Raw genomic sequence first — 144,179 nt, forward strand, 5'->3', positions numbered from 1 at the left:
TAAACCTCTTAGTTTTAGCTTCTTTGTTTAGCACTGTTTATTTTCTGTGCTGCAGATGAGGTGAGTAAGGAGATGTTGACCCAACAGAATCCAAGATAATCCTTATTTCAGTCTAGGAGGGGATGATAGCGGTGAGTATTTAGATATTGCCTGAAAATGGCAATCAAGACTGCGTTCTAATACAGATCATGAAATGATACGTTGGTGATTAAAATTTGTTCATTCCTGGTCAAACTTGTACACGACTTTAATTTAGTATATCCGTAGTCATCTATACCTTCCTTTCAACCTGTCATTTGTTGAGGTTGATGAAGCATATGTATGATAAACCAAAAAACCAAACCCATTGCCATCTAGTCAATTCTGGCTCACAGCAACTTTACAGGACGGAATACAATTGTCCCATAGAGTTTCCAAGGCAGTAAATCTTTATGGAAGCAGACTGCCACATCTTTCTCCCACAGGGCGGCTGGGGGATTGGAACTGCCAACCTTTAGATTAGCAGCTGAGCACTTAAGCACTATGCCACCAGGGCTCTTTTGTGTATGAATACTTGGAGAAATGCCTTGAATGAACTGAATTAATTCAGATTCAGTATAAGAAACAATACTATGTGGCTCTCTGTATTTTTGGGATTATTTCAGGAGAGGTTTGAAATGGAAGTTCATTGATGTGAAGCCATTTTGAGCTATCTACCAAAAAATGACTACAAAATTACACTGCATTCTTCATTATTATTCCTCATAGTTTTTCATGGAAACCAGGTGCGTTTGGTCTTATCACAGAAGAATAAATTCCCAGCTTCAGAAAGTTGTCCAGTCCAGCTTTTAGTATGCAGTGAGATGGCTTTGGGTGATTGCCTTTTCTTTGGGAATGAGAGGGGAGTGGGAACAGGAGAAGAAACTGTACAGTAAAACTTGTGAAAGCTGGAACTTGTGTAATGTGGAAACCTGTCAGAGAAGGAAAGCTGAAATATTTTCCGCTAAAACAAGAGATAGAAAAGTGGTGAAACCATGCTCCATCCAAGGGCAAAAACTTGCCAGACCCAGAAAAACATGGCACTTCCATCCAGTTTCATCTCTCGTTGTAATAATTAACTATAAGAAAGTTTAAAATATTGCCCTAGTTTTAGAACGTACAGTTTTTCTGTGTTTCTGTGTCTTGACTTAGGTGAGGAAATACTATTGACGCTGATTTGGAGTCTGAGAAGGGTACGTGGGATTTTTCTCTTTGATACTATATATCAAAACTGTTGAGAACTCCCTAAATTCTTCTCATGGGTTCATCACCTGCTCATGCCACAGTAAGAACATCACACATATTCGACAGTACACATCTGGACACTGAGTGGCAAGGTCAGGCTGAAGTCATGGAACTTTCCAAGGAGGCCACAGTTCTAAATAGAAGCTCCTTAACTCAGAATATTCTTCAATAAGTGGTGATTGTTTTGGCTTCAACAGTAGCCTTATTAACCAACCTCCATTAAAAAGCTTTCAACAAGCATATTTTTAGAAATCTTGACCTTCTAGAAGAAGAGTAAGAATTTCATTGACTGTAAAAAAAAAAAAAAAAATTTTTTTTTTTTTAGGGATTAGAAATCCATTGCCATTGAGTGGATTCCAACTCATAGCGACCTTGTAGGACAGAGTAGAGCTGCCCCATAGGGTTTCCAAGGAGTACCTGGTGGATTCAAACCGCCGACCTTTTTGGTTAGCAGCTGAACTCTTAACTACTGTGCTCCCAGGGCTCTGTAAGCCTTAGGTTACTTATTAAATTCAGAATGTTTTTCAGAGAGTCTAACATTATCCTTTCTCTTTGGTTCTAGCACTACATGTCTAATAGGTTCGCCACTAGTCACATGACTATTGAGCACCTGAAATATGACTAGTGAGACTGAGGATTGTCTTGGAGACTCTATAGGGCAGTTCTACTCTGTCCTGTAGGGTCTCTGTGAGTTGGAATCGACTCGACGGCAACGGGTTTGGTTTGATTTTTAGGTTAAATAAAATACACCATTCATACTAATTTTATCTGTTTTATGCTTTTTTGTTAACCTGACTACCAGAAAATTGAAAATCACTGTGTCACTTGCATTATATTTCTCTTGGATGGCCCAGTTCTGCCTTGTACTTGGCTCAGAGGGGACTAATTTAATTAAATGTTCAATGTCTTCTTAGATTTTTCCCCATTGAATAAGGGTATATGGCTGTTTTCATTAATTGATTTAACAGCAGGTTTCAGAAGAAATTATCCTGAATCTTCTCTGTAATCTCCCAGTTGCTCAGACAGCATCTCGACTTTTCTGAGCACAAATCCACTATTATCAAATAGCCAATGTCACCTACTATTATCAAATAGTCAAGGTCACCTAATGCTCCAGAATGTCTTTCGTTCTTGGCTCGCTTTAATTCTCTAGGCCAATCCATGCCAACAGCCTTGGGCATGACATTAAAAAAATTTTTTTTGCTTGCATTTTTGATTTCACAACAGCTCCACGATCTCTTAAGTCTGTCTGCTTCAGAACAGCCAGTATGTTGGCTTGTCCAGATTTCTGCACTCTTGGCTTTAGGGCTCGGCTCTCTCTCCTTGTCACATCCCAGATGGATTTGTTGATTTGCTCTAAATCACTTCCCACGATGTTCCTCAGTTTACAGATCCAAAGTAATTGTTTTTTTCCCCAGATTCATGGAGTCTTACGTCATGCACACATTGCCAAGTTTACCCTATGTGGCCAAAGCCTCACGAAAGCCTGTGTAGGCTTCTGGAGCTCTTACCCTAGGAGCTCCCTCATCCTTAGAACTCTGCCCTGCAAGTCCACTGCCTCAGCCTCCCTAAGCTCTGATCTCTGATGAAGAGTGGGACTGCCGTGCCTGGCCTGGGCTCCCCTTCCTGCTCTGAAATGTAGAAGTGCTTTCAGTAGAAGGTTGCAGGGATCATAGCATTCAAACTATTTGTTTCCCTTCTCTCAGGCATTCCAGCCCTGCCATTTCACATATGTTGTCGGTTCTCTGTTTAGAGCAGGGAAGTCCCGTGACTGAGTCGTAGGCGGAGGTGGAAAACCTGCATTAACTTTTAAACCTCTATTTTGAAATCTGAATGCGTCAAAACAATCATTTGTCATAGTATACCTTGAAGAAGCAGCCCTGGTGGCAGCAGTGGTTAGAGGCTCAGCTGATAATTGAACCCTAGCTGCCCTGAGGGAGAAAGATGTGGCAGTCTGCTTCCATAAAGATTTACAGCCTTGGAAACCCTACGGGGCAGTTCTACTCTGTCCTACAGGGTTGCCATGAGTTAGAATCGACTTGATTTGACAGCAATGCTTTTTTTTTTTTTATAGTATATGTTGAAAATTCCAAAAATTGATCACATATGCTGACAAAATATGATGTAGTATTTGAAAGCGTTTATAAAAATGTACACAGTACTAGTTTATGTGTAAGAAATTATTATCATTTGCCTAGATATCTAGCAGCAATAGAGAAGACCTTATTTTGGGAATTCTTAAATATCTCTATCAGAGTCATAATACGGCTTGAATTTTGTTGGTGGCATCCAGGAATAAAACGTTCTAACAAACATATCCTCAAAAGCAGAGTCACAAAATTCAAACTTTTCCATATTCCTCAAAGCAGCCACAAGTGTTTTCTTTGTTTCAGTTTTTATAGTTTTGAGTAAAATTCATATTCTTGAGAATGAACTTGGACTACTGGAAGCTTTTCATTCTTTTATTTTACATGCTGGAATCACATCCTGGGATCAAGTTCAAAAGCAAATACACAAAAAGACAAAAAATAATTAGACCATCAGTTCAAATCCTGTATTGAAACTAAACGGCTTTGCTCTCTTTTCCTCAATCATTTTGTCATATAAGGAAACATACACAAAAGAAATAACAGTGCCTCCCTGGTATATAATATATGAAGGTGAGTTTCAATGTTTCTCTTTAGAAGCTTTGAATCGGATTTTGTCTCCAAACAGGAATTTAAAGCCATCCCTTCTGTTCGGAGTCATGTATAACTGTGCTTCTTACTTTGGTCACAATCTTACTTTGATACCTTTGTTCTCATTCTTTACTTCCTTTCTGTTCTTACCATAAATCTGTGGCAGCCCAGGGGTTTGTGGGTGGGACAACTCTGGGTTCCCGGGTGAAGACTAGAAGTCTTGTGTACTTGCTGAGTCCTTGAAACTCAAAGAGGTGTTGGTTTTGGTCAGTGTTAGTGGTGGGAGGGGAAGCAAGGAGAGAGGTTGGGCATGGTACCATACTTGCCACAGAAGTGGCATGGCAATGTGAAGTGTTGTGAGGACATAAATGTGAACTTGGCCCCTTTGAATCAATAGATGAAAGGATACTGTTAACAGCACTGGCAGATAATTTGACTTCTGGTCATGAATGATTGATCTCTTCCGAAAAATGCAACAGGGCAGGTGGCCACACTTCTAATTAGTTTTAGCATGGTCTGCTTCAGGGCATCTCTCTGTGCGCCTGTTTTCTTCCACAGATAAATCAACTAACTCCAGCTATTCTGGTGTGTCAACTCATCCAAAAAGCTTGGCCCTTAGCTCTGATTTGGCTGCATACAAACCAATCCCTGTTTTCAAGCTAGTGCTTAGTTTAGCTTCTCATTTCCCACGCCCATAATGCATATGAGGGCTTCTCACAAAATTTCAGTGTATTTTTATTTCAGTTAAGCAAGCATTTAGTCAGAACCTATCTTAAGTAAGGTAAAATAGGATGTGATATTTGAAAGCATTTGTAAGGATAAACACATATTTTTTATGTGTAATTATTATCATTTGTCTAGTGACTTTAGGTTTTACGACATGTGTCATGAGGTATTTAGAACATGTTGGTTGTTAGCATTATATAAGATTAGGATCTACACCCTGATCACCATTTGAGCCTTACAAATCCTTAATGCTGAATTCAGAGATGTGAGCAATACACGGTTATAGGGGGGTTCAAGATACAACACTGACTTAGAGGTGACCACTTTGAAGGTATTTCCACTTTAAAGACTTTATTTCTTGATTTGGTTGTTTTTCCTTCCTCATTTTCCTACTGCTATTAATTTATTCATCTTGGTCCAATGCTACACTTTGGCTCTCTTTGAAAAGGTAATAAGAAAGAGAAATTAAATGAAAAAAAAAAAGTTTAAAATCGAGGACACAGTGAGACACACACACACAAACTAAAGAAGTGCATACAGGTGAGGCCTGGGGGTTTTCAGGAGGAAGGAGGCCTAGGTGGCATTTGGTCTGATGTTTCAGGTTTAAGTAGCTGCTGTTGAATCAAGTCGACTCCGACTCATGGCGTCCCTGGGTGTGTCAGAGGACAAGTGCTTTCCACAGGGTTTTCAGCGGCTGATTTTTCAGAAGTGGATCACCAGGCTTTCTTCTGAGGAACCTCTGGGTGCACGCACACCTCCAACCTTCCGGTTAACAGCTGAGCATGTTCATCACTTGCACCAGCCAGTGACCTGATGTTTTGGCAGGGCTTTGTAGTTGTGTGCTTCTTGACTCACCAGGTTATATCTAGTTAGCACTTACATCAGACAATAGATTTATCACCTTTCTGACAGGGTTTTGAACCAGTTCTTCCCAGTTCAGTCATAGATGAGAAAGTGAAACCAGAACAGACCCAAATTCTTAAAAAAGAAGTTGTTTTTAAAAACATTTTAAAAATATTTGGGTGAACTGAATGATAATTGGAATGGGAAAAATTATGGGTTGGAGCCCTGCTAGAAACCTGATCTCCCTCTTAGAAAGTAAAGGCAACATATACGTTGCATAGCAACCAAATTCCTTGCCTGTCGATTTCGAGCAGAATTGGAAACAGTTGTGCCTCCCTCAAAGATGGAGGCCAGCTGCACCACTTTGAACGTGTGTCGCTCTCCACAATCCTGACAATAACTCAGTCTCATGCATCAGGCTTCTAAAAGGGCTCACTATGCCTCTTTCAAATTTCCCATTCCAAGGCTTTGACCTGTAATTTTTCCTGTTCCAATTATCCCTCTTGATCACCCAAATTGTAAAAATCTGGGTCTGTTCCGGTTTCACTCTGTCGGCCGTGGCTGAAGCAGTTCCACCAGTTCAAAGCTCCGCTTTTGGACTCCAATAGAGGTTTGTGGCTGATTGAAAAAGTTAGCGTTTTGAACCCCTCCCCCTGTGATGGCATGGAAGAAAGGTCTGGCAATGTGCTTCTGTAAAGATTACAGCCAAGAAAACCCTATGGAGCAGTTCTATTCTGTAACACAAGGGGTCGCCATGAGTCAGAATCTACTCAATGGCAACGAGTTAGAGGGGGCAACAGTCATAAAATGGATCTACATGGAAATAAAATGAAGTATTAACTTCTTAAATCAATTTTCACAGACATTCAAATTCAATTTTGAGAAAATATATATTTTTGGTTTTTGTAACATGTCACAGAAATAAACATTCATTCCCTCTACCAACATCTCCTCCCATTCTTTCTATTTTTCTTAGTGTCTCTCTCTATTTTTATTTCTAACGTGATTTTGTTGGTATGTTCTGTTTTCCATCCATTCATTAAATGTGACTGGAAGTGAAGTCCCGTCAGAAGTTTGGCACAAACATAATTGGTTTCCTTTCGTGTAAGCCCATCAACCAAAGGCGGAAAAAAAAAAAAAAAAAAAAAACCCAAAATGTTCTATTTGCTGGAAAATTTGCTAACGAGACTTGCTCACAATGTGGAACTTGAGGGTGGGGGTTTGGCTGAGAGAATACAAAATATAATAAATGCAGCAGAAACTCATTGGCATCAAACGGATAGGAGTGCATTAGGAAAACAAATTACGAGAGAACTCTGAAAACAGGCTTTGTACTTTGTAAGGTAGAACGTTTAAGAGATGTCGATTATAAAGATTGGAACTAACAGCAATGGCTCCAAGCAAAATTTCTGTTTCAGGCCTGCATGTGCACATTTTATTCTCCGTTCATTAAAAAAAAAATCCTATTTTGCAAACAGGATGCATACCAAATCCCTCAAGGATCTCAGAATTTCATCTACGTGGAGAATTAAAGTAAACCCCTCCCCTTCTTTTAGTGTGAAAAACAGTTAAGCTAAAATGAAACAGAAGGTTTTATCTTATCAGGCTTTTCAAAATTAGAAGAATAAAATGTATCAATGAAAAATTAGTTCTTTTGGTAAAAAAAAAAAAAACATAGTTCAGAATATTTTCTGGTTTTCAGGCATATTTATTTTCTTCTTTTATGCGCTGACTCCACATTGAGTTTAAATAAGTTCTTGGTTTGTTTTTGGTTTATTTGGTTTTTAATTCAAAAAGGCAGGAGATGAATTTCAGTTTCTAAATTTGGAAGAATGACTTTGGAATGAGGTCCTCCTAGCTCCCTGGAGGAAAAAAAAAAAGCCTCAATTAAATGGGCCCTCAGAGAAAGGGCACAATTTCAATAACAAAGGGATTGGGTAGGGCCTACAACACAGAGAGAATGGGATCCTTGTATGTGAGGGTGTGGTTGAGGCCAAGTGAGAGTGGAAGTGGGCTAACTCACAGTCCCTGGGTGGTGCAAATGGAAACCCTGGTGGTGTAGTTGTTAAGAGCTATGGCAGTTCAAATCCACCAGGTGCTCCTTGGAAACTCTACTCTGTCTGATAGGGTCACTATAAGTTGGAATCGACTTGATGGCAATGGGTTTGTTTGTTTGTTTGTTTTTGGGTGGTGCAAATAGTCAATGTGCTCAGCTACTAACCAAAAGGTTGGAAGTTCCAATCCACCCAGAGACACCTCGGAAGAATGGCCTAGTGGTCTGCTACTGAAAAGTCAACCACTGAAAACCTTACAGAGCATAGTTTTACTCTGATATACATGGGGTCACCATGAGTTGGAATTTTTTTTTTAAGGGCAAAGTGCAGATAAGACAGAAAAGATAGGCTTGTGCCAGGATTAAGAGTTTTACTTTAAGATATTGGCACTTGGGAGACACTGAGGATCAATATCCTAGGCATTAATGAACTGAAATGGAATGGTATTGGCCATTTTGAATTGGACAGTCATATGGTCTATTATGCCAGGAATGACAAATTGATGAGGAATGGCATCACATTCATTGTCAAAAAGAACATTTCAAGATTTATAGTGAAATACAGCACCATCAGTGATAGGATAGTATCCATACAGCTGCAAAAAGATCAGTTAATGCTATTACTCAAATTTATGAACCAACCACTAAATCCAAAGATGAAGAAATTGAAGACTTTTACCAACTTTTGCAGTCTGAAATTCATCAAACATGCAATTAAGATGCATTGACGATTACTGGTAATTGGAATGAGAAAGTTGAAAACAAAGAAGGGTCAGTAGTTGGAAAATATGGCCTTGGTGATAGAAATGACACCACAGATTGCATGACACAATTCAGCAAGACCAACGACCTATTCATTGGAAATACTTTTTTTCAATAATGTAAATGGCTGCAAAACACATGGATCATGCAAGATGCAATACAGAGGAATCAAATCAACTATATCTGTGGAAAGAGATGATGAAAAACTCAATCGCATCAGTCAGAACAAGGCCAGGGGCCAACTGTGGAAGAGACCAACAATTGCTCATATGCAAGTTCAAGCTGAAGCTGAAGAAAATTAGAACAAGTCCATGACAGCCAAAGCATGACCTTGAGTATACCTCACCTGAATTTAGAGACCATCTCAAGAACAGATTCGACACATTGAACACTAATGATGAGTTGTAGACGACATCAAGAACATCATACATGAAGAAAGCAAAAGGTCATTAAAAAGAGAAAAAAAGGAAAAGATCAACATAGACGTCAGAAGAGACTCTGAAGCTTGCTCTTGAACATAGAGCAGCTTAAAACAAATGAAAGAAATAATAAAGTATAAAAGAGCCGAACAGAAGATTTCAAAGGGTGGCTCAAGAATACAAAGTAAAGAATTATACCGAAATGTGCAAAGACCTGAAGTTAGAAAACTAAAAGGGAAGAACACATGTGGCATTTCTCAAGCTGAAAGAACTAAAAAAAAAGTAAGACTCAAGCCCAATATTGAAGGATTCTATGGGCAAAATATTGAAAGATGCAGGAATCATACTAGTGCAGATTGATTGCACAAAAAAGAATTGATTGACTTTCAACCATTTTAGGAGGTAGCATATGATCAAGAACTGATGGTATTGCAGGAAGAAGTCCAAGATTTACTGAAGGCATTGGTGAAAAAGAAGCCTCCAGGGATGTAGAGAACACCAATTGGAATGTTTCAACAAACAGATGAAATTCTGGAAGCACTCACTTTTCTATGCCAAGAAATTTGGAAGACAGCTACCTGTCCAACTGACTGGAAGAGATCCATATTTGTGCCCATTCCAAAGAAAGGTCGTCCAACAGAAATTAAGGAACATCATTCACATCATGTGCAAATAAAATTTTCTGAAGATAGTTCAAAAATGATTGCAGCAGTACATCAACAAGAAACTGCCAGAAATTCAAGTAATACTCAGAAGAGGATGTGGAATGAGGGATATCATTGCTGATGTCAGATGGATCCTGGCTGAAGGCAGAGAATACCAGAAAGATGTTTACCTGTATTTTATTGATTACGCAAAGGCATTCAACTGTGTGGATCATAACAAATTATGGAAAACATTGAGAAGAATGGGCATGCCAGAACACTTAATTGTGCTCTTGCAGAGCCTATACATAGACCAAGAGGCAGTTGTTCCAACAGAACAAGAGGATACTGTGTGGTTTAAAGTCAGGAAAGGTTTTGTCAGGCTTGTTTCCTTTTACCACATTTATTCAGTCTGTATTCTGAGCAAATAATCTGAGAAACTGGACTATATGAAGAAGAACACAGCATCAGGATTGGAGGAAGACTCATTAGGAACCTGTCATATGCAGTTGACACAACCTTGTTTGCTAAATGTGAAGAGGACTTGAAACACTTACTGATGAAGATCAAAGACCACAGCCCTCAGTATGGATTACACCTCAACATAAAGAAAACAAAAATCCTCAGACTGGACCAATAAGTAACATCAAGATAAACAGAGAAAATATTGTAGTTGTCAAGGATTTCTTTTTACTTGGACCCACAATCAACGGCCATGGAAGCAGCAGTCAATAACTCAAACGATGTATTGCATTGGGAAAATCTGTTGCAAAAAAAAACTTTTTTAAAGAGTTAAAAAGCAAAGATATAACCTTGAGGACTAAAGTAAGCCTGACCCAAGCCATGGTATTTTCAATCACCTTGTGCAAAAGCTGGCATGCAAAAGCTAGATAATGAATAAGGAAGACCAAAGAAGCATTGATGCCTTTGAATTATGGTGTTGGTGAAGAATAGTAAATATACCATGGGCTGTGGGAAGAATGAACAGATCTATCCTGGAAGAAGTACAGCCAGAATGCGTCTTAGAAATGAGGATGGTGAGATGTGTTATCAGGAGGGACCAGTCCCTGGAGAAGGACATTATGCTTGGTAAAGTAGAGGGTCATGGAAAAAGAGGAAGACCCTCAAGGAGATGGATTGGCACAGGAGCTGCAACAACGGCTCAAGCATAACAACAATTGTGAGGATGGCACAGGACTGGACACTGATTAGTTCTATGGTACATAGGGTCACTATGAGTCAGAACTGACTGGATGGCACCTAACAATAACAACAACAGGCACTTACAGTTTTAAATAGAGCTCCATGAAGAGAGAGTGTGTAAGCTAGAAAGGAGAAATGACGAAAGGGCCAAACATTTTTGGAGCTATTAATCCGTGATAGGTATTGTGTAATCATGTACCTTTTCCATATTATGTAGATAGGGAAACTAAGGTTCAGAGATGTTGAAAACTTTCTAAGACCTATAGACTGAGCATGTAGACCTAGGCTTGCTTAATAAGCAAACCCTAATCTTCGAGAGCTACAAGGTGCAAGAGATGCTTCAGGAAGGGAAGTCTGGTATAAAGCAGAAAGATTGAGGGCAAGAAGACTAGAAGGGAGCCTCTCACCTGCACTCAGGTGGAACTCATAAATTGTATCTAATGTTTAAAAAAAAAAAAATTGCTGTCCAGTCAATTCTGACTCATATCCACCCTACAGGACAGAGAGAACTGCCCCATAGGGTTTCTAAGGAGTGGTTGGTGGATTCTAAATGCCAGCCTTTTAGTTAGCAATGCCACCAGGACTACTATGTTAAAGAAGTTAGGGCCAAACCAGAACCCTAGTTTTATTATTACTCTTTGGATTGTTATATTATCTGGGTTAGCATGCTTAATAATACATCCTAATTTCCAATTAAAATGCTCATGATATGCAGAGTGGCAAAAGCACTATAAATGCAACACAGAATTTTCTGTTATTGCATCTCTGCTGTGACAGATTTGAAAAGTGTATTTTTGGAGTACATATTCTAGGTTCCAACCTCCAAACACGGACAAAAAAACAGTCACCAAAACAAGGAGGCAAATGTGTTTACTTTTTCGCTATTGCTGTTGTTATTAGATGGCCCTTGTACAACAGAAGGGAACACTTCCAGGTCCTGCCTCATCTCCACAATCATTGCTTTGCTTGAACCCATTGTTGCAGCCACTGTGTCAATCCGTCTCATTGAGAGTCTTCCTGTTTTTCACCTACCCTCTACTTCACCAAGCATAATGTCCTTCTCTACTACAGGGATGAATATTGGGCTGTACGAGTCGTTCTCATCTGAAAATGGGTATCTACCGCTGAAGTGTAAGAGTACTAAATTTGAGCTAATTAAATCCAGAGTCGAGTTTTCCCGCATTTCTTCTACATACATCAGTTACTCTTTTGATATTTGTTCAGAGATTATAAATTTCAGCATGCAAATAACCAGGATATCAGGAAATAGAGGAGATAGAAGTAGATTTTTTTGTTGTTGTTGTTGTTAGTTGCCATTGAGTTGATTCTGACTCATGGTAACCCCATGTGTACAAAGTAGGACTGCTCACTAGTTTTTTCAAGGCTGTGACCTTTTGGAAGCAGGTTTCCAGGCTTGTCTTCTGAGGCATCTAAGTGTGTTCAAATCTCCTTCTGGCTAGTAGTTGAGCGTTTAACCGTTTACTCCACCCAGAGACTCCTAGAGACAGATAGATATGGTAAAATGTTTCTAGTGGCACCCTGAAGGTCTAAAGAAGAGTGGAAAACTGGATCCTAACATTTTCAGAGCAACTCCACTATTGGAGTTGAAGAAGACCCAACATCAGTACACCAGGTGCCCACCAGATAAATCCCTGCTGCGTTGCAGAAGCTGAGCTAGTGACTATGCACCTCCACTTGTCTTTTAGATTCTAGAGGAAAACTTGAAAAATTCAAGTAGGTCATGAGGGCTGCGAGTCACCCTGTTCGTTGCAAAAATCATATCTGGATAGACTTTCTTCTCCATTTGAAGATGAGTAATTTTTTTTTAACTAAAAATAAAACAAAACCAAAGCGCATAGCCCATGAAAAGAAAATGCAGAAGAAAGAAAGAAAATACTGCCACAAAGACGTGCAAAAATACTTTGCTTCACTCATTGCACATTGGAGTCCCCTGAGATTAAAAAAAAACCCATGCCTGGGCCTCAAATCCAAGAGCTTCTGATTTAATTGGTCTGGGATAGGCCTGGACATTGCCATTTGGTAAAGAAGTCCCCGGTAACTTCAGCAACAAATGTGAACCACCAAGAACATCTCTCTACAAACATTTTCCTCTCACTTAGACACAACTGCCTTGTCTGTTAGAACTGAAGCCCTCAATAAGGTAAAAAAATCATTGGTTTTTCTCCTACCTCCTTGGAAACGTCATTACTCTTCTATGATACTTACCTTGTAAAACACTTCCAGGAAATAGACATCCATGTTAAAACGTGAGAGCCAGACAGCAAACAAGATAAGCCAAAATGGCGCATGATTGAAGATTGCTTCTTTTTGCCTTTTTAATTTTAGAATATATTGTCCTTGTAAGATAGGCTGCATTCAGTATGTGGGACAATACTGACAAAGCCAAAGACCTTGAGCTCATGCTGGGAGAATTTATTGACCAACTGGTAAAGGGTTAATATTCCAAAACCAAAACCAAATCCATTGCCATCGAGTCAATTACGACTCATAGTGACCCTGTAAGCAGTTTAACCACTGCGCCACTAGCACTCCCTGACTTAGCATTAAAAACTTAGCATTACCAATTAAAAAAAAAGAAAAAGGAAAAGTGAGTTTCTGGACTACTTTCTCCTAAATTCCCTGGTCCTCAATCGCCTCCTCTATAAAATGAGAGGAGCCCTGGCGGCGCAGCGATTAAGAGCTTAGCTGCTAACCAAAAGTTTGGAAGTTCGAATCCACCAGCCGATCCTTGGAAACCCTATGGGGCAGTTCCACTCTGTCCTATGGGGTTGCTATGAGTTAGAATGGACTCCACTGCAACGGACTTGATAAAAAAAAGGGAAGAGTAAATGATACGATTTATAAGCTTCCTTAATCCTCTAAACTAGATAATTTATGGCCCTTTGTTAAAAGGAGTTCCTTATCATTAAAGACAACAAATAAAACAAAAAGCACGGTCTACTACTTTTCATCAGTTACTTTATATGTAATGCCGGAACTACAATGTGCTGAGTGAGGAACTCGCCTCCAGCACCAAATATAGGGAGCGCCCTGTTACTCAGTGTTGTTGTTGAAAGGTACATCAAGTCGATTTTCAACTCATAGTGACCCGGGGGACAGAGCAGAACTGTCCTATAGAGTTTTCTAGACTGTAATCTTTATAGGAGCAGATCACCAGGTCTTTCTTCCTTGGAGGTGCTGCTGGGTGGGTTCAAACTGCCAGCCTTTCAGTTAGCAGCCAAGTGCTTAACCGTTGCTTCGCCAGCGCTCCCTATTACTCAGTAACAAAGAAAAACAATATTTCAAGGTTATATAAATTTTTAAAAAGTCAAAAATAATCCAAAAAACCTATAATGAACAAAACATCAACATTTTAAATAAAGACAGATTGCATTTTTAAATATAGATTTGTTAGATTACGTGTCTATGATATTCAAATACATATCTAGGCCATCATTCATAAATTAAACTTCTAGTGATTAATAAATATAAAAAATACTGAAAATATTGCGTTTGTCGCAAAAAGACTTATAATCTAATGTAGGGCAGTGAAGTTGGCGGAGCAGGAAAAGAAGCAATTTAATTGTACACAGTTAAAGACAAGGCAAAAATAGAGGAGTATAATAAAAAAAAAAATAATAATAATAATATAAGAAAAAACAGTTGTCGCTGAGTAAACTCCACTCGTGATGACCTTGTGAGTGTTAGAGTACAACTGTGCTCCACGGGGTTTTCAATGGCTGACTTTTTTTTTGGAAGTAGAATGCCAGGCCTTTTTTCTGATGCACCTCCGGGTGGACTAGAACCTCCAACCTTTCATTTAGCAGTTAAGTACATTAACGATTTTCACCACCCAGGGATACACCACATAGCCATTTAAAAGAGTAAATGATTTTGAATGTGTGTGTGTGTGTGTACAGTAGATTTGGGGAGCCTTCATTAAAAATAAACCTATACAGTTACTTCTTAAGTAGGCTATGTTTGGAATAAATGTTAGAATGCAAGAATGGCGAAAGCTTTTTCCTAACCTTGGTTCTTACTTTGAGCAAGTCATTGGTTCTAATTCTACCCTTCTGGTAATGTAAAATAATTATAATTTTCCTTCTGCGTGATAACCCTCCAGCTATTTGAAAACACATATAGTGTCATTTTGAAGTCCCTTTCCTAGCCTTTTTGGCATACAAAATAAGACACAATTTTAAGTCCCTCCATCTTTCTAACCTTTCCAAGACCATCTTTCTAGGTCTTGAAGGCCATGTAGGGTTAGAAGAGATGATGGAGAGGTGACCCAGGCTGAAGGAACAACATGGCAAAGACACAGAGACATTGGCATACAGAGAAAAATCAGGAAAGAAAGTGGCCCTTGTGTGTAAGATTCAGTATAATAGCAGGACATGTGGTTGGAAAACCTATGTTGGAATTTGAATGTTATGAGCGCCCATCATCTGCTGGATTCGAGTCAGGCACTCTGGGGTGAAGAATGGAGTTGTAAACATCCTTCAAAGTTTGGAAGCCCCACAAATGAGAACCCACTGCTTTTCTAAATGCACCAGTGTTTTGGAAGCTTGTGGCTCTGACCTAGCAAAGTTAGCCAAGAAGATTTAACTAAGCATCCAGGAAAACAGGCTGCCTCCAGACTTTAGCTTTGAACTGACAGAAGAATTATTCACTCCCTCATCTATATCACAAGCACAGTGAATCAGAACCAAGGTAACACATTTTTAGAGATGGCCCTCAGCGTTGATGGCCCATCTGCGTCCATATAGAGTCACTGTGCGCCAGCAGTTGAGTTGTGCCAAGATTGACGCTTATAATTGAAGAGCACTTCTGTGAGAGAAAAACAAAGCACATCAAAGTGCAATAATTTTTCAAACCCTACACTCGTTTTCTGGGGTTTCCGGAGATGTAGCGTCTTTGGCCTTGACTTGAAAGTTGTGGTGTTGAGTCTTTCAGGAGGTGGAAGGTAATGGCTTTAGACAGCAGAAATAAACGAGAACCTCAGGAATCCTTCTGGTTTTGGCAAGATGCAATCCAGTGGTAAGTACACTGTATATATGTAAAAATGAATTATCACCTCATAAAAATATAAACAGCATGTCAGAGTGTGTCCTCCCCTGAGCTTACCTGCTCTTAACCATAAGCAATGCTTGGGACCTTCCCTCCCTTTCTCTCTCTCTTTTTCTCATTCTTCTTGATCTCTACAATATTGTGTCCTGTGGTTCCTTTTTGGTTTTGACCAGGTTTCCAGCCATTGTCTTATTGGTGACTTCCTCTCTAAATTAGGAAACTGTGGTTAGAAAAAAAAGAAAAAGGAAATCCCCCCTCTCCCGTTTTCTCTTTAGTCAATTAGAATAAAATTAGAACGGTTCTAAATGGCCAAGTTTATGAATATGTGTTTTGGCATAACTCTTCATATATAAGCCCTTTTATAACTCAGATCCTTAAACAAAAGCACCAATATCTATAGCTAGAGACTCAGACTGGAAACTGAATATTGGAAACTGAATTGGGGTTGTCGCTGTAACACCACATTTTTGTATTTCCTAGAATCCCCTAGATCAGCACGTGCCCATTTACAGAACTTATTATTTAAAAAATACAAGCTATTTGCACCTAAATTAACACATTGTTTAAAAATACCCTTGGAAGGAACAAAACTTTCATTCTTCTCAATTCTTTTCACTTGGCTGTATGAAAACATTCCGCTTAGCTCATTCAGAAAACGTGGAAAGCTGGCTCAGGGCACAAGACTGATTTTATAAAATAGATGGGCCAGGGCTGGTTTCTGGACGTTTCTTGCAATCAGTTGCATGTAGCTAGAAGTAGGACTAACGTTGATTTATAGTCATTGCCTGTCATCAGTCTATGCCGTGTTCACCTGTATAATCCATCAATCGTCCCAACAATGCCCAGAGCTCATACCCTACCTGAGGCTGTTTGGCCATCCGGAAACATACAAAATTGCCAACGACCCAAGAAACAGGCATGGGCTCCCAGTTCTTGCTGCCTTAGCTTCCATAACAGCATGAAGAAAAAAGCCATGGTCACGTTAACTCACATCAAGTTAGAAGGTAAGAACATTCCGGAATGCTTTGTCGACAGTGTTCATCACATGGGCAGAGCAGGACAGGAGTGGTATACTAAGCCACTGTTTCTCAGTGTCAGCTCTGTTGACATTTTAGCCTGGGTCATGCTTTGTTGAGGATGCCCTGTGCATTGCAGCGTAATTAGCACAATCCTTGGCCTCTAGAAGCCAGGAAAATCTCCACCCCGACTGTGATAATCAAAAAATTTCTCCAGGCATTGCCAAATGTCTGCTGGAGGACTAAATTTCTCCTGAGTGAGAGCCACTGTACTAGGAAAAAACTAAAACTAGGATTTTGTCGTTAATCAACAATGAGAGAGGGACATTGGAAGAAAGGCCTGGTGATCTAATTCCAAAAAATCAGCCATTGAAAACCCTATGGAGCACAGTTCTACTCTGGCCGCATGAGATCCTCATGAGTTCGAGTTAACTCAATGGCTACTGCTGGTAGAGGTGGTACATACTGGGCCTTCATAAAATATGCAGCCGTCTATAGGGTTAAATGGAAATAGGAGCAAATATTTATCAAGCATACCTGAGAAGTAACATAGCTGTGTACATTGACACATTTGGAAAACAACATGGAGGGAGGGGACCAGTAAAAATAAGCCTACACGGTTACTTCTGAAGCAGCCTGTGTTTGGAATAAATGTTAGAATGTGAACATGATAGGAACTTTTTCCCAACCTTGGTCCTTGCTTTGACCAACTCATTAGTTCTAATTCTACCCTTCTGGTAAAGTAAAATAGTTATAATTTTCTTTTCCATGGTAGTCCTTCAACTATTAGAAAACACGTACAGAATCATTCTGAAGTCCCTTTCCTAGCCTTTTTTTTTGCCATACAAAAGAGGACATAATTTTTAAGTCCCTCCATCTTACTAACCACTTTCCCCTGATGGATTTGTTGGTGTCATTCTTAAAATGAAATTTAGAGGATTGAAATAAGAACTTGAATCAGTGAGAAAGAGAAAATCCAGCAGCGATTTAAACCTATTTAAAAAATGTTCTCATATGACAAGAATTCCAGAATTGCTGGTTGTTGATGTTGGCCCTGCTGCTCAGGAACCCAGTCTGTAGCGGAGAATTTGCCCTGCCATTGCTGGTATGGCGCAAGAAAGGAGGGTGACATGGATATTGGTATTAGCAGTGTCTTCCACGATACTTTATCAGTGCAGAATAGAGAGAGCAGCACTGTATATAAATGGATTGATGCACTTTAAGAGCCTACTTGCTTCCTGGGCAACCGTATTACACCATTTACACTGTATTTACCTTTATCAAGAGGTCCCTGTGTGGAGCAAACCATTTGCGCTCCACTACTAACCCTGGTTAAGCATTTGGCTGCTAATCAAAAGGTCAGAAGTTTGAATCTACCAGCCGCTCCTTGGAAATCGTACAGGGCAGTTCTACTCTGTCCTATAGGGTCACTATCAGTTGGAATTGACTCGATGGCAACAGGTTGCTAACTAAAAGGTTGGTGGTTAGAACCCAACCGGTGTTGCAATGAAAGAAAGGCTGGACTATCAGCTTTGGTGTAAAAGAGTGTAAAACGCCTTCATTTGTGAGAAAGAGGCATTTAAGTTCCCATACAATACAGATTTCTTGGAAAAAGACAGATGGAAGATCAAAGGTAAAATCTGAAAGATGACTTACTTTCGAAAAAATGGACATCCTACTAACGCCTATTGTGGAGAGATTTTTGTTTCTCCCTAAAAAAAAAAGAAAAAAAACTATGACCCCTTAAATCTCATTGCTGTTTAGTTGCTTTTGACTCATAGCAACCCATTGGACAGAGTAGCACTGCGCCAGTTGTTTTCCAAGGCTGTAAATCTTTACTGAAGCCAACTGCCACATCTTTCTCCTGTGGAGTGGCTGGTGGGTTCAAACTGCTGGCTTATTAATTAGCACTCCATCGCACCTCCAGGGCTCCTGATATGATCCCATTAAAAAAAAAATAAAAACCACTTGCCATCGAATTGATTCCAGCTCATAGCAACCCTATAAGACAGAGTAGAACTGCCCCATAGGATTTCCAAGGAGCAGCTGGTGGACTCAAGAAAATCTGCAATGACAGTCCTAGATTTTATACGTAGTTCTATCACCTAGCTCACATAATTAGGATGAGTCAATGCCAAAATTCTGGATGGTTTTAGGAGTCCTTCACTAATAGATTGCTGAAATAAAAATAATGGGCTTCAGAAACACTCTGTTGTTGTTGTTGTTAGGTGCTGTTGAGTTGGTTCCGATTCATAGCAACCCTATGAACAACAGAACGAAACACTGCCTGGTCCTGAGCCATCCTTACAATTGTTGTTATGCTTGAGCTCAGTGTTGCAGCCACTGGGTCAATCCATCTCGTTGAGGGTCTTCCTCTTTTCTGCTGACCCTGTACTATGCCAAGCATTATGTTCTTCTCCAGGGACTCATCTCTCCTGACAACATGTCCAAAGTATGTAAGACACAGTCTTACCATCCTTGCCTCTAAGGAGCATTCTGGCTGCACTTCTTCCAAGACAGATTTGTTCGTTCTTGTGGCAGTCTATGCTATATCCAATATTCTTTGCCAACACCACAATTCAAAGGCGTCAACTCTTCTTCGGTCTTCCTTATTCATTGTCCAGCTTTCACATGCATATGATGTGATTGAAAATACCATGGCTTGGGTCAGGCACACCTTAGTCTTCAGGGTGACATCTTTGCTTTTCAACGCTTTGAAGAGGTCTTTTGCAGCAGATTTGCCCAATGCAATGCGTCTTTTGATTTCTTGACTGCTGCTTCCATGGCTGTTGATTGTGGATCCAAGTAAAATGAAATCCTTGACAACTTCAATCTTTTCTCCGTTTATCACGATGTTGCTCATTGGTCCAGTTGTGAGGATTTTTGTTTTCTTTATGTTGAGGTGTAATCCATACTGAAGGCTGTGATCTTTAATCTTCATTAGTAAGTGCTTCAAGTCCTCTTCACTTTCAGCAAGCAAGGTTGTGTCATCTGCATAATGCAGGTTGTTAATGAGTCTTCCTCCAGTCCTGATGCCTCGTTCTTCTTCGTATAGTCCAGCTTCTGGGATTATTTGTTCAGCATACAGATTAAACAGGTATGGGTGAAAGAATACAACCCTGATGCATACCTTTCCTGACTTTCAACCAATCAGTATCCCCTTGTTCTGTTAGAACAACTGCCTCTTGATCTATGTAAAGGTTCCTCATGAGCACAATTAAGTGTTCTGCAATTCCCATTCTTCGCAGTGTTATCCATAGTTTGTTATGATCCACACAGTCCAATGCCTTTGCATAGTCAATAAAACACAGGTAAACATCCTTCTGGTATTCTCTGCTTTCAGCCAGGATCCATCTGACATCAGCAATGACATCCCTGGTTCCACGTCCTCTTCTGAAACCAGCCTGAATTTCTGGTAGTTCCCTGTCAATATACTGCTGCAGCCATTTTTATTAAAATAGTTTTGTTCCTCTGATGGAAGAAGGATACAACATATAAGCTGTTCTTTCTATAGCTTCCTGACTCATTATCAGCAGTAGATAACAAACCAAACAATAAACCAATCCGTTACCACCAAGGGTCAAGTCTATTCTGACTCATGGAGACCTCACGTATTTCAGAACACAACTACTTCATAGGGTTTTCTTGGCTGTAATCTTTATGGAAGATGCAACCTCCAAGTGGGTTTGAACCTCCGAGCTTTAGGTTAGTGGTCAAGTGCAAACTGTTTATACCACCCAGAAGTCAGTCTTCTGTTGTAGGTGAAGTTTAAAGTCTCTATTGATGGATTCATATCGATTCATCTAGAATCTCTGACTGGTTGCCTATTGGACCATGGGGAAGAAAGAAGTAGGGACTAGGAGTGAGGCCTGAGACTTCCCAGGGCCTGAGACTTGACCAGGGCTTCATAAAATAAAGCCAAATAAAGATGCTATACATATTCTCCAAACCTTCATCCTCCTAGTTAGAGTATTTTCAGCTGCTCTTGAAACAAACTCAGCAGGAGATTGAACAAATTGCCATGCTGTTGTATACATCTGGTTTGATATATTATGGAAATACATATTATTTTAGGAAATGATAATGTCCAACTCCACAATGTCAATAGACCCCCCAAATTTTCTCTGCAATCTTTAATTTTTGGACCCTGTAAGTAGGACACCCCTGTCCCAAAGAGTGGCAACAATTACGTTCCGAAAAGTTGAAATGTTTTTTCAGGGAAAGACGTGAAGCCTGGGAAAAGAAAGTAAAAATCAAAATAAAACAAAGGCCAATGAAAATCAGTCCATCTCACCACCCAAACGGACTGATTTCCCAAGTGCAAGGCAGCACAAACAGTTAAATACTGGACTACTAGATGGAAGGTTGGTGGTTTGAATCCACCCAGAGGTGCCTCGGAATACAGGCCTAGTGATCTGCTTTGTAAAGGTTACAACCTTGAAAACTTTAGTGAGTGGTTCTACTCTGCACACACGGGGTCGCCATGAGCTGAAGTCCACTTGACTGTAACTAACAACAAGACTTGGGTACTAAGTGAATCACAAGGTGGTGTGACTTATATTCAAACATAATTAATGAAGGTTAATGTTTTCATTCATTAACTGAAATGAAGGACCCTATTTTTGTGTGTATGAGTGTGTGTAAAAATGTTATTAGTAGGGAAAAATTAACTTTCAAGTGTTTATAATCAAAGTACAAAGAATAGCATATTTTATAATTTTTCGACTCTGGATGAATCAAGGAAAGCATCTTTGAATGTTGCTGATTCACACCATGTGAAATTTCTAATCAGCTGTGTTAAAAAGGAATGTTCTGGGACTTCCAAGTCTAGGGCCTTAGAAGCCCTGTAGATTATACTTGGTTGTAAGGACATGCACACCCGCTCATGGAACCCTGAGCCACTTTGTAAGAAACTTGACTACTCTGCTGGGGAGACCACGTGGAGAGGCTCTGCAACAATATAAAAAGGGAGGGGACTCAACTGAGACTAACCTTCTAGCCATCCCCACCAACACATGAGGTATGTGAGTGAACCTGTGTCCAGGACCATATAGTCCAGTCCAGCCACCAGAGGAATACAACCAAATGATGTCAGTTGATGCTTGGAGCAGAAGAATTGTCCAGCTGAGCTCTGACGCATGAAGTAACGAAGTTCAATGAACTGCTATTTTAAACTACTAAATTTTGGGATAGTTTGTTAACAGCAATATACAACCAGAGCATTTCGATTAAATTTTTAACTCATTTGATCAAAGTCTTTATTCATTTATTTATCACCAAACAAAGGATTCCTTAGATGTATTTTGGAAAACATTGTTCCAGGCAACAGACCTCCATCCCATTAATTAGTATCCCTTCTGCCCCAGTTTGCAGCCTTAATTTTGATTGGTCTTATCACTGTGGCTAAGATTCTCGCTCCACACCAAACTTTTAGCTAATCTTGTCCTTGAGTTAAGGTGTGTATATGGACTCCTTGTCTGGCAGCTCAAGTGACTTTATATCGAAGTTAGCTTAGATGATAATCCTATCCTAAACCATTGTCACAGTTCTAATACCTACAATTCTATGTTTTTCTTGTCCTCTCCCCTTATACTGTAGCCCCAATAAATGTGTCTTCACCTTGTTCACTCTGCTTAGTGTTCAAACGTGATAATCCTTCTAAGACTCCACTCGGTTGGGCTCCTCCCTTGCTTTTACCCGTGAATACATTTTCTATTACTGCTGTAACACTTGGCCACACATTTGGCATCTTAAAACAGCACCAATTTTTTATCTCTCAGTTCTGTAGGTGAGATGTCTAGGCTCAGCCACGGCTCAGCAGGGCTGTGTTTCTTTCTGGAAGCTCTGAGGATGAATCTGATTCCAACCTTACTTAGCTGGTTGGTAGAATTCAGTTTCTTGCAGTTGAAGAATTGAGGCCCCTGTTTCCTTGCTAACTATCTCCTGAGAATCAGCCTCAGTTTCTAGAGATTGCCTACATTCCTTGGTTTGTAGACCCTTTGTTCTTCATCAAAGCCAGCAATGGGGGGTGCAGTCCTCCTACTTGGAATTTCTCTGATTGCCCCTTTGGGCCCATCTCTTCTGCCTTCTCCTCCCCCCCGCCCCCCCCCCCATTGCATCCCTCTGACTTACCCTCTGATTTTGTCTTCCATCTTTAAGGGTTCGTGTGATTACTTTGGGCCTACCCAAACAATCCAGGATAACGATCCTATTTTAAGGTCTACAGTTTAATGACCTTCATCCCATCCGCAAAATACCTTCACAGCAGTACCTAGATTGGTGTTTGAATAACCAGGGGATGGGAATTTGAGAGGGGCATCTTTAGAATTCTGCCTTCCCCCACAGCCTGTCATCCCAGGAAAAGAAAATCTATCATAGGATTAAAAGCTGTCCTATTTCTCTGGCCTAACCCTGGCTTGCTTCTTTTAAAAATGTCGATGTTACCTGGTTAAAATATTTCGATTACCAAATCTTGCCCACCTGTTAGACACTATCTGACCATTTCCTATACCTTTTTAATGATGATTATCTGCCTGGATTGCTATCATTCATAACAGAAATATTTATTGAAGACTTACTATATATTAGGGAAGTTGATGATACAGCAATAAAAATTAAAAAGCAAAGACTGTGTCTTCAAGGAACACACATTCTGATGGGGATAACAGATGTAATCAGATAAGTATACAAAGAAACGTCAAGTGATAAGTGCCATGAAGAAAAATGAAAGAGGGTGTGGTTCTGTTTGATTTAGGGTAGCCAGAGAAAGTTTCTCTGAGAGATAATATTTGAGCAGAGACTTAAAGAGAGGAAGCAAGTATATATCTGGGAGAGAATGTTCTAGGTAGGGGGTTCTGGATGGGGGTTATGCTTGGCATTCATGAGAAAGAGCAGGAAATAAGATAGCTGGAAGAGAGTGAACCAGGAGGATAGGAGTAAGAAAGGAAGTCACAGAGATAGGAGGGAACCAGGTCCCACTGGGCCTTGTAAACCTTGGAAAAGATGCTGCTTTTGACTTTGAGTAAGACAGGAGGTCACTGGAGAATTTTTAGCAGAGGATTTACATGATCTAACTTCTGGTTTTACATAAGGCTGCTGAAGGAAGCAGGACACCCCCCACATTAAGAGACATTTGACATTGTTCAGAATGGAAAAGGTTGGTGGCTTGGACTAGGGTGAAACAGTACAGGAGGTAAGAAGTGGCTGGTCTAGGATACTCCTTGAGGAAAGGACATCTATTTGTTTTTCTCAGATCCTAATACTCTGCCTCACATACCTACAGCTAGTAATAATTCTAGGCACTTCTCTAGGGTTCCACTTATTTGTAAGGCTGTTGTATCATCTGATCCTATCCAACTCTGAGCCCCATCTCGAAAACTGCTTAATAAAAACACAACTAACAAGAAGCAAGAGAAAAACACCTTTGAGCAATGAAATGGATAGCTAAGGGACTTGAGAGTAAAGAAACAATCTAGGTAAATGCTTTACAATATCCAATAGGTACCAGATATTTTGTTTGAAAGACGAAGAGGTTAATGGCTCCAATATTCCTGTAAATGAAGAACTCCTTGTAACCTAAAACTAGTTCAAGGATCACTGCCGCTGTTTTTGGAAGGCGTCTACTCATAAGCGATTAAGAAATAGCTTTTTCTATTTCTCAATCTAAAAGAGTCAGGTGCTTTTATTAATAACAAAAAATAATTTGTACTTCAAGACAAACCCTGCTGAAAGGTGAAATAAGGGCACAAAGTGCTCTGGGCATCTGTGAATAGAAAGAAAAACCTATGTTACAGAATATTTTATGGAATTTTGTTAGAGTGAGCTCTGGGACTGCTTTTTATCTTCCTCCATCCCTGAGAATTGCTCCAAGTGGCTAACTATTCAGAGGTTTAAATTGTCTTTACTCATGTTGTGGACATGGAAGAGAACTAAAAAACAAACAAAAACAAAAACCAGGGCTATTCTACTACATCCCTTCAACTGTGTGAAGACATAAAACATATAATTATTTTTGGGAGGGGGCAATGAGCTTAACTGAACAGATAAAGCACTGAATAATATATCAAGAAAGACCCCAAGAGTCTAGAAACTAAAGGTGACGTGCCATGTTTGTGTTGTATGCTGTTGAGTTGGTTCCAACTGATAGTTACTCCATGTGATACAGAGAACTGCCCCATAGGGTGTCCTAGGCAGTAATCTTTGTGGGAGCAGATCGCTAGGCCTTTTCGCCTGCAGAGCAGCTGGTAGGTTCAAACCACCAACCTTTCGGTTAGCAGCCAACTATTGAGCGTTGCACTACCAAGACTCCTTAAAGGCGACATAAAAAAATAAATAAATAAAAACCAAATCCAGTGCAGTCGAGTCGATTCTGACTCATAGCAACCCTATAGGACAGAGTAGAACTGCCCCATAGAGTTTCCAAGGAGCGCCTGGCAGATTTGAACTGCCTACCCTTTGGTTAGCAGCCGTAGCACTTAACCACTACACCACCAGGGTTTCCAAAGGTGACACAGACTTTTCAAATTTCTCTAAGTCTATTTCTAACCATCTGCCTTGTTCATTCTATTTCTGATCTAAAAACTATCCGTGGGACCATTTTCGTGTCTTTGACCTTGCCCAAATCTAGCTCAGTATTAGGTACGAAAGAGTTTGCAAAGTTAAATACCACATTAACCCTTAACAGCATGACTTTTTTCTAAATCAAATTCTCTCCCCTCTCTCTTTAAACAACAGTCCCTTGTACCACTCTATGATCTTGACTTAACCCTTGCTTCATTTATTCTCTGTAGGTCCCCTGCCATTTTCATTGGAATTTTAGAATTGCTTTTTTATTTGAATGGCCCGTTAGGACGTCTAAACCTGTCTCCACGCCACAATCCTTCCCTCAGACTCAATGATGAGACACGGTCCATAAGGATTTAAAATCATCAGTGCTGAAAGAAGCTGAACATTGGTCATAAATATTCAAAGTGCTTATAACAGTGCCCAGTACTTGGTGATGGCTGAGTAAGCATTCACATTTATTCTGATGTGAGCCAAAAACAAAATCCAAACCTGTTGCTGTCCAGGTGATTCTAACTTATAGCGATCCTATAGGCCAGAGTTGAACTGCCCCATCAGGTTTCCGATGTGTGGCTGGTGGATTCGAACTGCTGACCTTCTGGTTACCAGCCAAGCTCTTAACCGCTGTGCCACCAAGGCTGCTTTAACTTGATAGTTATGTGTAATATTGGAATCTTAAGACCAATTTCATAAGGTTATGGAAAGAATATGAGAGAAAGTTTGTGAGGTGTTTATCACAGGGCCTGACCCAGAGAGATGCTCAACAAATGTTAGCCATATTATTATGGTTAAATTTAAGCACCATATTATTATAAGAATAGATATTTTTAACAGTTTTTTAAAAAGCATACATCCTACTAAGAAGAAAATTTTAAATACTACAACTCTAAACCCTTTGTTTGATATGAGAGGGAAATTCAACATTTTTTTGTGTATGCTGAACAGTAATGATTTCAGGTTTAAAAGGAGTTAACGTCCCTAGGAACTTTAAGGCCATAAATTTATTAACAAAAAATAGATGTTTGCTAATGGATTTTAATCCTTCCTGAATTTCCATGGTTGCATTATCTTGACTTTTTAATTTTGTATCTAGGGTATGCCTCTATTTAAAAAAATAAAAATGAAATGGGTAGATTATGTTGCTTGCTATTGCTTCCATTGGCCCATGTTTTGCACAATACACAAGTTTAACACCAGGATTTATATACTAGACAGACTTAGGGGGTAAGAAGCAATAGCACTTGAAGTAAAAGAGAAGTATTCATTGTGCCAAAGTGGATGAAGGATGATAGAAATTAAAGCTTCTTTCAGACCTGGTGTCATGGATTGAATTGTGTCCTCCCCAAAAATATATGTAACAACTTGGTTAGGCCATGATTCTCAGTATTCTGTGGTCGTTCTCTGTTTTGTGATTGTAATTTTATGTTAAAGATGATTAGGGTGGGATCGTAACACCATCCTTGCTCAGGTCACATCCCTCGTCCAATGTAAAGGGAGTTTCCCTGGGGTGTGGCCTGCACCACCTTTTATCTCTCAAGAGATAAAAGGAAAAAGAAGGGAGCAGAGTTGGGGACCTTGTACCACCAAGAAAACAGCATCAGGAGCGGAGCACGTCCTTTGGACTCCGGGGTTCCTGCACCTGAGAAGCTCCTCTACCAGGGGAAGATTGGGGACAAGGACCTTCCTCCAGAGTCGACCGAGAAAGAAAGGCTTCCCCTGGAGTTGATGCCCTGAATTTGGGCTTTTAGCCTACTTTACTGTGAGGAAATAAATTTCTCTTTTTAAAGCCATCCACTTGGGGCACTTCTATTAGAGCAGCACTAGATGACTAACACACCTAGCTTGGTGCTACTGCTGTTCTGCAGAAAATTAATAATAAATGTACAATAGGTTCCAAACTCTAAAACATACTACATACAGTAAATACTCTAGCCTAGTTTACAATTGATATTTATTATGCCCACTGAAGCCACAAAACCAATGTTTAATTTTACAGTTTAAAGTCATACAGAGGGAAATGCTTTACAAAACAGGATATTGTTCCTCAGTGAAAGAAGGTTACAATCTAGGTCCCCAATGGCTCAGTCAAGTAGTTTACCTGAATAACAGAGCTGTTGTGGAATGCAGGCTGCAGGACACAGTGATGCTTGGAACAGTTAATTCAGGTTTGACATTTAACAAAGCTAGAGAGACAATTTAAACAAGACCCGCCTTAGTTTTCCAAGATTTTTGGTCTTCCCATTGCATCGTGTTTACTGAAAAATGCCATCTCTCCTGAAAACTGACGGTCATAGCCAGCTTACATTTTTCTTCTTACTTCCAGTCTGTACGTGGCCAATATTGTACTCCACCTTGAAAGCACTTTTCAAGATTGAAAAATTCCAGTTAAACCTTGTTAGTTTTATTACCTGATTTTTACTCAAGGTCTCACATAGCAATCAAATGTTGGTGCCACTGCTTACGCCAAACTGAACATTTCTGATTTCTGTTTAGTTGTCTGTGAAGTCTATTATTTACAAAGCACAGGGATGATGTTCTCTGACTGATACATTGCACTGAAATGTTAGCAGTATTTGCCAAACCCTAACTGTAGTAAGGTGAGCCAACAACGTGTATGCCATGTCTGAGCAGGTAATGCAAAAATACCGCCCCAAGAGAATATATATTTCTTAACCAAAAAGTTTAGCCTCACAAAGTCACACACAGTATGATCTTCTATCCTAAGTATACTCTCAGTATAGGTAGAAATGTTTCCAATATGTTGGGGATTGTTAAAGAAAAGGCCAAGTTATAACAGTGAAGTGCTTACTGTAGACATGGAGTCGCCATGAGTCAGAATCGACTTGATGGCAACTAACTACAACAACATGGACATAAAACACTGCAAAACTCAAAAAAAAAAAAAGCTGGACACAAATGTTTGAAGGGAATGTTGATGGCTTAGTAAGTCCTGGAACCTGACTCATTTAAAATGCTGCTACCCCAGCCTGATGCTCTTCGAGTTATTTTTTTGTTAATTTTTTTTTGCTCTTCAAGTTTTGATGTCACCTTAAGCATGCTCAGATGTACCTGTAGTTTATGTCACTAACCGCTGACCCCTATTGATCATAAAGACTGTTGGTTGTGCCTATTTTCCAAATGATGAGTATTTAGTTGTGCCCAGTGTTGACAGAGGAGCCCTGGTGGCATGGTAGCTAAGAGCTTGGCTGCTAACCAAAAGGTTGGCAGTTCGAATCTACCAGGTGCTCCTCAGAAACCCCATGAGGCAGTTCTACTCTGTCCTATGGGGCCGCTATGAGTTGGTATAGACTCAATGGCAACAGGTTTTAGTCTTGACAGAAAGCTTAGAGTTCTTTCTTGCAAACTGCAAAATCATGAAGCAGAAAATCAGTAATTCAAGAATGCCACACTTGATAGTTGATCACTGAAGATGTTAGCAGCTCTTCAATAATTATAACTGTTTCGGATGTGCAATTAAAAAAAAATAAGCCCTGCTTTATTTACAAATCACAGTTTACCTCACAGTGTTGGACTTCAGGTCACTCTGATGTGGCAGTGCCTTCTAGGATGATGGCCACTATTTATTTTTTCATTTGACTTATGGCAGTCCAGATCGATAGTTGGCAGGGCCATGAGATAAGGACCACAAACAGCAAGTGTATTGCTAAAGTGCTACTATATTGGTAGGGTGCAGCCAACTGGGCTACCTAGAGTCTATGTCTCAGTCCTGTTCTCTTTCAAAACCAGCATTTTCTAATAATACAGCCCTTTGTCTTTTCCATAAAACCTGCGTAGGACCAGAAAGCCATTCGTCAGGTTGGATTATTTCCTGATCTGAACACAGTCTGTATTCTCAGTTTTTGGCTGACTAATGCATGGTTTTGCATACCAACATGTTACCTTACATTGATTGAGTAGAACACGTGTATACATTATAAAGTGATGATAAAACTTGGTAAATCATTTCTGTATTTCATGCTAACACAGCTATTAGGAAGATTGTTTTAGTGGACTCGTCAGTTACATCGAACTACCTGTTTGACAAACTACAAGTTGTTGGCAAATGAGAAAGATAACAGAGAAAACAAACTAGTTTTCTTTTCTGTGTGTCTAAAAGATAAATCACCTTGAACTTGGTTCTATTATGATGACCATCTTTAGATGATCACCTCTGTTCTCATGGCTTTATGGCTTTGAAATTAAAAAAAAATAATAAAGCTTTTTTATGACCTAAAGTTTAATTATAAATGGATCAGTAATATTCACCAATCATGCTGAAAGAGATTTCACACTCATCCGTAGGGTATTAACAAAATTCCCTCATTATTAAATTCAGTCATTTCACAAATAGTGAACTTTAAGTCACAGTGTAAGTCCTGGACTTCTGAATGTGGCCGCTGTCTTCATCTAAAGCATCACAACGGCGTTGTGAACAAGGATGGAGTCAATGAGCAAACAGGAGAACCAGAGACTGACCCATCAACGGTGTGTGATTCCACAACTGCCTTATTGCTGTGACCAGCCAGACTAAGAAATCATAGCCAGAGGCCAGCTGATGTGGTCAGGGATTCCCCTGCCTGCCCTGAGTCCTAGTATCACCCCCAGGAGATTCATTAGTCGAGGTAAAAAGTCACACTCCTTTCAGTAAACATACCTATTGAAACAGTTTCAACTACTTTTAGCATTAGAATCATATAATTCCAAATGGTTTGAGGTCTTCTGTAGCTTTCTACAAACATCAGAGACCTAATGATATTAACTTTAAAGGGTGTTTCTAAAGCCGCAAGAAAAAAATTTGGTTTTGCTGTCATTTACATCACTCAGAGGCTATGTCAACACAACTTTCATCAAACCACTCCTGGTCCAAGTTCATCAGAGAAGTAAATGGGCCTGATTCCTACCTGTGTTTTGGCTTCTGTGGGGAGCTTCTAGGTTATCTATATATCAAAGTTTAAAACCTGGCCCTTGTTTGCTAGAGCATTTTTTTTTTTTCCTTATCTGTGACTTAGAAAAATTAGTGCTAATGGGACTTAACAGACTTATTAACATAACAACAAGTACTGGGAACTGCTGGTCATAAAAGATTAAATTTGAAATTTCCATAGACAGGAAAACAATAGTATCCGAATGAGAATACATGTGGAATATATACATATACATTTGTCTCATGAAGAAGAAAGCTTTCTTTAAAAAAAAAAAAATACAAAAGCAACCAGTGCTGTCTATTATGTAAACTCACAAAGTGTACTTTATACACAAACATGAAGCATAAATTAACAAAGCAGGACAACAGCAAAACACTTTAAATATAGAGGAATTTGCACATAGTTTTGTTAAATAAGAATAAATAATTTTATCACACAAATTCACATACCAGTTGCAAAAACAATAAATTACTTTTTCTTTTTCAGTGCTGCAACTTTTTAAAATTTTTGCTTGTGATGAATCCCTTAATTCTTAGTTTAATGAGATAAAACTGTTTCCACAGGAAGGCAAAGGAAGTGGACCTTATTGAATAAACTAATTTGACCTTTTCTATTCTGGAAGAAATATATGCTGTTTTGTTTTGGATTCCCTTTTTTTTTTTTTTTTCTTAATGAAACTTACTCTGGAGTGTTTATTTTTATAAGTGAGATTACATTCTCACCAACCTGAGTATTTTCACAAAAAAAAAAAATTTTTTTTTCTTTTTGAAGTAGCAGTCCCAGGCATCCTGAATCCTAGATTTTTTTTTTTTTTCACTTCAAGAAGCAAGCATGGGAAGGCATAGTTTAAAATCAAATGAGTTGGACTAGATTGAGTCACAGAGAATTTTGCCTTTGCTCATCTTTTTTTTTTTTTTTTTTATTATCTACTGAACACCCCTTTTCTCTGAATTTCAATTTTCAGCCTATATTATTTTTTATCAGGAGTTTAGCCATACATTGTCCATTCAATCTACTGATACTTACAAAGGGGGAAAAAAAAAAAAAACTAGAGAAAACTCCTCAAAAGCATGGAATAGTGGCTTCTTTGTTCTAAGCTCTCTAGGGTTGCTTCGATGAGAAGCACGAAACCACTATTTTTAGAGAAAAAGATAATAACGAATCACTGAGAAATCATTTTAGAAACCTGTGAATACAGTATTGGGAAGTAGGGAAGGACAGAACAGCTTTGACTCTCCAATTATCCTCTTACTGTTGCTGTGAATATAATCACCAAAAATATTTTTGTCACATGCAAGTTACTTGATTAGGGTTATTTTCCAAACAGAAAAAAGTAAATGTTGGCCTCTCTGTTAATTTCCTTGGCACAGCCAAATGGCTGGGAGATCGGTTTGGTTGGTTTTGTTTGTTTGTTTGTTTCCAACTGATTTGTTTTGCTCCCTGTGCTTGGTAACTGGTGACCTCTCATCAAATGTAGGTTTGTAGTCTCAGATAGGCCTTATTTCTCTAACTGATAATTTATTAAGAAAAAAAAGACCATGTTTCAGTGAAGTCAGTTGATGAAAATCCAAAGCATGGTTATTGGTTGTGTAAAACAACTGTTTTACAAAATAACTTCTTTAGAAAATACTTAAAACAGTGAGACTCCCATTCTCCTGGCTCACAAAAATAAATGTGATATAGAAAAATCAGTTACATAACTTTTTTTATATTAAAACATCTTATAATAAAAAATAAACTATCAGAGCTTTAATGGAACTCAAACAAGGGTTCCCTAACACTCTCATATGAAAATCTTTAAGGAGAGGCACCTTTGGTTTGATTATTATAAAATTTTATAAAGATAGGTGGCTTTGTAATATTTCACAAGGAAGAAGAAGTTCCAAATGAAATGAAACACCCTGAATTTTCTGAAATATGGGATGAGAGGAAGCAGTTTACTGTCTACAAAAAGGTTTTTATGTGCATGACACTAACAACTTTTCAATGTCCATTCAAACTTGGAGCCCTTGTGGTACAGTCGTTAATAGGTAAAACTGCTAACCAAAAGGTCAGCAGTTTGAATCCACCAGCTGCTCCTTGGAAACCCTATCGGTCAGTTCTACTCTGTTCTATAGGGTCGCTGTGAGTTGGAACTGACTCGAAGGCAACAGGTTTTTTATTCAAACTTACAACCTACCTAAACAGGCTATGGAAATAAAGTAACAAACTTCTGGAAAATCATCACATTTCATGACTCAAACACTTACTGGTACAACCGAATCCTTTCCAGTTGGGAAACATTTTAGTACGGTATCAATATAAACCAAAAACCAAACCCAGCACTGTCGAGTCAATTCCGACTCACAGCGACCCTATAGGAGAGAGTAGAACTGCCCGGCAGAGTTTCCAAGGAGCACCTGGCGGATTTAAACTGCCGACCCTTTGGTTAGCAGCCGTAGCACTTAACCACTACGCTACCAGGGTTTCCTCGATATCAATATACTTTATTTTTAACTTTTTAAGGAATTATTGCCTGTGGTGTGGAAACAGTCTTATTAATATTAATAATGACCACTTCTAGAGATGGCCCACTGCCAAGTGATCTTTCATATTCCTATTAAACTAAGTCAACAAAAAGTACAAAACATTGTAAGTCTTACAGAACCCTTGAACAAAACAAGCAAAAACAAACACATTTTAAAGGCTTGCTGGTAAGAGGTATACCAGTGTTGAAGGTGTCAAATGTGATAGAGAACTCTTTGCTGTGCGTTTTGGATGTATATTACACATTGTGAGATATCAGATGGGAGCCACAGAAAGAGAAAGCAGTCGTGAACATAGAAATCGAAAACACAGTGAAATATGTCATTTTCTTACTTTTAAATTCTAACACAGGAAAACTAATTTGTATACTCTTGAATACTGAAAACAGACACACACGCAAACACTAGGTCTATATCCTAATTAGGCATTAATTTGGCTGTCTGCCTGAAAAAAATACAGGCAGTCAATGGGTTTAAATAAATGGACCCGTGTATATACTGAAATGATTAGATACACAGAGATCCTCTTTCTTTTGAGAATTTCTCAGAAGATGCCTGCTGTCAAAAATGATATTTGACTAAAATTTTATCTCCTGTAGTCAGAAAGTGTACTAAATCTTATTAAAACAGCAGCATTTTCTTAATTTCCAGTAAACATCCACAGCTCTTTCTAGAAACTGTCAGGAGTTGAAATAGCTGTAGACCTACTTTGGTCAAATACTTTTTTTTATAGAAATATAATTTTTTAATAGAACCAAGTGATATAAAGTGACATATCGAGGGAGATTGTATTTACAAACAGTAAAAATAAGCTAACTGTGTATCAGGGGTGAAAATGATCGTCATGTCTTTAAAAGACATTCTGTAAGAGGTAGGTGACAAGGGGAAGACTGTCTTGCCATCTTCAAATGTCCCCTGATTCTACATTCATCAGTGTTTCTCTCCTTCTTGTAGGCCCAGGGGATTCAATAACTCCCAAGTCTTATTACATGCCAAGGTCACCATCGTCACATGAACCAGTGTCCAGCTTCATTTGGCCGGAGAGAGCAGATTCTGCCCATAAATTGACTCCTGTTGACAATGACACTGAAGCATGACTTTCTGTGTTTTAGGTAGACCTCTTGTTCATCACGGTGGTATCAGTGATGAATTATCCAGTTGGCTTTGTGCACCAGCTCGTAACCACAGGCTAACATTTCTTCAGCAAACACTGCTTAAATGCAGAGGGCCTCTGAGAGAGAAGACATCCCTTGGCTAGCTTCCGGTTTCCATCCTGGCACTGCACCGTCCTAGTGTGCCAGCCCGTGTCACAGGTTCTAGAACAGGCTAGCCACGGACCCGTCACCCACTGCAGCTGTGATGTGTGTGACCCCACTTTATTGCTGCCATGGCTAGTAACAGAGTTGACTTTTTGCGTCGACTTCTTGGGAACAAAAAAACTGTAACGGACATCTAATGCTTTAGTTGGGTCTGTTGCAAGAATCTGCACTATAAGAATCTCCTTTGTGCCTGAGTAGCCCATCCCATGCAAGAAGTCATCCCTGTGGCTCCAACCACTGTAGTTCATGACTGTTCCGTTGATGTCAATGATCGTCTCTGAAGTGGAGATCATGTATTTTCCATTGATGAGGTACTCACCGTTTTTCTTCTTCAGGGCTAAGTAGGCAGTGAATCTAGTCTGGTCTTTGGCTTTGAACTGTCTAACTTTTATGTGAGTTGCTCCTTCTGGGATCCTCACAACGTCTGTGTAACCCTTACTGGAAGCAGAAAGATCCACAGAAGAGAAAAAGAGTAAGAGAAAGGTAGAGAGATAGAGATAACAGAGACAGAGAGAGATGGGGGGAGAAGAAAAATAAGTAAAGACTTAACAAATAGGTAAACAGAAAGTCCCTAAAAGTCTTACCTTTTCCTAATACAAGGTCTTAATGCATTTAAGTGATTCATTTAAAATTAGCTTTAAGATTAATTTTCTTAAGACAAAATTATAGTTAGACTATCAGATCGTATACATCTTTAGTGAGTTCAAACTTAGGATGATGCTAGCAACCTGCTCTCATTTTTTAAATGTATATAAACTTTATTTAAAGATTTATGAAAACACTACCATCCTTATCAAATAAATACTATTACCTTTTTACTAAGCACTTCATGTCCTTTCTGGCACAAAATGGGAAATACGTAAATACAAAGTAATAAAAATCTACCCTCAGATAATCTTAAGGAACTCTTTAAATTAACTGCTCCTAAACTTGTCTGAACATAAGAATCACCAGGAGATCTTTTAAAAATCCCTAAGCCCAGGCCGCGCCCCAGACGGGTTCGATCACTGTATTTCGGGATGATACACAAGCAACAGTGAAGCTGAGGTTCCCCACATTGTTCCAGCATGCAGGCTAGTGTGGGAATCATGGATCTAATTTTCTGTTTGACTAGAGACAAATGAGAGACTCTACTTCCATTTCTACCAGAATTTTGGGTTTCCTGGGGCAAGACACAAAATGAAAGATAAAAATTCTGTAACTGGATAATGGTAGCTTAATATTGTCATAAAAAGGAGAAAAAAATGAATCTTTCATGTCTTAGCAAATTTTCCTGAATCTGAAGCATGGTCCATGAAACATCATGGTAGATTCAGGAAGGCATCAAATAAGATAGGGTCTCTAACGGCACATTCTTTGCTCAAGAAAATATCCCAAGGCATAAATAGCTCTATTTTCCATGTTGTTGTTGCAGTTAGTGGCTGTCGAGCTGGCTCTGAGCCACGGAGGCCTTATGTAGAAGAGGACGAAACGTTGCCCGGTCCTGTGCCATCTTCGTGATCACCGACTGGTATATCTGAGCCCACTGTTTTAGCTGTTGTGTCAATCCATCTCACTTAAGGCTTCTCTCATTTTTGCTGACCCTCTACTTTACCAACCATGATCCATAAGCCTGTGAAAAATGCTGTGACAGAAATGCTAATTAAGCACGAAGGAAACTCTGATTGAGGAAGAGTTACCTTTTGCCAATAAAGAAATTACCTTGATAACATAATTTTGTAACACGGCCCCGGTATGCTTCACTTTCTTAGTTATCTAAATGGAGGCACTATTGTTTGTGGAGTTTGACTGATGAGTGTGAAAGTTAATTATCTAATTTCAAATTCTTGCTCAAACTAAGAAGTTATGGGGCAGCTGACTCATACACTAAAAATTCAAGGGTGTTCCCCCAGTTCAAGCATTCCCTCTGACCTGCAGGGAAGCCCCTGCCCACTGGGCATCTGATGTTCAGCGACGACCAATGTCAGAACTTCCTACAGTGAAAAAAGACAAGATGCAATGCTGGGGATGGTGCTTATTCTGCCCAACCTGACTTATTGCTTTTATTTTTTCAATACGTTATGGCCTGGACTTTCTTAGAAGATTTTAAGGATCTTTGTAAACAGATGATATACAAACATACAATGGCCTCAGACAAAGCCAGGAGGGATGTTGGAGTCAGTGTGTGCCTTAGGACATGGAGGAGTATTAAAGCATTTGAACAAGTTCAGTCAATAGCTAGTCAGTGGCCGTACTAGGGTTAGAAGCCAGGACTCCTGACTTCCAATTTGTGCTCCTTTGTTATGCCACAAAGTGTGAGACCCTCATCCCCTGCCAGTCATACTTGACAACACTTAAATGAAAATAAACAAACAAACTTGTTGCCATCGAGTCGATTCCGACTCATAGAGACCCGATAGGACAGAGATGAACTGCCCCATAGAGTTCCAAGGAGTGGCTGGTAGACTCGAACTACCAACCTTTTGGTTAGTAGGCAAATGCTTACCACTGGACCCTCAAGGCTCCTACATGAAAATAAATGTTGGCTAATGTCCAGACTTAAAGTGATAACAAGCAGGTGTAAAGAAAATAAAAGCTAAAGAGCAAGGGACTCAGGCAAGGGAGCTTTCTTCTTTTCTTTTTTCCTAGAGCCTGTCTCATATTCATGAGAATCGGTGGGGATTATCAGCACATTATTATCACATCAAGTTTTGAAAGGCACTGGTAAGTATGAGGATTCGGGTATTGATTTCTTAATACCTTGGTAAAATATGAGAAGCCCCTGGGGGATTCAAATGGTTAAACACTCAGCTACTAACCAGAAGGTTGGCAGTTTGAATCTACCCAGAGGTGTCTCAGAAGAAAGGTTTGGCAATCTACTTCTGAAAGATAACAGTCATTGAAAACCCTGTGGAGCACGGTTCTACTCTTACAAACACGGGGTGGCCATGAGTTGGAACTGACCCAATGGCAACGGATTTTTAGGTTACCCAGAACCCAGTGCCGTCAAGTTGATTCCGACTCAAACTATAATTCTCTTCATGATATTTCTTTATCTTCCTTACACCTTCCTTGGTATCATTAAAATCCTAGACATTACCCAGACTTCCCAGCAACCATAAATGAATACAGTTATTTTCATAAAGCTATTATAGAGTATCTACCACTCATCTGTCAGTTTATTGTACTGTGGTGGCTTGCTTGTTGCTTTGATACTGGAAGCTATGCCACTGGTATTCAAAATACCAGCAGGGTCATCCATAATGGACGTGTTTCAGTGGAGCTCCCAGACTAAAACAGACTAGGGAAAAAGGCCTGGTCACAACAGCCAGTGAAAACCTTATGGATCACAACAGAAGACTGTCTGGTATAGTGCTGGAAGATAAGCCCCTAGGTTGAAGGCACTCAAAACACACAGTGGCCTCAACAGTGGACTTGAGCATACCAACCATCATGAAGATGGATGCTAGCATACCAATGACTGCAGGGCTGGGCAGTATTTCATTCTGTTGTACATAGGGTTGCCATGAGTTGGAGCTGACTGGATGGCAACTGACAACAATAACAATTTTCAAGTATGCCTGGGAGGCCAAGAGATTCACAGCTATCTCCAGACTGTAAGTACAGTGCTTGACCTAAAGCAATATATTCACTCATACAAACCAGCATGTTCTCGTGGAAGTGATGTTCTACGGGGGGTCATCAGGCCCTCCCCCTAACACTTAAACAAAATATGTGGTGATATCAATTGATAAGAGCTGTGCAGAAATACGCAACAGGGTAAGGAGACAGAGTGATAATGTCAGGGCTGAGGGATAGGTCCGTCTATTCATTAGGGTACCCAGGGAAGCCTCTCTGGGGAGTTGACAACCAGCAGAGACCTAACACAACTCTGTAGGAAGCCCTGCTAAGCCATCTGGGAAGAGTATCCCAGGCAGAGTCTTTCCTGCACAAAGTCCCCGGAAGAGGGTGCCTATTTGGCACATTTGAGGAGTGCTGGGAATTCTAATAGTATTGGGGCAGAGTGCGATAAGGAAACAGGGTAGGAGGCACAGATGTGGGCAAGGGCCAAATCTCTCAGTGCCTTGTAAGTTACAAAAAAGGAGCCCTGGTGGGGCAGTGGTTATGCGCTCAGCTACTAGCCAAAAGTTTGGGGTTTGAACCCACCGGCCTCTCCACAGGAGAAAGATGTGGCGGTCTGCTTCCATAAAGATTACAGCTTTGGAAACCTTTTAGGGCAGTTCTACTCTGTCCTACAGGGTTGCTATGAGTCAGAATTGACTTGATGGCAGTGAGTAAGTTATAGTACTCTAAGGGAGATGGAAGCTATTGGAGGGTTCCAAGCCAAGGAACGCCATGATCTGAGTTCCATAATAAAGGCCTGCCTCTCTTTGCTTTGTGAAGAAGAGACTGTGAGGGGCAAGGGGCCAGAAGACCAGTTAGAAGGTTACTGGCGGTAGTACAAGCAAGAGACTATAAACACTTGGATTAGGGTGGTAGTGATCTTGGTGATGAGAGGCAATCAGATTCTGTATGTATGCGGGAAGTCGAACTGACAGAACTTGCTGATGAATCAATGTGGGGTGTAAAAGAAAATGAGGTGTCAAAGATGAGTACAAAGTTTTAGGTAGGCTTAAACAATGGAAGGACTAAGCACCCTTCTGCTGAGATAAGGAGGACTGAGGTAGGCGGTGAGTTAAGACTAGGGTCGTATTTGTAAACAGGTTTGAACTTAATGAAGTATTTTAATATTTTTTATCTTGTGTAATCCTCACAACAGTAAGATCAACTGCAAGATAATTACTCTAGAGAAATCTTACAGTAAAGAAATCAGAGTCTTTAAAGATCACATACTATTGCCATTGACTCAATTCTGACTCACAGTGACTATGTAGGACAGAGTAGAACTGCCCCATAAGGCTTCCAAGGCTGTAATCTTTAGGGAAACAGATTGCCACATCTTTGTCCCTCTTAGCAGCTGGCGGGTTTGAACCACTGACCTTTTGGTTGGCACTTGAGCACTTAATCACTGTGCCACAAAGGTTCCTTCAAAGATCGCACAGCTAGTGAATGATAACGTCAGAGCTTGAATGAAAATATTCTGGCCACAAGGTCAACGTTCCTTCTGCTAAATTATAATAGGCCAAGACAACTCATTTGATATATTTAGACTGATCATTTGCATCACATATTACAATCTTGATTTCATTTGACCTGGATCCATAATCAACACCCATGGAAGCAGCAGTCAAGAAATCAAAAGACACATTGCATTGGGCAAATCTGCTGCAAAAGACCTCTTTAAAGTGTTGAAAAGCAAAGAGGTCACCTTGAAGACTAAGGTGCACCTGACCCAAGCCATGGTGCTTTTGATAGCCTCATATGCATGCGAAAGCTGGATGATGAATATCGAAGACCAAAGAAGAACCGATGCCTTTGAGCTGTGGTGTTGGTGAAGAATATTGAATATACCGTGGACTGTCAAAAGAATGAACAAATCTGTCTTGGAATAAGTACAACCAGGATGCTCTTTGGAAGCAAGGATGGGGAGACTACATCTCACATACCTTGGACCTGTTATCAGGAGAGATCAGTTCCTGAAGAAGGACATCATGCTTGGTCAAGTAGAGGGCCACTTAGAAAGAGGAAGACCCTCAACAAGATGGATTGACATAGTGGTTGCAACAATGGGCTCAAGCATAACAACGACTGTGACGATGGCACAGGACGGGGCAATGTTTCGTTCTATTGTATGTGGAGTCACTATGAGTCAGAACCAACTTAAAGGCACTTAACTACTTTATAATCTTGGTCATATCACTTTGCAAGTGGTTGTGCTGCAAAATGACACGGATTGAAACAGTAGCCTGAATAATGGGCTCAAACATATGAAAAAGGATCACGAAGATGGCCAAGATTGGTCGATGTTTTGTTCTATGAACGTTGCTATGAATCAGAGCTGACTAGACAGCAACTATAAACAATAACAAATGTAGCAAATCACTTGTTGTTATCATGAATTTCTTCATCTTTTCATGTGATATCAAGTATGCAGAGCTATTGACTGTCAATTCCAAACACTTAAAATTCTAAATTTTGCACTTTTAAAGGTGGTCTCTAACTTTATATAGAAAGAATATTTAACAAATAGTACCTAAATTATTATTTTTAAAAAATAATTTTACTCCTAGTCTAGCTCCTGAATTAATTCCCTTTTCCTTCTCTCTTCCCTCCTTTTTCTTCCCTTCCCTTTTCTTTTCTTCTTCACACAATGGTCTGTATCTCTAGGTCCCAAGATATATAGACACATATACAGATATACATAAGCCCCCAGGTCTTGCTTTCATTAAAAAAAAAAAAACGAAAAACCAAACCCATTGCCGTTGATTCCGACTCATAGCAACCCTGTAGGACAGAGTAGAACTGCCTCATAGGATTTCCCAGGAGCTGCCCTTTTGGTTAACCGCCAAACTCTTAACCACTGCACCACCAGGACTCTGCGTTTTATATATATATATATATATATATATATATATATATATACATACACACACGCACATATATCTGTATATATATAATTTACATATATATATAGATGTAAATACATAATATACATATATATATACCTGTATATATTTTTTTGCCAGTCCGCCATATAGCATATTTTAAGCTGGAAATCAGTACCTCATAAACATACATATTTAAAGCGAAGATGTAACCTAGGGCCATGAGAGGAAGTAAAAGCAAACATTACCATATCTATATTTGTATACAGTGGATATAAATCAGGAGAATTTGCTATCAAACGGGATCGCTGCCCATGCTGCTGCAATTAACTTAGAGTTTGCAATGAGAATCTTTCTTGTTTCAAGAAAAATACAGGTGAATTTGTTCATGAAGAACAGAGTTACAACAAAAGCCAGGCTTCTTTTCCCAAATGACGTTTTAGGAAGAATAGATATGAAAGTTACTACTGAAGAGGAATGTCATCCACTTTTTGGTCTCGGTGCTGGCACTCTGCAAGACCATGTTCTCCATGGCTGCTGTGGTTTACCTGCTTCTAAAGGCGCCACGAGTTTTCACTCAGCAACCAGAGCCAGGCCTGACTTCCTCCTCTGATGGCTTAGGATGTCACGTGAGTCCCTTCTTTATCAATTCTGCAGAGTCGAAAGCTGTGTTCAGTTCATCTAAGAGCACTGGTTATGTTACATTACCTTTTTTTATTGAAGGTCCCAGTGACCTTTGTACAACTAGAGTTGTCTCCTCCACAGACCCCACACTTGTCATACTGTAGCTTGGAGCCAATGATGCCGTCACAGCCAGTTCGCACGCACTTCCCTCGAACACAGACAGAATTACTGTATGGCCTACACTCGGTCCCGTCGGTCACCTGGGGCAGGAGAAACACATCGGCAGTGTGAAACACCTGTGCGTAGGCCTCTGTTCTTTGGATGAACAAAAACCAACCCTAACCCGTTGTTGTTGGGTTGATTTCAACTCATGGTGACCCCATGTGTTATAGAGTAGAACTGCTCCATAGGGTTTTCTTGGCTGTAATCTTTACGGAAGGGGCCCCAGTGGCACAATGGTTAAGTGCTTGGCTACTAATCAAAGGGTTGGTGGTTCAAACCCACTCAGCAGTTCTGTGGGAAAGAGACCTGGTGATTTTTTGCTGTAAAGGTTAAGGCCTAGAAAACCCTACGGGATAGATCTACTCTGCCATATGGGATCACTGTGAGTTGGGATGGATTCAACAGTGCCCAACCACAACAGCAACAATCTTTATGGATGAAGATTGCCAGGCCTTTCTTCCGTGGCATAGCTGAGTGGGTTTGCACTGCCAACTTTTAGGTTAGGAGTTGAGCACAAACTGTTTGTGCCACCCAGGGATCCTCTGATGGACAAAGAAGTTCTTATTTGTAAGTTCTGAGTTTTATTAGACTAGATGGTACCTTGAAAAGTAAACAACCTTATAATGAAAGAAACTACACTTGACCTTAGCCAAGGAGTTCACTGTAGCACTGTTCACATTAGCCGAAAGGTAGAAACAGTCTAAACGTCCAGCAACGGATGAATGGATAAATGAAATGTAGTCCGTACATACAATGGACTATTACTTAGCTACAAAGAGAAATGAAGTCCTGATACATGCTACAACATGGATGAATCTTGAAAACATTATGCTGAGTGAAATAAGTCAGTCGCAAAACACCGAAACACACATACTGCATAATCCTACTTACATGAAGTATCTAAAATAGTGAAGTTATAGAAACCAAACTTTATTAGTGGTTACTAGGGACAAGCGGGAGGGAGGGATGGAGAGAGGAGTACTCGATGTTTAGGGGACACTGAGCCTCTGTTAGTAGCCCTGGTGATTAGGTGGTTAGGTGCTCAGATGCTAACTGAAAGGTTGGCAGCTCGAGCCATCAGCCTCTCCTGGCGAAAAGGGTGCAGCAGTCTGCTTCCGTAAAGGTTGCAGCCTTGGAAACCCCGTGGGGCAATTCGACTCCGCCCTATAGGGTTGCAATGAATCGGAATCAACTCAGTGGCAATGGGTTTGAGAACGTTTGTTAAGGGTGATGGAAAAATCTGGAAATGGATAATGAACAACACGATAAGCATAATTAATGTCAAAAAATAAAATAGCTTGTAAAAAAAGAAAGAAAAGTAAACAACCAACCCCCAAAACCCCATAGTTTCCAGAAGTATTAACTGAAAAATCCTTGGCATCCTGACAGGAGATTTAGGATAAATCTAGGTGTGCATTTTCTATCTTTTTTCCAACAGAGCTTCACTCCAAATGTATTAGGAGACCCAAGGTGCTCATCTCTATTTCTGTAAGCATACTTTGTTCCCAGGGTATAATCTTTCATTTTTACTTTGAGAGAAACAATCTTTTCTCTTAGTGCTGAGAGGTAACACTGGTACAGAGAGCTGAATACGAGCAAGCTTGAGAATCAAGATCCTTCCACTGTTGCCTATTTGTTATTACAGTAATAAATTTGAAAACCTAAACCTGACTTTCAAAACCATGTCATGGATGGAACGCATGACCTACTGTGTGATGAGTTGTTAGACGCCAAAAGAGAGATTAAAGATTAGTGTAGAAAAAGAAGCCTAGGGCAGCCAGAGAAAATCACCTCCTGGAATAGATGGGATATGTTTTGAATAAAGAAATTAATCTATATTAATTAAATACAAAACATAAAAACCAACAAGGTAGAAAATAGTGTGAACATGGATTGTGTTTTGGTTTGTGAATGTGTATATATAAACACACGTCGACATTTTGTATTTATGTAGACACAAAACTCTCTCTTTTCATATACGTGTGTGCGTCAGCATGTGTGGGTGTGCGTGTGTGTGAACCAAAACAGAATGTACTGCAACAGATTAACAGCATTTATCTCCAGATGGCAGAAAAACACCCAGGTGATTTTTTTTTTTTCCTATTTCAATTCTGCAATATTTTAAAAATGAAAATGTTACTTTTGTAGGAAAATGATATAATAGTTTTAAAATCATGTAAGTTGGACATTCATTTCTTTGTCAATAACATGTCATAAATACCTAAAAGCCAGTTTCAGAAGTTGGTTTAAATGTAGCACCTGTTTGCAAATTAGATGAGCGTTATTTTTAAACTGCTGTATAACACTCGTTTTCAGGCATGAAGCTGTGGTATAATTTGAAAATGATCTGCTGAGAAAAACAAGGGATAATTAGCCTCAGACACATCATATCCAGGGACGCTGATTCGCCTTAAGGATGCCAGGCTTACACAGAAATCTGGGTCAGGGACGGTCTGGAAACCTGTCCGCATGAATCAAAACAAAAATTCCTAAGTGACTGACAGACAAAAGAAGAAAGCTTTCTTGCCTTTTTATAATTTTTTAAATAAACTCATAAATGTGCCTAATTGTTTTTCTTTTTTTTTTTTTGGCAAATAGGAAATATAGTTGTTTTCATGGTTATTTTGAAGATCGTTACATTTAAAAACAAAACAAAACAAAAAAACCTTTAAAACATTTACTTGTTCTGTTTATAAAATAATTTCATCCATTGCATAAAGTTTGAAAACATGGATATTACAGATGTGAAAACAAAAATCCTTCCGAATCTAATTGCCAAGAAAATCATGTTAATTTGATATCTGTAGGCTTTTTTCTACCAAGTAATTCTGCACAGGATGCCTATTGCTTTCAGACAATTGGTGTGCAGTTACCTTTGGAGAAAATACCACGTAATAGCCGGTCCCCTTAGCTCTGCAGGTCAGTTTGCACACGTCTCCCGGCAGGACACCTGCATATTTGGGAACCCATTCCACAAATACTTTGACTCCTTTTGCATCGGACTGATAGCCGTTTTTGGCCTCACACTGCTCGTGACGAAAAGATTTTCCTAGAAAACGAATACGTTACCATTATTATTTGTTCAAAATTTAGACATATTCTGGTACATTTAAGTAATTCATTTTAAGGGGAAAATGCTAACTTTTTTTTTTTTTTTGCTAAGCTTCTTTATGTACCACCGTCGAAGAATTTTATCTAGCTATGAACAGTTAAAAATAATGGTTATTTTCTTCCAAATCCCTGAGTTCTGAAACTACTGTCCCTAATAATTTTTCAAATCACTTATGTATTTTTTTATTGATTTGTACATTGGTGGAATCATCCAGTTAAATATTAATATTTCATTTATTCAGCCTCTCCTATTTATTAGCGGTAGATACAAACTACGCTTGGCACATGTGAATTGCTGACACTCGGGAGCAGCATACCATTGGGTGGGCAGGGCACGACATTACAGGAGCGGTAGATAGCCCTCTTCCCTGTGCAGTAACGGCCATTGTTTCTGGGCACAGGGTTATTGCAGTGGCGATGGGCAAATTGAACTCCTCCTCCACAGGAGCGAGAACATTGACCCCAGGGGCCCCAGGACCCCCAGTTGCCATGGCTTGAAGTCTGAAATAGAAAATAGAGGACATTTCAATTCAGAAGGGAGGAAAATGTTCAAAACGTACATTTGGAAATCACTTGTATTTGAAGACACAGTGGAAACGTCATCATAAACCAAACCCACTGCCATTGAGTTGATTCTGACTCATAGCGACCCTATAGGGTTTCCAAGGCTGTAAATCTCTGCAGAAGCTGACTGCCACATTTTTTTCCCACAGATCCCCTGGTGGTTTTGAACCTTTGGGTTAGCAGTTGATCACCTGAGCCACCAAAGCTTAACTTCATCATGGATATAGTTTAATATTCGTTTTCGTGGTCCTAAGTATTGGATTCGCTGGAATTGAAAATCCTTTCTGATTCTAGGCAATTAATCTTTTCCAGCTGCCTCTTGACATTAAAAGGTCTCAAAGTTTCACCTTACATACTGGGCATAGCGCAAGGACCTAACATCTGCTTTCCCTGGACCACTGTATAATTATGGCTTCTGCTATTGTACATTTCTCTTAATAACAAACGAACCGTGGTTAATATTTTACCCACTATGATCCTGGATCTTTAAAGAACTGTATGATGCTAAAAGTTTTGCACAATGCCAGGCATTATTTTATTGTGCATGCATATTTTTCTCCGTCTTTAGTAATAAAGGTTGCAGCCCTTTTCCCTAAAAATCCTGTCCGTGACAGACCCTTTGATACATACATAAACTGAATTTTACTGACCAGGGTTTGGCTTGGCTGAATTCCTATTAGATGACAGCTAACCATGTAGAGAAGAAGTGCGACAGGTATGGGAGTGCACCCGTGCCATACATGAAGACACATGGCACATGGAAGGATGGGTCTATATGACAGTGGTTATAAGCTCAGCTGCTAACCAAAAGGTCAGCTGTTTGAATCCACTAGCTGCTTCTTGGAAACTCTATGGGGCAGTTCTACTCTGTCCTATAGGGTTGCTATGAGTTGGAATTGACTAGATGGCAATGGATTAAGCCCATTACTCTGAAACACTACAGAGAGACTCCAAAAGAAAGAATACTACAAACTTCTGACTTGAGGGACTAACTACATGAAGAACTTGCTCTGGCTGCCTGTGACATCTCTGAGGGTGCCTGGCTGTACAATAGTGCTTGAAAGAGAAACCAAAACCAAAGCGCCTGCCATTGAGTTGATTCCAACACAGGGCAACCCCATAGGACAGAGTAGAACTGCCCCACAGGGTTTCCAAGGCTGTAATCTTTACAGAAGCAGACTGCCACATCTTTCTCTCACGGGGTGGGTGGTGCTTTCAAACCACGGACCTTTTGCTTAGCAGTCAAGTGCTTTAACCACTGCACCAACAGGGCTCCCTGGAAGACACAGGAAACACTAATATGGAAACACTCTTTTAGGGATTTTGAAAAACCGGCAAATGAGAGTGAGCAAAGACTTTGATCCAGACTTGAAAATTAAGGTGGCCATTGCTGACCTGAAGTTGGCCAGTGTGTGTGTGATCGGGGAGGTGTTTCCCTGAAGCAGGCACAGGTTACATTAGCTCCTAAAGTTAGATTAACTATTAACTTGCTATAAGGAAAAAAAAAAAAAAAAACCTTTTTGAAGCTCACTGTGTAATTGTGAGGACCTGAGTGTCAGCTTTACTACTATTTCCTTATTGAATTTTAATAAATTTATTCTAAACTTTACTAAAAGTTTGAAAGTAAACTTCAAAAAAGTGATTTGGGGGCCTTTCTAGGTGACGCAAATGGTTAATATGCTTGGCTATTAACCAAAATGTTAGAGGTTGAAGTCTATCCAGGGGCACTTGGTGATCTACTTTAGAAAAATCAGCCATTGAAAACCCTATGGAATGAATGGATAAGCAAAATGAGGTACACAGATCTAGTGGAATATTACTATGTCCTTATGAGAAATGAAGTTCTGATGCACGCCACAGCAAGGATGAACCTTGAAAACATTACATGAAGTGAAATAAGTCAGTCACAAAAGGACAAATACTGTATGACATTGTTTATACAAAAATAAACAAATATATAGACTCCAAAGCTTCTCATTGGTTACAGGAAGTGGGAAGGACAAGGAAAGGGAGAGTTTTGCTTGAGGGGCATAGAGTTTACAATGTCAGTGGTAGAATGACCAGGAAAATGACAGGGATATGGGCTGTGAAACATGAAAGGTATAATCAACGTCACTGAATTGTGACGTAGAAACTGTTGAGTTGGCAAACATTTTGTTGTGTACATTTGCACCATAATTTGAAATACAAACACATCAACACTATGGAGCAGACTTCTACTCTGACACACATGGGGTTGCCATGTTTTGATTCAGAATCAGAGGCAACTCGTTTTCCTTGATGTCTTAAGTAGATATAATCTGGGTTATATATTTAATTGTTAAAGGATACAATGGAACAAGTGAGGAATACCTATTTATCTCCACGTTCTATAATATTTGATTACTGTGAATGGCCACTGTAGATGAAACTGAAAACAGAAGCTAAAGGAAAATTATTTCAAGCAGGAAATAAAGCCTCCAGATGACAGTGCTCAAAGAAGTCAAAGAAATGCACTTTGGATCTTGGATCCCGAGACACGGTGTGACAAGAGAATCACTTACGGAATAATAATACTTCTTCTTGGTTTTGTCCACACACTTGCCCTGCAGGCAGATCCTCCCCTTCCCACACGGTGTCCCTTCCACGGCAGGTAGCTTCTTGGTCAGACACACCATCTGGCCCTGGCGCACCACGGCACACCACAGGCGTGCGCAGACATCCATTCCGGGACACACTGTGTACTCAGGCCCGAAGGTCAGGTTACACTGCTGCGAGGCATCGTATGTCTGTCCTGGAAGTTCTTCTGGGCCGAGGATCTGCTTTCGTGGTAGGTCTAGCAGACAGTTACCTAAAAGAAGAACCAAGACTGACCACTGCTCAAACACTAAGATCATGGGTCTAAAACTGCAACGCTGTAGCTGGCTTCAGATCACCATGCACCCACCAATCTCAGTGTGAGGAGCTGGAGAAGGGACTCAGTGAGGGACCAGGCCCCGTGAGACTCCTTGCACCTACCAACTACACTCCAGGATTCTCACGGGCATGAGCTCTGGAGTAAGGATGTTGGTGGAGATGTGGCTGGTGGTGTTATAATTAAATACAATTATTTTATAACACATAACTGTGAAACCAGCCACCACACTGAGACACTAAGAGAAATCAGGATGGACCTAGAAGAAATCTGACAGTAAAAGTGAAGCCGAGGCCTGTGTCACGATCACCCCAGTGTATTTGTTTCTTATCTAACCTCACCCATGCCCCTTTTGTAACCACTTTGTTAGCTTGTTTTGCAGAAAAATATCAGGTGTTTCAAGAAATCAAGGCCAGAATGGTAAAGGAGAGCTGGCCTGAACCAGATCTGGACTGCGGACTATGTGCGGTCTGGACATGCAACTTAAGACTGTTGCGCACACACTCTAAACCCAAAAACTAAGCCCGTTGTCGTTGAGTCGATTCCGACTCACAGCAACCCTATAGGGCAGGGTAGAACTACCCCATAGAGTTTCCAAGGAGCACCTGGTGGATTCGAACAGCTGACCTTTTGGTTAGCAGACGTAGCTCTTAACCACTATGCCACCAGGGTTTACTGCGCACACACTCTGTCTGCCTCAAATTACCAATGTATGAGATTTCCCAGAAAACTGATGAGTATGTATAACTTCCTTGACTAGAATCCCAGTAAAGGCTGTAGCCTAGCCGCTGCTCAGGGAGCCAGATCCGGGCAAGTCCCCTGGCTCGTTGCATTGCTGCTCTGCAATAAATCTTTTTTCTTTTCCCTCAAGACTCGGTGTGTCTTGTCTCTTGGCTTTACACCACACTGGGCAGGGACCCACTTGGTTCAGCAACACATTTAATAATATATATATTAAATACGTATTATTAAAGTAAACACTTTGCAAGTCTGAGGGAGCGTTCTTTCTTGGCACTATATTTATACTTCATTTCTAATTTCCTCATGCACCGATTTCCTATCCGCTTCCCATTGATCCCATGAATAACATCCAAGGTGATACCTCATTCATTTTTGCACTCTCTAAACACACATTTTTTTAGTATCCCTGAAGTTTGAGAAAACAACTCGGCACTGGAGATACAGAAAAAAAGTCCCAGTTACTCCCCTCGAAGAAACTGGGTGTGAAGGAGATAGACTAAATAAAGTATTTCTCCCAGACTGATAAGAATTTTAATAGAAAGCTTTCAAGATTCACAGAATAAAGGAGTGATGGGAGAGAAGAAACAAACTTTGATAATTTGAATATCGACCAATCTTTTGACTCTTCTCTGCCATCTTCCTTTTGTGTCTGCTATTTTCTCAGATGTGTATTTGTGGGGTATTTGGAGTGTGTCTGCCAAAACCAGGTTGCTCTTCTCATCATATGGTGACCTGGGCCGTACGTGGGCAAGCAGAAGTGAGATGAGAAATTAATGGAATCTGGGAAGTGGACGATGCAAATTCAAACGCTGAATGTGTCTCATCTACCCCAAAAAGATTCCCTGAAAACTCCAGCCCCAATGAGCTAACGCCATCAATTTCCTCCTGTCCTATATCAGCACGCATATTGCCCACCCCTTTCTGTGTTTTTTGTTTACCCGACTCTGGGATTTACACTTTTGTTAGAACAGTAAAAATAATAACGAATCATTGTAACATTGCTCTTAGTACTTTACATGTACTAGTTCATTTAAGGAGTGCCGGTGGTACAATGGTTAAGAGCTCAGCTGCTAACTGAAAGATTGGCAGTTCGAATCCAGCAGCTGCTCCTCGGGAGAAAAAAATCTGGTGCTCTGTTCCTAAAAAATTACAGCCTAGGAAACCCTATGGGGCAGTACTATTCTGTCCTACAGGGTTGCTATAAGTTAGAATCAACTCGGCGCTCAGCACCAAAAACACAGTTCATTAAATCCTCGTGAGAAGCCAGTGGGGCAGATTCTATTATTTTCCTTACTTTACAGATAGGAAAACTGAGGAACGTAAAAGATAGATCAATTACTCAAGGTCACATAGCTATTAGGGTTTTATGTCGAGAGCCTGTCCTCTTCATCACATACCATACTGCCTCTGTTTAGCATGTGGGTAGCTTTCCGGTTTTACTGCTGGAGGACAAGCCTGTGTAGACAGTTAACCAGTGGCCACAGAATCGATCTGACACATGGTGACCACATGTTTGTCAGAGTATAACCTCCTGCCACAGGGTTTCCAATGGCTGATTTTCGAAAGTAGATTGCCAGGCCTTTCTTCTGAGGCATCTCTGGGTGGATTCCAGCCTTCAACCTTTTGGTTAGCAGACAAACATGTTAACTATTTGAACCACCCAGGGACTCCATGGGCATGTATAAACCAAAAAAAAAAAAAAACCTAAACTCATTGCCGTTGAGTCAATTCCAACTCACAGCGACCCTATAGGACAGAGTAGAACTGCCCCAAGGAGTGGCTGGTGGATTTGAACTGCTGACCTTTTGGTCAGCAGCCAAACGTTTAACCACTGTGCCACCAAGGCATATATAAGAAACCCTTAAATGGTGGATGTCGTGCCAAATGGCAGAAGTCCCAATAGAGAGTCTACTCCTGTCTAAACATTAACTAGCTAAGTGTTCTTGCTCATGTTTGTTGCTCACGCCCCCCCACTAATTTATCTTCAAGATCTGTGAAATGTTTCTCCTTACACCGTGGTACCGGAAGAGTAAAATGAGCCAACAGTGACACAAGGGAGGAGAAGAAAATATGAAATATGTGATACTTAGCACTGTACCTAATCCATTTAACAACCTTTTAGATGGGTTTTGTTATTCTTTTTATTTAACAAAAGAAAATCATATTCAAATCACACTTTTCACTGAGAGATGGAATATTTGGCAAATTTTGCATGTACTGCAAATGTTTTAAAAACTATATTCAAATCTCTTCAAAGGGAATGCCGCCGTAGACTCTGTCAACCTGTGATGGAGCATTATATGAAAATGCGTAAAGAGCAAAGTTCCTACTTAACTTCAGAGCCAGGCTGTTTGAAGAGGTAAAGCTTCTTAAGGCAAGCCAGAAAAAGCATTAAAGAGAAGCACGCAGCCAAAGAGAACTTTGGGAGAAAACATGCAGTTAAATGAAAAACATCAGCGGCAAGTCAATAGGAAAGAATGATAGTAAAACCTCAATAAGCTTTGTTTAGAAGACAGAGTAAGATTAGGCTTTACTGCAGAGCTCCGTGAAAGATGTCATGTTCATTGCTATATATATAAAAAAAAGAGTGTTGCGCAAACCGGGGAATGCTTAGAAGATTGCTGATGTTAGAGGACTGTCAACAAATCTCTGAGACAGCAAGAACACTGTCCAATTCTTCAAAAGTGCTGTTTTAAGAAAGCTTTCTTCACTGAAAAGCACAAACTCTAAGACTGGGTAACCAAATGTTAGCTGGACAGTTTTTCACATGTGCGCGTGTATGTTGCATGTCACCCCTCCCTTAGCTCGAGTCAAAATAACTCACCAGCTCCCTAAGATTTGCAGTCACCAACACCCATTGCACCTCGCTAGGAGATGATGAGCGAAAATAAATATCTAATGCCAACAATCGGAAATCAGCTCAGAAATGCAGAGACTTCAAGACGTGGCATTTCTTCTCCAAAACTTAATATGGAAATTTTTTGTTTGTTTGTTTGTTTTAATGATTAAATGAACACATTTGCTTTGTTATTAAAAATCCATCAGCTTTACAATTTTCCCTAGAGATCATCTGGGGGTTGCCTTTTCTTGCTAAAAACAAAATCATTTATTTCCAAATTGCAATTAACTTACTACCCGCCCCCCAAAGTTCTAATATTGGGATTTGTTGCTGCGTCCATTTGTAGACCTTGAAATATACATTCTATTTCCTTTGTATGCCTAATTATGTCTTTTTGCAATAAAAGAGGCACTGGGATTTCTATGAAATGGCAGACCTGTGCCAGGGAACAACAGCAACAAAATCAATATAGAGTCTGATTATGAATTGCATGGTATAAAATATTTCACATCTAAATAATAATGGATTGAATACGCATTTTCCGTTTTCAAAAATGTGTACAGTTTGGGGGGATGGTGGGAGAGGAACCTGATGAATCTTCCAGTACCACCGATTCTGACCTCTAACGGAGTCCAGGAGCCCTCATGGTGCCGTGGTAAAGGGCTTGGCTGCTAACCAGAAGGTCAGCAGTTTGAATCCACCAGCCACTCACTGGAAATCTTATGGGGCAGTTCTACTATCGGGTCACTATGAGTCAGGATCAACTCAACAGCACCAGGTTTTTTTGTTTGTTTTTTAATGGCATCCAATCTACTTCTGACTTTTTCTTAATTCTTTTCACTTTTATTTTCAACTCTATCTCTTTCACCTAGTTTTAAAAGTCTGAAATCCTATCTGGGCTTTGCTGTCAACATTTTCTCTGTTTGTCCTGTTTTCCAAATTTCCAAGTTGCTCCCTCCTTCTTTCTTCCCTCTCTCCCCACTCCCTTACTCCATCCTTTAACATTTTGTATATATAAATTTGTAGTTTCTGAAACAAAAGCAGCAGAAATATGGGTATGCACATTGCATATATAGAAACCCTGGTGGTGCAGTGGTTAAGTGCTACAGCTGCTAACCAAAAGGTCAGCAGGTCAAATCCACCAGACACTCCTTGGAAACTCTATGGGGCAGTTCTACTCTGACCTATAGGGTCGCTATGAGTCGGAATCGACGGCAACGGGTTTCGTTTTGGTTATTGTATATATACTTATTATTTTTCACCATCCATGTTAAGTTAGATGCTTAAGGTGAGGCGAAAAATTATAAAATGAAATGCAAAGATTTTAGAAGGAAAACTAAAAAAAAAAAAAAAAAGCATCACCACAACTACAGAAGCCCGCTAACAGACAATGGGACTCATGCCACGCTCCTAGGAAACGGGACAGAAAAACCTCTGGTTCTACCTGTCTGACTTCTAGCACCAAGTGTCTTCCATGTGAATGACTGATGGAAATTCTCAGTTAAGGTGGTTCTTCTTTCTTCTTTTCACTTTTCTTCTCTATTTCCTAGCACTGTGGTTGTTTTTGTCTTCTTTTCTTTTTCAATATACAGGCATGAAATTGAGCATTGGACTTACTGTCAGTGGCCAAGAGAAATCCAATCATGTTCTTAATGACACTCATGCAAAGGAGCCTGGCAGCACTACATACCCTCCCTTTTCTTTTCATATTGTCATCTTCCCAGGCTTGCACACCTTCTTTTTGGTCTTTATTTGAATGTCTAACATGAAAAGAGAAACTGGTGCCATTCGTCCACTCTTTGATGAATCACTCTGGGCCTAGTGATAGATAAACCAACAAGGACATTGGCAAAGGAAGGCACAAACAACTGTTGCTGACCAAAATACTTTGCGGGCTCTGCCTGAGGCACTGGGCATACTGTTTAGCAGATATAATGCCAAGGATATTAGATTCGAAATTTTCTGCGTTAAAGGACGAAGCACAGCATTTTTAAAATATACATGAAAAAAAATTTTTTTTTTTTTTACATGAAGGTAGCCTTAAATTACGCTTTATTTGCCCACTCCTTTAAAGAATATATTCATTGCAAAAATCAAGCTACAATGGACTTTAATTATTTTGAGCATTATCTTAAACACTGCATGTTAAGATCTTACTGCTAGCTTCACAGATTCAGAGAATTGGTTTTCTAATACCATTTTATCTCCAAAGTTCTGTGTTGAGTTGTTAGGTCCCATCAAGTTGGTTCTGACTCATAGCAACCCTATGGAAAACAGAATGAAACACTGCCTGGTCCTGCACCATTCTCACACAGTTGTTATGCTTAGGCCCATTTTTGCAGCCACTGTGTTAATCCATTTCATTGAGGGTTTTCCTCTTTTTTGATGACCGTCTACTTTACCAATTATGAGGTCCTTCTCCAGGAAATGGTGCCTCCTGATAACATGTCCAAAACACCTGAGACAAAGTCTCACCATCCTTGCTTCTAAGGAGCATTCTGGCTGTACTTCTTCCAGGACAGATTTGTTTGTTCTTCTGGCAGTCCAAGATATATTCAATATTCTTTGCCAACATCATAATTCAAAGGCATCAATTCTGCTTTGGTCTTCTTTATTCATTGTCCAGATTTTGCATGCATCTGTGTTCAGTAAGAGGCTGTGAACTTGGCTCTTTAATTACGCTACATGCTAATTTTTCAAAGGTGTCAGATTTCCTGAGCAGCCTGTGTTTGAGTGTTCTTGAGCTCTATCTACCTAGATGGTGGCTTTTCCCATCACCTGACAATGCGGGATTAACCATACAGCTGGCACAGCTATCTCTTTTGGCTTCAAGGTTCTTCAGCCTCTTGAGAAAAGAAATTTGATAATCTGCTTTCACTGCACATTTTCTCTGCCAGTGCTTACCTTTACTTTCCAGGATCATGCTCCTAGCCAACTTGCCTAGAGCAAACTTGTATAAATAAACACTGAAGAATGTCGACAAGTATCTCGGCCAAGCAGAGGGTCCCATGAGACGTAGCTTCTCCCTTTCTGAATCACAAATCTGCAAGCACCATGAATTTGGAATGTGCACATTGACTTTTCAACCATAACCTAATTGCGAACTGTTTCTTTTTGGAACTATATCAAGAAACACTCAGTATTAATGAATCTAAATTTGGCCGTGGTTGAGTGCTACAAAGGTCCAGCTACTTATGGCTAATAATTTAAAAAATAAATCAAGGGCTTTCGAATTTAACTTTACCCTAAGACCTTATTTCTCCAGCATCGCTGGGAGTAGGAGGGGAAGACGTGAGATATGATGCAGAAATAGGTTTCCGAAATAATGCACTCTTTCAGGAACCACCTAAAAACTGCACATATTTTGTGAGAATATCTACTCGAAAACAGCATTTTCTTTGCTGCCTTTATATTCATGTCACTATTTAACCTTTGCCAAATGTCTAACAATGATTTTTCTTCGTATTAAGTATAGCATCATGCTGAAATTTAGAGGTACCGTACCAAAAGGGTGTGTTAAGGTCTTTGACTCTTTGGTCAAAACTTCTTGCTTTTTATGTTTCAGAACTACATTTTGCTGTTATCCTGGTTTCTCCCTTAGTGGCAAATGATATCATTTCTTTCTTTCAGTTTACCCATCTGAAGCATCCCCCAAATGACTACTCTATGGTTTAAAATTGTCAGTGGCTTAGAACAATAAAAAATTCTATTTGAATAATGAGTGTGAATATGAATAAATGGGCTCTGAATGGCAGCCTGAGTAGCACCCTACGAATAAAGTGAAAAGGTTTTATGATATGGCCTCATTGTATCAGTCTGATCTTCTCCCAAAGATATGCTTATTTCTATGTTTGTTTGATTTCCCCTCAGCTTGGGCTTGGTCTGAAGTTGAAATGTCAGAACATCAACCACCTCAAAACAGAATTTATCAGTTCTTATGGCCACACTCAAACTGATTTAAGTCAAGTTATTTAAGTTCTTTGAATTCAAATTTAAATAATAGTACTGTACCAGCCTGAGATCAGAAGAACTAGATGGTGCCCAGCTACCATTAACAACCATTCTAACAGGGATCACAACAGAGAGTCCTCAACCGAGCGGGAGAAAAATGCCTAACAGGATTCAAATTCATGAAAAAAAGACCTGACTTATTAGTCTGACAGAGACTGGAGGAACCCCCAAAACTATGGCCACCTGACACTCTGCTAACCCAGAACTGAAACCATTCCCAAAGCTCACTTTTTAGACAAAGACAGGCCTATAAAACAAAAATAACACATGTGAGGAATGTGCTTCCTAGTTCAATCAAATACCTAAGACCAAATGGGCAACTTCTGTCCAAAAGCAAGATGAGAGGCAGGAAAGGACAGCAACTAGATGAAGGGGCACAGGGAACCCCGGGTGGAAAGGGGGAGCGTGCTGTCTCATTATAGAGATTGCAACCAATGTCACAAAACAATATATGTATACATTTTTGAACGAGAAATTTACTTGAGCTGCAGACTTTCACCTAAAGCTCAATAAAATAAATACATAAATAACTACTGCAGAGAGTACCACTGTTTGCGTGTCTAAGTTTGCTAACTGAAATGAGACATGATCGAGCTTTGGCATTGCACACCACCTTTCTCTGATTTTTGTTATTCTGAAATTATTAATTTTTTTTTATAGGCTACTGAGAAAATTTTTTTTTGCTGGTTAAAAAAAAAAACAAAAAGACAGCCTAACCAACATATTGAAAAATGAGAGACAATCTAGATAGGGCAATTTAAGTTACAAAATAAATAAATCATAAGAATTTTCTGCCCGGGAAGCTTTGGTAATTGAATTTATGCATTTAATATGCACATGGGTAAGTCAGGTAAGATTTTAACAGTACAAATGAGTAAGATTTATTTCTACTAAAATTATTTTCTTGGTTGCTCTCTATCATGAATTCTGTGGACTAGAGATAGAAGAGATGTATAAAATATGCAAAATTTGTTGCAAAATTAAAATAAATCAGAATGTGGACTCCTAGAGAGAAAGTGTTAAAAAAAAAAAAAAGAAGACAATGCAGACAACATATTTACTGCACAGAAAGTAAGATCATAAATTCTACAAACATGAAATAAATGAATCCTTCCAAAATTATGGCAACAAGGAACAAAATTCCACACAGCATTGTAATTAGCTGACCTAATACTTGTACAGGGAAAAAAAAAAAAAAAATAATATATATATATGGTTCCATTTTAGCCATAAGTATTTGCTGCCTTAGCAACTAAATTTGGTGATTCAAAGTTTAGCTCAAGCTTTTGGAATGTGTAATGTGTGATTTTGAAATAAAATATTAATGTTATTTCATTTTCAGAAAATCTGAACAAACAGCAAAAATTAATATAAAGATTGGAGGCTAAGATTCCACCCCAAACAGACTTTAATAGTTAGATAATGAATTGATCGATGTAGCTAGGCAGATAATTAGGTAAACATTCATTTTAGGGCTTTCTCAGCATTTAATCAGCGTTTTGATGAACTAAACAGAAAATTATCACACTATTATTTGTCTTAGAGAAAGGTCTAATACATTGATTTTTTTTTTTTTTACTTTTTTCTAAGTTCTTGAGATATTTGAATGCCTTTTCAACTAAAAAAAAATATGTATTTATCTGGTATTGGCAGAAATTTTAAATCAAGCGAGAACTGGATTGTCCTCAGCAATAAAAAAATTAAAAAAAAAAAAAAAAAAACACCAAACCCACTGCCAACTCATAGTGACCCTATAGGACAGAGTAGAACTGTTGCCATAGCGTTTCTAAGGAGTGGCTGGTGGATTCAAACTGCCAACCTTTTGGTTAGCAGCCAAGGGCTTACCTACTCTGCCTTTGCCACCAGGGCTTCTCTTCAGGAATGTGAAATTTAAATTGTAGCAAGTAGCTAAAGCATTACCAGCTTACCAGTAAAGTAGCAAAAATGAGTTAAGGAACTTATTTTGGCTACGATATCAAAGAATTGCATAGCAGAAGTCAATTGAATTTATCAATTGTTTTAACATTATTTGACCAAAACTCAAGATGGCCAACTCACTAAAGAAATGATAAAGTATCAAGTCACAATTTTTGTGGAACTGGGAAAAAACCAGCTATCACAGATCATAAATTGTTTTTATCCAACTGTGAATCATACATTGTGAGATATGAATGCAAAAACGATCGAGAATTTCTGTCATTTTCAAATTAACCACCGGTTTCTGAAAGAGGCAAATACTAAAACAGAGAAAACAAAATAAATCAGAATATGTTCATTTCTGTAGATGAGAAGCTGGAACGGCTTGGTCTCCAAAGACATTTTTCTAACACTAAGGCATCTAACTTCCTGTGCTTCTATTATTTTAAAATAATAAAGAAAGCTAAGAATTTGCAACAGCTTGTTTCAGAGATTATTTACTGGTCAGAATTTATAATTTCTAAAAATGTTGACTTCCTTGGTATTTTTCTATAACCGACAGCGCTAATCCTAGACTTACAGAATTTATGAATGAAGGATGCTATACTCTTGACCCGTATCTAAAGGATAAAGCCACAGATTTTCTTTCAAAGTTCTGAAAGCGTTTTCCCATCATTCAAATTGCTTTTCTATTTCTGTTCTGCAGTTTTCATTCCGCTTTCAGAAGAATTTGCTGTCAGTATAAAACCAAATTCTCCTTTTCAGTGCAAATCTAGACAGGGCTTCTTCTCCTGGCTCTAGGCTGCCATAAAGAAAACCTGACAGAATTGTCACCTACATCTTAATTACACCCCTATAACAGGCATGTAACAAACAATTCAAAATGTCTGCCGAAATTCTCACAGGAAGCTGGTGGTGATCGAGGGAACAGAAGCCAGGCTTTCAGGGCACTGGCTAGGTATTCTGTGTGGTCTCCCACACTGTTTCTCTTTTGAAATTTTCAGTTCAAAAGCAAAAATACCATAGTTATAATGCCACCAAAGATGCTGGCATTACGTACCATTAGACACAGTCCCCTTACCCCTTTTCCTGGCACTATCTAAACAACCAATGTCTTAGAGGGTAAGTGGAGCATTACGAGGATATAATGAGGCAAAACTCGTGATAATCCCAAGCTTTGTCTGTGAGTTTATGTTGTCCTCAACAACACATACCGTGGCCATCATCCAGGAATTCCGTGATGGTGGCAGATGTGCACTTGGACCAGGGTTTGGATGCATCAATGCTGGTTAAGATGGAAGACATTAAACGCTTATCTTCTGTGGAACCAAATTTCTCTTCACAGAATTTGGAATCGTCATGGGAGAGACCAAGGAGATGTCCTGAGGAGAGAATACAGGAAGCGCAAATAATGGGTGATTTCGCATTTCTCCATTTCCATGATAATTACCCTAGCACTTCATTTTTTTCCCCAAGTGTAGGTCTGTTCATCTGAGCTGACTTCTCACCCGGCGACGGGACCCCTGGTGGAATTAAAGATGCGTATAAAATATTTTTTTTATAAAAAAAAATAATAATAATTTTTTTTTTTTTTTTTATAGTTAGTTGAACAGTTGCTTTTGGGAACGATCTGGATGAAAACTGTAAAATTAAACTAAGGAGTGAATGTTCCCATAATTCATCTGGATCACATACGGTCAGTGATAGGCAGAAACAAGTCCTTATTTAAAACCTAAAATTTGTGAGGCAACTGTGGGATTATATCATAACCCTCACTGCACAGTATTTCGATTGTCTAGTTTTCAGCTTTCTCTGATCAACCATGTCCTGTGAGGGCAGAGAGCAGCTCTTGCCATCCACTGCTGAAACCTCTGTGCTGTTGTTGTTGTTAAGTGCCATCGAGTTTACTTCAACTCATAGCGGCCCCGTGTGACAGAGTAGAACAGCCCCATAGAGTTTTCTCGGCTGTAACCTTCATGAAAGCAGATCACCAGGTCTTTATCCAGCAAAGCTGCTTGGTAGGTTTCAGCTGCCAACCTTTAGGTTAGCAGCCAAGGGCTTAACTGTTGTGCCACTAGGGCTCCTTGAAACCTCTGTATTTAGTGCAATGTCCTGTAAACTGCAAACACTTAACACATGATTTTTGAATGGTTGTTGTTGTTAGCTGCTGTCTAGTCAGCCCCCCAAACTCATAATGACCCCATGCACAACTGAACGAAACACTACCCAGTCCCCACGATGGTTGCAGGTAGGACCATTGTGATTCTCAGGGTTTTTATTGGCTAGTTTTTGGAAGGAGATCACCAGGCCTTTCTTCCTAGTCCATCTTACTCTGGAAGCTCCATTGAAACCTGCCCAGCATCACAGTAACACGCAAGCCTCCACTGGCAGACAGGTGGTGGTTGTATGTGAGGTGCAGTGGCCAGGAATCCAACCTTGATCTCTGGCATGGAAGGTGAGGATTCTATGACTGTACCCCCAATGCCTCCTTTCTGAAGGGTACTGACTTCTATTTTCATGGCCAAGTAAATAGGTAGCTACCTAAGCGATGACTGGGGCGGAAAAGAAAGAAGTGAAGTTAGTAACTTGCTGGTTTCATACAAATGTAAGGTTGCTTCACCCTTTCATTTCTTTAAGTTATTTAGTGACCTGTGACTGTTGACTAACAACAACAACAACGACAACAAAAAATCCATTGCAGTTGAGTCAATTCTGACTCATAGCAACCCTATAGCAACTCTATAGGACAGAATAGAACTGAACCACAGGGTTTACAAGGAGCGGCTGGTGGATTCAAACTGCTGACCTTTTGATTAGCAGCCGAGCACTTAACCACTGCACCACCAGGGCTGCAAATGCTTACTAGTCTCATAAATAAATGGCATGTTTTGAAAATACATCCATCTGTGTTTAAAATTATCTAAAATACCAAGATGTCCATCATGGAGTGTTAGAGCTCAAAGAGAAAACAAACACTGGGGACGTATGTCATTGTCCAAACCCACTCAGGCAGCTGGTATTTGTGCTTTGACCTTGAACCAGGTTCACTGAATCCCAGGCCGACACTGTTTCCATCTCACCGAGCTGATATTATTCCACAGAGCATATAACCACTCTCCTATAATCCCACTGAATCAGTCTTTAGTACATGAAATGAATTCTCACATAGTTTAAGGACAAAATGACACTGTCCAATAAATCTAAAAATGCTGTTTAAAAAAATTCTGGACAGCGGTTTGTAGAAATTCTAAAAAGTAGACAACAAACCACACTAGTAGTGCTTTTTTTGCTTGAACACAGCGGTGGCTCAGTGGTAGAATTCTTGCCTCCAAGGGGGAAGACACAGGTTTAATTCCCGGCCAACGCACCTTAAGCAACCCACCACTCATGTGTCAATGGAGGCTTAGGTGTTGCCGTGATGCTGAACAGGTTTCAGTGGAATCTTCCAGACTACGACCTCATGGTCTACTTCTAAAAATCAGCCAATGAAAAAAACCCTCATTGAAAAAACAGATCATGATGGTCCAATTCCATCGTGAAGAAAGAGATCACAATGGTCCAATCCTATTGTGCAGGGGGTCACCATGAGTGGGAGGCCAACAGCAAGGCAGCTAACAACAGCTACAGCGGTTTTTGCAAAGGTTTAAAGAATTGTACACAAACCACTAAAAAGAATGTAGGAAATAACTAGAGCAGAGGATTAGTGCATTCTCCTTGGGTTCCTGAATGTTGGAAGCCAGAACGCTGGCCCCTCTGCAGAGTCCAGGGTGCATGCGTAAAACTTGATGGCGAAGAAATCTTCAGGCCACATTCCAACTGCACTTGGCCAGCTTGTTAAGTCACCAACACCTCATAACAAAGCTGTCCACTGAGCAGCTGGCTGCTGTTGTGGCTGAAATCAAGTGGTTGGGGCTCAGTGACCTACGTTTTTATGCTATTTATATGGTTTTTTACTTGAATATTATTTCCTAGGCTAGCGAATTTCTTTGGGTGACCGTCCCACTACCACTCACGTTTTATTTGGTTAGTAGCTTAGAATGTGCATCATAGTTCTACAAAACCTAAGAAACCAATTGCTCTGCCTCATGCCAAGGCCCCATGTGTCAGAGTAGAACTGTGCTCCATTGGGTCTTCAATGGCTGATTTTTCAGAAGTTGCCAGGCCTTTCTTCCAAGGCATGCCTGGGTGGACTTGAACTGCCAACCTTTCAGTTAGCAGCTGAGCACTTAACCATTTTCACCACCCAGGGACTCCGTAGTCTATAGAATACAACTCAAATAACATGCAGAGAAAGGTTGGGAGGAGCTCATCTAATTTTTGGCTGGGTTTTTATGTTAACATTACTAGGGAATCCAGAGCTCACAGAAAAACAGCATCTTTCATTCATGTCCTATTCAAAATTGCTCGACTTCCTTAGTGCATCAAATACGTGTTGATAATGCACTCTGCACTTGAATTTTCCTAAAGTAGAAGCTTTATCAGCTAACACACTGGGATTTACACGGGAATTTCACAGTTGCGTTTTTTTCCACCAGCATAGAAGACAGAGAGGGAAAATGGCCCCAAGTGACCTCTGCAACATGGTATTTCTTTGAATTCAAGTTTTATATTAAAAAAATATATATATATAATTTTTGCATTTTATTTCATAAGATGTTCATGTTTATTTAATGGAGTAATAGTCTTTTCTCCGAATTTATATAAATAAATAGCGCTTTACATATGCATCAGGGGATTTTCACTTCATCAAGAGGGGATATTTTAGATTTCTGGTTTAAAATATAGGCCATGTGGCAACACCAAATTCACTTGGACAGGCTCGGCAGAGTACTCCCTTTTTTTCTTTTGTATGATGTGGTGAAGCATATAATTTTAAAGGTTTCAATTATGTAAGCAAAGTGATTCACTTTAAAATATGATGGCAGAATTTTATGAATCTTTTGGCATGTTACCTGGCATAATATTATGGATTTAGTGTTCCACAAATTTACTAACCTATCAATGTAACATAATTGCCACTGGATATACAGCTAAGAAATCTTTGAATACTGTGCTCTTTTGAAGAACTACCTATAAGGGATCAAACTGACAGTAGAAACAAGAAAGGTTAGATAGGAACCTGAGGGGGCAGTGAGTTTATGTTAATGAGGGAGGAACAACTCAGAAAAGGAGAATAAGAATGGTTGCACAACTTGAAGAATGCAATCAACGTCACTGAATTGAACGTGTAGAAATTGTTGAATTGGCGTGTGTTTTGCTGCATATAACTTGGACAACCCTAAAAAGAAAAAAAGAAATCATACCAGAAAGATTGCCATTCTGAGCACGAACAAATCTTACTTGTAACTCCACAAGAGCTAGAAAGAGTCATGAATTTTGTAAGGTCTCCAAAAGTCAGTCAGAACAGACTGCTTCAGCTTCAACTGAGAGACACTGGCTCTTTCGAGGGCAAATGAAAGTTCTGCCATGAAGAAAGTCGGCCTGCTCATTGTCAAGAGCAAAGGGAGGCACGAGGAAGACAGGAACATTTAAGCACCCAAAGAAAGAGCAGTCAGTGCACAGTAGCTGGAGCCAGGGCACAGGGAGAGGTCCATGTGACTTCCCTTCAGGAACTGGATGGGAAATGGAAGATGGGTATGAGGAATGTTTGGATGCTCTTCAGGAGAGACGTGGCACACATACCAAAGGCTGCAAACAGCACAAGAAGAGGTATTTTCAAATGTGAGCCCCAGTGAATTTTGCTACAACTTTTAACATCAGTAGTCTGAAATTTGCTGCTATCCTGGACCCCAGAAATGGCAAAGTACTCATAAGAGCATATGCCAATCTAAAGGGGGGGGGGAGCCCTGGTGGCACAACGGCTAAGTGCCTGACTGCTAACTGAGAGGCTGGTGGTTTGAAAGCTAACCCAGAGACTAAGAGGAGGAAAGACAGGGTGATCTGCTCCCGTAAAGATTACAGCCTAGAAAACTCTATGGGCAATCCTACTCCATCACATGGGGCCGCTATTAGTCAAAAATGGACCTGATGGCACCTAACAACAACATTCTAAATGGACTCTCACATTAGAGACAGTGAGAGAGCACAATACTACTAAAATCTTTATCAACAGAGAAAAACCTGAACCCTAAAAAATTTAAAACATAGCATCACAACTGATCACACAGTGCCTTTCGTGGAGGTGTTGAGAAGCGGAATCACAATTTATCCTGATGTCACCGATGGCCTAGAACAGCCTTTAGCTTTCAGACATCTGCCTTTTCCAGTGAGAGTCTGTTCAGAAATCACCATGGAGATGCTTAAAATGACAGGTGTGGGTTGGAGATGAAATACTTCTCTGACAGGCAGACTCTGTAATGAGTAGTCAGAAAACCAAATTCATGGCTGTCAAGTCAATTCCAAGTCACGGTGACCCTACAGGACAGGGTAGAACCGACTCATACGGTTTCCAAGAAGCGGCTAGTGGGTTTAAACTGCCAGCATTTTGGTTAGCAATCAAATGCTTAACCACTGCATCACCAGGGCTCCGTAACGAGCAGTAGCAGTTGGGATTTAGACATTCCTCCCCCAGAGATTAAATAGCAAATGAAGAATATAAAGAAATATTCTAGAAAATGCTTAACACCCCTATAATAATTTTTTTGGTGTTTTTGTCAAATTTGACTTTATGATGAAGTTTTAGAGCAATCCAGAGCAATCCAGCTAGTTGATGGGTAAGTCTTGGAGGACACAGGGGAAATGGAATCCAGAAATCCAGATAGACAATTCTTACCCTATAAAGGTAGAGAGATATTTCCTTCTCAAATTGAAGTGCAGGAAAAGAAAGGTAAAGAGTACTCAAAGCAATCATAAACGCTCAAAGAGGAGATCTGAGGACACTCACCCAGGCTCCCTGAGCAAAAAAAGGATGTAAAATCTCCTAACAAGAGAGACTAGGCAGGGACTTATGAGGAACCTGTACACAGATCAAGAAGTGGTCATTAGAACAGAACAGGGGATACTGCATGGTTTAAAGTCAGGACAGGTGTGCGTCAGGGTTGTATCTTTTCACCATACTTATTCAATCTGTATGCTGAACAAATAATACGAGAAGCTGGACTATTTGAAGAAGAACAAGGCATCAGGATTGGAGGAAGACTCATTAACAACCTGCCATTGGCAGATGTCACAACCTTGCTTGCTGAAAGTGAAGAGGATTTGAAGCACTTACTGGTGAAGATCAGAGACCACAGCCTTCGGTATGGATTATACCTCAACATAAAGAAAACAAGAATCTTCACAACTGAACCAACAAGCAACATCATGATAAACGGAGAAAAGATTGAAGTTGTCAAGGATTTCATTTTACTTGGATCCACAATCAACACCCATGGTTGCGGCAGTCAAGAAATCAAAAGACACACTGCATCGGGCAAATCTGCAGCAAGGGATCTCTTTAAAGTGCTAAAAAGCAAAGATGTCGCCTTGAGGACTAAGGTGCGCCTGACCCAAGCCGTGGGGTTTTCAATCACATCATACGCACGTGAAAGCTGGACAATGAATAAGGAAAGCGGAAGAAGAATTGATGCCTTTGAATTGTGGTGTTGGTGAAGAATATTGAATACACCATGGGCTGCCAGAAGAACAAACAAATTTGTCTTGGAAGAAGCGCAGCCAGAACGCTCCTTAGAAGCAAGGATGGCGAGACTATGACTCACATACTTTGGAAATGTTGTCAGGAAGGCTCAGTCCCTGGAGAAGGACATCATGCTTGGTAAAGTAAAGGATCAGCGAAAAAGAGGAAGACCGTCAAGGAGATGAATAGACACAGTGGCTGAAACAATGGGGTCAAGCATAGTAGAACCAGGCAGTGTTTCGTTCTGTCGTACATCGGGTTGCTACGAGTTGGAAGCAACCTGACAGCACCTAACAACAACAACAGGCAGAGCAAAGGTGGATTTAGGGGATGCAACTCCCTGTCAGAGTTTAGAGTAAATGCCCTGTAAGTCTTGCTTTAGAGAAGCTCTATATTAGTTGAATTTAGAACCAATTAAAATCAGTAGGAAGTGGTGTAAATGGTTCACAAGCTTGACTGCTAACGGAAAGGTTGGAGGTTCAAATTCACCCAGAGGTGCCTTGGAAGAGAGGCCTGGTGACCTACTTCTGAAAAATCAGCCATTGAAAACTCTATGGAGCACAGTTCTACTCTGATACATACGGAGTCGCCATGCACAGCAATCAATTCAGCGGCAACTGGTTTTTGTTTTTTTATAGTCAGCAGACATGCCAAGCATTGAAGAGCAATTTGTTTAACTATACTGAGCAATGCTGTTTACAATACCATATTTCTTAGCAAATCCTTAGTTCTTTACTGAAAATTTCTCCCCTAAAATCCTGAGGCAGCTAAGGACCAAAGACACCTGTGTAGTAGATGCACTTATAAATGGTATCGGAATTTATACACTGAACAGGAGAAAATGAAATAGGAAAAACATAAGCCACAGTGAAATATACAGAGTAAAGCAAGTGATGCACTTTGCTGTCTGAAATCATGAGCAAAAGTCAAGATTTAAGTTGTAACTGCCTTAGTAGCACCTACTGATCTATTCCTCATAGGTATTAAGTAAGGTCATAAATACGATAGTCTTGCTAACACGTGACCATCCCACAAAGTAACATCAGGAAACAGCGAATCTGAAATAAAATTTACAATAAATTATGTCAAAGCAAAGTCTATAACTTATTGTGACTCATAGGGACCCCAAGGCTGTAATGTAATCTTTACAGAAGCAGACTGCCACATCTTTCACCCGAAGAGCAACTGGTGGGTTCGAACCACCAACCTTTCAACTGGCGGCCGAGCACTTAGCCACTACACCATCGCTCATAGGGTCGTCATGAGTTGGAATCGACTCGACTGCAACAGATTGAAGTCTATAAAATCAGGACTCTAAGTTACATTGCTAGCTCAGAAATAGTGAACCAGTCATCTGGTAGTGTTTTTATTTGATGTGTTGGTGACATTTTACTAAACGAATTTCATCTTCGATAATCACAATACATATTTAAAGAACATCTTGCCTCCTTGGATTCCTGAGTGAAGCTGGTGTGAGAAAGTCTGTGATAATGCACACCTTGGTGAAGACATGTTACTTTAGCAGAAAATGTTGGTCCGGGGTCTCATACCCATAAAAAAATCCCATTGCCGTCGACTTGATTCCGAGTCAGCGACCTTATAAGACAGAGTAGAACTGCTCCATACGGTTTCCAAGGAGCGCCTGGTGGATTTGAACTGTCGACCTTTTGGTTAACAGCTGCATCTCTTAACCACTATGCCACCAAGGTTTCTCATATAGTACAGGCATTACTGGTCAACTAGGGTCGCTATGAGTCGGAATCGACAGCAATGGGGTATAGGGATAACTTATAACATTAAGCTCAGGAAGGGAATTGGTTGTGGGTAGTTAGGTCGGCAAATTAAACAGAACTTCATGATCTTATCTCCTGACCCCAAACTGACCAATGGACAAGGAGACACAACACTCCAAAACCAGATCCTAAAAATAAAAAAAGTCACGAGGAGCTCTGCAGTGTGTTTGCTTCAGACGGCACTGTTCAGATGAAACATCTGGTTCTCAGCAAGGGCATGTTTTCGTTTTACCTAATCTCCCAGCTGGGATTTCTGAGGTGCACCGAGCTCTTGCCAGGGGCTGAAAAGTGGTCACCAGCTCCCATGGGATCAGAATCTAGCATTCTCTAGGAAGGGAAGCATCAGCTTCAACAGTCAGGTCCTACATATCTGGTCAACACAAATCTTTATACAGATGTGATAAAAGTCCTAAGCTCCTGTTTCAGAACACTAAACATAGAGGAAATGTGGTATAAATGATGTAATTTGGGACTAAAAAACCAAATTTTTTTTTTCACCTTATAACTAGCTGTGTCCATGTCCTTTGGAATCAAATTCAGGATTATATCCTTCAACATAAGAAGAATTGATGCCTTTAAATTATGGTGTTGGTGAAGAACATTGAATATACCATGAACTGCCAAAGGAATGAAAAAATCTATCTTGGAAGAAGTTCAGCCCAGACGCTCCTTAGAAGCAAGGATGGTAAGGCTTCGTCTCATGTACTTTAGACATGTTTTCAGGAGGAAACAGTCCCTAGAGAAGGACATCATGCTTGGTAAAGTAGAGGGTCAGCTAAAAAGAGGAAGACTGTCAATGAGATGGATTGACACAGTGGCTGCAACAATGGGCTCAAGTATAACAACAATTCCGAGGATGGCGCAGGACCGGGCAGTGTTTCATTCTGTTGTACGTAGGGTTGCTACCTAACGACAACATCCTTCAAAATGAAAATTGTCTACCGCATCATCATATGACAGTAGCCAAAATCTGGGACTCTGGAGTCAAATCAACTGGATTCAAATCTCACCCTAGCAGTATGTGACTCGTTGGCCTTGAACAGGTTTCTCATCTTCTCTGTGTGCCCACTTCCTCCTCTCTGGAAAAAACCATTTACCATCGAGTCGACTCTGGCTCATGGTGACCCCATGTGTGTCAGGGTAAAACTGTGCTCCACAGGGTTTTCAATGGCTGATTTTTGGAAGTAGATTGCTGGACCTTTCTTGGAAGGTGCCTTTCCGTGGACTCAAATCTCCAATCTGTCGATTAGCAGTTGGCCACGTTAACAGTTTGCACTACCCAAGGGCTCTTTCCTCTTTCGGGTGACCCATTAATCATACTCACCTGATGGCATTTTGTGAGGATTACCAAAAACAAGACCCACTGCCCTCGAGTCGATTCTGACTCATATCTACCCCATAGGGTTTCCAAGGTTGCAAATCTTCACAGAAGCACATTGCCACATCTTTCTCCCACAGAGCTGCTGGTGGCTTCAAACTGCCAACCTTTAGGTTAGCAGTCTATCACTTTATCCACTGTGCCACCAGGGTTCCTTGTGAGGATTAAATGAGATAAAAGATATAAATGCTTAAAATATGAGCTTGACATATATCACACTGCTCAATAACCATTAGCTAACCTTACTGTTTTTACTAAGATCCTGGGTTCGTTGTGCATTAACTTAAAGGTATTTTAGCCTTCAGTGTTTTTGAATAAACCACTAGATACTAGGCACCCTTGATTTGGGAGGGAAGGGGAAAGTTTTTTTTTTACCATAACGGGGAAAAAAATTGTGTAGTATATTTACTTTTTATGCCAACTTCAACTTGCTGTGTCTTTATAGTATCTGTGGCAGACAATCCATAGGCCTCCCCTACAGAAACACTAACTGGAATTTGATTAAAAAAAAAAAAAAAGAAGATAAAAACTAAATCTATCAGTGGTACTGGGCATATAGTAATGACCTATTCTCACCTTTCATCTGGGGGCCAAGAAAGACATCTTGTGGCCGTGTGGCTTTGTTCCAAACTGGATAGAGAAAAACGCTCAGTTCGTGTTGATTAAAGCAATGGTTTGGGCGGGGAGGGGGGGTGTTGAATCCTAGCTTCCGTCTCACTTCACGTCTCACAGCTAGTCCTGACATCTGATTCTGTGCGCTTGGCTTTGGTTTAGGGTGTTTCCAGGGCCTCTGCAGCTTTTCAAAACAAGGTCTTATTTAATCTAATCATCTGTGGGAGCCCAGTCACACACAGATCAGCACAACCAGAGGACACCCTCTAACCAGAGCAAACACAGGCAGCACTGCTGTTGTGTCTCACCCGCTTCCTAAGTCTTCAGCTGAATATTTGACTTTTTTTTTTTTTCCAAATCTGACTTTAGCCAAGGAAGCATTTTAGAGTCTGCCCTAATGGAGAGATTCACTTAGTACATCTTACAATTAACTACGGCAAAGGGAAGGTTGGGCATGTGTACAAATTACAGACTCCATCAGTCTAAATAAAATCAGATTTTCCCCCTAGCATATCAGTAGCTGGCCCTAACATCAATAAGATGATTAATTTCAAGAACCATGTTCACGGCAGGTGAAATCTTTATCGTTAGGAGTCAATAATAAAAATCTGACAAGTTAAAAATATGAGCTAAAATGCTCACTCACATTAATTGGAATGCTGTCTGCAGTTCACATCTGGATTGTAAATGGCTGTAATCAGATTCCCGCCTCCACTGAAGGAGCTGGGAGGGGAGTGGAAGGTGCGCCTGACAGTTTAAAGCATCCAAATAATTTAGTCAGTGCTTACAGGCACATAACACAGCGAGGAGGAAGGTAACCCATTTACTCTCTGCTGCAGTGGGCTTTGGGCTGGGCAGAGCCTATATGAACTCAAGCTCTGTTTGTCAGAAGCCTGGATTGGCAACAGCGAACTATGTATCTTCAGAATCGAGCTCTTACTAGCAGGAAAAGAGAAGTGTTCCAGTCAGCTGTAGTACTTAAAAAAAAAGGAAAGAGTATGTTTTCAGAATTGTTTATTTAACCCATATAATTCTGACTGTAGGTAATTTTAACTACATGGATAGAAAAGGTTCAAGTTAGGGATTTCATACATGGCCGTCTCCTTATCGCATGTGTTAATTCTCGGTGCAGGCTGGGAGTTGGTAAAAGAACAAAGAATATCGTGATTCAACTCCTTCATAAATAAAATGTACCTAAGTTTATATTTTAAAACCCAAACTCACTGCCGACGACTCTTGGAATCGATTCCACGGCAGTGAGTTTGGTTTTTTTAAGTTTATATTTCAAACTACCACGTATAGAAAGAGGAAGCTCTGAGTCGTACAAACAGTTATCATTTTCGGTTGCTAAGCAAAAGGTTGGCAGTTCGAGGCCACCCAGAAGCATCTCAGAAGGAAGCCTGGGCCATCTACTTCTGAAAGATCTGCCATTGAAAACCCTAAGAATCATAGTTTTACTCTGACACATGTGAGGTCACTCACCATGAGTTAGAATCAACTAGAAGGCAACTGGTTGGTTATAGAAAGAAAGTGGTAGGGCACTCCCAAGACAACCTGTAAGCTAATTCAGGAAAGTGTTACTCTTGATCCAATGTGTCCTTCCTCTGCTTGTAAAAAAAAAAAAAAATAGAAGATACAAAATAGAAAAACTATGGAAGCAGCCTGATAATTTTCTCCACTGCTGATGTTCTGAGTCAGTAACATATTTACACATCCTGCTTGCATGAAGTAAACTGTATATTTTGGAATGAGGCTCAGGCAGACTCAAAGCTCTCTGGCAAAAATGAGGTTCAAGACGTCATTTCGTCACCATATATATATAGCCTGTATACACCATCTCCAAACCAGGAAAGTGGCAAATGTCTAGCGAAATGGAAGTGGGGCAATTATGTTAGAAGAATGGAGGAAAATTAGAATACAGAGCATGATCAGCCCAGGCTGATGACTTCATGCAACAATTCAAAAATACAGCCCTGGAAACAGACCAGTGTACTGCATCACCCAAGACCATACTGGCTGCAGTGGCAAGACTCTGTAATGATAAATAGCTGATTGGGAAATATTTTGTAAGGGTGTTTTCTCTAAATTCCACCAGGCTCACACTTCATAACACATGTTCATAACTCGAAAAAGAAATATTAAAAAATAATAAAGAAATTAGAAAAGGAATGAAGCAAATGAAATTCAGGTTCTTTTATGAAAGCAGAATTAAATCCATACCCCTCTACTTACAGATCTTGTATTTCTCAGACTAGGCCAATGTGATATACACTGGGAAATTAAAGTAGGCAAGGTTTGCTTGGAGGATGAATTCTAGAGAATTCCAAAGAAGTAAACAGAGATGATCCAAACATGAAATTAAAGGGAACACAAGGGCGTAGTCATATATCAAAGATTCAGGCTTGATTTTGTGTATCCTACATTGCTCTCTTGCATAAATATGTTCACTCTTACTCTACCATTAAGAAAAGTTCTGAATGTTTTCTCTTTCATATATGTGTGTGTGTGTGTATGTGTACATACATGGGTGTGTATGTGTATATATATGTACATGAGTATATATACCTGTGTGTGCGTGTGTGTTTGCTAATTGCTGTCGAGTTGACTCATACTCATGGTGATCCCAGGCATGCAGAGTAGAACTGTTCCACAGGGTTTTCAAGGTTGCGGCGACCTTTAGGAGGCAGATGGCCAGGACTGTCTTCCAAGGTGCCTCTGGGTGAGTTTGAACCACCAACCTTTTGGTTAGCAGTCCAGCACTTAACCATTTGTACCACCCAGATGTGTGTGCACATATGTGTGTGTATATATACACATGGAGCCTTGGTGGCGCAGTGGTTAAGAGCTATGGCTGTTAACCAAAAGGTTGGCAGTTCAAATGCATCAGCCGTTCCTTGGAAACTCTATAGGGCTGTTTTACTCTGTGCATGAGTCAGAATCGACTCGACAGCCATTGTTTTTATTTTTTTGGTTTATAACACACACACACACACACACACACACACACATATAGTTGTTGTTAGCTGCCATCAAGTCATCTCTGACCCATGGGGATCCCACATAAAACATCGTTCCTCCTCCCAGTCTCAGCCATTGGCCCCTGCTTTCCCAGGGGTTTAGAACTTCTCTCATGGACTTCTCTCACTCTGAATAATGGTGATTAATTACTGTTGTGCTTTTAAAATCTCCTCTGTTTAATTATAAACCTCTCAAGTGCTTGGACTAATTTCTCTTAGCTTCCACTACAGAATTGGATTGGTGCCTCAGGCAGTTTTCGCGTTTCTTTCCTTCTCTTATTGTTAGCTGCTGTCATGTCAGTGTCCGACTCACAGCAACAGAACGAAACACCGCCCAGCCCTGCGCCATCCTCACAGTTGTTGCTGTCCTTGAGTCCACTGTTGCAACCACTGCATCAGTCCATCTCATTGAAGGTCTTCCTCTTTTTTGCTGACCCTCTACTATACCAAGCATGATGTCCTTCTCCAGGGACTGGTCCCTCCTGATAACATGACCTATTTATTCATGTAATAAATGTTGATTAAGGATCTATATTAGGAGTCTCTGGTGGTACAAATGGTTGGCTACTAACTCAAAGGTTGGCATTTCAAATCCACCCAGAGGCACCTCAGAAGAAAAGCCTGGTGATCTACTTTTGAAAGACCAACCATTGAAAACCCTACAGAGCCTATTTCTATTCTGAAACACAAAGGGTTTCCATAACTCAGAATCAACTTCATGGCAACTGGTTGGTTGGGTAAAGACCTGTATTAGACTGAATTTTATCAGTTGAATAGACACTAGCAAGAGACAAGTGAGGACATAACCTCCTTGAAAGGCACACTATCACATCCGTTCATAGCATTTTGGAGTTTTAAAAACATTTGCAAACACACCACATTTTCTAAAGCAGCACATAAGAGCCATGCTTCATTATTTGTCCATCTTGTAGGGGAAGAATCAGAGGGGCAAGTGTCTAAAGCATTTGCCTGAGATAAAATGGAAACCCAGAGGTGGAGCTGGGGCTCCATCTCACATCTTTGGCTCCTAAAGCCAAAGGCCCCAATTAATAAAACACTGAACTGAATTATTATCAGTGACTTTGCTGGACAGTCATTTACGATAAGGTTTTACGTTTGTGTTTGTTTTGCTTAGGAGGTAAGAAGACTGTCAGTTTGGAAAATTAAGGGGATGAGTAAAGCCTAAGAATGGAAATTTTACTACTGATTCCTATGTTGCTGCTGCCATATGGTGACTCAGGCTATTACACCTTTGATTAGAAGTTATTTTAACTCCCCGAAGAAAACACTGGCAGTTAGAAATCGACACCTTGTGAAAATGTTCTCTGCCTACTAGGAATGTCAGAAAGAGGTCTTAATTTCCATTTTAAAATTATGGTTTTAGCTATAAAAAAAAAAAAATGAACCTGTATAATAAAAATACAGCAAAAAATAAATTATCAAATCATACTTTTCCTCAAAAAGGATTATGCTAAAAGTAATACTTATATTAAAAATGTAAATAACTATTTCATAAAAAATGAAACATAAGTGTACATGGATATAAAAAACATTAGTATCTATACCCTACCTGATTTGATCCATATAATAACTCCCTGAAATAGGCACTATTACATTTTAAATACGAAAACCAAAGCTTAGAGAGTTTAAATAATTAGACCAACGTGACACAGGTAAAGGGTATTTGAGCATAAATTGAGCCCAGATGTGTCTAATTCTAACATTTAATCCTAAATACTAAGCCAGGTTTCTCAAACACTATACCTAGTAGCCTAGGACATATTCCTAATTACAGGGTACTTTCCTCTCTTAACTCAGTTCTAAATTTACCGTTTTAAATTGCGATGTTTCTTGTAACAGGCAAATTGGGAAAGCGACATTTTAAACAGACCTTATTGAGCGTTGGGCTTGCTTTTGTTTACTTTGTTATTAAGAAACAAGATAGAACGGTTTACAGGAAACCGTTGATGTCCTTTGACCAGAACCTACTATTAACACTCTCTCAGTGGAGTAAAACATGGTATATTTCTGTGCAAACTGATTAGCTTGGCATGAGTCAATACCATCTTGAGTAATTTCGAAAAGGGACGCCTCTGCCTTCCATAGTCAACAGTGACAAATTTCGTCTAAGGGCCATTTAGGGATGCTTTTAAAGACAGTAGCGGTAGTGGGGTTCTCTTAAACTCTTGAATGACTGTCAGAAAGGAAACATGGACCGGGTGCCTGACTCTGCCTTCTCTCTCCATTATTCGTGCAAATATAAACACATTTAATCCCCAACGGTACATCTGCACCAGGAGAAATCTGGAATTAATTGCCAAGTGTTTTGGTTCCTGCGGCAGCTGTTACACGTGTTTGATTTGGCGAGGGAAGAGAAGAGGCTGCATACCAATTTCGTGCGCCACGGTGAAAGCTGCGTGTAGACCATCATCTTCAATCACAGCACAGCTGCGCTCTGGAGAACAGATGGTCCCAACGTCTGCCATTCCCAGGGTGTCACATGAATGATGTCCACATAAATCCTGCCCGGGAGGAGGAAAGAAATCATTAAAATCAATTTACATCCAGAAGGAGCCACCAAGTACAGCCACTTCCTCACCCCAAAGGGCAAGACCAGGATATGTTGATGGTATCACCTGCTCATGTCTGGAAATGGTCCAAAGACAGACTCAAGGCCCCAACTTCTGCAAGCAACTCTGGGACCCAGCAGCACAGACGGATGATGGGACTAGATTACATTGAGAAAAGGACGCCCTAGAATTGTGGCTTGCACATTATGACAGCAGCGGCTGCCTTAAGAAAGCTCCAATGGATACATGCAGACAAATTTGTCATGGATCACTTTTGCATATGATCCTGCTTAGGAGAACCCGGATGTTCTGACCTAAATTCATGCTACATTTATCAGAAGCCAGGCCTAATAAATTATTTTCCATCACAGGGGCAAACAGCAACCGCATATTTGTAGCAGAATACAAATTTATCGGTTATTTGGATTGGAGACGAAACGTTAATGCACAAACATAATTCCTTGAAAGGGCAACTGTCAATTTCCATACTAAGTTGTAATTTCACAAGACTCTTTTAAGAAAACCTGCATAAATTGTATCTTCGGAAATTTATGCACTCATACTCATATCATGTATTCTAGTGTTTCTCAACCCGATCTTTGTGATATTTCGAAATCTCATGAAATATATGCAATATATTGTTTGTATGTTAAGTATACGCATGTTTGCGGTAAGAAGTTTCATAGCTTTTAAGAGATTCTCAAAAGGGAACATAATCCCTCTCCACAGATGGTTAAAAATGATTGACATAGATGAAAGGGACACCAGTGTGACTTTTAAGATATGAAGAAAAAAGAGAAAATAAAAGCCAATATTGACCTGATGGAGTTATAAATAATATACTTTAAATGCTATTTGAGCATTAATGGGCATTAAAATTTATTGTTTGACTACAGTTATAATTAACACTGACTATATCTTCACTACCCATATAGATGTCAATTTGTTGTACTGTGGTGGCTTGCATGTTGCTATGGTGCTGAAAACTATGCCACTGGTATGTCAGATACTAGCAGGGTCACCCATGGTGGGCAGGTTTCAGCAGCTTTTCCAGACTAACACAAACTAGGAAGAAAGGCCTGTCAATCTACTTCCAGAAATTAGCCAATGAAACCCTTATGGATCACAACAGAACACTGTCCGATACAGTGCTGAAAGATAAGACCCCTAGGTTGGAAGGCACTCAAAATACACAGTGACCATGACAATGGACTCTAGCACACCAATGATCATCAAGATAGTGTAGAACCAGGCAAGGTTTTGTTCTGTTGTACATGGGTCACCATGAGGTGAGCTGACTCAATGGCCACTAACAACCAAAATACTTATATTCTAAAAAGCAAGATAATAGTTCTAGTAAGCAGGGAGGAATTTTTTAAAAATATCAATTACTTCTCTTGGGGCTATCATTTTTGTATCCCCAACAACTACCACAATGTCTGGCTTATAGCAAGAACTCAGCAAATACTTGTTTAATTGGGTAGATTATGACACACAGTGAGACACAATGTAATCCTCACGTGCTCACCTTCACGTGCTCACCTTTAACAGGTTGCATGTTCAGCAGGACCTCAATAGACTCCAGGCAACCAGTGTAAGATGCTATTACTTCATAACCAATGCCACATACATACTCGATGCTAACATGCTTTTCTAGCCCTTCCCTATTTTGCTGCATAGAAATCCAACCCAGGTGAAGAATATTTAGAAGATATACTCTACACTCTTTGGTGCATTTTCAGGTCTTTATTGTGTTCTGTGTATCACAAGTTACCAAAAAAAAAAAAAAAAAAAACAAGCCCACTGCCGTCGAGTCGGTTCTGACTCATAGCAACCCTATAGGACAGAGTAGAACGGCCCCATAGAGTTTCCAAGGAGTGCGTGGTGGATTTGAACTGCCAACCTCTTGGTTAGCAGCTGTAGCACTTAACCACTACACCAGCTGTGATGAATTACAGTGTGGCTGTAGCATCAGAAAGTCGAAATCTTAGCCAAGTAGCCTCAGTGAATCAAGTCACTACCAATGACAGCCTCCCAAAGCTTCCTGTATCTCCTCATATGTCATTCCATGGGATCCCAAATTACAGCTATTAAGAACAAATTGGTAGTTTTCAAAATTGAAATTGGAACATGTTTTTGCATAATAATCATTCTTTGAGATAATAATATAGCATAATACATTTTTTAAAAAATCCCATTTCTTACCCAATCATTTTAGTAGTTTTAAGACCAAGGACCCAGGGCATGGTTTAAATGAGTTGCTAGAGACTATAAAGTAATTTCTGCACACATACATGTTTTTAAGCCAAAATTTATGCTGATCTTCACAATTTGGATCTCATCATTTTGAAGAATAAAATCCAAGAATTAAGTGTTATGCATTGAATGTGTCCCCACCAAAAAAGATATATTGAAGTCCTAACCCCCAGGACCTGTGACCATGAACTTGTATGGAAATACAGTCTTTGAAGATGTTATCAGTCATGTTAACATGAGCTTATACTGGAGTAAGGTGGGTCATGATGCTGTGTGACTGCTGACTTCATAACAGAGGAGAAGATGGACAAAGACAAGGAGACAAAGGAATGACACCATCTGACGCTGCAGCTGCAAGGAGCATCTACAGCGACCAGGAGCTAGGAGAGAAGAGTTTGTCTCTCAGAAGGACTCAACACGGCTGATACCCTGATTTGGACTTCTATCCTCCAAACCGTGAGAAAATAAATTTCTGTTGTTTAAAGCCACTCTCTTTGTGATATTTCATTATAGAAGCCCTAGAAATGAAAACATTAAGCTTGTCCTTCTTACTCCTTATTTCACTGATAAGCTTGTATGAAGAGCCACAGCGTAGGGAGATGGCCCTTCTTTCTAAATAGAGTATAAATTAGATTCTTAATATGCCTTTGTTTACTGCTAATCAATTGCTCATTAGAGGCTATCAATCTTCTTGTCATCCTTGGATGGCATTAAATGCTTTTGGCCCTTTGCCATGGAAATGTAAACATGTGACCAAATTACAAACAGAAGCATGTGTTATTTTTTTAACCACATTGATTAGACCCCTTGACTACATAGTCACAATCTATGTATCTCTGTACTATAATTATATAAATTGGTAGCCTTTCCATTTCACCTGTGTAATTTTCAAACCTTGGTAGTCATGTTACAGTTTCATCCTCATGATTTACAATGAACATCTGAGTTTCTTTGTGATCCAATGTTCATCCCAGTGTATTACAACACATCTTCTGTGTCAAATTATTGAGAACACAGCCTATCACAGTAATGTCTGTGTTCTGATGGTGATTCACAACAGTATTTATGGGTGCAAATCTTATTTGGAGTTTATTGTAGTTATTATATTTTAAAATTCAGGTGGTAGAATTCTTTTGGAGATCACTAGTATATAATCTGATTCTGGGTGCAGGAAGATACTGAAGAAATATGAATCTCATACAGTACCCACGTAAGACGTAAGAGAATTAAAACTGCTGATGAAAATTTTCTGCTCGGTCAGCATGGAACTGAACATACATTATGTCTTTGTTGTATTAAAGATAACTCTTTTCATGCAGAATTAGTATCTTATCACCATGGTCTAGACAGCAACGGAGTGGAGGATTTAGCACAAATGTCATGGTCTTGGACGAAAGGCCTGGGATCTACTTAAGAAAAATCAGCATTGAAAACCTGTGGAGCATAGTTCTACTCTGATATACATGGGGTCACCGTGAGTTGGAACCGACTTTATGGCAACTGGTTTAAGTGTCAAGAGAATACGCAGAGAGGTAACTGGTAGTCTTGTGGTGTGTTGTTGGCCAGGAGACACTGGGACACTCTCTGAAAAGTATCGCTAAAACGGTCTCCAAGACCAAAAGAGCTTTGACAGGGCAAGTCTTTGACACTGTGGCCATTCATTGGGTGTGGCCTTTTAAAATTCTATGAATATGGCAAAATCTGAGATTCATCATGGAATTCAGAAGGACTAATGGTACCCAAGGAGCCCTAGGGGCACAGTGGTTAAGTGTTTGGCTGTTAAGCAAAAGGTCTGTGGTTCAAACCCAACAACTGCTCTGTGACAGAAAGACATGGCAGTCTGCTTCCGTAAAGATTACAGCCTTGGGAACCCTACTGGGCAGTCCTACTCTGCCCTACAGGGTTGCTATGAGTCGTAATCGACTCAACGGAAATGGGTTTGTTTTTTTTGGTTTAATAGTATCCAAAAGGAGCCCTGGTGGCACAGTGGTTAAGCTGTTGGCCATCCTCACTTCTAAGGAGAATTCTGGCTGTACTTCTTCCAAGACAGATTTGCTCGTTCTTCTAAACTCTTCTAAAGAATATTCAATATTCTTTCCCAACACCATAGTACAAAGACATCAATAATTCTTTGACCTTCCTAATTTATTGTCCAGCTCACATGCATATGATGTGATTGAAAATGCCATGGTTTGAGACAGGTATACCTTAGTTCTCAAAGTGAGATCTTTGCTTTTTAACACTGTAAAGAGATCTCTTGCAGCTGATTTGCCCAATGCAATGTGTCTTTCGATTTCTTGACTATTCCTTCCATGGGCGCTGTGAATCCAAGTAAAATAAAATCCTTGATACTTTCAATCTTTTCTCCATTTCTCATGATGTTGCTTATTAGTACAGTCGTGAGGACTACTGTATTCTTTTTGTTGAGGTGTAATCCATACTGAAGGCTGTAGTCTTTGATCTTTATCAGTAAGTGCTTCAAGTCCTCTTTGACTTCAGTAAGCAAGGTTGTGTCATGTACATATTGCAAGTTGTCTTCCTCCAATCCTGATGCCCTGTTCTTCTTCATATAGTCCAACTTCTCAGATTATTTGCTCAGCATACAGATTGAGTAAGTATGGTGAAAGCATACAACCCTGACACATACCTTTTCTGATTTTAAACTATGCAGTATCCCCTTGTTCGGTTCGAATGACTGCCTCTTGGTCTGCATACAGGTTCCTCGTGAACACAATTAAGTGTTCTGGAATTCCCATTCTGCGTAATGTTATCCACAATTTGTTATGATTCATACAGACATCATTATCTAGACTAGACATCATTATCTAGGGGGTAAAACAGATATGTCAAGAGCAAGGCAAAGTAGGATGTACTGTTGTGAACAGATTGTCAAGGGAGCACAGAAGAAGGATTGATTAATTGTCTTTGGGGGAATCAATCAAAGGAGAGTCTTGAGGAATGAGTAGAATCTGACAGTTATGGAAGAATTCTAGTAAGACAGACTAGTGAAAACATCAAGGAAAATGTACTGGGGTGAATAGTTCCCTCCAAAATTCATATCCACCTAAAACCTCAAAACATGATCTTATTTGGAAGTAGAGTATTTGCAGATAATATTAGTTAAGGATCTTGAGATGAAGTTATACTGGATTAATCCAATGACTGGTGTTCTTATCAAAAAAAAAAAAAAGGAGGGGGAGATTCAGAGACAGATACACACAGAGGAAAGATGGTGTGTGAAGACAAAGGAGACACTGGAGTGATGCAGCTATAACCAAGGGATGCCGGCAACCATCAGAGTCTGGAAGAGGCAAGGGTAGATTCTTCCATAAAGCCTTCATAGGAAACACGGCTCTGCTAATACCTTGATTTTGGACTTCTAGCCTCCACAATGGTTGTTGTTTTAAGCCATTGGTTTGTGTTAATTTATTACGGCAGTCCTAGGGAACTAATTTAAAAAACAAACCAAACCTGTTGCCATTGAGTCAATTCCGACACACAACATTCCCGTAGGAAATGCTTTGGGAATGACCAGAAGGTTGTTGTGGTTGAGGTACATGTTTTCTTGGGTGGAGGGCTGGAAGGTGAATCTGGAAATATAGGCTAGATCCATTCCAAGATAAGAAATGTCTACTGAGAAATGTGAAGGAAGAAGGAGAGAATGTAGAGATAGAGCAAGTCGAACGTTGAAAGAGGTAGATTCTTGGAAGAGCTATTTTGGAAAATGGGAATAGAAGCTGACTAGAGACCATGAATGGAGGTAGACTGCTTTGTAATTCTAGCTCTATTAGTAAGAAACATTGTTTAAACATTTGCCTGCTTTGGGACAAAGTTTCTTCATCATTAAAATAAGGGGGTTGACCAGGTGATCACTAGGGTTTGCTCCAGTTATTCATGTATTAATATTAACATAAAACACTACAGGTTCCAAGTATTCTCTCTGATTTATAGATGGAGCTCAAGGGCACTATGTCTTCAGAGTCTCAAACCTTGAGACTAGTGGAGCTGAAACTCAAACTAGATCTAAACACTCCAATTCCCAAACTTAGTTCACTGTGGTATTATTAAACAAACACGTAGGTAATTCTCAATATTCATCTTATCTTTGACACTTCAAAACGGAAGAAAGAAGCAGAATTTCCTTAAAGGTCAGATTTCCTTATTTTCGCACGTGCCAACACTCTTTGTGCTCTACGATATTGCCCGTGAACGCAGTCAAATGTCTAGCACAGTTCACACACTGCAGCTTATTGTTAATTTTGTGGGGTGGAAAGATTTAGAGTAAGGAGGATAGAGAACGAGAAAGGTATTTGTAATTGCCTTCTTCTGCAAATGCACTATCAACCCTGAGTTTCTGTTAGTGGTAGTGGAATAATTTGGAAACAGTGGTGACGGTTGTGATGATGAGTGACAATGTCACTGAATTGTACATAAAAAGAATATGAAACTGGCAAATGTTTCATTACACATATTTTTGCCATAATAAGACCAATTTTAAAATGCACTATCGAGCTGTAATTGCTGACTCTTGAACTTCTGATACACCAGGATGAAGGCAGGATATACGGAAATAACCAGAAGGAGGCAAGGGGCTTTGGGAAGCCCCTGTGCAATATCGTCACCACTCTCACCACTGTCTTCTGGTGCCAGATTTAACAATTTCCCTTTTTATAAACCAGAGAACAACAAGAAATATTGAAAGTAATATGAGCAGCAAGTCAGGATTTAAAAAAACTAGAGGAGACACAAAGACACCAAGGTAGGCAGGCAAAAAAGAAGATACATGCTTATTTAGGATTTTTCTTAGGACTTTGCACCCCTCTGATGTCCCTGGTATGTGGATTGCAAGTTTCCAACTAGAAGCCTGAGAATACATGGTAATTAAGTAAACATTTCATGCTTTCATGCTCAGCGGTACACATAGCAACCACGAACTTTTTCAGCCTCTGGGGTTTACTGGGAAGCTGCTGTACCACTGACAGTGTGTGCGGCCACAAGACAGGGGCCTTTATGACTGTTTGAAAGTGAAGAAAGGGTCGTGTGCCTCAAATTACTATTTTTACAGGGACTTGTAGGAGATGCCTGAATTTTTGGTAAGAAAAGTAGAAATTTGGAAAATTTTTATTTGTTATACATATGTACCAATAGACTCCAGTGGGACTCTGAGGTATAATTAGGGTATGTCATATGTACCATTAAACACTTAGGGTAGGCTTGTGGGAGAGGGCAAGAAAGAAAATCCATACTACCTACAAAAAATTCAGATCCACTCAATGATTCAGCATGCTTCCATTCATGAAAACACATGGTTATCAACAAAAAATTCAAAGCAAACCCTGGGTCACCAAAGGGTTAAGTGTGGCCAGTGTTGATTGAGAGAGACCTTTCCTCTACCATGATTCCAAACAGGATTTTGTCTGCTCATCATGAACGTGGCTCTAGGTACTGCAAGATATTGGGGCCTCTGAGATCAAGGGAGGATTTGAAGCAGGGGTTCCTATAAATATCAGGAGGACTAGTTTTTACAAAGTGGGCAAATTAGATAGGACACGGCTACCCTTAAAGGCAAGCCTGATTTTCACTATAGGTGAAAAATACTTTTTTTTAATCAAGTGGAATCGCTTCAAAATAAATAAATAAATAAAATAAAGGAGGAAAAAACAAACCAACTGTACTGTACCTCTTTGAAGGTGACATAGACAAACTGCTAAGCTTCCACCCAAAAGACGCTTCAGGTGGCAAAAGGCTGCTATAAACCTGGCTGAAGCAAAACTTTTTTAGAAAGATAAAACACTTTCTTTTTTTATAATCTGCCCTTGGTTAAGCAAGTTTTTCATTTGCAGTAAATAAAGGATAGAGTGATCTCTTCTCTACTGTGTATTTAATAAAACTTGATGATTCTTATGGACTGAATTGTGTCCACAAAAATATGTGTTGTAAACCCTAACCCCTATACTTGTGGATAAGGAGCCCTGGTGGCACAACGGTTACGTACTCTGCTGCTAACCAAAAAGTTGGCTGTTTGAACCTACCAAGCAGCTCCACGGGAGAAAGATCTGGTTATCTGCTTCTGTAAAGGTGACGAAGGCCCCTAAGAAACCCTATGGGGCAGTAAACTCTGTCACATGGTCACACGAGTCACTATGAGTGGAAATAGACTCGAGGGCACCTAACAACAGCACACACACTTGTGGTTGTAATTTCATTTGGGAATACAGTTTGCTTTGTTATGTTAATGAGACCATATCAGTGTAGGGTGTGTTATAAACCAATCACCTTTGAGATGTAAAAAGAGCAGATTAGCACAGAGAAGGAAGCATAAATGGAGACTGATGTCATGTGGACATCACCAAGTAACTGCAGAAGAGAAGCTGAAAGCCACGAGGATTTTCCTCCAGGCTGAACAGAAAGAGATTTCCCCTAGAGCCAGCACTCTGAATTTGGACATCCAGCCGCCTAAATGGTAAGAAAATAACTTTGTTAAAGCCAGCCACTTGTGTATTTCTGTTACGGCAGCACTAAGAAGCTAAGGCAATGATTTAGAGGCGTGTTAAAAATACAAAATGCACTTGAAAGATACCCTAGAAAATAAGATAATGGTAGTGCTCAATAAGAAACCTGTGACATGGTTAACTGGACTCTCCCCCTTACCTCCACAACTGATCAATCACTGCAAGTCACTGATATCATGTCTCACGTAAGCATTCTCTCTTTCTCATTCCTTCCTGCCCGGACTATCACCTGAGACCTCTAACTAGTTCCTTTGCCTTCTGTGATTTTTCTATTTATATGCTGTGGTCAGTCCCCTTCTGAGAGCACAAATCTTATGAGCTTATTCCTCTTCTCCAAAACTTCAAACTTTTGATGGCTCCTCACAAAGGCAGAAGGCACACTAAGCTTAGCCTAGCATTCAAAACATTGTACTATGCAACCCCAGCCTTCTCGTTGACCTTATGCACCATCCTGTCCCCTGTTCCCTTCGTGTCTCATCAACACTTTGGCCTCCAAATCTTAGCCCAAGTATTCTTTCTACTTGTTGTTGAAAGGTGCTGTTGAGTCAGTTCTGACTCATAACGACCCTGTGTACAACAGAATGACACACTGCCTGGTTCTGCACCATCCTCACAAATGTTATGCTTGAGGCCATTGTTGCAGCCATTGTGTAATCCATCCCACTGAGGGTCTTCCTCTTTTTTGCTAACTCACTACTTTACCAAGCGTGATGTCCGTCTCCAGGAACTGGTCCCTCCTGATAACATGTCCAAAGTAAGTGAGATGAAAACTTGTCATCCTCACTTCTAAAGGAACATTCTGGCTGTACTTCTCCCAATACAGATTTATTCATTCATTTGGCAGTCCATGGTGTATTCAATATTCTTCACCAACACCGTAACTCAAAGGCATCGATTCTTCTTCAGTCTTCCTTGTTATTGTCCAGCTTTTGCATGTGTGTGAGACGACTGAAAATACCATGGCTTGGGTCAGCTGCATCTTAATCTTCAAAGTGGCATCTTTGCTTTTTAACACTTTAAAGCAGGCTTTTGTAGCAGATTTGGCCAATGCAATACATCGTTTGATTTATTCTTTCTCTTCGAAAGGACTGATTTACTCATCTCCACCTGTCTTTACCATTTCTGGACTCTATTCCTGCCTTTCCATTCCTAGCGTCACTGCTTTCGTTCTGATCACCTAGCGTTTCCTCTTGAAGATTACTGAAATCACCTGCAAAGGTTCCCCACGATCCAGTCCAACAATTTAGGCCAGAGGATCAATCCAGAATGTGTGTTTGTCTGGTCACTGCTGTTTTCCCGCTAATGCTCTTGCCAAGGATTCTCACTGCGTATAAATTGTAACATCAACCTCTTAGCATGGCATGGAGTCCCTGGTTGGTGCAAATGGTTAATGCGATTGGCTACTAGCCAAAAAGTCGAACGCTGGAGTCCAGAGGTGCCTTAGGAAAAAGGTCTGGCGATCTACTCCCAAAGTCAGTCATTGAAAACCCTGTGGAGCACAGTTGCACTCTGACACACATGGGGTTGCCATGACTCAGAGCTGACTGGATGGCAACTGGTTTTAGCATGGAATATAATTTCTTCTATAATCTGGTGGTTACTGTCTCCACTTTCATATTGTCTGTCCTATCACGCCCAACTGCATTTTATAGAATCACTGTGCCGCCTGTGGACCACTGAGCATAATAACATACTGTCCCCGCACCGCCTGTCTCCTCCTTATGTGCCTGGCTAACTCCTACTCTTTCTGCAAAGTTAAACTCAGATATTATCAAGGAAGCCACTGGAGACACCATCTAACCCTCCGCCCCATCCAGACACTCCAGAATATGGGTTAGGCAACCATCTTATGCACTTTCACGGTATCTCATGCCCACATGTATCATAAAACTCCTCGTGCTTTTGGCAATTACCTAGTTCCTTGTCTGTTTTCTGGAAGAGATTCTTAGGATGGAAGTTGCTTTTTAAGCCTCTGAATCTCACCCTACATGTTAGGAACATATTGAATGTTTGAACAGATGAGTTATATTTGTAGTTTAGGGAGCACTGGGCAGGACTACCTTTCTCCACCATTTGCCAGCTGTGTTACTCTGAGAATATGATCTCTGATTCCTCTTGCGTGAGTGTTCTTATCTGTCAAATTAAGATGATATTACAGATATAGGTTATTGAAAGGATTAAATTTAAAATGGTTTATGACCGTGGATAGTACAGAAGAAATGTTCAATACAAGCTGGTTGAATCCAAATCGAATCTATCCATTCTTCGAGGACCTTTGCAATAAAACTAGCAATCTTTCTATAAAGATTCATAGGCAGAATCCATTGTTCCCTCTCCTTTCCTCTCGCAGACTTTGTTTAGGTGCTGTTACAGCACTTACCAGAGTTTTCCTAAAATTTGAGTATTAATGCATGAATCTGCTTCCTCTCCCCTGGTGATAAGCCTGGGTGATCAGGGACCAGGTATTTTCCATCTTACTGCCTGCAGCTGCCTAAACATGGAGGAGGTGCTCATAAGCATTTGATGAATGTATTCATTTGGCAATGAAATAGATCCTGCATGTTGTGGTGTATTGGCTCTAAAAACCAAAAACACCAAACCTGCTGCCATGGAGTTGATTCCAACTCACAGTAACCCTATAGGACAGGGTAGAACTGCCCCACAGGGTTTCCAAGGAGTGGTGGATTTGAACTGCTGACCTTTTGGTTAGTAGCTGAGCTCTTAACCACTGCGCCACCAGGGCTCCAAATTATCTCTAATAGACATTTTTTTTTTTTCAAAATTTAATTTTTTCTTTCTTCTCAATAGGTATTTAAAATGCCAACTATGGCCACTTAGTCCTCTACCAGTCTTTCCATTTCTGAGTTATTTAGCCTTTTGTTGGTTAAGATTACAAATTGATTATGTTAATTACTTGACAAGGGTTCATTTTGACTGTATGTAAGATTTGAACTCCAATACGTGATTCAGTCAGTCAGTCCAGTCAGCGAGCAAATAAGAAAAATCATATTCCTCTCCCTGCTCCAGGCTTCCCATCTTCTTCAGCGTCCCCTATTGTCAGAACCTAACAAGGAGCCAGCTGGTAAAGGAGAAATCCGGCCTACTGACTCCCAGCCTTGGCTTCATGAGGTTTTAGCTGAGAAGCAATAGCCTATTAACTGGCCCATAGATAATTAATGAAAGCAAAAGAACCTTTTCTATCGCTTGGTCTATTAGCTGGGATGTTAAATAATTTCCAGTGTGGCCATCAAACAGATAAGGCTTTTGTTTCTAAAGAAGGGTGAGTGATCTACAAAACGAGCTTCAGAGTTTTCCCTTAAATAACCTATTTTAAAATAAAAGAGGAAGCCAGGAACAAGGAAAGGATTCTGGAAAGCAAAGCTCAACCCTGGGGAGGTCAGATGTCTACTGTTTGATGGCACAAGTGGTGTGGATTCCAGCATAAGTGCCATTCCAGAAGGAACATGGCTCCGATGCCAGCAAATCGACTGGCGCTAAGTTTCTCTAGTTAGAATGAGGCCAGCGTGCTGGGTACGGTACTGACAGTGAAGTGTGCTAGTTTGATAGATGAATTACTAGCACTACTCTGCTGACTCCCAGACACACTTCCAAGGTGGCCTCAGCTAGAGTAAACAGGGGTGAAAAACATATCCTCACACATTTGCTGAAAAACAAGTAATTTAGGAGAAGACATCTGGACGCAAAATTTGAACAGTCCTCACAGCCCATCAAAACAGGGATTTGATGGCTTGGCGTCTGGCTGCTAAGCAACGTACTTCTTACATTCAAAACAGAGTTGTAAAAGTCGAATGTTGGTGCCAACTCTGGGTATTTCTCATTGAAAAAGAAATAGCCATGAACATTTTCCTTTAGGCCTTCAGATATCTGATTTCCATGTGTGGCTGAAAGAGCTCAAATCATCACTCCCCGGCCTTCTTGATTTTCACATTCCAAAGTATAAGGTGGAAATGAACTTTGTATTTTGAAGTACTCTCAAGTGACTGCTGCATGGATCTTGGGATATTTTTCTCTAACCCTCTTTTAAATTAGGTGCGTATATTCACAATACACAGGCTTTTCAAATATTTGGTTCTTAGCAAGCTAGATGTATATAGCAGAAGGCCAACTGCAAACTTAATGAGCTTTGCTTTACCAAAAGTATGCTTCTGCTTGGCAAGGAGGCAACAGAGGGGCGATGTAAAATATTTTCCATGTATAGGCTACTTTGAAAACTGTCTGTTACTACAATACTTAGTAAAACAGACCATTGTTTCTCCCTTGCCTTTTTTTTTTTTTTAATCTATTTAAAATGTGCTGATCGCTTCAGAACTTGGAAAACAGGAAGTGTTAAGTACCCAAATAAAAATCAAATCCAGAAAAAGCACCAGATCATTTAGCATCACTGACTAGTTTCCTTTTTTTTTTTTTTTTTCCTCTGGGAAGCAACTGAGAAAATTTTGAGGCTGGGAATAGGGAGTTATGAACCTCCTATTAATTTATATTTATTTTTCAATTATGGAATATGCCCTTTGTATTCAAATGGGAAAGGAAACTACTGAAATGACCCACTATTGGAAACAGTATGCTTACAAAAGTACCCCCCTCCCCATCTTTCTTTAGAGAAGCTCCTTCCACAAACTCTCCAAAGCATCCTTCTTGGCAGCCTCTTCTGATGTAGCTAAGCAAGGAAACTCAGGCATGGAAGGTTGCTTAAAAAAAAAAAGAGAGAAAGACTTGGAAACCAAGTGAGAAAGGGATAGCTTTATAAGAGAACCTCATTTCATCCAGAAGGCTACAGAAAGAATGTTCTACCATTTCAAAGACTAATGTGCAGAAATTTAAGGACAGTTTCCAGAAGATCACTTAGTTACAGGCAAGATTTTCCACTGCGCCCAGCGCCTGCACTGCCTCCTTCTCCCTCAACTGTTGCCTTCTGGTGTCTCTGTTTACATGTGGTTCACATTTATGTCCCCCCCCGCGAACCACAAGTGTTTCTCTACTCCAAATGTATCCACACTTTTCCCTCATACCAGGGGTGCTTTGGTAAAAATAGAAGAATTAGGTAGTGGAGCTGTGTGGTTCTGAAGTCTCCTGCAATCCATCATTCGATTTCCTACTCTCCCTGTTTGTTCCATTTTGTACCATGGTTTCAGAAAATACTTCAAAGTCTGCAATTCTTCATCTTTCCTGGATGTGTCTCAAACACTTTAAGAATGAGCATTAAAAGGTGGATTCTTACCAGGCATCTGAGAAGCATGACTTAAGACTGCCAATGGGAACAGAGCTATGAAAACTGAAGTTTAGAACTATGATCAAGCCAGACTCAAAACCAACCCAGACTAAATGTGTGTGAAAGTCACACTTACACGGTGGTCTAATGGTTATGTAAATAGATATTGTGTTCCCAGACCCTCTGGGCCTATGAAGATCAATTTCGTCCTTCCGGTTACCATAATCCTTAAAAAGGGGAAAATCTTGGGAAAACATTCCTTCTTTATGATTGACTCTGCCCAGACTCCTCCCTACTGGTGTTCAGGAACGTAGTCATCCAAAAACCAAACATGCCAGCTAAATGTGACCCTACAGCGGTGGCTGAGCTGGGAAGTTGGGCAGATGCCTGTGGTGCGCTGGTTGACTAAGCAAAGGAGCTGCTAAGGAACCTAAGTTTCCTCCTTCAACGTACTGGGTTTCTATACCCTCTCTGGAAACCCTGGTGGTGTAGTGCTTATGAGCTATGACTGCTAACCAAAAGGTCAGCAGTTCAAGTCCATCAGGCACTCCTTAGAAACCCTATGGGGCAGTTCTACCCTGCCCTGTAGGGGTGCTATGAGCCAGGATCGACTGGATGGCAATGGGTCAAAGGGTCATCTGCTGTTTACGGTTCCCCAATCATTCCTACCCAGGAACCAAAGTCCCATCCAGGTGGACCTATAAGAACTCTTGACTGGTGTTGCAAAAGAGGTTCAACTAGTAAGGCATGGACATTTTACAAAGGGATTACACTGGATGATCCATCAAGCCCCTTCCATTAGGTTCCACCAAGTCACATAGTTTGGCTTATTGGAAAGTAGCATACCCATGATTCCAAAGACCACCTTGCTATCCTGCCTTATTGAGTAATTGCCTAAACAGATCTGGTCATTTAAGATGGGGAATTACTGCTGGGACTACACTGAAGATAAGGGCAGCTGGCTAGGTTACCCGCAAGAAGCAGCTAAGCAAATCCTTAGTGACAGGCGGTTTATGCAAAAGCCAAAGCCATCAGCAAGACTGTCCCTCCCACCTGCCTCCTTACCTGTGCCTGGCCCCCACACGCAGCCTGGACCTACCTCCCGAGTAAACAGAATGGCCGCGTCGTAATGCTCCTCGTGATCGTCCCCCAGCTGGTTGTGTTGATGCTGCCACTTGCAGAAGTTCTTGAGCGTGGTGGCCGCGTTCTTGCTGACCTCCAGAGTCTTGTCCTTGTCACTCAGTACCACCACCTTCACCACGGCCAGGCGGATGTGGTTCTCTATACTGGCGTGGCTGTACAGACGGTTGGCGATGGAGGCCAGGGTCAGCAGGTAATGCTGCAGCCCGCGGCCATACATCCGCGCCATGGACGTGTCCGCTACCAGGAGCAGCTCCACCTGGCGGGCCCGGGAGATGGAGCGGCGCCGTCGCCGCCACCACGTCTGCGGTCCTGAGTCCCCAGAGGGTGAGGGCGCGGACTCGTCCGGGATCTGCAGAAAAAGCGAGGCTGGCCGGCCCGAACTGTTTTGTGCCGGGGGGCGCTCTCGGGACCTAGGCGGAGACCCTGGGGTCTCGCAACTAGCGCGCGGCGGCAGGGCCTCGAAGCTGAAGCCCTCGCGGGTGTAGACGTGCAGGATCCGTGCAGATCCGTCCCCGTACACGCGCCCTGTCTCCTCCTCGGCCCAGGGCCCGCGCAGCAGGGGCTTCAGTGTGTAGCGTGCGTGCTTGACCGCGAAGAAGCCGTGCAGACCCCCGCAGAGGTCAAAGACCGCCAGCGACCGGGGACTGCCGTCCACCATGCCCCGGTAGAAGCAGTGGCCCCGGTGGCGCCGAGGTGCACTCGGCCCGCCTCCTGTGGGCATGAGGCCAGAGGCGCCCACCGAACCATCCTGCTCCAGGTCCAGGAGGAACCTCCGGCCGCCAGCGTAGACGAGGTAGCCCACCTTGCCGCCGCCCGAGTAGAGCCGATCAATGTTCTGCACGAGTCCGCGCTGCGGCGCCAGGGGGTGCGGGTGGCCCGGAGGCCCGGCCCGCTCCTGCGCTTCCTCCCCCCGCCAGCGGCGGGGCTGGGCGGCCGTGGCAGCGGCCGGAGGCGGCCGGGCTTTATCCTGGGCAGGTGCCTCTGCGGGGCCGGCCGCGGCCGGGGGCAGGCGGAGCGCGCACAGCAGCAGGGACGCCCACCCGAGCAGCATAGTGCGCTGCCCGCGGGGAGGGGCTGCGCGACGGGACTTTATGGGTATTTGTTATTCGCTATGGAAGTTACCGGGGCGGGAGGGGAGGAAACACACACACTTGCTTGCAAGGTTGAGTCAAGTGTCGGAGGGAGGGGGGGGCCCTGGCAGCAGCGCCAGCCTTTCCGGGCCGCGGTGTCAGCGTGCGAACTTTTCTTTGTCGGTTGGGAAAATGTTTGGATTCCTGCCCCAGCAAGAGGGGGGAAAAAGTAGGGGGAAAAAAAAAAAAAGCCGGGTAGTGGAGATTCAGCAAATAGGAGAAAGGAGGAAAACCCCCAACTCGACCCCAAATACAGCTCTACCAAGAAAAGTCAGGAAGGTGGCGCGCACCCGGCCGGCAACTGGTGCGCACTGCCTCCTGCCCCTTCCACTCCTCGGGACCGGCCGGCGGCGGGGGTTCCAAGCTCCGGCACCCACTTCCTTTCTTATTTTGTGGGTTTCCTTGACTCTGCTGGAACCAGGAGGAAGGGAAGAAAGAGAGGGAAAAAAGCCGTAAAATTTAAGACAAAAAGGCAGGGGGCGGCCTGCGGCGAGCCGGAGAGGCGGCGCGGCTGTTTTCCTTCGGCTGCGGTGTCCTCCTGCCCGCGGTCATCCCCAGTCGGCCGCTGCGAGCGCAGAGAGCAGCGCGAGCGCTGTGAAGATGCGAGGAGGTGGAACAATGAATTTATAGCGGCATGCCATCCTGCAATGGCAATTTCAACAATTCGTCACTGCACGCTGCCTCTTAAAGGGAGAGCTTCCCCCACCACTCCCACCCTTCCCGGTCCGCGCCTAATCAGATGGGGGAGGGCGGAGGGGGTGATCGAGGAAAGGCCGACCGGGGAGGAGGAAGGGACCCGGCGAGGTGGAAGGAGGGATGAGGGAGGGAGCAAGGGCGGGGGGGGGGAGTATTTGGGTAAGAAAAACAGAAGATTTCCTTGGCCTCTTTTAAAGCCACAGAGGCTCCGGGTCTGTCTGATATTTCACAACCAATCGGGGTTGGCTAACCTCGGCTTACCTCATCTCCTGAAGGGGTGTTTTGGTGTGTTTTTAAAGTTATTGAGACATTTCAAATCTCTCCCTGCCTCCTCTGGCCTGCTTTGCTTTCTCTGGGTAGGACGTTCCTGCCCCAAGTTTCTCCCGTTTGCATGCCGGTGCCCTCCGGCCTCGCAAACCCTGGAACTCCATCCACCAGGACCGGCTTTCAGCTGGCGAGCGTCCCCTCGCCCCCGCGCTCCTTTCGTCTGCTCCCAGCTGTCCCGGTACCGGCCTTGCTTCCTCCGCATCCCCTGGCCTCTTGGTCCTTGCCGGGTTCGGGCTCCGGGTGACTAACTTCTGCCGGCCACCAGCAGAGAGGCTGGGCAGCCGGAGAACCGCGGGCGCTTCCTGGCGCGTCGCTGCGTCCTAGCGCGGTGGTGCCCCCCGGGCAGGGCCGCCCGCGGCCTGGGAATTCCGCGCCTTTGTGTGCGAAGGGCGGGCTACACCCTTTCTCAAGCGCGCCTTTCATCAGTGCCCACGGTCTGCCACTTAATCCCAGCCAAGTGGAACTGCCTTTGCGTTAAAAGGGCAGGGCAGGAAAGAGTTAACTCTTGAAGGGACTTGCGTTCAAATTTTTATTTTAAAAGATTTTTAAAAATTGTGCCCATACTTAGCTTCTTCCTCCTGCTTAAATGGCCCATATCTGTGCTTCTCTCTCCTAAAGTAACGAGTCACGCCGTAGACCCTGACCTATTATCATACTCAAAAATTCGTTTTAAGAGTAAATACTTTGGGGGGGCGGGAGCTGGGAGAGATTGGTGCTTATCAGTACTCAAGTGGAGCCCTGGTGGCGCAGTGATTAAGAGCTCAGCTGCTAACCAAAAGGTTGGCAGGTTGAATCCACCATCTGCTCCTTGGAAACCCTATGGGGACAGTTCTAATCTGTCCTATGGGGTCGCTATGAGTCAGGGTGGCTGGATGGTTAAGGGCTTTTTATTAGTTTGGGTACTGAGGTGGCATTGCCACTGCTGTCCGGTTTCTCCTACTTGTTTCCTCTAATTATCAACTCGAAGGAAGAATAAGGGAAACCCCACTTTCTAATCCCTGCCAGGTCCTGGTTAGAAGATGTCCCGTAGTAGCAAGAGCGTCCCTCCCCACCCCCTTCACCATTCTTCAGGCAAATTAATGCACAGTAAATAAACGAATCACATGTGATTAGCATATTTCTGTCCTTTTCTACGTCAGCTTGAAGTGAGGCAGAGGACAGCTGGGCTGTCCCAGGGGTCCCCAAGCTCCTGGTGGTCTTTGTAGACCTTGCTAAGGATATCTGATCTTTTTCTCAGGGAAAGAACCAGGAGGATCCTGGACTGGTTTGAGGTCCTCCAGTGGTGCTAACCTCTGGAGGGAGTCCCAGAATTGTCCAGCACCTTCTGGAGTCTCCTGGGAGGCAGAGTGAAGCACAGCCTGGGGTCTCACTTATGAAGTAAGTTGTCATTGTGATCTGCAGAACACCCGGCCATCCATGGTGGATCCTGAAGTCCCTGAAGGCCTGGAAGGAAATTGCTGTTGCTGAAAGTCATGGCCTTTTACTCTCAGTGGTCAGTTGTCCAAGGTCAATACTAACAGTTAAACATTACTTTGAGGAAGCAGAGAGATTAAAGGGTCAACATATAATGGAGAACCTAGGTCCAGCAGTCAACTTTATCCTCCCCAAGAGCCTTCGGGCCTTATTATGCTGGCCATTCATCCTCCAGTGGTCATTGCCTTGTGCCTACGGATAGCAAGCTTTATTTGTTTTACCGGGTTGGCAGTTTGAATCCACCAGGCGCTCCTTGGAAACTCTATGGGGCAGTTCTACTCTGTTCTATAGGGTCACTAGGAGTCAGAATCAATTTGATGGGAATGAGTTTTTTTTTTTTTTTTTTTGGTTTAGTGAAAAATAGCCTGATATTTTGGTCTAAACACCTTCTCCAACTAAAACAATCTAGATTTAGTAAATTTAACTATTTTAGTAAATTTAACTATTTTAGTAATCTCAAAGAATGATTTTAATAGGTATTTTGGGTGATAATCGTCTAACGTATTAATTACAGTTCTTTACATCCACAGATATTTACCAGTTGCCTTGGAGTTGTTTCTGCCTTATGGTGACCTATATGTTTCAGAGCGCTCCATAGGATCTTCAAGGGCTGATTTTTTTTGGAAGTAGATCCCCAGGACTTTCTTCTGAGGTACGTCTGGGTAGAGATGAACCTCCAACCTTTTGGTTAACAAGTGAGTACGTTAACCATTTTTATCACCGAGGGACTCCCTTGGTTCTTAATAGCATCTTATTTAGCATCTTGAGGAAATTCCAAGTAGATTTTATTCCAGTTGAAAGCTTTCCTCCTCTTCAAAAGCGCTGCACCGATTACATGAATTGTTCCCCTGAATTTTATGCCTTAAGTTTAATGATATTTGTGCTCGGATTATACAAATGTTCAGAAATATGTTGACAAAGAGGATAGAAACAAAGCCCCAAACGTGAATATCGTGTACTAAATAAATTTATTAGAACATTGTCTTCATAAATAGTGAAACAAATAAACCTTGTAAATATAAAAAAAAAAATATATAAGAAGGGCAAATTCTTGCATATTTGTAAATTTTCTATTTGGGTATAATTTTTTTTTTTTCTGTGAAAGTAACTTGGACACTTTAGAAAAGTTTATTTGGTAATACATCTTAAATATTATCCTAGTGGATAAGGATGAGCTGCTCTTTTCCAGAAAAATTCACTTTGGTCAGTCCAAGGAAGTAATTCGCTCTGGATGAAAGCAGCCAAAGTTTTTTGTGTTCTTTTTACAAGTGGAAATATATTGTCCACCATGTTTTGGTGATCTAAGTACTACTTCATTCTATTATGATTATTCAAAGTCACAACTTCATTTGTGCATATTTAATGAGAACTTTCCACTGTATTTATAGAGTATATAACTGCAAAATACAATTAATATATAATTTTACATTTCCAAAAAGGAGGAGAGACTGTCTACCCCTTTAATATTACAGTTGGAAGCTACTTTGGAAATCACCTAAGTCAACTTCCTCCACCTAAGGCCTAGAGACCAAAGTGACTTTCCTGCAGTTAGAAAAGTTCACTAGTGGTTCAGTTCTCCTGAAACCTTAATCTCCTGCCTCCTAATTTGGCGCTCAGTCTACCACACCATTGAAAATCTCTCCAGTGTGACAAATATCTGTTGAGGTCCTCCTGAAAAGTGCTAGGAGAGGTTCTCAGAGGGTGTATAAACATGAATAAGCCATGATTCTACCACTCATCTGTCAGTTTGTCATGCTGTGGTGGCTTGTGGGTTTTTGTCATACTGGATTTTAAATACCATCAGGGTCACTCATGGTAGGTAGGTTTCAGCAGAGCTTCAGACTATGGCAGAGTAGGAAGAAAGGCCTGGCAATCTACTTCTGAAAATTAGCCACTGAAAACTCTTTTGATCACAACAGAATATTGTTCAATAGAGTGCTGGAAGATATGCCCCCTAGGCTAGGAGACACTGTACAAAAGCCAACAATAGACTCAAACATATCAACAGTCATGAATTTGATGCAGAACTGGGCAATGTTTTCTTCTTTTATCCTCAGGGTCGCCATGAGTTGTAGTCTACTCGATGGTAACTAACAACGACAACAAGAAACTACAAGCCACGATTAATGTTTTCAAGGAGGTCCCAGTTCAGACATGGAGCCAATTGTATCGAAAGATGTTTGGAATATAAGCTGGAAAATACAGATGGAAAAAAGTGAAGGAATAATTTCTGCAGATGCTCTGAACTGTGTTTTTCCAGTATAGCTTCACTCCGTAGGATTTGTATGTCCTTGTAAGTAGTATTTTCTTATATTTCCATTTGCTAAAGTGCCATTTCCCTTTTCTCTCCAAATCTATGATTTTAATGCTAAGAGTGGGAAAATATCTGACAGGAAAGTATTCCCCTCCAGCCAAACACCTGCTCACTACCTCCCATGTAGGCGAATCCCAGTCTTCCAACTCTGCGTAATGGTTTCCTTTCCCGCATCACATTTCCCACCCTCGGCCTTGCTGTATTTTGAGCTCTCTTAGTGTTGTGTCCCTCAGTAGCAGTATGCATGGATGTTGGGGACAGGATCTGCTCCACCTGCTAGCAGCCAGAGGTCATTTATGAGCTGTGTCCTTGAGTGCCACTGAGCTTTGCAATCTCTAGTTCTCAAAAGACTTTGCTTCAAAACCAAAGGTTATATTTGGGGAGTTGGGAGAAGAATGCATTTACTCTTCCAGTTTTGACATGAATCCTACATTTTTAGAGGGAAAACTATACCGAACGGTCCTCCTTCTCTCATTTTCCATACTTTTTCTCTTACTTTCAAGTCCCTGGGTGGTGCAAACTGTTAACCTTTGGGCTGCTAACCCAAGGTTAGGTGTTTGAGTCCATCCAGAGGCACCTCAGAAGAAAGACCTGATGATCTGCTTCTGAAAAATCAGCCACTGAAAACCCTGTTCTACTCTGATGCACATGGGGGTCCCCATGAGTCGGAACTGGCTCAATGGTGAGTCGGAAATGGAAGTTACCTCCTCCTCCATCTTCTCCTATAGCCCACAATAGTGGAGCACTCTCTCTTTTTTTTTTTTAATGTCTTTTAACACAGCATTTTTCATGTGTACATCCATCATGTTGTGCAGCTGACCCCATTATCCGTTGCCAAATTTCCCATCATCATAAACAGAACTCAGTGCATCTTAAACAACGACCTCCTTTCCCCCACTTCCTCCTGCCCCGGTAAACACTAATAAACTTTGGTCTCTATACGTTCGCCTATTCTAGGCATTTCATATAAGCGAGATCATACAATATTTGGCCTTTTGTGGTTGACTTACTTCACTCAGCATGTTTTCAGGGTTTATCCGGGTTGTCACATAGAGCATGGGTCTTGGTGCACCGGTGCACCCGCACAAGCTCACATACATTTGCACACATAACACGCACACATAGTATGCGTGTGCATGCATGCACACACTCACGCTTAACTGGCCCTTAACTCACGCTTCCCACTAGGCTGCTGAAGGGTGGTTAAAAAGTCCTGGTCTAGAGTTAGGATTATAGGAGAGGGGATCATAGGAGCTCCCACAAAGAAAATGCTCCTGAGACCTGCTTGTAAAGTTTTTAGCTCCCCCCCTCCTCCCCGGGAAGTATCTGCCTGCCAGATAAAACTAAACACCTTTGTTTTCTGCCCTCCAGCTAGGACATACCACAGAACAGGCTATCTGCTGTGATGGATAACAGACTCATTAGAATCAGTTTTTACTTAATATTATAACAAAGACATTTTTAGAAAAGCTCGATTTTCATTTAAGCAGAAATTTTATACTTCAGAAAAGTCTTCAAACGAATAGAAAAAAATATACGTATGCATTATTTAAGACACACAGGTGCCATCTGTAAAGTAAAACCGACAAGTCAGTTTGTATGCTGATCAGCTGTGAAATGTTGTTTTACCTTTTCTCACATGGTTACGCACATATTACTTGCTTTTATTACTTATCCGAGTTCCTTTTTTTTTTTTTTTTTTCATTTTCCGGAAGTTATCCTAAAAGCAAACCTTGCTGAAAACACATGGAAAATCAGACTTTCCAGCGAGAGTAATTTGAAACATTTGAGGATTCTTTTCCTTCCTGATGGCCAATTTCAAGCCAAGATTTCAAATTATTTAATGAATCGCGTTGGGGTTGTAATTGGAGTAGGAGGTGTAGTTGCTTAGCCCTACAGTATTTTTTTTTTTCTTTTTTTAAGTTTAGGCCCTAACCTTAATCTTGTTCAAGTTCCAGAATATCTCGATCTTCTTTGAAACGATTCCGTCTTTCCATATTAAATGTATTTTCTTTACTCTGGGCAATAAAGTAAGAAGCTCAAGTTAGTCCAAACGAACCTGATAAATGTCAATCGGTTACTGCTTCCCTCGCCCCTGGCCAATAAGGAAATGGAGACACTGACTGCCTAGCTAATGAGCTGAGCTCTCCCACGCTGCTGGGGTCTCTGCCAATTGCTTCCCTGGTCCCTGGAAGTAATATACGGTGTGATTTTTTTCATGAGTGATCATGGACTGATACACACCAGTTTGGTAAACATCTTTCCCAAACAGGTAGATGGAAGAGCAGCGGTTCCGGTTATAATTCTAGATGAGGGTGAGGGTTCAGATAAAGACACTGCAGTTTTTCACTCACTTTTACTTTGAAGGTGTCACTCTTCCTGACACCCCTGCTTCCCAAGCCCTGATAATGTTGGAAACAGGAAGAGACGATGCCACCATGACTTACTGACAAGATGAAGACTTGATTCCAAGTCCCAGTAGGAACGCTTTACTTGGCATTTGCCATCAACTCTCCTGCTTTTTCTCTTCCCAGCTGGCCAGACCTGGACCTGTTGGAAAATCTCCTTTAGCAGCTGGAAAATTCCCCAGAGTTCCAAAACAGATTGCCACCTCTGGTCTTCAAAAATATGAGCAGAGGAGCTTGAAACTGCAAGAAGAGAAGAAGTGGGCTTTGTTTGAGTGACAGTTTGGGAACTAACCTGATGCCCACATTTTCTTGTGGTTCTTCCCAAGAGCTGAACTCTGGAATTTGCTTCTCTTTTTCCTCCCTTGAGGTTCCTCTTCCAATCCATCTGCACCTTCGCCAAGCTCCATCATAACTCGGCTTCAATCTTAGTGAGAAACAAATTCTCTTTGTTTTTCAGGGTCGCGAGGCATGAAGTTGTTCGAGAACAGAGGTGGGAAAGGTCTGATGCTGTCACTCACGAGCCTCACGTCCATGGGCAAAATCATCTCTTAACGGGGAGGCCTCAGTGGATCTACACACAATGGTAGTCAGATCCTTGATGGCACATGCCAACTTGGGCCCAAATGGCTCGGGTGAATCTACTTAATGATACCTGAAAGAGTTCTTTTGATTCATGACTTTATAAAACTAATTACAAGTATTTGCATGTGAATTACTAAACCCATTCTACAATTAACTGTATAATTTCTAATTTGCCTCTCTGCATCTCAGTCCAGCATTTATTTCTGCCAATGCATTAATCAAGGTGATAATAATTCCATTTACCTGTTAGTTTATTAGATGTCTTATTTTCTTTTAGAAAATTTGAATAAGGAACATGGTGCTAATCAAACCTAAGTAAGGTGGAGATATGAACAGAAGGAAACTGACAATATAAAATGAGGGTGTCATATATATTCCACAGGTAAAATCTACAGTGTGTCCACAGAATCCATAAATAACTTTTTTTTTTTTTTTAATATCTGTGGTCAGTGAACTGAAGGGCAAACCATCCTGACTGGACTCAGCTAGTTTCTAGCTAATCAGCTTACCCTCCGAAAATGCAAAATAATGTCTTGAGATTGTTAGCTGTTTTTTTGTCCAACCCCTCTCCTTCCATCTCTTGTAAACCTTGTTTTGCCTTTGGTTGTTGACAAGAGTCTAGTCGTTGGATCTCTTCTACATGAGCACAGGACTTGCACCCTGAAGATAACTCAGTGTCCCAGAGATGTTGTTGGCCTCCCTCTCTTCCTTCTCTCTCATGCTCACTCTCACTCTAGAGCTCTTGGCTTTCTTCCCCACTAGAACGTGGCCCTATGAAAAGAGGAAAGGTACTTGTCTTTGTCACCATTGTATCTCTAGTTTCTAGCTTAGGAACTGCCAAGTAAGAGGCATGGATAGATACATGTTATATGTGTGAAATATGTGTGTTAACTATTTTATAACCATTATATGTGCATGTTTTTATAAACACACATATGGCATCTGCTGATATTTATCCTTTTTTTTCTGTAATAATGGAACCACACTTTTGCAGGGAAATCCAATCCACAGGATTAAGTAAGACTGACTCCATTCCTATTCCCTGCACACAGGCCTGGGCACTTGATACCAAACCTAGGCACTCAGAGTGCCCCATAAGCCTGGCCATAGCAATTGGTTCTGGAAGAGCTGTGTGCTCATTGAGTCCCACTTGGGACATTTGCCCAAGTCATTGTTGAAATGTGCCTTTTCTCTGAATGGAGCATGTGTTAAACAGGGAGGTCTATCTGCTGTAATGAACACCGTCGAACTCTCAATGGTTTTTCATGAAGTTTATTCTTCACTCGCATCACAGCCCACGCGGTTTTGATGGCAGGCTGAGTGTTGCTCCATGCAGTCCTTCAGAATCTTAACTTGTTCCATCCTGTGACCCTGTCCCATCCTCAGCCAGCTGCGTTTGAAGCTGACATAGAAAGACAAAAGGGATGATCTCACTGGATTTCAGTGGTTTTAGTGGTTTAGTTTTAAGTCATGGTATTTCAGTTGCCTCATATGTATCTGAAACCTGGACAATGAATAAGGAAGACAGAAGAAGAATGGATGCCTTTGACTTATGGTGTTGGCAAAGAATGTTGAATATACCGTGGACTGCCAGAAGAATGAACGAGTCTGTCTTGGAAGAAGTACAGCCAGAGTACTTCTTAGAAGGAGGAAAGATGGTGAGACTTCTTCTCGTGTAGTTTGGACATGTTATCAGGAGGGGCCAGTCCCTGGAGAAAGACGTCATACTTTGTAAAGTAGACGGTAGGTGTAAAAGAGTGTTATCTGACCTTACTAATGCCCTTAGTAATGCCAGTAAATTTTCATTAATCCTTAAACTAGCCCAAATCAGACTTGGCCTGCCCCTCATGTGCAGAAGGGCCAGCTGAGACAGCTAATTGACCTCAACAGAGGACACAGCAACAGGAGGAACGAATCAGAAGGAAAATCATCACCCAGACCCTATTTTGAAGCAAGAAGTCCTACAAGAATCATGTCACCTCCTATTTCCTGACCACCTTCTGGAATTTTCCCTCCCCAGAACTCCTGCACGGCTGCCATCTACCTGCCCAAATCACATGTAAGCCCTGCTTCCCTGTAGCTCAGGGAGCCAGATCTGAGGAACTTCCTCCAGGCTCCTTGCTCTGCACATTGCAATAAAGTTACTTTCTCAAAGACCAGTATCCAGATAATTGGCAAGTCTGAGCGCACTGGACAAGGACCCATTTTTCAGGTTGGATAACAAGCGGAAGACCCTTGAAGAAATGGATTGACACAGTGGCTGCAACAATGGGCTCAAATGTAGCAACGATAGTGAGGATGGCACAGGACTGGGCAGTGTTTCCTTCTGTTGTACATAGGGTCATGAGTCGGAAGTGACTCAAAGGCACCTAACAACAACAACAAAAAAACAGAACCAAATCCATTGCCTTTGAGTCAATTCTGCCTCATAGTGAAACTAACAACAACAACACTTTAATTAGGGATTCTGTCACCTAAAACAAGAGAATCAGGATCAACATACCCATTTTTTGCTTACCTTGTCTAGCCTCTAGCCTAGTACCTTTCATATGATAAAACAAAAACCAAACAAGTTGCCATCAAGTCAATCCTGACTCATGGTGACCCCATGTGTGTCAGAGTAGTAGACAACCTAACGTTTTTAACCAAAGATCTGAAGAATGAGTGACTGTATACTCAATATTACTATGTTGGGCTACACTAATGTAGAGCTATTGGTCTGATGTTAATTACCAAACTTATCTCATGAATTATTCCTGAAAATTGTAGCTCTAAGTAGCTAATAGGGGTTTGACACTTATTATTCTATTACTGTATTTTCTGTTTTTCTGTCCTCTATCAGCTATGCATGTCTCATGCTGCTCTGTATCAAAATTGCCAACACCTTTTTTTTTTGGTTGACACAATAATTGCAGAATTTTAACATTTACGATTATTGTATTTCTGTTATTCTAAGTCAGTTTAATCTTATTAAATACTGTAATTGTCTGTGAAATCCTGGACTTGAGGACATCTAATACCCCTCCAGTGTACTCTGCAAAAATGCTTGCCTCCCCAGCCTCATCTTTCTGCCTGCGCCTCAGGGTGGAAAGGGAATGATCTCTTTGAATTTTAGTGGTTAGAACAAACCACCAGGCTGAACGTTAAAATTATGAAAAATGTCTGCCTTGAGTGTGATGCTCTTTTAAGTACTATTTAGATGGGATCAAACTGACAGGAGCAACTGGAAAGATTAGATAGGAACCTTATGGGGCTGTGAATTTATGTTAATGGGGGAGGAACAACTCAGAAAAGGAGGGTGAGAATGGTTGGACAACGTGAAGACTATGATTAATGTCACTGAATTGCACATGTAGAAACTTTTCAGTTGATGTATGTTTTGTTGTATATATTCTCAACAACAACAACAAAATAAAATAAAATTCTTCTATCGAACCATGGGCCTGGGGAAAATCTTATTTTGTGTGACTTTTCTGTGTAGCTCAACTGTATATTCTGACTCCTCCAATAATAACAACCATAGGATGATGTTTGGTTAAAAGCACAGGCTTTTAATGTCCAAATTTATATCCCAGCCTAGGTACTGTCAGCGATACTGAGAAATTTATTTAAACTTTTTGGGGAGAGGGTCATCAGCTACAAAAGAGTGATAATGGTAGCACATACCTCATAGGGTTGTTATGAAGATTAGGAGATCACATATGGAAGCAATGCTCAGGACAGTGGCTGGTACCAATGAATCATAAAATTACTGTTATTTATTTATTTCTTATTACAACAGCTGAGGGTTTAGCTTTAAGTCTTTCATGTCCTTTACATCTTGGTTCAAAGAGTATATCTCTTTACCTTGTCCTGATAGGAGGTGTCTTAGTCATCTAGTGCTGCTATAACAAATACCACAACTGGATGGCTTTAACAAAAAGAAATTTATTCTCTCACAACTAGGAGGTTAGAAGTCCAAGTTTAGAGTGCCAGCTCCAGGGGAAAGCTTTCTCTGTCTCTGTCAACTCTGGGGGAAGGTCCTTGTCATCAATCTTCCTCTGGTCTAGGAACTTCTCAACCAACACAGGGAGCCTGGGTCCAAAGGACAAGCTCCACTCCTGCCTTTTCTTGCTTGGTGGTAGAAGATCCCTCCCCTCTCTGCTAGCTTCTGGCTTTTATATCTCACAAGACATTGACTCATTCAACCTAATCCTGTAGATTGAATCCTGCCTCATTAACATAACTGCCTCTAATCCTGCCTCATTAACATCATAGAGGTCAGAGTTTACAATGCGTGGGAAAATTATATCAGATCACAGAATGGAGGATGACCACAGAATACTGGGAATCATGGCCCAGCCAAGTTGACATACATTTTCTGGGGGGCACAAATCAACCCAAAGCAGGAGGTTTCGGAAGAGAATCACTAATATTGTGAAGAATGATGATATTAAGATGTTCTGCATGTTAAGGTTGGAGAAAATTCTGGTGGGAAGAAGAAACTCCCAACGGGTTTAGAGAGAGATGCATCTTCTAATGGTTATCACCTCTCATGTCTATGTGAAGTATAAAGAGGAAGTTTTTGAATTAATCTCTCCCATTCATGTCCTCTTGTGTTGACAGTCTCTGATCATCCCTGTGCGGTGCAAATGGTTTAGTGCTCGACTACTAGCCAAAAGTCTGGGAGTGTGAACCCACCCAGAGGTGCCTCAGAAGATAGGCCTGACCATCTACTATTATAAGGTCACAGATACTGAAAATCTGTGGAGCACAGTTCTACGGTGCACACATGAGCTAGCTATGAATCAGAATCCGCTCGGTGGCAACTAACGAACATTAAAATCATTCACGTCCTTGTGTTTTCATCCCTTCTACCACCTGCTAGACTTTTCACACACAGAGGACAAGGACTGTTACACTCATTTACACGTGCCTTTTCCACATAGCACAGCATCAGACCTTATAGCCTCTCACAAATATTTGCTTAATTGCTTTCAATTAAATCAGTCACATATAATGTTTAGGTGAGGACAGAGAAAGCAAAAAATATTTTAGTTTCTGTTTATTTTTTATGATCTTGGTTGGAGTTGAAGGAAAAGAGAATTACAGCCTATTAAAGAAGGAGCCCTGGTGGCATAGTGGTTAAAATGATTGACTGCTAACCGAAAGGTCAGTGGTTCAAAACCACCAGTGGCTCTAAGGGAGAAAGAAGTGGCAGTCTGCTTCCATAGATTTACAGCCTTGGAAACACTATGGGGCCTCTGTGAGTTGGAATCAACTTGAGAACAGTGGTTTTTTTTTTTTTTTTTTTTTTTTTTTACTAATCATGACTATCTGTAGCTCAGTCAATAGAAACCTGTGTTCTAGGGCCTGAAGTCAGAAGAGAATTCAAGTGGCAACAATGTGACATTAACAGTTGGCACTTAAAAAACAACTCAATGACTCTTATCTTTATAATTACAAGATATAATGCATCGGACCCTTAGAATTACTGGGTATGGCATTCACATTGCAATCATTGGATGGTTCCCCAAAGAACTTAGATAAATAGTACATTGTTGTTAGCTGCCATCAAGTCAGCCCCCAACTCATGGCGATCCCATGCACAACGGAATTAAACCCTGCCAGGTCCTTCAGCACCCCCATCATCTGTCGTGGATCTGATCGTTGTGATCCATAGTGTTCCCAGTGGCTGATTTTTGGAATTAGATCACCGGGCCTTTCCTTGCTTCCTAGTCCATCTTACTCTAGAAGCTCCACTGAAACCTGTATAGTGTCTATAGCATCAACTCCACTGAAGGATGGGTGGTGGCTACCCATGAGGTGCTTTGGCTGGTAATCACACTAGGGCCTCCTGCATGGAAGGTGAGAATTCTACCACTGAACCATCAATGCCTCAACAATTCATCGTTTGAACTATAATAGCCTGAACAGCTATCTGGTATTTCTGGCTTAGGGATTTTTTTGTGTGGTTGTTTTGTTTTTAATATTCGTTGTCACACAACCAACAGCTAAAGAGATTAAAGCAAAACCTAACACCACAACTCATTGTTTCTTTAAATACTTAAAAAGTTTATTATTGTGGGTGGTGGATGCGAAGTGGATATAGAGATGTGTAAGACAGTTGCTCGTTAAGACAGAAATGAAAATGGATACATTTTAAAAGGGATTCAATAGTGACTCAGCTCTGCCTTGTGAACAGTTTCTCTCATGCTCCACATGGGAACAAGAAAAGATGGAAAGTGCAATGGTGTCTCCAAGTGGGTCATCCAGGGCAGTTTACCCATCAATGAGATACATTTTTGGAGAAAATTAAAGAATGGCAAACTATGTTGTTGTGTACACACATGCACACACACACACACACACTCAGAACAACAACAACAAGAAGACATGACTATGAGTCCCCACTGAACTGAGGTAAAAGACAAAGTTAAGAAAGCAAATATTTCTATGAAGCTCAAGGGAGCGAAGGCTAACAGGGAGGCAAATGACTAAGCACACCTGTCATAAATGTTGCTTCAAAACTTCAAGAATTATTATTATTATGATTTTACCACATGTGAAGTCAACAAATGCCTTATTTGACTCCTGGTTGCACAAATGTTTTCTGAAGAGAAGAAACTCTTAGAAGAGTGATACCGATAACATGTTCAATAACGAAACAAAAAAAACAAGCCTTATTTTAGAAGAAAATGTCTTCCCAAATATTCATTCGTGAGGTGGGTAAGCAAACACGAGGATGTAAGGAGGCCCAGGACAATCTGACTCACCTAATTTTGTGGCAATTGCAGAATATTTTGGGATTAAGGCTGGCTTCTTGTTTTCTTGTTCTCAACTTTAAGGGACTTGAACAAGAACTTACTGAATGTTTACTGACAGTCCTTTAGGAAGAGCACAAAGCATGGATAAACTCTTTTTGTTTTCCTCAAGAATGTTTACAAGTACTTTGTGTTAAGGTGGTGTTTTAGGATGGGTGGGTTCTCAATGTTTTATTGACGTACCTATAGAAAAGAGAGCATAATTTCTTTATGTTTCTGCTGACCAAGGGTGGAAAAAAATTCCATCCTATAAAAAGCAGTGAATCTCAAACATTTTGGGATCCCCTTATCACTTTAAGGATTGTGGAGGATCCCCCAAATCTTTGGCTTTTGTGGGTTATGTCTATTGATATTTACTGTAATAGAAATTAAAATTGGGAAAAAAAGGCATTTATTTGTTAACTCATTCAGTAATTATGTAATATATTTTTATGAAAAAAATTGTGCTTTCGAAAACGGAAAAATGTAGTGAAAAGAGGTGATTTTTTTTTTTTTTTGTAAGTTTCTTTGTAGAAGACAGCTGATAGAGATATCTGCTTCTGCATTCAGTTATTATAACCGAACATGTCGTGCTTGTGATGTTCTGGAAAACTCTACTGTAGTATCTTTTTATTATTATGAAAATAATTTTGACCTTGAGGAGCTCCTGAAAGGGTTCGAAAACCTCTGCTCTAGGGACTTCCTACTCAAAACCAGCATTCTCGTAACTTGAAAGCTTGTTTGAACTGCAGAATCTCAGGCCATACTCTCTTGCATTTTATCAAGCTCCCCAGATAATTTGCACACACCTTAAATTTGAGAAAGGTGCACTTGGATGATAACGGAAAGAAACTGCTGCTTTCTTCCTGTCTCTCACTGACTTTGAAACTGCTGCTTTCTTCCTGTCTCTCACTGACTTCTCCGCAGGGGGAAAAGAGTAGACCAGCTGGTTGGTAAACAAAAAGAACAAACATTGCTCTGCATTACTCAGATGAGTGTAATTAATACGGTAAAGATCTCTGAACACATACGGCCTTTTGGGAGAAGTAGAGGGGGTTCTCTGTGCTTAAAAAGTGCATGGGAAAAGCTTTGTAAATGTCTCACTTACCACTCTTACTATCAGCAGGTCCATAGGACAGTAAGGAAGTTGGAAGGACAGAGAATCAAGTTACAGCCATTCTCTAATCAAGCTTTATCAATATTGTTTCGTTCTTTATCTGACTCTGAGGCCTGTTTCTCAATTGGTTCAGAAGGTCATGATAATTTATTACCCTCACATGTATCTCTAGACCTAGCAAATGCTGACTCTTTGGGACAATGCCTAGTGCCCATGTAATGTGGACATTTTCTGATGCTAGTACTATGGAGGTAAAGTGATAGTCCCTGGTGGCACACTGGTTAAGAGCTCAGCTGCTAACCAAAAGGTTGGCAGTTCAAATCCACCAGCCACTCCCTGGAAACTCTGTGGGGCAGTTCTACTCTGTCCTATAGGGTCGCTATGAGTCGGAATTGACTAGATGGCAACACATGACCATTAAATTATTCTTTTTCTTTGAAACAATGTATTTTTACAAAGTTACAAGATGTTACAACTTATAATCCAGAAAGCACACTTTTATATATATATGTGTGTGTGTGTGTATATATATAGGTGTTTACATCACTCTGCTCAAACATGTAACAAACATGGTTAAGATGAACTGTAAAGAGTAAATGGGGTGGCACCTAACAACAACATCAAAGAGATATAGGCTTTCTCTAAAGAATAAGAGCAACCCTTTGGATCAGAAAAGTAAACTCAAAGTCACAAAGCCACAGGCATCTTTGACTCTGGAACAAGCAGGCAGTGGAAGACAGGAGTTTGGCTCCTATAGAGTAATCAGGGCAAAAGCAAAGTACTTCAGAATAAATGGAGAAATGTAGTCAGGCTCATTATCTGAAGCCTAAACTTGAATCATTTTACCACCATCTGTAGACATGATAGTGAGTTTAAAAATAATGATATCTGATTGCTCTCTGCAGCAATGGTTTGTAGCAAGCTGTGGCCCAGGTTAGTAGAAGGCATGAATACTATGAAGGAACCTAGTGGTATGATGAATAAACCTGTCGTATCCCCACTATCTGTACTGGCAAGAGCACAGAAGTGATATAATATTGGGATGTGACAGTTAAAATTCATTAAGCCAGGCTTCACAGGATCACAGAAGAGATAAAAGAGAAAAACAAAGACTCCTACTCAAAGTGAGTGAGTGGAATATACATAGAAATCAAATGCTAAAATACACAGCCAACAAAATTAACTGTCAAAATAGGAGTATCATTGCAGGGGAAATTAATTTCATGAAATAAGTTAGTAAACATTTTAAAATAAAGTTGTGGAAGACATTCAAAGAGATAAGTGAGGAAATGACTTGTATTAAAAAGAGTAGGATATTATTAAACAATATCAAAGAAAAATAAAAAAAAGAACAGGTAAATATGAAAAGGAATGAATAAGAAATCTTGAATATAAAAATAGATTTTTAAAATATAAAGATATTTTAATGAATTCCATAAACTCTGCATGCACTTGAATGGAGTTGGTGATTTAGAAGAAAGAACTGAGGGATTCACCCAGCTTGCAACATAGACAAAATTAAAGAGCAGGTAAAAGACTTCCGAGGACTTCCGGTGGTGCAATGGTTAAGTGCTCAGCTGCTAACTGAACGTTGGTGGTTGGAGCCTACCCCATGGCTCCTACGGAGAAAGACTTGACGATTTGTTCCCATAAAGATTGTTGTTGTTATTAGGTGCCATCAAGTTGGTTCTGACTCATAGTGACGCTACATACAACAGAACAAAACACTGCTTGGTCCTGCACCATCCTCACAAGCATTGTTATGTTTGAGCCCATTGTTTCAGCCATGGTGTCAATCCATCTCGTTGAGGGTCTTCCTTTTTTTCATTGACCCTCTACTTTACTAAGCATGATATCCTTCTCCAGGTACTGGCCCCTCCTGATAATATTATCTTAAGAAGAAGTCTTACCATCCTAGCTTGTAAGGAACATTCTCGCTGTATTTCTTCCAAGACGGATTTGTTCGTGCTTCTTGCCGTGCATGGTATATTCTATATTCTTTGCCAACATTGTAATTCAAAGGCATCAATTCTTCTTCAGCCTTCCTTAGTCATTGTCCATGTGAGGCGATTGAAAATACCAAGGCTTGGCTCAGGTACACGTTAGTCCTCAAGGTGACATCTTTGCTTTTTAACACTTTAAGGAGGTCTTTTGCAGCAGATTTGTCCATTACAATTTGTTACTGGATTTCTTGACTACTACATCCATGGGCGTGGATTGTGAATCCAAGTAAAATGAAATTTTTGGCAGCTTCAGTCTTTTGTCTGTTTATCATGATGTTGCTTATTGGTCCAGTTGTGAGGATTTTTGTTTTCTTCATGTTTTGATCTTCATCAGTAAATGTTTCAAGTCCTCTTGGTTTTCAGCAAGCAAGGTTATATTACTTGCATATCATAAATTGTTAATACGTCTTCCTTCAATACTAATGCTGAGTTCTTCATATAATCCAGTTTCTCAGATTATTTGTTCAGCACACAGACTAAGTATGATGAAAAGATACAACCATGATACATATATTTTCTGATTTTAAACCATGAAACCATCCCCTTCTTTCATTCGAGTAACTACCTCTTGGTCTATGTACAGGTACCTCGTGAGCACTTAAGTGTTCTAGAATTCCCATTCTCTGAAATGCTATCCATAATTTGTTATGATCCACACAGTTGAATGCCTTTGCATAGTCAATAAAACACAGATAAACATCTTTCCAGTGTTCTCTGCTTTCAGCCAAGATCCATGTGACATCAGCAATGATATCCCTCATTCCACACCCTCTTCTGAATTTGGATTGAATTTGTGACAGTTCCCTACTGATGCACTGCTGCAACCATTTTTGAATTATCTTCAAATTAATCATAGAGATTACAGTCTAAAAAGCCCTATGGCAAAATTTTGCTCTGTCACATGGAGTTGCTTTGGGTTGAAATCAACTCCATGACATCTAACAACAACAAAAGCCTTAAAAATTAGTCAGGAGGGATCTAACAGAATAAGGGAATGGAGAGACTAGCAGTATTTGAAGAGAAAATATTTGGTAAGTTTCCAGAACTCAGTAGATCAAAAGTTTCCTCTGAATATCAAAATAAATTAGTATGATTAATTCCAGTTTTATTCACTGAATTTTTCTAATGTGATGGATTATTATTTTATGCTAGTGCTACCAGAATGGGAGGGGGGAACCCTTGTTCCTAGGGGTTTAGCAAATGTTTTATCAGCAAACATAGATAACAAAAAACTGTGGATTAAGATCTTAAAAGGACTGAGGGAAAATAATAGTTAAGTCTAGGGTTTTATACACAGCTAAATTATTTTTCAAGAATTAGAGCAGGATAAATATGTTTAAGACATTTGCCAAGAGTAAGAAATTTTTCCATCAGCCATTAGCCCCTTATCTATAAAAATAGGGACTGTTAAAGAATAAACATGAGCAAGAAGATCAAAACAGAGGAAGGCAAGAACACAAGAAAAAAGGAATACTAAAGTGATAAAATATGTTGATGAATGTATTGAATTTTGATATAAAAGAAAAAAAACACTAAATTTTTGTAAGCTTTTTTCTTAAAGATACCTAAGTCTTTATTTAAAAATAATAAGATGGAGAAAATGATTATGAGCTTTAATTTAGAAGCCAACCCAGAAGAGCCCCTCATAGATAAAGATAGAACAATCTGAGTAGTAAAATTAACAATATAATATTGGATTGGAGCCCTGGTAGCCAAGTGGTTAAGTGCTCGGCTGCTAACCAAAAGGCCAACAGTTGGAATTCACCAGTTGCTCCTTGGAAACCCCCTATGGGGGCAGTTTTACTCTGTCCTGTAGGGCCACTATGAGTCAGAATTGACTGGACAACAATGGTTTTTTTGTGTTTAATATGGAGTTATAATCCAAAATCTAAAGTAAACATTCATGAGTACACATTGATATGAACACAATGTTGAATAAACAGAAGGGGAAAAGAGACACATCTCCCAAACAGAAAAATTCCAAATAATTTATGTAAATTCTTCTACCCTTAAGGAGACGGAGCTTAACTCCCCATCCTCTGAATATGCATTGCATGTAGTGTCTTGCTTCCAGTGGATAGAGTATGGAAAGGGGAAAAGTAATTTTACAGTAGAGAAAGCTGGTAAACACTACCTTGTCAAGTTATCTAGGTTATCATCATCAGTGGTAAATGATATTGATAGTAAGTGATATGATGAGAAAGACATTTCATCTCTGTGGTCTTCCTTCCCAAAACCCATATCCTCAGTCTAATGATTTAAAAAAAAAAAAAAAATTAGACAAATTCCAGTAGAGAATCATACTATACTATATCTGACCAGTGCTCCTCAAGACCGTCAAGAAGATCAAAAAGCAAGGAAAATCTGAGCAACTGTCACAACCAAGTAGACTCAGAGGAGACATGATGCTGTGATCACTACATGGAATGTTGGATCCTGGACAGGATCCTGGCACAGAGAAAAGATATTAAAGAAAAACTAATAACATTTAAATAAGATGTGGAGTTTAGTTAGTTGTATTGTGCCAATGCTGGTTTCTTGGCTGTGACAAACATCCCATAGTAATGTAAGATGTTAACAAGTGGAGAAATTGGGTGTGGAATATAAGGTTTTCCCAACTGTAAATTAAGCATCATAAAATAATTTTCATGATGATTAAATGAGTTAGTGTATTTAAAGTCCTTAGAATAATGTCTGGCACACTATAAATACTTAGAAAATGTTAATTATTATATTGATGTTTTTATGAGAACAAATCTTTTACCTCTTAAATGTGCTGCAGAGTGTGACAGGGATAAAGACATCAGACCATAAACGATGGCCAGGGTAGAAGCTAATGAATGCCCCTATGTATTGGTATGATTTACAATAGGAAATCAGGTGACTTGGACTTAGGGCTTTTTTCTAGAATTGGGGAGTGAGTGGGCAGCCTATAGCCAAGGGAGCTACGTGGACTGGAATGCACTCCAGTGAGTATCAATGAGATCTCTCTGTTTTCAGTCATGGTGAGGGAACTGAAGCAGACCAGCAAGCTCTCGAAGGGGTTACAGATGTTTCCAAGATTTCAGAAAAGCTTACCTTCAGTGATAATTTTTTTTTTTCTTTTAAGGTATGTGAATGCTTAGGTCTATTGTACCTATGTGAATCTAGATAGAATTACTCCTTGAGAGAGAGAAGGAATTACCAGATTGAGAACCCAAAACCACCCCAAACCCACCCCAAACCCATTGCCATCAAGTAGATTCCAACTGATAGAGACCCTACAGGACAGAGTAGAACTGCCCCGTAGGGTTTTCAAGGACTGGCTGGTAGATTCAAACTGTTGACCTTTTGGTTAGCAGCCAAGCTTTTAACCACTGTGCCACCAGAGTTCCAGGTTGAGGAAAGGGGCAACTATCATTGCTGGGATTTGAGGGAGGAAAGAAAGGGAATTACAAGGGGTGTAGAGGGCTTTTTAGTGAAAAAAAAAAAAAGAGTGAAAAAATGAAGGCTGATTCAGGCCCACTTGGAGGGACAGAGAGAACAAGTGAACTTGTAAAGCTTTAATAGTGAAGAAAGAAGAGTCAGAAAATTGTCAAGTGATGTGTGAAAATACGCAATACCCGAATTAGAGAAAAAGAGAAAATTGAACTGGACAAGATAGAGGGAAAGAGAAACCAGGTTTTGTGGACAGTGAAGGCGTCTTGGTTTGTTGTTGTTAGGCCCTGATGAGCCCGTTCCAACTCATAGTGACCCTAAGTACAACAGAATGAAACACTGCCCTGTCCTGCGCCATCGTCACAATCCTTGTTGTGCTCCAGGCCATTGTTGCAGCCACTGTGTCAATCCATCTTGTTGAGGGCCTTCCTCTTTTTTGCTGACCCTTTACTTTACCAAACATGATGTCCTTCTCCAGGGATTGATCTCTCCTGATAACATGTTCAGAAGTATGTGAGATGAAGTCTCGCCATCCTCGCTTCTAAGGAGCTTTCTTGCTGTACTTCTTCCAAGACATATCTATTCATTTTTCTGGGAGTCCATGATATATTCAATATTCTTCACCAACACCATAATTCAAAGGCTTCAATTCTTCTTCGGTCTTCTTTATTCATCGTCCAGCTTTCACATGCATATAAGGCGATTGAAAATACCGTAACTTGGGTCAGGCACACCATAGTCATTAAAGTGACAACTTTGCTTTTTAAGAAAAAGTTAAGTTTGAGTGTCTACAAGTGGCACCAAACTCAGACTCAGTAGGAAGGACAGGGGCTTTCTGGTCTACGGTTTGTACCTGAAGCTGATGGGAAATGACCCTCTTTTTCCTTTTCTTTTTTACTTTTTCTAAAAGAGTAATCCACAGAATTGTAAAGAAAGCAAAGCCTAGGAAAGACATGGCCATAAGAAGCTCAAAGTCTCTGATCCCAGCTTTGCTCCAAAGAGGAAGCTTCAAAGAGGAGCCTTGCCCAGATAGATGTAGGTGGGGCAAAAGAAAATTTCTAGAAAGTACTGCAGCTAGAGCTGAGGACTATGTAATGTGTATCAGAGAGGTCACTCTTTCTCCAGTTTTCTCACGCTCTAACAAATTCAATGAGGTACTTGTCTCAGCTACAGGTGGTTCCCACTTCCAGCAATTTGACTTATAAAGATGAATCACATACTCAGTGCTCTGCCAACTACTCAGAGCCCTGCAGCAGGCCACCCACAGCTATATCACTGGCACTGTCTGCTTTCCAACATGCACTGAGACCCAGGCCCCTGTGGCCTGGATCCCTGACTGCAGATGACATCCTCACAGGCTATACAGCTTCCTTCCTTTGCCTGGGTTCTCTGTGGCACTGGTCTCAAACTTATCTGTCCTAATCAATGTAATGGCATAAGATTCCTTATGTAATATTTTGCTATTTACCTTTGTGCATATGTTCTTTCATTTTGTTCTAACACCAATAACCTAATACTTATTGAGCACTTACTATATGACAGTCACTATAGTAAGCACCTTGGACAAATAATCATTTAAGAACACCACGAAGAGAACGTTATTAACTGTATTTTGCTTATAGACACAGAGATTTGAAAATGCAGTGTGATTGATTTGGTCAAATCAAAAGATTTGGTATCTGGTAGATCTTGAACTGAAATCCAAGTTTCCTAACTTCAAATCTCGTTTCCTTTTTATTACACAATATTGTCCCACTTTAGGAAGCCCTAGTTCATTTTTCTCCACCAAGTACTTCTACCAAATATATCTTCAATTAAATAAGTAAACTAAGTATTTGTTATATGTCTATTACCCTTTTTTTATGTTAATTCTGCACACCATAAAAACCTTTATACTGTACAATGTAAAAGTTTATGATTTAATGACAAATACTTTAAATGGAAGAGTTGTGATCATTGAAAAGATTGGGTACAAGGCAGGTTCTCAGGAAAATAATCACCCGCTATAACATTGTATAGGTAGGAAAATTAAAGTCACCTTGAACCATTTTATCTATAGCCCAAAAGATGAGTCATAAATTAAAACAAAAAACAAACTACTTTATAATGGTGGCTCAAGTGCTTAAGCACTAGGCTGCTTATAGTGGTTAGGAAAGAAACAACTATGGGCAAAAGTAGAGGACAAATTGTCTTTGAAAGACAATTTTTACCTTCATTTTTAGTCATGGGTGTAGATGTTGATGCTTTCATGAATTGCTGTTGAATTGATTCTGACTCATGGCGACTCCATGTGGGCAAAGCGGAATGGCTCCATAGGTTTTCAAGGCTGTGATCTTTCAGAAGCAGATCACCAGGCCTGTCTTTTCAGCTGCCTCTGGGTGGGTTCCAACCACCAACCTTTCAGCTAGTTGTCAAGTGCTTAACTGTTTGTGCTACCCAGGGACTCTTGGGTATATAAAAAAAAAAAAAAACAACAACCCACTGCCGTCAAGTCCAACTCATAGTGACCCTATAGGACAGAGTAAAACTGCCCCACAGAAGTTTCCAAGGAGTGCTTGGTGGATTCCAACTGCTGACCTTCTGGTTAGCAGCTGTAGCTCTTAACCACTACACCACTTGGGTATGTGAAATTAACCTTTGGTCTAGCCATTTATTAGTTTTTTATACAGGAGGTTGTCCTTGTCAAGGACACCTTTTGTTGATGAGTCTGATGTGTTATCATTCAGAGGTGTGAATGAAGTGTCTTCTGAGGTCAGCTTGCCCTCCACCAAAAAACCTCAGATAATTGTATTACCTTGGTGAATCTTCGTGGTCATCAGCTTTGCAGACAAGAAAGTAGGCCATACATTTCCCCAGCTTACATACTTTTGATGATAACAACCTTCCTTGATATGCACATTCTTTGGTTGCATTAAATTTAATGATAAAGCTGACAGCTCCTTAGTCCTGAAAACGTCTTTAACTGGTTTTAGCATGTATTGATTCAAATACGGTTTTGATTCAAATGCTAGGGCAGCAGAGGTTAATCTCTTGTCTTGCCACGGTAGTAAAATTTAAATATATGAAATATAGAATTTATATATCCTTGCTTCTCCCCTCTTTTGAGATACTGTTTTTAGAAAACACTTGAAATGCTTTCTAAATGGACAAAAGATATTATTACTCTTAAAGATTTATTGATATATTATGTGAAAAAAAGAGTGACTCATATATAACAACCAGAATGCTCCTTTGAAGCAAGGATGGAGAGACTACCTCTCACATACTTTGGACATGTTATCAGGAGGGACCAGTCCCTGGAGAAGGACATCATGCTTGGTAAAGCAGAGTGTCAGCAGAAAAAGTGGAAGTACCTCAACCAGACCGATTGACACAGTGGCTATAACAATGAGCTCAAGCATGACAACGATTATGAGGATGATGCAGGACCCAGCAGTGTTTAGTTCTGTTGTACATAGGGTTGCTATGAGGTGGAACCGACTTGACGGCACGTAACAACAACTTTGAAAAAAGTTGAGAAAAAATAAAAAAGTTAATCACCTAGAATAAAACACCTAACCCACTGCCTCCAGTCAGTTCTGACTCATAACCAGTGGCTCACTAGGGTTGGTGTCACCCAGTGTAGTAACGCATGCTGTTACCACCCCACTACTTGCCTAGGGTGGGTGGGGCTAAATGGTGACCTCCCCATCTTGGGTGGATAGGCCTGGCCCTGCCCTCCGCTCCTAGCGGCAGGGCAATCTCTGCCCCCCATAGCCCCCCAACTCCCCCTCTCTCCTGTTGGCCAAGGCTGAGAACCTCCTCTCCACCCAATGGTGGCTGCTGCAGCTGGCAGCCCCTGGCCTGAGTGGCAGGTTGGGGTGGGGGTGGGGGGAGATGAGTTACCGCACAGGGTGACTGGTGATATCAACCCTAGTAGCCACTGCATGGAAACCCTGGTGGTATAGTGGTTAAGTGCTGCAGCTGCTAACCAAAGGGTCGGCAGTTCAAATCCGCCAGGTGCTCCTTGGAAACTCTATGGGGCAGTTCTACTCTGTCCTATAGGATCGCTATGAATCGGAATTGACTCGACGGCACTAGGTTTGGTTTTTTGGGGGTTTAGCCACTGCGCTGGCGGCCCCTCCCCAGTGATGCCAGTACACCAGCCACTGCTGCTGCAGACCCTGAGGTGATTTTGATGTCACTCTCTCTGAGAGTATCGGGGGTGCAGTCTGCATCCCTACCACCCCTCTAGTGACACCACTGCTCCTAGCAACCCTACAGAACACAATAGAACTGCCCCATAGGGTTTCCAAGGCTGTAAATCCTTACCGAAGCAGACTTCCACATCTTTCTGCCTCAGACTGGCTAGTGGGTTGGACTCGCCAACCTTTTGGCTAGCAACCCAGCATTAAGCCCCACCATGCTTCCAAAAGCACCTAAAATAATAATAAAGCAATAGTAATATTTCCTTCCAGATTTTAAATAAGTATTTGACAATTTAAACTTTTTATCATTTATATTTTTTATCAATGTATCACAGGGACATAGATTAAAAAAATTTTTTTTTAAGTGAAGTAGTATAGAGTCCTGACGCACAAGTTCCATGACTCAGAAGCAACTATTTCAAAGTGTTTTAATAGGTTTCATTTACTTTTTAAATATTTTCTTCCATATTGTTAAATTTCTGAATCACAGCATCAAAAGGAAGCACTGCCTGGTCCTTCACCATCCTCACAGTCTTCGCTATGCTCGAGCCAATTTTTGCAGTTACTGTGTCAATCCATCTCATTGACGGTCTTCCTCTTTTTTGCAGACTCTCTACTTTACCAGGGGTCCTGGTGGCACAGTAGTTAAGCATTTGGCTGCTAATCAAAAGGTCAGCAGTTTGAATCCACCAGCAGCTCCTTGGAAACATTATGGGACAGTTCTACCCTGTCCTGTAGGGCCACTATGAGTCAGAATTGACTCTATGGCAATCCGTTTGTTTTTTTTTTTGTTTTCTACTTTACCAACTATGATGTCCTTTCCCAGGGACTAATCTTTCCTCAATAAATGTCCAAAGTATGTGAGACAAAGTCTCGCCATTCTCACTTCTAAGGAGCATTCTGGCTGTACTTTCAAGACAGGTTTTTTGTTCTTCTGACAGCTTATAGTATATTCAACATTCTTCTCCAACACTGTAATTCTAAGGCATCAATTATCGGTTTTCCTTATTCATTTCCCAGCTTTTGTGTACATACGAGGGAATTGAAAATACCGTGGCTTGGGTCAGGTGCACCTTAGTCCTTAAAGTGACATCTTTGCTTTTTAACACTTTTAAAAGAGATCTTTTACAGCAGATTTGCCCAATGCAGTGCACAGTTTGGTTTCTTGACTACTGCTTCCATGGACATTAATTGTGGATCCAAGTAAAATGAAATCCTTGACAACTTCAATCTTTTCTCCATTTGTCATGATATTGCTTAGTGGTCCAGTTGTGAGGATTTTTGTTTTATGTTGAGCTGTAATCCATACTGAAGGCTGTAGCCTTTGATCTTCATCAGTAAGTGCTTCAAGTCCTCTTCCCTTTCAGCAAGCAAGGTTGTGAATGACTTCTCCTCCAATCCTGATGCCCCATTCTTCTTCATATAGTTCACCTTCTTAGCTTATTTACTATGCATACAGATTGAGTAAGTACAGTGAATGGATACTACCTTGATGCACACCTTTCCTGATTTTAAACCATACAGAAACCCTTGTTTCTTCAAATGGCTGCCTTTTGATCTATGTAAAGGTTTCTCATGAGCACAATTAAGTGTTCTGGAATTCCCATTCTGCACAGTGTTATCCATAATTTGTTATGAGTCACACAGTGGAATGCCTTTGCATAGCCAATAAAACCAGGTAAACATTTATTTCTGGTATTCTCTGCTTTCAGCCGGGATCCATCTGACATCAGCAATGATATCTCTCATTCATGTCCTCTTCTGAAACTGATTTGAATTTCTGGCAGTTCCCTGTTAATGTACTGCTGCAGCCACTTTTGAATTATCTTCAGCAAAATTTTCTTTGCAAGTGATATTAATGGTATTGTTTGACAATTTCCCCATTCTGTTGGATCACCTTTCTTTGGAATGGGAGCAAATATGGATGTCTTCTAATCAGTTGTTCAGGTAGCAGTCTTCCAAATTTCTTGGCATAGATAAGTCAGCACCTGCAGTGCTGCATCTGTTTATTGAAGCATCTCAGTTGGTATTCCATCCATTCCTGGAGCCTTGTTTTTTGCCAATGCCTTTAGTGCAACTTGTACTTCTTCCTTCAATATTGTCAGTTCTTGGTCATAGGCTGCCTCCTGAAATGGTTGAATGTAGACCAATTCTTTTTGGTACAGTGAGTCTTTGTATTCCTTCCACCTTCTTTGGGTGCTTCCTGTGTCATTCAATATTTTGTCCACAGAAAACCTTCAAGATTTACAGTATTGGAAACTCTATGGGGCAGTTCTACTCTGTCCTATAGGGTATCTATGAGTCGGAATTGATTTGATGGCAGTAGGCTTGGTTTTGGTTCTTCTCTATGTAAGCCTCATTGTACCTAGCTTCTTAAAGCTATTTGCTTTTTCTGGAATCAAAATGGTCTCCCTATATGCATATAGAATGGCTGCTTATAATGAACCTTATGCTGAAATTTTAGTTATTTTTAACAAGAATTGAACAAAATTATAGATGAAGTCAGTAATCTGAGGAAGTCCTACTTTCTTAATATGTGGGAAGCAAGGTTGTCAGCTGAGGGTGAAGAAAGGGAAGAAAATACTGGTTTGAGGAGAGAGGGTTGTATAAGAAAGGGTTGTCTAGGAGAATAGAAGAATAAATTTGTTAATCATTTCATTTCAGCACATTCTTGAGGAAGTAAGGGATAAGGGAGAAGACATAAATACATCTTGTCAATCTTTTATGTTTAAAGAACAACAAAAATGATTTTAAAAAGAAAAGCATCTACAAAAAATGCACTTGACTAACTATGCTAGGAGTTTTTATTTGACTTAAATATTACAGTAAATTTTATAGCTTGGTTAAAACTAAGATAAATACATCACACCTATAGTTGAAGTCACCGTGTTCTCCCTTAATTATCTCTTGGAAACCAAGTAAAGGCAGCATCCACAGATATGATAAAGTTTGAATATAACTGAAAAATCTAAAAAACTACTAAATCTTGGTCAAATCCACCAAAATAAATTTATGTGTTTTGAATCTTCAGGATTTTAAGAAGCATGTTTATGAGGTAGCTTGTTGTGCTGGGAATATTATGACTTTGAGGTTGAAGAGTCACATGTTCGAATCTTAACTCTGCCAGTTAAATGTCCTCATCTATTAAAATTGCCAAAATAATATTTACTTCATCTATTAAAACGAGAAAATTACCAGTTTCCTTATTTATTACCGTAACATTTCCCTTACAGCAATGTTGTATGGAGTAGAAATCATTTTTTTTATACCACCAGGTACACTGTAAATCTTTAATAATTAGAAAAGGACCCCTGATGGCACAAATGATTAAATACTTAGCTACTAACGGAAAGGTTGGCAGTTTGAACCCACCCAGTGGCTCCTTTGGAGGAAGACCTGGCGATCTACTTCTATAAAGATTACAACCAAGAAAACCCCATGGACAGGTCTACTCTGTCACATGAGGTCACTGCCAAACCGAAACTCACTGCCTTTAAGTCGATCTGACTCATAGCCACCCTACAGGACAGAGTAGGACTGCCCCATAGAGTTTCCAAGGCTGTAAATCTTTATAGAAGCAGACAGCCACATTTTTCTCCCACAGAGTTGCTGGTCGTTTCGAGCTGCTGACCTTTCAGTTAGCAGTCCAGTTCTTTAACCACCGAGCTACCAGGGCTCCTCTATGGGTCACTATGAGTCAAAATTGACTTTATGGCACATAACAACAACAATAATTACAAATTACCTTGTTACAGAATTATATAATAAAATGTTAATGAGTATTCATTGGAAGAGATGCCTGTGGTACATCATTTTTATTTAAATCTAAAACATTTCAAAGTCAATCAATCATTAAGTCACAATCAAGTTTCATTTTGTTCAAGAAGCTACTTCCATTCTTTTTGACAGCTGATTTACCCCTTATTTTAATAACCCTTCAACTACCTCACTTCCACATTTACTGCACTCCCCTCTCAAAACTACAGCCCCTTCATCTACTATCTCTCGTTTCCACACTGCCCACCCACTCAAAATAAATAAAATAAAACAAAACACGGAAAAAATTAAACACTCCTCAATAACTTCTCTTCTCACATTTCTTGTACTGCTTGATCTCTTTATGGCCCTGGAATGACCCCAAACTGAACATCATTAGCCCAGAGTCTGGACAAAGTAGGTGGATAGTAAATATTTATTGAGCAAATGAACGAATTGTGTAAACAGCCTACAAGCTCCTCCATTATTCTCTTTTTCAGTTAATGTCCTTGGCATCCATTCGTCTGTTGTAGTAAAAATCCTTGGATTCCTTCTCATTCTTGGCATTCATTTGGTTAGCTATCCCTGGCAGTTTGACCTCAAAAATAATTCTAAATCCTTCTCCTTTTTTGTTATGCCTGTGCACTGCTAAAAGTGAAAGGTAGGCAAATCCCACTTTTATCACTAATTGTGTGGCAATTCTCACCTGGAAATGGATTCGGCCTTCATTTTTCCACATCTCCATGATCCTTGTTGCCAACCACTTTATGTGGCATGATCTCTGATTCTAACTACCTCTTATAGGTCATCTCTGGTCACCCTGGGCCAGGTCATTGGATACTGGCTATAGAGGTGGGAGTCCACACAATTCCCCACACTTCAGACCAGTCAGACCCTCTCATTTTCTCTAGCCACCTGTGGCTAAGTCAACAGGTTAGAAGGATTCTGTCCTTCAGATCAACTGCCAAATAGAATGATGCCAGCCTCTGCTGGTTCTTACTGCCCCATGTAGTTTCGTTAATTCTCTAGAACAGCTCACAAAGTTTACAGAGGCTATTTTCTATACTACGGGTACCCATTTATTATAGCCAGAAAGGTTATAAGCTAAGAGGTACAGCAGGTATGGTCTGGAGAGGTCCCAGCACAAGTCTTATGCTGGCTGTCCCCAGGTAACTGCTACTCTTTTCTGTGCATGGATGTTTGTACCAATCTAGTAAGCCCAATTGCTTCCATGTTCAGGGCCTCTTTTAATAATGCATATACATGTTTAGGGCCTCAATGCATAGTTATGATTGGTGCCTTATTGCATATGCATCACTTATTGAAATAATGAGTATGTATCATTGATTTTATCAAGCCTCTCTACCTTCTGAATTTATTTGCCAGGTCTGCTCTTTTGGGGAAGGAGCCCTGGTGGTGCAGTGGTTAAGCACTCAGTTCTTAAGGTCAGTGATTCAAACCTACAAGCTGCTCTTCTGGAGAAAGATATGGCAGTCTGCTTCTGTAAAGATGTACAACCTTGGAAACCCTATGAGGCAGTTCTACTCTGTCCCACAGGGTCGTTATGAGTTGGAATCTACTAGACAGCAATGAGTTTGGTTTGGTTTAAGTGTTACCTGGCTATTTTGAAAATCGAAATCACCTTAATTACTAGTAAATTCCCAGGGCTATTGTTAGCAACAAGAGACATAAGGGCAAATAGAGTTGTCACATATACTGTCATATTATCTTACCTGAAGTGTTGCCTTCATTTCTGACTAATCTCCTGGTTACTTTCTGACCTCACCCTAATTTCTCCTCTACACAGCATCTCAGATGAACATTTTACAAGATAAACACAATCATATCTCACACACCCATATCACCTTACTGTCTTAAAAATCTTGATAATTCCCCATTTCTTACAGAATAAGTTCAAAATATTAAGTACCATGTAAAGGTCCTTCAACAACAAATCCCCAAATGATCTCTGAAGCTTCATTGCTGGCTTCTCTTTCATTCATCCTATGCTCCAGTCATACAGGATTCCTTTCCTGTTATTCTGAGGAGGACAGTACTCATGGGTGTTATTATTTATTTTATGGGTCAGTCTGTCATTTGGCTGAAAGGAGACTTCTGAGAGTAGTTTGAGTTCAAAGTTTAAAGGGTATCTCAGGGTGATGGTCTTGAGGGTTCATCTAGCCTCTACCAGTTCAGTAAGTTTGGTCTTTTTTTAGAATTTCAGTTTTGTTCTACATTTTTCAAAGCTGGAAAAATTTTGATGCTTCTGATAGTAAGAGCCTAGATTGCCTTGAAGACTGTTCGTATAATTATGGACAATAAAGAAGATTTTGATTAGGGCTCTGAAAGAATCGAGAACTGTGTGAAAAACTTCTTTTGTCATGAACAGAAAAATGTTGTTAGAAATGTCAATGTTAAATGTGCTTCTGTTGAGGCTTTAAAAGGAAATGATGAACATGTTATTGGACACTGGAAGAAAGGAAATCCTTCTTATAAACAACTTATCTAGATTATGTCAAAAAGTTTTGTGGAGCAGAGATCTTGTAAGTGATAAACTTAGATATTTAGCTGAGGAGATTAATAAGTGAAATCTTGAAGATGTAGAGTGCTTTCTCCTTGTTGCTTATAGTAAAATGAGAAAGAAAAGAAATAGATTGAGAAATGACCTGTGGGAAAAAAGAAAAAAGAAAGAAAAGAAAAAATCCAGAATTTAAAGATTTGAAATATTTATTGTAAAAATTAAGATAGCTTGCCCTAGAAAGGACACCAAGGCTGTGGTTACACAACTGTTTCTAAAGAAATTATATCTGTGATTTATGGATCTAATTAACCATCTCAGCAGGAACCCTGTCAGCTTAGACTGAAAGGTTAGAGACGGGACAAAATGAAAAAAAGCGGTCTACCTCCTGGAATTCTATAGTCAGAAAATGAGCCAAGGGGATTACTTGTTTTTGAACATCTGATGTCTTTCAGGGAAAGTAAGACAGCATTCTGGGAGTAGTTCAGAGATCAACAGAACTGTCAGACGGAGCATGGAGGGCACCACTTCCTTGGTTCCAAAGGGTAAAGCCGTCTTCCCTTAGATTTTAAAGGTTATGGCTACTGCCTAGGTTTCAAAGAGTGGGGTCATCACCACTTCACTCCCAGAGGATGGAGCTGCCAGTGGGCCTGAAGCTGGGGTTTACACTCAGGACTGAGGGGTTTCTGACCAGAATTTGGAGATCTTGGGCAATGCCCAGAGTCTAGAGGATATCACCTGTCTTAGTCAGCTAGTGCTGCTATAACAGAAATACCACAAGTGGATGGCTTTAACAAACAGAAGTTTATTCTCTCACAGTTTAGGAGGTTAGAAGTCTGAATTCAAGGTAACAGCTCCAGGAGAAGTTTTTCTGTCTCTGTTGGCTCTGGGAGAAGGTCCTTGTCATCAATCTTCCCCTGGTCTAGAAGCTTCTCAGGTGCAGGGACCTTGGGTCCAAACGATGTGCTCTGCTCTCTACACTGCTTTCTTGGTGGTATGATGTTCCCCTGTCTCTCTGTTCACTTCTCTCTTTTATATCTCAAAAGATATTGACTTAAGACACAATCTCCTTTTGTAGATTGAGTCTTGCCTCATTAACACAACTACCTCTAATCCTGCCTCATTTACAACATGTAGGAAAATCACATCAGATGACAAAATGGTGGGCAATCACAATATCAGGAATCATAGCCTAGCCAAGCTGACACATTTTGGGGGGACACAATTCAATCCATAACACTGCCATTGCCCAGATGTGCCTGGAAAACAAAGGATTATTTTTAAGCCTTGAGAGCTAATGAGATCTGCTCTGCTGAGTTTTAGACTTACTTGATACCTGCTATTGATTGAATTTTTTTCTGCCCAAAATATGTGTTATAATTCTAACTCCTGTACCTGTAAACATGCTCCAGTTTGGAAATAGGGTTTTTATTTTGTTATGCTGATGAGGTCACACAAGAGTAGAATTGGTCCTAAACCTAATCATTTTGAGTGATAAAAAGACCAGAATAGACACTGAGACACACACATGGAGGAGGAGGGAGTGAGGTAGATGTAAAAAATCACAAAGGCTAGCCAACAGACCCCAGAAGCAAAGCAGATCACAGAAGGGATCAACATGGATGAGATCCTGATGCAGATTTTTAACCTCCAGAATTGTGAGAAAATAAATTTCTATTCTTTAAAGCCATACATTTGTGATATATATATATATATATATATATATATATATATATATATATATATATATATATATATATATATATATATATATATATATATTACAGCAGCACTAGGCAACTAAGACACTCATTATCTAAATCATCTAAATCAGTTATGGATGAAATTCTGAGTATGAGCCATCTTGGGGCAAATTTCCTTTCCATCTGTGGGTCTGAGAAACAAGAAAACAAGTTATATTCCAGAAAAATGCAATGGTAGCACAGGCATAGTCTAGTAGGTATAGACATATCCACTCAAAAGGGAGAAATTGGAAGGAAGAAAGAAGTCACTGGTCTTAAGACATTTTGAAATTCAGTAAGACATATTCCATTAGGTTTCAAGGCCTGAAAATAATTCTTTGTGTCTCAAGGCTCTGGCCTCTGGGTCCAAGGCACTACCATTGGAGCCATTTTTTTCTTTTTCTTGAAGGGTATTATAAGTTAGAAATTGAGTAGTTTTATCAGTTCTTTTCTGCTTGTAGAATTTTGGGAGTCTGATTACCTTCTTTTGTCTTTTCCTGTCTCTATTTCTTTCAATACAAGCTGGCAGTGTTTCTACTAATATAACATTCTCAAAACCCTTATGGATCTCCTGTGTACATCACAGGAATTAACGGCATTAGATAAGAAACTCCTCCACAGTTCTTTTCCGGAAAATCCTATCTTTATTCCTGTTTTCTGCTGAGAGGACTGAGGAGCTCCATGAGTTACCTACCTAATCTCTTCAGCACTAGCAAAGTGTTGTGTAGCCATACCTTTGGTCTTCTCTCCAGGGCATGGTTTCCTAACAGTGAATATCTTGATTTTAGAATATGTTCTAATGGAGCCTTGGTGGCGCAGTGGTTAAGAGCTTGACTGCTAACAAAGAGGTCAGTGGTTAAAATACACCAGCCACTCCTTGAAAATCCTATGCGACAGTTCTACTCTGTCCTATGTGTTGGAATTGACTTGATAGCAATGGGTTAGATAGGCCGAGAATTTCCCAAACCATCAAATTCTAGTTTCTTTTTGTTTAATAGTTCTTTCCTCAATTTATCCTTTTACTCTCATATTTTACTAAAAACAGCAAGAAGAAGCCATGCCATACCTATAAAACACTTTGCTTGAAAATCTCCTCAGCTGAATATCCAAGTTCATCAGTTACAAGTTCTGCTTTCCACACAACTCTAGGATAAAATTCAGATCTTTACTGCCACTATACAACAATGATTACCTTTTCTCCAGTTTCTAATAACATGCTCCTCATTTCCTTCTGAGCTCCCACCAGAAGTATCTTTAACATCCATATTTCTACCAACAGTTTGTTTAAAACGATCTAGGCTTTTTCTATCATATGCCTCAAAATTCGTCCAGCTTCTACCTATTACACAATTCCAAAGCTGATCCACATTTTTAGATGTTTATTACAGCAGCACACCTACTTCTCGGTATCAAAGTCTATATCAATTAAGGTTCTACATAAGAAGCAGAATCGAATATATATATATATATATATATACCCATACACACACATGCATATATATTTATATTTAATGCAAGGTATTGACTTACACCAGGATCCCTGGTAGTGCAGTGGTTAAGTGCTCACTGCTAACCAAAAAGTCAGTGGTTCAAACTCACCAGATGCTCCACAGGAGGAAGATGTTGCAATCTGTTTCTGTAAAGAGCACAGCATTGGAGATGCTATGGGGCAGTCTTACTTCGTCAAATAGGGTTGCTATGAGTTGGAATTGACTTGACGGCAATGGTTTTACAGGTTTTATTGACTTACACATTTGTGGAGGCTGATTAGGCAAGTCTGAAAACCACAGGGCAGCTTATCAGGAAGAGCAGGCTGAAACTGTGAAGCACTAGCTGAAGCTGCAGTCTATGGGCAGAATTTCTTCTCCAGGAAAGCTTCAGATCTGCTCTTAAAGCCTTTCAAATGATCAGACCTGGCCCACCCAGATTATCTATGAAAATCTCCCTTACTTAAAGTCAACTGGTTACAGACTTTAATCATATTTACAAAATAACTTCACACAAACTCCTAGATTACTGTTTAATTGAATAACTGGGGACTAAAAGAAAAAAATTATTATTATTTTTTTTATAGCCTAGCTAAGATTTCTGAGTCATGCAGTTTATTCTTGACTACTAGTTGAAAGGTTGGGAGTTTGAACCCACCCGATGGCACAGCAGAAAAAAGACGTACTTCTGTAAAGATGGAAACCCTGGTGGCATAGTGGTTAAGAGCTATGGCTGCTAACCAAAAGGTCCCCAGTTCGGATCCACCAGGCACTTCTTGGAAACTCTATGGGGCAGTTTTACTCGGTCTTATGTAGTCACTATGAGTCAGAATTGACTCGACAGCAGTGAGTATGGTTTGGTTTTTCTGTAAATATTATAGACAAGAAAACCATATGGAACTCAGTTCTACTTTTTAATGCATGAGATCACCATGAATTGAAATTGACTAACAGCAATGGGTTTGATTTGTTTTTGTTTTTGTTTGTAGCCTGGATGAAGTCTCTGAGTGGTGCACACTTTTAACACACGCAGCTGCTAAAGTTTGGTGTTTCAAGACCATCTAGAGGTACCTCGGAAGAAGGGCATGACAATATACTTCTGAAAAATCAGCCATTGAAAACTCTATGGAGGACAGTTCTGCTCTGGTACACATGGCATCACCACAAGTCAGTACTGACTGATAGCAACTGCTTTTTTTTTTTTTTTTTAATTTATGGGCTAGCTGAATTGATGCAACTGACCCTCACAGTGCTCTAGTGTGTAGGACAAGCTCTGGCACACACTAGGTTCTTGTTTAATTTATGCCAAATAAATAAATGAAAGATGTTTCAGTCTGCAAGCTGTAATTCTGCAGTGCTTGAGTCTCTGTGGAGTTTGAATTCCATGCTCAGTTATAGCCCCTATAACTACTATACCAATCCCCAACTGTGGATCAGCCCCACTGCACACTTTCCTTACCTTGTGATTTTTATTTACTGTCATAGTACAGTGACCATTGTTATAGAAAGTCATGGTAAAGAAGAGGAAGGGGGCTAATATTGAGTCTCAATTATTTAATAGGTATAAAGAAGTTGCTCATTAAAAAATTATTAATTTGGATTATCCCATCTCAATTTATTAGAAATTACTCCTCTTACTAATTGCTGTCCCACAACTTTTCTACATTTTTTTTTTCCTGGCTCCTTCCTAGAATCCTGAATCTGAGAAATTATCCATTGCTAGTCCACTTCCTACACACAGTCATCCAAGCTCTACAAGAGCGTTTCCAAAAAGTCAAATTGAATTTAAATTTTTAAATTGGCCAAGATGTGAATTACTCTTAAATTAACAATGTAAAATATTTTAAGTACTCCACATAAGTTAATCAGCCTATCAGAGTCAAGATCCCCACTCTGACCTCTCAACCCTTTTGAAAATTAAAATAATATGCTCTTTTCTTTCAGCAATTTGCCCATTCTCCACAAATTATCTAAGATTATTTACAGGGACGTGGATCATTCTCTGCAACTTTGTTCATGTCGCTACAATACAATTCAGCAGGCTTAGGCACTGAGATATAAGAAGAGTTAATGTCCCTTGTCAATTTTTTTTTTTTTTTTTTACTAATTTGAAGGTTTAATTTTAAGTAAGTGAATTTATTTCAGTCGGAAAATTATATTCTTTGATAGAGAAAATAAAAACAATATTTGAGATGAGTATGTTGCTTATTCTACCCTTTGAACCCCAACACCTAAAGTAACTGAACTCAATTATGTATCTCATCTGTTTGGTTTTCTCAGAATATAAACAGATGTTGAATGAATGATAAATTTTTATTATTTTTAGCACGTTTCAAAAGCCTCAATTTTGTCCTCAGTCTTCAATGGTTTCTTCGAGTGTCATTTGTCCTAGTAACCACCACTTCTCTCTTCCACAGTTTTACTTTGGGAATGTGGAGGTACTCATGAGCTCCTAGCCTGGATTTGTAAATTACCTTAAATACATCAACATTTTCTTCTCCCTGGGCAAAATTTTTAATTATATACTTAGAATTTCACTTCTGATATACCACCAACCTTCTTAATCTTTCTTCCCTTGCACAGCTTCCATTCATGTAGTTATACTTATGTTTTTTCCTGAACGTCTTGAAATCTGATTTCCCAAATCTAGAATTCATGTTTGACAGTGCAGAATGCCCGGCAATATGGATATACTAAGTTGTTAAAACTTATTATTTCAAATTGGGTCACCTACCAGGTTACTCTTGATCTCGGTTGGTGTGAAAATTTGAGCGTTTTAAAGTCAAGTACATTCTGCAGAATATTTTATTCTTGGTTTCCGTTAAATTGACTGGAAAAGTGCCAAACCATGTGTTGTTCATGATTTGTTTTTCCACCCTACCTCCTCCACTGTTACCCACATTCATCTGACCGTAAAAGGCCTTCTAACTAGGGCAAATCAGCCATGTTTGGGTTCCTCAAATGTTTCAAGCTATTTTTCCAACTGTTGGGGTTTGGCAAGCTCTTGTCAGCTTTTTGCCAAGGTGTTTTTTTTTTCTTTTTAATTTTTAAACCTGACTGTATTTCCAGGGAAATGCAGTCCATATGTTTCTTATTTATTTATACATAACTCATAGAACTGTTTTGTAATAATTATTTTGCATTCACAATCTCTATTCTATTCCAAATCTTTGATTTGATCAATCCAGGAATATTTCACCCTTGTATTTTAATTTAGATGGAAAAAAAATTTTTGAACCAAATTTGAAATTCAGATGGGCCAGCAAATTGAAAGACTGACAAAATGTATCTTTCATTTCTCTTATTACCTTTACTAGAAATTCACCTGATTGTTGGGTTAGTTCAAATAACTAGCAACACATGCAAGCAATATGTTAAAAATCACTGGGTCAAAGAGTCTCTAAATTGTGTCCTTCATTGCTTGATCCATTTATTTTGGAACTCTCCCCTTGCGTACTTCCTGAGAGGGACCTTTTCTAGAAGCTAACACTCTAGTCCTCAAGGAGAATTCATTGGGATTCTTTTCATTCTTTTATATAAACTAAAAACTAAAAATTTTCACATGAACTTAAATCGTGATATCTAATGTTATTAGCAGTTCAACTGTTTTGACGTTTTCCACCCTCTTCCATCTTAATTTATCCTATCACCATTCCCGGGGTCTTGCTCAGTTACTAACCAAAAGGTTGACAGTTTGAGTTCACCCGGAGGCACCTTGGAGAAAAGACCTGGTAATCTACTTCCAAAAGGTCACAGTCCATCAATACCCTATGGAGCATAATTCTACTCTGACACACATGGGGTCACCATGAGTCAGAATAGACTCAATGGCCACTGGTTTGATATTTTTTTTATTTTATTTCCCTTCCTACACCACCCTGCTGCGGCTGGCCTCACCATCGTTCAATATATCTTTTTTTAACATGACTCCTTGTCTTCGTCTCTCTTTGTCTCCAACGTATCTTCCACGCTACTACCGAGAGATTGTGCTGGGTGTTTTATTTGAGCCTCATTTAATTTTTTTTCTCCATTCCAAAGGCAAATCACTGCAAAGCTAGTAAAATAATTGATATCCAAGGATCACTGCTCAATTTTAGCTTTGCACATGTTTTTAAATTTCTAATGAGTAGAATTAAACCCATTTAACTGTGACAAAATACAAATAGAACCCCAAACACTGAGCTCAAGAATAAACTTCAACTGTCTTTTAAATTTCCTTAGCATGTGAGCATGGTATTGCTTAGCAATCAGCCACTAAGCCGGAAACAGATAACAGATTTAAATGCTGATCATTCCAGGAGGCTTTAATAAAGGGACTGTTTTTTACAACTGAATAGGAGCCTCTGGGTATTGCCAAAGGTTAAGCCAGAAGTCCCTGGAAGAAAGGACTGGAGATCTGCTTCCTAAAGATCTCAGCCTTGAAAACCCTATGGAGGGCAGTTCTACCTTGCACACTTGGGTCACCATAAGTCAATGGCAACTGGTTTGGTTACAAATGAGTGGGCAAGGTGTAGGGAAACCAAGAGACAATGTAGCATAACTCAGTGGCAGCAATTGGGCATGACAGGAAAATAGGTGGGATCAATTTCCAAGACCAGGGAAAGAGAGAGTCTATGGGAAGACCACCCAGAAAGGATCAGTAACCTTTGGTTCAAAGAATGCAGCTAGCTTGAGGCAACCTCAAGAGAAAGTGGCTATGGAAGCAAGCATCCTAAATTTAGCCTTCTCCTCTCTTTTTCCTCTCTTAGAAGACTCCAACAGAAGCCAGAGGGCAATAGCACCCTCTGACACAGTCCATACCTGTCAGTCACCTAGGACAGAAGGCTGAGTGGAGAAGGAGGAAAAATGGATTTGGAGGGAGAAATAGAAAACTATCTGGAACATATTAAAAGAAGTGTGGAAGGCATCTGTTTAGGGAAGATACAAAGAAGACTCAGGGTTTACTAAACTTTCTGGGTTGATGATTTTAGATAACTTTACGCAGTTCACAGGGCCTGAGGAGGATATTTTCAAACCTCAGGAAGGGGACATTGGCAGCACCTCTGGTTGCCCAGTGGTTAAGAGCTTGGCTGCTAACTAAACGGTCAGCAGTTTGAATCTACCAGCTGCTCCTTGGAAATCCTGTAGGGCCGTTCTACTCTGTCCTATAGGGTCCCTGTGAGTTGGAATCGATTAGAAGGCAGCAGGTTTGAGTTTGAATATAATAAACAGTTGCCACGGAGTTTGAGATCCCCTGAAGAGTGGATCTATGTCAGAGAGTTTTCAAGCCTGCGACGACCTTTTGGAGGCAGATCGCCAGGCCTTCTGAGGCACCCCTGTGTGGTTCTGAAGTTCCAACCTTTCAGCTAGTAGCCCAGTGCTTAGCCTTTTGCATTACCCAGAGACTCCCTTGACCATAAAAGCACTAGAAAAAAAGCCTACTTATTTGTTTTTTTCACAGTAACAAGATGACAAATTGAAAAAATAATGTAATAAAATACACTATTATTGCAACTAATTATGGGACAAAAAAACACATATGGGCAGTCTGCCTCTGATTACAATTACTCGTTCATACAAAATAAGATCATTATTTTTGTAAAAAAAAATAAAACAATAATCTAAAAAAGTGTAATTGTGTAAGCAACTACATATTTAGAAACTCCTATGAAGGCCCTTTTCTGAAATTTTTTTCCTTGCTTTTCAGTCTGCAAAAATATGAATCACTTCATTATGATCTTTTTTTTTTGGACTGCACTATTTTCAATTGCTAAGACTGCAAGAGAATCCAAGCAGTTGTTTGTCACATTAGAGCTCAGGTAAGTTTTACTAAGTTTTAGTCTACTCAAACTTCTTTCTCAGCTACCAGCTATCACCAGTAACGCAGATGAAATTCTTGGAGCAGCCCACAAATTTCATTCCATACTGTGTAGATTATTTGGTTTTATATATTTCAAAATCTTGAAGAGTACTTATATTTTCAGAAATCAAACTATTTAGGATTTAATTTTGTGAAGTTGAGTTGAAGAATGAATTTGAAACTTGTGCAGTGCTTATTTAATTCCTTGGTGTCTGGCAATTCTTTTAAATTAAGTGTAATCCCCATGTGTGATGAAAGCTATGCATTTGATCATGTTGTTCATTAATTGATGCTAGCATTAGATCCAAAATGTTGTTAAAGACATTGGTTTCAATATTTTCTGCTGGGTGGGAAGTGACATCTAGTACTGACCTTGGAGCATACCGACCCTGGACAATTAATACTTCCTGAGAGGGGGCAGGTGATGCATCTACCTGAAACTATTGAGAAGCATGCCCTGTAAATTGTCTGGAGTTGACCTACATAGTGGTGATGTTTTCCTGTGAGATCAAAACACTAGTTTCATAAACTTGAGAGTATTTTCTACAGTGGGGTTTCTTGGACTCTTTCTATATCAAGGTACGTAGTTTGGGAACATCTATATAAACTTATTTGATATTTAGTTTGTTTTGACAATAGTTTAGTCAAATTGATTTTTTGATGCATGTTGAATTTGGTGCTTTTTTATTAAGCATAGTGCCTATGGTTTGCCCCTTAATAGCCTGCTCCTTTCTCCAGTGCTGGCAATTCATTTACTTCTCTCCTGCCATTGCTTGTTGACAATGGTTAACATTGACTATTGAATAATATCAGGATAATCTCTGATCTCTAGCTAGTCAGGAATGGAGAACACATGCTCCGGCGAATGTAAGTCTGAGAAGGACTATCCTGCTAGAGGACCCAGCCATCTGAGGACACATTGTTTTTTCAGTAGAAAGTGTATCATTTTTCTCTAGACCATGAACCTCAGATCCAGTACCTGTGGGCAGCACCTGATCCTGCATAACCTTTTTCTGAAGGAAAAAGCATGGGATAATGTGTTAGAACACTTGAGCTCGAATTTTGGTTCATTTCTCAGAGAAGCCATTTAAATCTCTCTTAAGATTTATTAGTGATTTGATTGTGCTACCTTCTTATCAACCCCGTTTAAACTTTTTTTCAATATTAAAATACACTATGGATACAAAAACATTTTGAAAACTAGAAAGCCAGTTGCCAGTGGTTCTCAATCTTAACCCATCATAATTGCTCATGCAGTTTTATGAACACCATAGATATCTGGGTCCCAATCATAGAAATTCTGACTGAGTGTGGGATGGTGTCTGGTAATATGTATAACTTTGTATATAAACTTTTATGTATAACTTTATGTATAAAGTTCCATAAGTGACTTTGATTTGTGGTGGGGCAGTTGAGAAACACTGTTTTATAAAGGTAGAGTTAGGTAAGGCTTATCATTCCCTGCCTCTTAGCTGCTACTATTTTGTCTCTAAATATGGTGTGCCCTGACTCACTTTGATGAGTTTTCGCTAGAAGTACGCACTGCTGAATATATAAGGGAGGCAAAGACCATCAAGCAGAAGATTTACAAGGCCAGAATACACTCTTTTCCTGTTATAATGATTTTCAAACTATATTCTGTAAAACTCTAGAGCTCAAAGAGATGTTTCTGATTTTCTGTAGATGCTTGGTTGAAATTCCATTTATAAATATATTTTAAATGCTTGGAAGCCTCCAGTCAAAAGGATGGCTACCCTTACACCCATCTATCTAGCAATATTGACTTATCGATGTTCACCAATGCATTAACCTGAAATTTACAAGATGTTGTTTTTTGGGAGAAGGGTCAATCTTGGAAGAAAACTTTTTTCTGTCATATTTTCACATATATTTAAATTTATAATGAATGTGTAATTGATTTGTTGTTGTTGTTAAGTGCCGTTGGGTCAGTTCTGACTCATAGCGACCCTATGCACAACAGAACGAAATGCTGTCCGGTCCTGCGCCAGCCTTACAATCATTGCTATGGTTGAGCTCATTGTTGCAGCCACTGTGTCAATCCACCTCTTTGAGGGTCTTCCTCTTTTCCGCTGACCCTGTACTCTGCCAAGCATGATGTCCTTCTCCAGGGACTGATCCCTTCTGACAACATGTCCAAAGTATGTAAGACGCAGTCTCGCCATCCTTGCTTCTAAGGAGCGTTCTGGTTGTACATCTAAGACAGTTTTGTACGTTCTTTTGGCAGTCCATGGTATATTCAATATTCTTCGCCAACACCACAATTCAAAGGCATCAACTCTTCTTTGGTGTTCCTTATTCATTATCCAGCTTTCACATGCATATCATGTGGTTGAAAATACCATGGCTTGGGTCAGGCACACCTCAGTCTTCAGGGTGACGTCTTTGCTCTTCAACACTTTGAAGAGATCCTTTGCAGCAGATTTGCCCAATGCAATGCGTCTTTTGATTTCTTGACTGCTGCTTCCCTAGCTGTTGATTGTGGATCCAAGTAAAATGAAATCCTTGACAACTTCAATATTTTCTCTGTTTATCATGATGTTGCTCACTGGTCCAGTTGTGGGGATTTTTGTTTTTTTTATGTTGAGGTGTAATGCATACTGAAGGCTGTGGTCTTTGATCTTCATTAGTAAGTGCTTCAAGTCCTTTTCACTTTCAGCAAGCAAGGTTGTATCATCTGCATAACACAGGTTGTTAATGAGTCTTCCTCCAATCCTGATGCCCAGGTCTTCTTCATATAGTCCAGCTTCTTGTATTATTTGTTCAGCATACGGATTAAATAGGTATGGTGAAAAAATACAACCTGACGCACACACCTTTCCTGACTTTAAACCAATCGGTATCCCCTTGTTCTGTCCGAACAACTGCCTCTTGATCTATGTAAAGGTTCCTCATGAGCACAATTAAGTGTTCTGCAATTCCCATTCTTCGTAATGTCATCCATAGTTTGTTATGATCCACACAGTCGAATGCCTTTGCATAGGCAATAAAACACAGGTGAATATCCTTCTGGTATTCTCTGCTTTCAGCCAGGATCCATCTGACATCAGCAATGATATTCCTGGTTCCACATCCTCTTCTGATACTGGTCTGAATTTCTGGCAGTTCCCTGCAGATATACTGCTGTAGCCGTTTTTGAATGATCTTCAGCAGAATTTTGCTTGCCTGTGATATTAATGATATTGTTCTATAATTTCCACATTCTGTTGGATCACCTTTCTTGGGAATAGGCATAAATATGGATCTCTTCCAATCAGTTGGCCAGGAAGCTGTCTTCCATATTTCTTGGCATAGACAAGTGAGCACCTCCAGCGCTGCATCTGTTTATTGAAACATCTCAATTGATATTCCATCAATTCCTGGAGCCTTGTTTTTTGCCAATGCCTTCACTTCAGAGCATCTTGGACTTCTTCCTTCAGTACCACCGGTTCCTGATCATACGCCACCTCTTGAAATGGTTGACACTGACTAATTCTTTGTGGTATAATTACTGTGTGTATTCCTTCCATCTTCTTTTGATGCTTCCTGAGTCGTTTAATATTTTCCCCCTGGAATCCTTCACTATTGCAACTCGAGGATTGAATTTTTTCTTCAGTTCTTTCAGCTTGAGAAACACCAAGTGTGTTCTTCCCTTTTGGTTTTCCATCTCCAACTCTTTGCACATGTCATTATAATACTTTATTTTGTCTTTTCGAGAGGCTCTTTCAAATCTTCTGTTCAGTTCTTTTACTTCATCAATTCTTCCTTTTGCTTTACCTGCTCGATGCTCAAGAGCAAGTTTCAGAGTCTCCTCTGACATCCACCTTGGTCTTTTCTTTCTTTCCTGTGTTTCAGCGACCTCTTGCTTTCTTCATGGATGATGTCCTTGATGTCATTTCACAACTCATCTGGTCTTCGGTTACTAGTGTTCAATGCGTCAAATCTGTTCTTGAGATGGTCTCTAAATTCAGATGGGATATATTCAAGGTCATATTTTGGCTCTTGTGGACTTGCTCTGATTTTCTTCAGTTTCAGCTTGAACTTGCATATGAGCAATAGATGGTCTGTTCCACAGTCGACCCCTGGCCTTGTTCTGACTGTTGATATTGAGCTTTTCCATCATCTCTTTCCACAGATGTAGTTAATTTGATTTCTGTGTGTTCCATCTGGCGAGGTCCATGTGTATAGTCTCCGTTTATGTTGGTGAAAGAAGGTATTTGCAATGAAGAAGTGGTTGCTCTTGCAAAATTCTATCATTCGATCTCCAGCATTGTTTCTATCACCAAGGCCATGTTTTCCAACTAAGGATCCTTCTTCTTTGTTTCCAACTTTCGCATTCCAATCGCCAGTAATTATCAATGCATCTTGATTGCATGTTGGATCAATTTCAGACTGTAGCAGCTGATAAAAATCTTCTATTTCTTCATCTTTGGCCCTAGTGTTTGGTGCGTAAATTTGAATAATAGTCGTATTAACTGGTCTTCCTTGTAGTCATATGGATATTATCCTATCACCGACAGCATTGTACTTCAGGACAGATCTTGAAATGTTCTTTTTGACAATGAATGCAACAACATTCCTCTTCGAGTTGTCATTCCTAGCATAGTAGACTATACAATTGTCTGATTCAAAATGGCCAATACCAGTCCATTTCAGCTCACTAATGCCTAGGATATCGATGTTTATGTGTTCCATTTCATTTTTGACGATTTCCAATTTTCCTAGATTCATACTTCGTACATTCCAGGTTCCGATTATTAATGGATGTTTGCAGCTGTTTCTTCTCATTTGGGGTCATGCCACATCAGCAGATGAAGATCCCAAAAGCTTTACTCCATCCACATCATTAAGGTTGACTCTACTTTGAGGAGGCAGCTCTGCCCCAGTCATCTTTTGAGTGCCTTACAACCTGGGGGGCTCATCTTCCAGCACTATATCAGACAATGTTCTGCTGCTATTTATAAGGTTTTCACTGGCTAATGCTTTTCAGAAGTAGACTGCTGGGTCCTTCTTCCTAATCTGTCAGTCTGGAAGCTCAGCTGAAACCTGTCCTCCATGGATGACCCTGCTGGTATCTGAATACCGGTGCCATAGCTTCCAGTATCACAGCAACACACAAGCCCCCACAGTACGACAAACTGACTGACACGTGGGGGTATAATTGATTTAAAAGTTTTATTTTTGCATAGTTCTTGAATAAATTATTCTTATGCTTAAGGAAACCCTCAGCAGTTAAGAGCTCAGCTGCTAACCAAATGATCAGCAGTTCAAATCTACAAGGTGCTCCTTGGAAACCCTGTGGGGCAGTTCTACTCTGTCCTATTTGGTCACTATGAGTCAGAATTGATTCAATGGCAATGGGTTTACCGTATCTGCTGAAGTAATCCTAAAGAATCTATTCCTACACATTCTATGATCAGGGCAAATATCAGGGGCATCTACTCAGTGGGTGATCCAATCACAGCTTAATTTCACTTCTTGTGAAATAAAATGTAATCCCCTAATTTCTCATTATGATAATTTTGTAGCCCTTCCAGCAATTGTTATAGGTGAAACACAACAGTATTAGACTTTAAGTGATTCAACTACTTTGAAACAAAAATTTCTAACTCTGAGTTTTTTTCAAGAATTTGGATTGGTTTACTTAAATAGTGCCTGAGATCATAAAATGAGACACTAAAACATTGGTATCATTTGCAATTGTTTATTCGTGTATGTCATTCTTTTCTCAAGTATGTGCAAACACGATATCAAACCAAACATGTTTCTGTCGAGTTGATTCCAACTCACAGCAACTCTATAGGACAGGGTAGAATGGCCCCATATGGTTTCCAAGGAGCAGCTAGTGGATTTGAACCACCAGCATTTTGGTTAGCAGCCCAGCTCTTAACCACGGTGCCACCAGCTTTACAAACACCATAGAGAAATAAAATATTTACTGAGGTTGATTTAAGATGAAAAGACAGGCATAATCCACACTTACAAAAAATATTTAGTTACTCAACATAGCTTCATGTTTTTGATTGATCCTCCTGTAAATTTAAACTTACCAAATAAACTTGTATCAGTAAATACTGCTTTTGTTTATTACAAATGGTTGTGAGTATATGAGTGAAGTTTTATTTAGAAAACATTTTCCTTTGCTAAGAAATAAAACATCTGCTACCCATGGATCTTATAGGTCTGTGTTCACTGAGAGCTATGTTGTTTAATAGGCCTAAAAAGGATAAAAGTATATCATGAGTTGGCTGGTTGCTCTTTGGTGGCCATAATTGCATCTTTCTCTTCCAAAACAAACTCTCAATTTTCTCATTTCTGTCCCAGAGCTGTCTAGCTTCTAAGCTATTTTATTTCCTATGGCTTCCTGTTTGTGATGCTATGTCTCCATCTATTTCTTCAGGAAATTAAATTTCCCTATAAAATAGGTGGAAGCCTGGTTTACTAGTTAATTGATTTGTTCAATACTTATTATGAGGCAGGCAATTTTCTAGGTATTGAAAATAAAATGAAAAAGATTTTAGGGATTCCTATACTCAAGGATCTTATAGTCTACACTTATACTTTATTTGCTACACTTCAGTGGCTTTACCCTTCTCTTCCACTAACCTTCTAGGTTTTCGTTGTTTTCATTGCTCCTTTATTGTTGTTCTTTTTTCTTTCTTATCATGTATTCAAGATATCCAGTTTACATTACCGTCTTAAATAGGTTAATAATATTTTCCTAGAAAAGGAGCTGAGACTGGGATGCTTATGCAAGCCACTTGTTGATGGAGTGATGTCAGGAAAAAAAAAATTTAAGGAAATAAGGAAAACACTGAGGACCAGAGAAAGGATTTAGGTAAAGATACTGTTCAGGAGAAATGTAGTCTCAGTCTGATCTACTGGTCACTCTGGAGCATGAAATACCTCACAGAAGTTTTCCTGCCTGGGGACAAACGGATGAACTGTGAGTTCCCTATTCAATTAATCATTATCCATGAGGCAAATCCATGAGTAATACATCTCTAGGTCAATAAGTCCCCATCATCCAGTGTTGATCTTCTGGGGAAGGCAGCTAGTATGAAGTGCTAGCGACTCATACAGCAGTTGAGGAATAACTATACAGGCTCAGTAAACAGAATCTAGGCAGGATACCAAGATTCTGCAAATATTTTGGGCAGAGGCTCAATTTAACTTTGTAATGGGAATATGATATATGAGAATTATAGGTAACTGGTAGAAGCCAAAATATACAGATAATTTAACAGAACACTTGGAATTTGGTGTCCCAGATAAATATTATGATAGGGAAATCATTATTTTCCCACATTCAGTCTCCTCCTAAAAAGTTCATCACCTATATCAGATAGTGCCAATACTTTATCTTCCTCATGGGAAAAAGAAAAAAAAAATTTTCAGAAGTAGATCACTAGGTTGTTCTTCTTAGTCAGTCATAGTCTGAAAGTTCCACTGAAACCTGTCCACCGTAGGTGACCCGGCCTGTATTTGAACTATTGGTAGGATAGCGTCCAGCATCACAGCAACATGCAAGCCACCACAGTACAGCAAACTGACAGGCAGGTGGGAAATTTAGAGATTATCACAAGAATAGATTGGACACATTGAACACTAATGACTGAAGACCAGACGAGTTGTAGGATGACATCAAAGACAATCATGCATAAAGAAAGCAAAAGGTTATTAAAAAGACAGGAAAGGAAGAAAAGACCAAAGTGGATGTCAGAAGAGACTCTGACAATTACTCTCAAACGTAGAATAAATAGCTAAAGTGAACAGAAAAAACAATGAAGTAAAAGGGCTGAACAGAAGATTTTAAAGAGTGACTTGAGAAGACAAAGTAAAGTATTATAATGAACTGTGCAAAGACTTATAGTTAGAAAACTAAAAGGGATGAACACACTTGGTATTCCTCAAGCTGAAAGAACTGGAGAAAAAAATCCAAGCCTAGAATTGTAATTTTGAAGGATTCTATGGGTAAAATACTGAACTATGCAAAAAACATCAAAAGAAGAAGAAAGGAATACAAAAGAATTAGTCAATGTTCAACCAATTCAGGAGGTAGCATACGATCAAGAACCAATGGTACTGAAGGAAGAAGCCCAAGCTGCACTGACAGCGTTGGTGGAAAACAAGGCTCCAGGAATTGATGGAATACTAACTGAGATGCTTCAGCAAATGGATGCAGGGCTGGAAGTGCTTGCTCATCCATGTCAAGAAATTTGGAAGACAGTTACCTCACCAACCGACTGGAAGAAATCCATACATGTGCTCAATCCAAAGAAAGGTGATACAATGGAATGTAGAAATTATCACATAACATCATTAATATCACATGCAAGCAGAATTTTGCTGAAGATAGTTACAAAATTATCCTGCCAGAAATTCAAGCAGGATTCAGAAGAGGATGTAGAATGAGGGATATCCTTGTTGATGTCATATAGATCTTGTCTGAAAGTAGAGAATATTTGAAAGAAGTTTACCTCTGTTTTATTGACTACACAAAGGAAATTGTGTAGATCATAACAAATTATGATAACACTGCAAAGAATGGAAATTCTAGAACACTTAATTGTGCTCATGTGGAACCTGTATATAGACCAACGCTGTCGTTTGGACAGAACAAGGGAATCCTGCATGGTTTAAATTGGGAAAGGTGTGCATTGGGGTAGTAACCTTTCAACATACTTATTCAAGATGTATGCTGAGCAAATATTCCAAGAAGCTGGACTATATGAAGAATAATGGGTTATCAGGATTGGAGGAAGACTCATTAATAACCCGTGATATGCAGATGACATAACCTTGCTTGCTGATAGTGAGGAGGACTTGAAGCACTTACTGATGAAGATCAAAGACCACAGCCTTCAGTATGAATTGCACCTCAAAATAAACAAAACAAAAATCCTCACAACTGGACCAGCAAGCAACATCATTATAAACAGAGAAAATATTGAAGTTGTCAAAGATTTCATTTTACTGGGATCCACAATCAATACCCATGGAAGCAGCAGTCAAGAAATCAAATGATGTATTGCATTGGGCAAATCTACTGTAAAAGGCGTCTTTAAAGTGTTAAAAAGCAAAGAAGTGACTTTGATGACTAAGGTGAGCCTGACCCAAGCCAAGGTATTTTCAATCACGTCATATGCATTTGAAAGCTGAACAACAAATAAGGAAAACTGAAGAAGAATTGATGCCTTTGAATTATGGCATTGGGGGAAAATATTGAATATACTGTGGCCACGAGAAGAACAAACAAATCTGTCTTGAAAGAAGTACAGCCAAAATGCTCCTCAGAAGCAAGAATGAAGAGAATTTCTCTCATGTACTTTGGACATGTCATCAGGAGGGACCTGTTGCTAGAGAAAAACATCTTGTTTGATAAAGTAGAGGGTCATCAAAAAAGAGGGAGACCCTCGAGGAGATGGGCTGACACAGTGGCTGCAACAACAGCAACATAGCAATGATTGTGAGGATGGTGTGGGACTGGCAGTGTTTTTTTCTGCTATACATAAGGTAGCTATGCGTCAGAACTGACTTGATGGCACTTAATAACAACAACAACCCATGAAATTGCACAACTGCAGTTCTAAGATTACTCATCTGTTCAGGGCTATGGCTATATTTGACTACCCATCTTACAAAGTCTAACATTACCCCACCCTCTATATTGACAAGAGCATGTATTCACTGGGATGTCACTAGCAGGCCACAGATGCAGCACCCTCATTACACTAATGTCAGCCACTGATCAGAGGGTGATGGAGTCACCTTGGTTATGACTGTAACACATTGTTACAATCTCTGAATGAAGGCAAACTCTAAACACAGCAAGGGTCTTTGGCATCTATTCCCACATTCCAAATATAAGTCCCCATGTGAAAAGGCACTGAGAATTCTTTAGGGATTGATGGCTCTTTTATGACTCCATAGGCTTTATTGATGTACCTGAAGACCTAAATTCATCTTCTCACTATAATCTGTTTACCAAGCTGAGGTCTCATAACATATAAACCACAGGACTGAGGCTTTATCAGACTTTGACGACTTGTTCCAAGATCCCATCAGACATCAACGGTGGGGGAAGAAGAGCTCCTAAATTTTACCATTGGTTACAAACTGCATTAAGAACTGACCAGAGTGACAAAGTAGTCCACAAGATAAATCATCTTGTACAGTTATTTCCACATCGTACTTACTGGTCCAAATTAGCAGTCTAAAACCTATTAGTTTAAACAATTGAGAAGTTACTATATAGCAAATAGAAAGCCCACTAGCTCAAATCCCCAGAAAAGCAACAGCATAGAAGTGCTGTCATGTGACAAACACAGTGGGAAATCAAACAGTGATGCCAAAATGAATCTTATCTTCAGTGAGCTCAGAGTCAGGTACAGAGATCAGGAAGTCACATCAATAACATGCCTAACACAGAAGGCACCATATAAAGTGGAGGTGAGCCTCTGGCATGATGGGAAATGAGAGGGAAAAGTGATTGCTTTCAGGTGGCGGGTCAGGAAAAGCTTCATAAGGAAGATGCCAGAATGTTTTTGCCAACATTGTTGGTCTAATTCTCCTCCATGTACTTCTTATGAACCCCAGAATCATTCTCTTAGGGCAATTTCAGTTGAAGATACAGTGATTCCTAAAATAGAAGACTGGAGAGGAAGATCTTTAACCCAGAACTTGGCCCTAGGTATATCGTCTACCTGGTAGTGCCCAAACACTGTGTCTAGAGTAGTTATGGTTATGTAATGAAGAGCCTGGCTGCTAACCAAAAGGTCAGCAGTTCAAATACACCAGCCACTCCTTGGAAACCCTAGAGGACAGTTCTACTCTGTCCTATCCGATAGCTATGTGTTAGAATTGACTCGAAGGCAACAGGTTAGTCTTTTCCTCTGTGGTAGAAAGAGCTTCCCTGTGATGTCTGTGGAAACTGGTATCTGAGCCCTCTTTCTTCACTCTTCTGTACTGGATAGCTATCTCCTTGGTGAAGTCCCTGAGTGGTGGTAAAAGTTAGCATGCTTGGAGGGTAACTGAAAGTTTGGAGGTTCAAGTCCTTCCAGAGGCACCTCAGAAGAATGGCCTGTCAATCCACTTCCGAAAAATCAGCCATTGAAAACTCTGTGGAACACATTTCTACTCTGACTTGCATGGAGTCACCATGAATCAGAGTCAACTCCAAGACAACTGGCTTATTTCCTTGACAGAAGCCTTGGTTTAAACTGTTGTAAACAATGTACCTGTTAAATTCAATGGGTAGTATTTCCAAAGGGGAAATCACCATGGTAGGAAACTCCAACACAATTATTCGTCATGCCTGTCCACAGTCACTTAACATTTGTGCACTCTTTTAGTTTGAAGGCAAGAAGCTCCTCAGGCTAGTGTTTCTCAGAGAGGCCCTGGATCATTTGCAACAAAATCAGTTGAGATTGCTAATATTGTCTCACACCAGGAATTCAAATATCTGGAATTTACCTAAGGATGTATATTTTAACATGTTTCCCAGTTAAATTTTATTCACATTAAAATTTGAGAATCACCACATAAACAAAATTATCAAATGATGGCATCACCTTGGGTAAGTCAACTGGTTAGTTCATGTTATGTATTTGCAGGACCAGGCAATGTTTTGTTGTGTTGTACACAGAGTTGCTATGAGTTGGAACCAACTTGATGGCACAAAACAACATTGGCCATTTCACATTGGTGTCATTCTGCCTGTATCTGAATTACAGAAGTGTTGTAAGAGAACACGCCGTACTAATGTAAGCTGAAATTATGTAAAAAAAACCCACATCCATCACGTTCACCTAACTTGCCCTGAGCACTGACACCCGCACAAGTTTTCTTGTAAAAACAAACACACGTAATAGTTCATACAGACCGTCAGCTCACCCAGAGTTCACTTGTGAATAGAGATGATACTAATGAAAGCATAAAGGGATTATGTTTTTTTAAATCACCTTTTCTTTCTGTGGCCACAGCTAAACACAAACTCTACCTTCTTAGGTGAGCTTCTACTGGCTCTTAGGCATAATGGTGTTTTCCAGCAAGGCAGTCCTATATAAAGTGCTACCCTCCCCCTGGCTGGAAATGTTTTGTCAACAGCCACCTTTCTCCTCATGAGGCCAACAGTTAGCCTGATAAAGGAATGTGTGCCAGAAACATGTGGCTTCTCTTCCACCCGCCTCCCCAATAATGTGCTGAACTTGTTCCCTAACTCACTGTTGGTTTTTACACACTAAGACACGACTGGTCTTTATGAGTTGTTTTGGAGCTCAAGAGACTTGGCACTTGAGACCATAATGGAGCTGCCGGCCCTACCATTTGCTTCCTAGAGAAGGTGAGAAGACTGCTCTCCCTGAGGATGGGATCTACAGGGCATGACTTTTCCAGTGGCAGAGAAGAAAAACTTTGGCGTCAGATTAATTAGGTTTGAGTTCTGGCTCTACCTTGGCTCATTGTGCCATATGGGAAAGCAGAGCTCTTTTGCATCTCAAAGGATCAATTTTCTCTTTTTGAAAATGGGGATAATAATATTTATCCTACAGGTTGTTCTAAAGATTAAATGAGGTGCTTGGAACAGGGTCTGGCACATAGAAGGAAATAGAAATCGTAGTTGTTTTTGTTCTTTCTGAATGCCCGTGAAAGACTCATTCACAGGAATTGTGTCGACCTGACTTTACCAGGATCCTTAAGTATGATGTACAAGGAACACAAAATAAAGCTAAGTTTTGTATACTAACAAATCGGTTTCTTCGTGGTTTCAAAGCATAAGTTAATAAATATCTAAATTTGGCACAGATTCTGACATTCAGAGTCAGACAACCACAGTTTATGGGTATATGGTTTATGAAATAATTCCT

General features: G+C 40.2%; 1 protein-coding gene and 1 long non-coding RNA gene across 3 annotated transcripts; one reads left to right on the forward strand and one right to left on the reverse strand.

The window, feature by feature from the left end:
• Window positions 1-27,170: 27,170 nt before the first annotated feature.
• On the reverse strand, window positions 27,171-91,303 carry ADAMTS5 (ADAM metallopeptidase with thrombospondin type 1 motif 5). The gene is made up of 8 exons (XM_003410322.4): window positions 89,495-91,303; window positions 74,217-74,349; window positions 58,627-58,794; window positions 47,555-47,841; window positions 44,765-44,948; window positions 44,210-44,385; window positions 41,199-41,374; window positions 27,171-34,443 (listed from the first exon to the last, which is right to left on the reverse strand). The coding sequence occupies exons 1-8, from the start codon at window positions 90,587-90,589 to the stop codon at window positions 33,876-33,878; spliced, it is 2,787 nt and encodes a 928-aa protein (XP_003410370.2). The 5' UTR covers window positions 90,590-91,303; the 3' UTR covers window positions 27,171-33,875.
• A 1,585-nt stretch (window positions 91,304-92,888) lies between these two features.
• On the forward strand, window positions 92,889-103,310 carry LOC104845926 (uncharacterized). 2 transcript variants are annotated; one of them, XR_010318718.1, is made up of 4 exons: window positions 92,889-93,068; window positions 93,695-93,859; window positions 95,222-95,457; window positions 98,344-103,310. It is a non-coding gene; the product is annotated as an uncharacterized LOC104845926 (long non-coding RNA). The 2 variants fall into 2 exon arrangements; XR_775708.3 differs by having other exon boundaries at window positions 93,695-93,816.
• Window positions 103,311-144,179: the final 40,869 nt, after the last annotated feature.

This window comes from Loxodonta africana, chromosome 20 (assembly GCF_030014295.1).
Source record: "Loxodonta africana isolate mLoxAfr1 chromosome 20, mLoxAfr1.hap2, whole genome shotgun sequence".
In the NCBI taxonomy this organism is placed as follows: Eukaryota; Metazoa; Chordata; class Mammalia; order Proboscidea; family Elephantidae; genus Loxodonta; species Loxodonta africana.

Coding starts and splice junctions, on each gene's coding strand:
- ADAMTS5 (XM_003410322.4), bottom strand. CDS start 90,589: ATGCTGCTCGGGTGGGCGTCCCTGCTGCTGTGCGCGCTCCGCCTGCCC. Junction 58,795..74,216: donor CACCGTGGCGCACGAAATTG/GTATGCAGCCTC, acceptor TTCTCTCCTCAG/GACATCTCCTTGGTCTCTCC. Junction 44,949..47,554: donor AGAAGAAGTATTATTATTCC/GTAAGTGATTCT, acceptor TTTCTATTTCAG/ACTTCAAGCCATGGCAACTG.